The 121,896-nt window shown below is 45.9% G+C and overlaps 13 protein-coding genes and 2 pseudogenes across 28 annotated transcripts; 2 read left to right on the top strand and 13 right to left on the bottom strand.

The window, feature by feature from the left end:
* Positions 1-17,158: 17,158 nt before the first annotated feature.
* On the bottom strand, positions 17,159-18,149 carry LOC112901117. The gene has a single exon (XM_025969960.1). The coding sequence runs from the start codon at positions 18,053-18,055 to the stop codon at positions 17,483-17,485; it is 573 nt and encodes a 190-aa protein (XP_025825745.1). The 5' UTR covers positions 18,056-18,149; the 3' UTR covers positions 17,159-17,482.
* Positions 18,150-21,614: 3,465 nt separating this feature from the next.
* On the top strand, positions 21,615-24,402 carry LOC112892260 (subtilisin-like protease SBT1.4). Its single transcript, XM_025959414.1, has one exon. It carries the CDS (start codon positions 21,657-21,659, stop codon positions 24,000-24,002), a length of 2,346 nt encoding a protein of 781 aa, XP_025815199.1. The 5' UTR covers positions 21,615-21,656; the 3' UTR covers positions 24,003-24,402.
* Positions 24,403-25,137: 735 nt separating this feature from the next.
* On the bottom strand, positions 25,138-28,064 carry LOC112879059 (subtilisin-like protease SBT1.4). 2 transcript variants are annotated; one of them, XR_003225927.1, is made up of 2 exons: positions 25,651-28,064; positions 25,138-25,445 (listed from the first exon to the last, which is right to left on the bottom strand). XR_003225927.1 is itself a non-coding variant. In XM_025943385.1 (1 exon), the coding sequence occupies exon 1, from the start codon at positions 28,062-28,064 to the stop codon at positions 25,731-25,733; it is 2,334 nt and encodes a 777-aa protein (XP_025799170.1). In that variant the 3' UTR covers positions 25,569-25,730. The 2 variants fall into 2 exon arrangements, 1 of the variants encoding a protein (XP_025799170.1); XM_025943385.1 differs by lacking the exon at positions 25,138-25,445 and having other exon boundaries at positions 25,569-28,064.
* A 3,060-nt stretch (positions 28,065-31,124) lies between these two features.
* LOC112899001 lies at positions 31,125-34,790 on the bottom strand (annotated as a pseudogene).
* A 1,435-nt stretch (positions 34,791-36,225) lies between these two features.
* On the bottom strand, positions 36,226-38,610 carry LOC112879060 (annotated as a pseudogene).
* Positions 38,611-39,889: 1,279 nt separating this feature from the next.
* On the bottom strand, positions 39,890-43,229 carry LOC112899726. Its single transcript, XM_025968345.1, has 2 exons — positions 42,815-43,229; positions 39,890-40,754 (listed from the first exon to the last, which is right to left on the bottom strand). The coding sequence occupies exons 1-2, from the start codon at positions 43,081-43,083 to the stop codon at positions 40,271-40,273; spliced, it is 753 nt and encodes a 250-aa protein (XP_025824130.1). The 5' UTR covers positions 43,084-43,229; the 3' UTR covers positions 39,890-40,270.
* Positions 43,230-46,156: 2,927 nt separating this feature from the next.
* Positions 46,157-48,266, bottom strand: LOC112878213 (endoglucanase 8). The gene is made up of 4 exons (XM_025942649.1): positions 48,033-48,266; positions 47,566-47,778; positions 47,242-47,439; positions 46,157-47,145 (listed from the first exon to the last, which is right to left on the bottom strand). The coding sequence occupies exons 1-4, from the start codon at positions 48,264-48,266 to the stop codon at positions 46,300-46,302; spliced, it is 1,491 nt and encodes a 496-aa protein (XP_025798434.1). The 3' UTR covers positions 46,157-46,299.
* A 1,484-nt stretch (positions 48,267-49,750) lies between these two features.
* On the bottom strand, positions 49,751-53,625 carry LOC112877036 (fatty-acid-binding protein 2-like). Of its 2 annotated transcripts, none has more exons than XM_025941237.1 (11): positions 53,264-53,625; positions 51,968-52,545; positions 51,660-51,870; positions 51,422-51,497; positions 51,212-51,314; positions 50,887-50,955; positions 50,736-50,772; positions 50,571-50,645; positions 50,439-50,490; positions 50,309-50,353; positions 49,751-50,216 (listed from the first exon to the last, which is right to left on the bottom strand). In XM_025941237.1, exons 2-11 carry the CDS (start codon positions 52,480-52,482, stop codon positions 50,119-50,121), a joined length of 1,281 nt encoding a protein of 426 aa, XP_025797022.1. In that variant the 5' UTR covers positions 52,483-52,545; positions 53,264-53,625; the 3' UTR covers positions 49,751-50,118. The 2 variants fall into 2 exon arrangements, with proteins under 2 accessions (XP_025797022.1, XP_025797030.1); XM_025941245.1 differs by lacking the exon at positions 53,264-53,625 and adding an exon at positions 52,994-53,247.
* Positions 53,626-55,469: 1,844 nt separating this feature from the next.
* Positions 55,470-59,257, bottom strand: LOC112887825 (UMP-CMP kinase 4). Of its 3 annotated transcripts, XM_025954113.1 has the most exons (10): positions 58,914-59,255; positions 57,954-58,009; positions 57,585-57,636; positions 57,302-57,419; positions 57,003-57,159; positions 56,791-56,871; positions 56,601-56,708; positions 56,268-56,339; positions 55,964-56,015; positions 55,470-55,873 (listed from the first exon to the last, which is right to left on the bottom strand). In XM_025954113.1, exons 2-9 carry the CDS (start codon positions 57,993-57,995, stop codon positions 56,007-56,009), a joined length of 639 nt encoding a protein of 212 aa, XP_025809898.1. In that variant the 5' UTR covers positions 57,996-58,009; positions 58,914-59,255; the 3' UTR covers positions 55,470-55,873; positions 55,964-56,006. The 3 variants fall into 3 exon arrangements, with proteins under 3 accessions (XP_025809898.1, XP_025809882.1, XP_025809890.1); XM_025954097.1 differs by lacking the exons at positions 55,470-55,873; positions 55,964-56,015 and adding an exon at positions 56,124-56,156 and having other exon boundaries at positions 58,914-59,257; XM_025954105.1 differs by lacking the exons at positions 55,470-55,873; positions 55,964-56,015 and having other exon boundaries at positions 56,256-56,339; positions 58,914-59,256.
* Positions 59,258-60,016: 759 nt separating this feature from the next.
* Positions 60,017-65,871, bottom strand: LOC112887807 (protein FIP1-like). 2 transcript variants are annotated; one of them, XM_025954080.1, is made up of 14 exons: positions 65,592-65,871; positions 64,767-64,854; positions 64,438-64,546; positions 64,289-64,338; positions 64,056-64,122; positions 63,682-63,754; positions 62,646-62,701; positions 62,390-62,486; positions 61,899-61,980; positions 61,394-61,456; positions 61,242-61,301; positions 60,810-60,902; positions 60,637-60,699; positions 60,017-60,549 (listed from the first exon to the last, which is right to left on the bottom strand). In XM_025954080.1, exons 1-14 carry the CDS (start codon positions 65,828-65,830, stop codon positions 60,451-60,453), a joined length of 1,239 nt encoding a protein of 412 aa, XP_025809865.1. In that variant the 5' UTR covers positions 65,831-65,871; the 3' UTR covers positions 60,017-60,450. The 2 variants fall into 2 exon arrangements, with proteins under 2 accessions (XP_025809865.1, XP_025809873.1); XM_025954088.1 differs by having other exon boundaries at positions 64,438-64,542; positions 65,592-65,869.
* Positions 65,872-66,162: 291 nt separating this feature from the next.
* Positions 66,163-75,952, bottom strand: LOC112878854 (isoleucine--tRNA ligase, chloroplastic/mitochondrial). Of its 2 annotated transcripts, none has more exons than XM_025943097.1 (22): positions 75,740-75,952; positions 75,479-75,638; positions 74,707-74,879; positions 74,516-74,617; positions 74,363-74,432; positions 74,120-74,232; positions 73,834-73,902; positions 73,424-73,531; positions 72,649-72,793; positions 71,914-72,145; positions 71,528-71,814; positions 71,302-71,438; positions 70,675-70,822; positions 70,134-70,265; positions 69,452-69,580; positions 69,015-69,142; positions 68,785-68,949; positions 68,393-68,518; positions 67,847-67,920; positions 67,472-67,721; positions 66,872-67,051; positions 66,163-66,795 (listed from the first exon to the last, which is right to left on the bottom strand). In XM_025943097.1, exons 1-22 carry the CDS (start codon positions 75,761-75,763, stop codon positions 66,553-66,555), a joined length of 3,195 nt encoding a protein of 1,064 aa, XP_025798882.1. In that variant the 5' UTR covers positions 75,764-75,952; the 3' UTR covers positions 66,163-66,552. The 2 variants fall into 2 exon arrangements, with proteins under 2 accessions (XP_025798882.1, XP_025798889.1); XM_025943104.1 differs by having other exon boundaries at positions 74,707-74,861; positions 75,740-75,951.
* A 7,234-nt stretch (positions 75,953-83,186) lies between these two features.
* LOC112878870 (serine/threonine-protein kinase RIPK-like) lies at positions 83,187-86,074 on the top strand. The gene is made up of 4 exons (XM_025943114.1): positions 83,187-83,879; positions 84,008-84,144; positions 85,031-85,154; positions 85,263-86,074. The coding sequence occupies exons 1-4, from the start codon at positions 83,378-83,380 to the stop codon at positions 85,772-85,774; spliced, it is 1,275 nt and encodes a 424-aa protein (XP_025798899.1). The 5' UTR covers positions 83,187-83,377; the 3' UTR covers positions 85,775-86,074.
* Positions 86,075-86,102: 28 nt separating this feature from the next.
* LOC112878878 (anamorsin homolog) lies at positions 86,103-89,115 on the bottom strand. Of its 9 annotated transcripts, none has more exons than XM_025943134.1 (9): positions 88,649-89,115; positions 88,382-88,530; positions 87,629-87,985; positions 87,354-87,511; positions 87,160-87,270; positions 86,931-87,090; positions 86,701-86,837; positions 86,522-86,604; positions 86,103-86,401 (listed from the first exon to the last, which is right to left on the bottom strand). In XM_025943134.1, the coding sequence occupies exons 3-9, from the start codon at positions 87,678-87,680 to the stop codon at positions 86,335-86,337; spliced, it is 768 nt and encodes a 255-aa protein (XP_025798919.1). In that variant the 5' UTR covers positions 87,681-87,985; positions 88,382-88,530; positions 88,649-89,115; the 3' UTR covers positions 86,103-86,334. The 9 variants fall into 9 exon arrangements, with proteins under 9 accessions (XP_025798919.1, XP_025798928.1, XP_025798943.1 ...); XM_025943143.1 differs by having other exon boundaries at positions 87,629-87,899; XM_025943158.1 differs by having other exon boundaries at positions 87,629-87,834.
* Positions 89,116-89,941: 826 nt separating this feature from the next.
* On the bottom strand, positions 89,942-108,033 carry LOC112878841 (protein OPAQUE1). Of its 2 annotated transcripts, XM_025943083.1 has the most exons (39): positions 107,653-108,033; positions 106,494-106,643; positions 105,650-105,795; positions 105,416-105,572; positions 105,220-105,278; positions 104,912-105,068; positions 103,582-103,731; positions 103,314-103,450; positions 102,663-102,809; positions 101,533-101,634; positions 101,072-101,129; positions 100,885-100,986; positions 99,963-100,000; positions 99,744-99,870; positions 99,499-99,672; positions 99,216-99,347; positions 98,469-98,578; positions 98,032-98,092; positions 97,363-97,540; positions 96,355-96,560; positions 96,140-96,259; positions 95,730-95,828; positions 94,870-95,091; positions 94,264-94,403; positions 94,049-94,160; positions 93,801-93,860; positions 93,620-93,709; positions 93,291-93,461; positions 93,049-93,198; positions 92,136-92,312; positions 91,915-92,052; positions 91,727-91,797; positions 91,166-91,265; positions 90,962-91,018; positions 90,820-90,876; positions 90,646-90,726; positions 90,491-90,573; positions 90,245-90,398; positions 89,942-90,211 (listed from the first exon to the last, which is right to left on the bottom strand). In XM_025943083.1, exons 1-38 carry the CDS (start codon positions 107,770-107,772, stop codon positions 90,260-90,262), a joined length of 4,578 nt encoding a protein of 1,525 aa, XP_025798868.1. In that variant the 5' UTR covers positions 107,773-108,033; the 3' UTR covers positions 89,942-90,211; positions 90,245-90,259. The 2 variants fall into 2 exon arrangements, with proteins under 2 accessions (XP_025798868.1, XP_025798860.1); XM_025943075.1 differs by having other exon boundaries at positions 89,942-90,398.
* A 3,369-nt stretch (positions 108,034-111,402) lies between these two features.
* LOC112899328 (LRR receptor-like serine/threonine-protein kinase ERECTA) lies at positions 111,403-118,708 on the bottom strand. The gene is made up of 27 exons (XM_025967763.1): positions 118,612-118,708; positions 117,854-117,995; positions 117,696-117,767; positions 117,506-117,577; positions 117,229-117,300; positions 117,065-117,136; positions 116,927-116,998; positions 116,615-116,686; positions 116,456-116,527; positions 116,307-116,375; positions 116,147-116,218; positions 115,971-116,042; positions 115,738-115,809; positions 115,579-115,650; positions 115,426-115,497; positions 115,277-115,348; positions 115,062-115,133; positions 114,908-114,979; positions 114,761-114,832; positions 114,598-114,669; positions 114,381-114,449; positions 114,222-114,293; positions 114,054-114,145; positions 113,841-113,969; positions 113,263-113,628; positions 112,583-112,956; positions 111,403-112,058 (listed from the first exon to the last, which is right to left on the bottom strand). The coding sequence occupies exons 1-27, from the start codon at positions 118,676-118,678 to the stop codon at positions 111,690-111,692; spliced, it is 2,973 nt and encodes a 990-aa protein (XP_025823548.1). The 5' UTR covers positions 118,679-118,708; the 3' UTR covers positions 111,403-111,689.
* Between the last annotated feature and the right edge of the window lie 3,188 nt (positions 118,709-121,896).

The raw sequence follows: 121,896 nt of genomic DNA, 5'->3' as shown, positions 1-121,896 counted from the left end.
AATGTTGCTTCTCTTCTCACTCATTTACTTCCTGGTAATCCATACGAAGCAACTCGGTTTGTTTCTGTGCGTGGATCAACAGCCGCCGCCCCACCTCCATTGCCGCCGCCCTCTGCTCCACGTCGAGCTCCCCCTTCCGACCCCTCTCTTCCTGAGTTGAGCCTCGGAATCGGGTCCCCTTCTCACCCTAGAGCTCCTAGACCACACGCCATTCCCATCCCCCATCCGAGCTCGCCGGAATTCGAGCCGCCGCTCGCCGGAGCTACTGCTCCGTGGGCAGCTCGCCACCGGCCATCTCCAACCTCCCCGAGACCCTCTACAGGTAGCCCTTGACTCACTGGTGCTTCCTCTCCCCTTGCCCCTCGCCGCCGACCCCGAGGATCGCCGGATTTTGGCCGGCACAGAGCTCTCCCCGCCGGCCATGGCAGCAGGGACCCGATTGCAAGCAATCTAATTCTGTTAGGGTCCTTTATGCAAAGTTTCAGTCCTTTTCTTTATTTCAAACCAGTGAAGTTCTAAAATGTGTAAGAATTCGTAGAAAAATCAGAAAAATACGAAATTAGTTGGGTTAGAAACCTTATGATAAGCTCTACAACTTTTATGTTATAACCATGCCATGAAAGTGCAAAGTTTGTTTTGTATTTTAAATACTAGTAAAAGGATGTATTAATTAAATCTTGTGATCCATAGCCTTGTTGCTATTAGTTTTTGGAGCATGTGTTATAGGTAATGTAAGTAGTTCTGTATAAATTTTTGAGACCTAGATCAGCTCTCTAAGCTAAAGTAATTGGTTACTTTTGTTATAAGTTAGTAAAAGCTTGACAATTTAATTTCAGAAGTATCTATGCATATTTAGGGATGAAATTTTTACTATAGTTTGGTCTTTATGAGTGTGATATAGCATAAAAATTTTAGAAGCAGAAACCTAATATAACTTAAGTTATAAATTTTAAACTTAGATTGCAAGATAAGTCATAAATAATAATTGGGATGCATGAAAATTTATGGAACTTTTCTAGAATACTAGATTTAAGTAGTTTATGATGTTCTTAAATTGTGAACCCTAATTGTTGTATAAAAACCCTAGTCTTAATATAAAACTCCAATTATATCTAAATATTTCAATGTTAATCTTAATTAGTTTTGTAACTTAGAACCTTTAAAGTAAAATTACCATAAAACCTAACCCTGATAATTTTCATAAATATTAATTATTTATCTTAATTTAAGATTTGGTTAAATAATTCAAGTTAGCCACAATTAAGTAATAACCAAAGGTTAATTACCATGTCTACTAATAAAATAAATAAAAATTGCTAAGTGTGTGTAATGTTGCTTAAGGTAATTAAATACACTACCCAGTAGAGTTAAATTAGATGTTTAAGGTAACCCACCACGGTTGCCTAACGGGACTAGTTAGTTTAATTAGTACTCGATAAATGACTGCCCAGTACGAGGTAGTTAGATTATCGTCGTAATGTAATTTTCTTTAAGTTGGATTGCAACTTTATCGGGAAGTAAAATAAAAGTAAGAGCATTCCATAACTTGTAATTTTGCATCTCATATAGATTCAACTACGCTCGCTGACGGGGATTATCAACTGCTCCCGGAACAAGAAGGAGGATATTCTGAAGACCCCGGAAATATTGTAGCGGATTTCTCTGAAGCCCCGAACCAAAGTTCGGGAGATATTAACTTAACTTACCCCAACTCCACCAACGAAGGCAAGCCCCGGACATAACCCCTACCTTATTACACTGCAACCATATTATCTATGTATATCTTTATGCATTAGGTTCTTAGGAATTGTTTGGAAACTTAGTTGCATTATTCTAGGAACCAATGTATTGAACATTAGAACTGAGTCCGACTAGCTGCTCTGCTATAGGACCGGTAGAAGTCGAGTGATTTCCTGTCACTCGCGCGATATAGGAATTGTAATGTTTACATTCCTGTTATCACTATAAGGATACCGGACGGGAGTTTTATGAGGTATCATGGTCAAGATGATACCCCGTCTGTGTTGTTGAAATTTGATAAGGTCGCAGTGTGTGGTAGCGGTGGCTAAGCGTTTGAAAGTACTAGCCACATGCCGTGAAATATGGTAAGCGGTAAGCCTAGTAACCGATCGGCCCGAGGAGTGGACATACCCCCCACCACATGTATTTGCTTCTTTTGGTTACTTTGTTCGACGTGTAGGCATATGTGTTGCTAAGCAACCAGGAGTACGGGTTTTGTAGTCGCGCTACAGACGTACGTCCTGCACTTTTGTAGTGCATATGACCTACAGTCGCTTGTGGTGGCACTGATCCACGAGTCGGAATGAAAGGCAAACGGTTGCTTCGGAACGACTCTGTGGCGTTCCAAGCGTGTGTGTTAGGTTTACCTTGCAAGGGTTGAATCTCGATTCAGAATCGTCCGCCTCTCACGATGTATGAGACTGCTTATCCCCTTTATCACATAGAGTAACCAGAGCAATTATGTGAATGTCAAAGATGATGCTTGAGTAAATATTCTACCATGATTGAATAGTTATAGGTGCTTACCTAAAATGGTTAAACCACTAGAATCTGAAGGCTAAAACTTGAAAATAAGGATCAACTCTTTGTTGCTTTTCAGCTGAAAACCCTACCCAAAGCTAAAAGCCAGCATGAGTCTAGTTATGGGCTAAGATATACCCAATTCCGGGTAAGTCTTGCTGAGTATTAGTATACTCAGCCTTGCTTTGTTGATTTACTTCAGGTAACCCTTCTGATGAGCCAGCATTCATTACACCGTGGCCCTACCCTTTGCCTGATGGTTGGTCCGTGGAATGGGATCCGTCCCCGGCCAACACAGAATCCGCCGAATGATGTCATACCAGGGCTAGTGTGACATCTGTAATAAAGACGTGTATAATGGTTACGCTTTTCAAACTCCGCTGCTTTGAATTCAAACTTAAACCTGTTTTGTAATAATCTCTCTTTAATGAGAGCTAATGATGCTTTGTAAACTTTTGTAATATATATCTGCCTGTGGTGTAAATTATTTTGGCATTGTATCTCTGGACTCACCTTCGTGTGAGGTACCTTGTTGGATCCTGCGTTCGGTGGTTTATCGGGACGATTACCCGACAGACCAATAGTATTATACCGTTTGAAGTACGAGATAGCCCTCCAGGAAGGACTAGCGTACTTGAGCCGGTATAATTCAGGTTGGTTCTGCCACAGCTGGTATCAGAGCTAACAAGTGTACCCTGGAGATATAATTAGCCTTAAAAAGTAATTTTTAGTATAAAATTTCATTACTCAAGTATTTGCGAACTACGTTAGTTCATTAAGGATTATGTATAGTACGTAAGCCCTAGGGTAATACTATTATGGGAATTAAAGGTGGCTGTGATATATATATATATGACTAACTTCCAGCATTACTTTCTGTTGAAACTTAAATTTATGCACAACCCAACCTTACTTTCTGTAACAACATCTTCGATTGTGAGGTAAGAAGGTAAGGATCCTCAGCCAACTGAGGGAGCTTGGCCTTCCTGTCGGTGATGCGAACCGAACGCTGATTCTCAAGCAGTGGCCTACTTGAGATGCTGCCAATGTACCAACCTTGGTTGACTACATTGGGAGTATATGGTTCGGCGCAGGGTATGGCGATCGCTGTTCATACCCCCGCATTTTTGCGGTACCCCCGTGAATACGTTATCTAATAACGTATGTTAACGTTGTCTGTACGGCGGTAATTGTACAGATACTGTTTCTATAGTGAACAGTAATGAATGGGGACGCTTTCATGACATGCTGGCATGAAAGGTTCATTGGATATATATGCATTGTGGTTTTCTGCAGGTACACTAACCACGATTCCGAAACTAGGACGAATAGGATTTATCGACTAGTTAATAGTGAGAGACGTATCTATATTATGCCACCGTAATTAACCACGTAAGACCAAAATTATTTGGCAGTTAATTTTTGGTTGTGAGATCGCTTAGTACGTGCATGCATACTCCATTAATCAACTAAATTGCATATTTAAATGGATACTTCTTAAAGAATAGATAACATGTTGGTATTTCTTAATTTGGGTAAGTAAGAATCTTTAGTTGGGTATCTTAGGTATCCATCTGATTTCCAGCCCTTGCTGTTATCAGAATCAGCTATCTTAATCCATTTTACCTTGTAAGCTTTTTCAACAGGGTAAAAATATCTTACCATTTGCATTGTTGTCGCAGATGGCTGCTCCTACTAGTACCTTTTGGGATCAGGAGGGGCACTTTCACACCAATGGTTTACATTGGGAAGGGTTTCCTCGTCTTTTGTGGGAATCCTTGAGTATGTTTCATTATACAGAACCTCCTCTGTATGATGGGGTAGAGTATCTTGAAGAAGGAGTTTCCCGCTGCAGGGTTAAGATGATAATTCCTCAACACCCTTTCCGCTCCTTATGGCCTCCCATAGAAGTGGAAGTGGTTGGATATCGTCTAGTGGATACTCTTGAAACTGCTGCTTTAGAAGGAATCAAACTCTTCTGCAATCAACATCCGATTGAAGTTGCTTCATATCCTATTGGGTTATTCCCTACCATAGACCCGAGTAATTCGGACTGGGATTTTCGGACACATCATCTTGGTCATTTGCTAGGAGATATAGCTGAAGAAACCGTCCGTATTGTTACCAGGTTTATGGATGTACAATACCGTTACCAAAAGCTACTGCGTCATGGGGTAAATCAGATAACCGGTGTGGCTCAAGGCCACTATCGGAATGCTGATCACCGAGTGACCCAAATAGAAGAGTTACAAGCTTTGGTAACCCAAAAGGATGAAATCATTGCAGCTAGAGATGAAACAATTCTTCACCGCGAAGATCAAATCATGGAGAGTGATCATCTTATCACCCAACGAGATGCTGTTATAGAATTTCTACAAGAGCATATTCATGATCTGATGCTCGAAGCGGATGATGCCCAGGCTCATATTGAAGAATTGCAGCAGCAACCCATCCTTCCTGCTATACCCCTTGTACCTGAAGAAGAAGAAGAAGATCCAGAGGAAATTGAGGGTATTTCAGAGATTGATTCTGAGCATGGGGACCCCGTTATTAGTCCCCATCACTCTCTTTCCGGCAGTCAATCTTCTGTAGGAAATTTCGACGATTTTTAAATCGTCAACTTTCGAGATGTAATCTAAGGGAATGTAATAGTTTAAGTAGTCAAACTTCACGCCATTTGATGTAATATAGATGGCCTATGTAGTGAACTTTCGATATGCGATGTGAGAACTGTTTGAGTTAGCAATGTAATATAATTTCCGGTTTCATCATCTTGTTCATTGTCTTTAAATTTTGAGATGAGATGATTTGCGGAATATATGCATTGATATTGTCTTCTGAAATTAGGAGTAAGGATATATGGTTAATAATGGACATCTCCTTTATTTCAGATGGTTGGAGCTACAAGAGGAACCCCGGAGGGTTTCAGGGCTGATCAAGCCAGTGGTTCTCAGCAACCACCACCACCTCCTCCCAACCTTGCCGAAGTCATGGCTCGGCAAACGGAATTACTTAATATGTTGGTTCAAGCTCAACTGAATCAGCAGCAACAATTCCGAGGAGGCCGGGATGATCGTAATCCTCCTGTGGCTAGTTACCAGGATTTCCTCAGTACCCAACCGCCTTTCTTCAGTAAGGCAGAGGAACCATTAGATGCTGATGCCTGGCTCCACATCATTGAGTCGAAGTTCGCTCTCCTGACCATACCATGTGCGGATTCTAGCAAGGCCTCCTTTGCTGCTCAACAACTTCGTGGTGCTGCTAGAATCTGGTGGGACAATTTTTATGCCATGCAACCAGCAGAGCATGTCATCACATGGGATGAATTCCGGGTCGCTTTCAGAGCGCATTATATACCCGCAGGATTATTGGAGCGAAAGCTTAACGAGTTCTTGGCTCTTACACAAGGTGCCAACACAGTTTTGCAGTACGCACAAAATTTCAATCATCTGTGCCAGTATGCCGGGTATCACGCAGATAATGATACCAAGAAACAAGACCGCTTCCGTCGGGGCCTGAGTACCAAACTCAAGGAGCGCCTGAACCTTGTAAAGGCCAACACTTTCAGTGAGTTGGTCAACATGGCCTTGACTCAAGAAGACTGCATTGTGGCGCATTCCGCCGAGAAGAAGCGGAAGAACCCTGCTGGACCCTCGAGTGCGCAACCACCGAGGTATTGGGTTGTTCCCAATACGCCGCCCAGAGCACCACAACGTAATGCCCCTACGGGAAGATTGGTTTTTAGGCCGCCGCAGCAACAAGGGAAGTTCAGACCTCCTGTGCCACCACAACAAGCACAACAATCTGGCCAACGGCCAAATATTCCGCAAGTGCCACCGAAGGGCAACAACTATCGTTGCTACAATTGCGGAAGTGCGGATCATCTTATTCGAGATTGCCCGCGGCCTAGGAAATTCAATCAAGGGCAGAGCTCCAACCAGGGAAACCAGAATAAGGGAAAGAAGCCGGTGATGCAAGTCCGTCAAGGGCGGATTAACTTCACCACTTTGGCGGAACTTCCAGATGGAGCTCCTGTCATGTCGGGTACATTTTCTATTTACCATAAACCAGTTGTTACTTTATTCGATTCAGGAGCAACACATAGCTTTATTAGTAACAACTGTGGAACCCGACTAGGACTTGAATCTTGTCCTATCCAGGGGTCATATATGATCACTACCCCTGGAGGAAATACTACTTCCAACCGAATAAGTAGATATGTGCCAATTCAGTTAGGTAGTATAGAAATAAAAACTGATTTGGTGTTATTAAGTTTGGAGGGTATCGATATTATACTTGGGACAGACTGGATGACTAAGCATCAAGTCCAATTAGATATCTGTTCCCGAGTGGTTGAAATCAATTCACCATACTATGGGATTACCATTCTTTATCTGCCTCAGCCAGAATATCTGCACCCCTGCACATATGCTATCACAGATATTAAGGTCAAGGATATTCCGATAGTATGTGAATTTCCCGATGTCTTTCCCGACGATCTGCCTGGAATGCCACCAGATCGAGATATCGAATTCATCATTGAACTTCAACCGGGCACTGCTCCAATTTCAAAAAGACCATATCGTATGCCTCCAAACGAATTGGCAGAATTGAAAATTCAGTTGCAAGATCTTCTTGATAAAGGTTATATCCGCCCCAGTGCTTCACCTTGGGGTTGTTCTGCTCTCTTTGTCAAGAAGAAAGACGATAGTCTGAGGTTATGTGTCGACTACCGTCCACTCAATGCGGTTACCATTAAAAATAAGTATCCCCTTCCCCGCATTGATATCTTGTTTGATCAACTAGCTGGAGCAAAGGTATTTTCCAAGATTGATTTACGCTCTGGTTATCATCAAATTAAGATCAGGCCTTGTGATATTCCAAAGACGGCCTTCTCAACTAGATATGGACTTTATGAATATCTGGTCATGTCTTTTGGACTTACAAATGCACCGGCATATTTCATGTATCTCATGAATTCCGTATTTATGCCGGAGCTTGATAAATTCGTCGTGGTCTTCATCGATGACATTCTGATCTACTCCAGAACCAAAGAAGACCATGCTAACCATTTACGTGTCGTTCTTCAACGATTACGGGATCATCGCCTTTATGCCAAATTTTCAAAATGTGAATTTTGGCTGGATAGTGTGAAATTTTTGGGACATACAATCTCCAGTCAAGGCATATCGGTTGATCCAACCAAAGTTCAAGAAGTTATGGACTGGAATCCTCCCACCTCAGTCCATCAAATACGGAGTTTCCTTGGATTGGCAGGCTATTATCGCCGATTCATTCCAGACTTCTCCAAGATAGCTAAGCCCATGACTGAGCTACTCAAGAAAGAAGTTAAGTTCCATTGGGATGAGAAGTGTGAGGAAGCATTTCACACTTTAAGAAAACTTCTGACGACTGCTCCAGTACTAGCTCAGCCAGATAGTAACCAGCCTTTTGATGTCTACTGCGACGCTTCCGGAATTGGCCTTGGTTGTGTTCTTATGCAAAACAACCGGGTTATTGCTTATGCATCCCGAGCACTCCGGACTCATGAGCAAAATTATCCGACACATGATCTTGAATTGGCAGCAGTCATTCATGCTCTCAAGATCTGGAGACATCATCTTATGGGCGCTAAGTGTAACATTTACACTGACCATAAGAGCCTCAAGTATATTTTCACTCAGGCTGATTTAAATATGAGGCAAAGGCGTTGGTTAGAATTAATCAAAGATTATGACCTTGAAGTGCACTATCATCCGGGCAAAGCTAATGTGGTTGCGGATGCACTTAGCCGCAAAGCACATTGTCATTGCTTAACCATATCTACTTTTAATGACACCCTTTGCCACCAAATGAGGAAACTCAATCTTGAGATTATTCCCCAAGGTAGTTTAAACTTGATCTCCGTTGAGTCTACTTTGCGGGATAAGATCATCATGTCGCAATTACATGATGAGGGTGTCAAAATTATTAAATCCAAGCTATCCCAGGGAGAAGCTAAGTATCGGTGTTTTCACACGGATCGTCAAGGAGTCCTATGGTTCAACGATCGATTTGTTGTACCTAAGGATCATCAACTTCGTAAGCAAATCCTCGACGAAGCACATTTGTCCAAATTCTCTATTCATCCTGGTAGCACCAAGATGTATCACGATCTTCGTCAGCATTTTTGGTGGACCAGAATGAAAAGAGAAATTGCCAAATATGTGTCTGAGTGCGATACATGCCAGAGAGTCAAAGCCAGTCATCTCAAGGCTTCTGGTACACTTCAACCATTACCCATTCCGTCATGGAAATGGGAAGACATCAGTATGGATTTCATTGTCGGTCTTCCCAACACATCTCAGAAGCATGACTCCATATGGGTAATCATCGATAGACTCACAAAAACAGCTCATTTTCTTCCAGTGCATACCACTTACTCTGCTAGGAAGTATGCCGAAGTCTATCTGGAACAAATCGTTCGATTACATGGGATTCCGAAAACTATCATATCTGATCGTGGGCCACAATTTATTGCACGGTTCTGGGAACAGCTACAATCAGCTCTAGGAACCAAATTGATTCGAAGCTCTGCATATCACCCCCAGACTGATGGGCAGACTGAGCGAGTTAACCAAATTCTTGAAGACATGCTCCGAGCTTGTATTATTCATTATGGTACAAGTTGGGACAAGTGTCTTGGTCTAGCTGAATTTGCTTACAACAACAGTTACCAAGCTAGTCTTCAAATGGCTCCTTTTGAAGCGTTATATGGTCGTAGATGCCGAACTCCTTTGAGTTGGTCAGAGACCGGTGAACGCAAAGTCTTCGGACCAGACCTAGTTGTTGAAGCCGAAGACAAGGTTAAGATTATTCAATCTAATCTTAAAACCGCTCAGTCCAGACAAAAGAGTTATGCAGATAAGAGGAGAAAACCTCTGCAATTCCAGGTAGGAGATTTTGTCTATCTCCGAGTATCACCTACCAAAAGCGTCCAACGCTTTGGCATAAAGGGGAAGTTAGCACCTCGGTATGTCGGACCCTTTGAAATTCTTGATCTTTGTGGCCCAGTGGCTTACAAACTTCGTCTTCCATCTCAATGGGCGGCTATTCACGATGTCTTTCACATCTCTCAACTTAAAAAGTGTGTCAAAGTACCCACAGAAATTGTTGAGACAAGTACCCTTGAGATTGAACCTGATTTGTCGTACATCGAACAACCTCTTCGAATTCTGGATACTAAGGAAAGATTCACCAGAAGGAGGGTAGTTAAAATGTACAAGATCTTATGGGATCATCACACCGAAGAAGAAGCGACTTGGGAAACTGAGTCTTATCTTCAACGAAATTTTCCAGACTTCCTTCAAGCCAATCCCCAAGTCTAATTATCCAATTCTATTCAGCTTCGGAATCTCGGGACGAGATTCTTTTTAAGGGGGGAAGGCTGTGATATCCAGGTAGTTTGACAACTAGATACTAAGTTAGGTGTATTATATGTAAGTAGGATAATGTATACAAGTTGTACAAAGCATAAGGGTATATTTGTAAATTATAAGTTTTATAATTTCTCATGAGCAAATGTGTGAAAATGTTCTTAAGAGTCAAAATTCAGATGGCTATAGCTAATAAAGGATCAAAAGTTAAATAAACACTAAGGGAAATTGACTTTATATGAAATTAAGGACCTTTGTGTAATTAATACAAACATATAAGGATTTACATGTGAAATGGCAAAAGATCAAAGTAAAACTTAGTTTTACCAAAGGACTAAAGTGTAAAAAGAACTAGTCATGATTACTGCAGAAAGAATTACAAAAAGGACCCCAAACATTAGGGCATTAACACATAAAGGTTAAAAATTTGAATTAAGTTCCAATTTTCAAAATAAAACCGTACCCTTTAAGATTTCAAACCCAAACCTTAAGGCAATATTGTAGAGCTTGAAAAACCCTACAACTTTCATGTTGAGCACTTTTCTATTTGACCATTGTAGCAGTGAGAAAACTTTAGTTTACAGAAGAGTCCCTGGAAATTTCTAAAATTACGAATCAGTCCTTCTGACTCCTGTCTACCTTCTTCCTCCTCTGGCGCCTCTGTTTCTCCTCTGCTCCGTTCTGCTTCTGCCGCTCACCGCCGGCGCAGCGCCCGAGCTCCACCTCCAGCTGCTACTCGTGCACACGCGTCGCTGGAATGCCCTCTCACCGCCCTAGCCCTTCCCCGTTGTCTCCTCCCTCGCGCGCCACCTCGCCATTCTCCTGCCGCGGGCTGCCAGCACCACTGGCCACGGCGCCATTCTGCTTCTCCACCGCCGGACCTAAGTAGCTACCTCCACCCGCAATGTTGCTTCTCTTCTCACTCATTTACTTCCTGGTAATCCATACGAAGCAACTCGGTTTGTTTCTGTGCGTGGATCAACAGCCGCCGCCCCACCTCCATTGCCGCCGCCCTCTGCTCCACGTCGAGCTCCCCCTTCCGACCCCTCTCTTCCTGAGTTGAGCCTCGGAATCGGGTCCCCTTCTCACCCTAGAGCTCCTAGACCACACGCCATTCCCATCCCCCATCCGAGCTCGCCGGAATTCGAGCCGCCGCTCGCCGGAGCTACTGCTCCCGTGGGCAGCTCGCCACCGGCCATCTCCAACCTCCCCGAGACCCTCTACAGGTAGCCCTTGACTCACTGGTGCTTCCTCTCCCCTTGCCCCTCGCCGCCGACCCCGAGGATCGCCGGATTTTGGCCGGCACAGAGCTCTCCCCGCCGGCCATGGCAGCAGGGACCCGATTGCAAGCAATCTAATTCTGTTAGGGTCCTTTATGCAAAGTTTCAGTCCTTTTCTTTATTTCAAACCAGTGAAGTTCTAAAATGTGTAAGAATTCGTAGAAAAATCAGAAAAATACGAAATTAGTTGGGTTAGAAACCTTATGATAAGCTCTACAACTTTTATGTTATAACCATGCCATGAAAGTGCAAAGTTTGTTTTGTATTTTAAATACTAGTAAAAGGATGTATTAATTAAATCTTGTGATCCATAGCCTTGTTGCTATTAGTTTTTGGAGCATGTGTTATAGGTAATGTAAGTAGTTCTGTATAAATTTTTGAGACCTAGATCAGCTCTCTAAGCTAAAGTAATTGGTTACTTTTGTTATAAGTTAGTAAAAGCTTGACAATTTAATTTCAGAAGTATCTATGCATATTTAGGGATGAAATTTTTACTATAGTTTGGTCTTTATGAGTGTGATATAGCATAAAAATTTTAGAAGCAGAAACCTAATATAACTTAAGTTATAAATTTTAAACTTAGATTGCAAGATAAGTCATAAATAATAATTGGGATGCATGAAAATTTATGGAACTTTTCTAGAATACTAGATTTAAGTAGTTTATGATGTTCTTAAATTGTGAACCCTAATTGTTGTATAAAAACCCTAGTCTTAATATAAAACTCCAATTATATCTAAATATTTCAATGTTAATCTTAATTAGTTTTGTAACTTAGAACCTTTAAAGTAAAATTACCATAAAACCTAACCCTGATAATTTTCATAAATATTAATTATTTATCTTAATTTAAGATTTGGTTAAATAATTCAAGTTAGCCACAATTAAGTAATAACCAAAGGTTAATTACCATGTCTACTAATAAAATAAATAAAAATTGCTAAGTGTGTGTAATGTTGCTTAAGGTAATTAAATACACTACCCAGTAGAGTTAAATTAGATGTTTAAGGTAACCCACCACGGTTGCCTAACGGGACTAGTTAGTTTAATTAGTACTCGATAAATGACTGCCCAGTACGAGGTAGTTAGATTATCGTCGTAATGTAATTTTCTTTAAGTTGGATTGCAACTTTATCGGGAAGTAAAATAAAAGTAAGAGCATTCCATAACTTGTAATTTTGCATCTCATATAGATTCAACTACGCTCGCTGACGGGGATTATCAACTGCTCCCGGAACAAGAAGGAGGATATTCTGAAGACCCCGGAAATATTGTAGCGGATTTCTCTGAAGCCCCGAACCAAAGTTCGGGAGATATTAACTTAACTTACCCCAACTCCACCAACGAAGGCAAGCCCCGGACATAACCCCTACCTTATTACACTGCAACCATATTATCTATGTATATCTTTATGCATTAGGTTCTTAGGAATTGTTTGGAAACTTAGTTGCATTATTCTAGGAACCAATGTATTGAACATTAGAACTGAGTCCGACTAGCTGCTCTGCTATAGGACCGGTAGAAGTCGAGTGATTTCCTGTCACTCGCGCGATATAGGAATTGTAATGTTTACATTCCTGTTATCACTATAAGGATACCGGACGGGAGTTTTATGAGGTATCATGGTCAAGATGATACCCCGTCTGTGTTGTTGAAATTTGATAAGGTCGCAGTGTGTGGTAGCGGTGGCTAAGCGTTTGAAAGTACTAGCCACATGCCGTGAAATATGGTAAGCGGTAAGCCTAGTAACCGATCGGCCCGAGGAGTGGACATACCCCCCACCACATGTATTTGCTTCTTTTGGTTACTTTGTTCGACGTGTAGGCATATGTGTTGCTAAGCAACCAGGAGTACGGGTTTTGTAGTCGCGCTACAGACGTACGTCCTGCACTTTTGTAGTGCATATGACCTACAGTCGCTTGTGGTGGCACTGATCCACGAGTCGGAATGAAAGGCAAACGGTTGCTTCGGAACGACTCTGTGGCGTTCCAAGCGTGTGTGTTAGGTTTACCTTGCAAGGGTTGAATCTCGATTCAGAATCGTCCGCCTCTCACGATGTATGAGACTGCTTATCCCCTTTATCACATAGAGTAACCAGAGCAATTATGTGAATGTCAAAGATGATGCTTGAGTAAATATTCTACCATGATTGAATAGTTATAGGTGCTTACCTAAAATGGTTAAACCACTAGAATCTGAAGGCTAAAACTTGAAAATAAGGATCAACTCTTTGTTGCTTTTCAGCTGAAAACCCTACCCAAAGCTAAAAGCCAGCATGAGTCTAGTTATGGGCTAAGATATACCCAATTCCGGGTAAGTCTTGCTGAGTATTAGTATACTCAGCCTTGCTTTGTTGATTTACTTCAGGTAACCCTTCTGATGAGCCAGCATTCATTACACCGTGGCCCTACCCTTTGCCTGATGGTTGGTCCGTGGAATGGGATCCGTCCCCGGCCAACACAGAATCCGCCGAATGATGTCATACCAGGGCTAGTGTGACATCTGTAATAAAGACGTGTATAATGGTTACGCTTTTCAAACTCCGCTGCTTTGAATTCAAACTTAAACCTGTTTTGTAATAATCTCTCTTTAATGAGAGCTAATGATGCTTTGTAAACTTTTGTAATATATATCTGCCTGTGGTGTAAATTATTTTGGCATTGTATCTCTGGACTCACCTTCGTGTGAGGTACCTTGTTGGATCCTGCGTTCGGTGGTTTATCGGGACGATTACCCGACAGACCAATAGTATTATACCGTTTGAAGTACGAGATAGCCCTCCAGGAAGGACTAGCGTACTTGAGCCGGTATAATTCAGGTTGGTTCTGCCACACCTGCTCCATGGGATTCTTTGGGTGAAAACCCTGTCTGGATCCAGGATGAACGACGGCGGTGCTTTTAGCGTCGTGTCCTACTTGGAGGCGGCGTCTCTAGAGACCCGGCTCGATTTGTGTCATTGCCGGTCCATTGTCCATGGCGGCTTCAGCCGGTGTCAACAATTCCGCCACGTGGCAAGCTGGAAGGGTGTTGCCGAGCCCACGCGGAGGCGATTGCCGTCTTGGTGGCGGGCAGGGGTTGTCACATGGTGAAAGATATCTAGGCCTCTAAGTGGGTTTTGGTGTTTAGATGACAAAACACATATACATTTAGTCTCATTATCTAGCATGTGTGCAGGTGCTAAAGTTGAACAAGCAAAACTTATGATGAAGTACAACCCCTCAAAAGGAAATGAAAAAACGGTGGTTGAAATTTACTCGAAGAGTAGACTTTTATTTTATTTTTTAGTATAGAAATCCTGTACTATCAAGAGGGACTTTGATCTGTAGTTTTTGACTTACAACTGGTGCTCAAGAGAACCCATACAAATACTTGTGAGCCACAAAAACCACTTTAAAATGATATTCTTGAGAGTGTCCCTGGTGAGTCCGGAGACTCCGGGTTTGGAATGTCCGGACACAGAGTCCGGAGTATCTGGACATATACCCGGAGTCTCCGAGTAACTGTTCCCCGACATCAGATTTCTCTAGGTCCGGACACTCCGAACTCCAGTGTTCGGAGAATCAGAACATATGCCTGGAGTTTCCAGGCACCTCTTGATCCAACGGCTAGTTTTTGGAGTGGGGGTATAAATACCCCCCTACCCTCAACAATTAGATAGAGCTTTTGCTCATTTTCAAGCTGCACAGTTTGAAACACCTTGAAAGAGCCATCTCACACCCCTCCTTCCATCTTTGAGTGATTTCCATTAAGGATTCAAGTGTGAGTGTTGCAAGAGGAGAGGTTTGTGCTTAGTGAGCTACCATTCAAATCCCTTGAGCACTAGATTCTTGTCAAGCCGGTGATTGAAATTTGTTACTCTTGGAGCTAAGTGCTCCTAGACGGCTAGGCGTGCTTGTGAGTGCTCACGCGTATTGTGAGCTCCACAAGAAGTTTGTACTCGCCGTCCTCTCGGAGGATTTCATAGTAAGTGATCTTGGACTTGAGCGTCGGTCTCACTCTTGGGGAGGAGCATAAGGGTTCTTGAGCGCCGTCTCTTGAACTCTTCCTCAACGGAGACGTATCTCCTTTGAGAGTGAATTTCGGGAAATAAATCCTGGCCTCTCTGTGTCACCTTACTTTGAACTATTGGCTATTTGCTTGTGAGATTAATATTTTAGTTTTTTGATCGATCTACTATTATACAAGTCTCTAGAGTAAAACAACTCGTGAGAAACACTCCAAAGGTACCATTAGCTCTTCTAAATTTATTTGATCTAAATTACAGCATCAGTATCGCTGTTTTTGTGTAGATCGTTTCATACCCGGACTCTCTGGACAATATCTCCGGAAACTCCGAACACAAAGTCCGAAGTATCCGGATATATATTCAGAGTATTCGAACATCTGTGCTACTGATAGTTTTCAAAGTGTTTTAAATTTCAGAATAGCCTATTCACCCTCCCCCCTCCAGGCATCTCGAGGTCCTTTCACATGGTTGCTGGTTGGCTGCTTGCAGTGGACCGCGGCGGCTGGTGTTGCTTGGCAACGGTCAGTGCGGCGTGGGACTGCGTCGGAGGACGGCGCTTGCGGCAATGGCATCATGGGATGACTAGGCTTGCAGTGGACTACGGCGGGTTGCTCAGCTTGGCTAGGGCCACCCGGTACGGTACAACGTCGGAAGACGACTCAAGCAACTTCCTTGGCTTGCTGCTATGGCGGTGGTGGCTAAGTGTAAGGGTGAAGCAGCAAGGCGAAGTCAACCTGCGGCGACGGCTTGGTTGTTTGGTACAGATCTTACGGAGCGGGGCATCTTTACTCACCACCCTGACGGCGATATAAGAAATGGATCCGGGGCGTGGAGTACTGTGGCGGACGTGGCAAAGCCCCGTGCATGGTGTTTTCTTCGAAGCGACGAGAGTGAGGTGGAGTCCAACGGCGGATGCGGCAAGGCCCCCACGCGTTGTGTTATCGTGGTGGCGACTGCGAGGCTGTCTGCGAGAGGCCCGGTTCCGGTGATTTTCACTCCGTCGGGTGGAGTGTGATGTTACAGCGGCATCGCGGCGAAGGGTCCTGCATGGCTGTAGCCTTATTGGTGTGGTGGTGTCTGCCTCCTTCAATTCTTATTGACGCAGGGTCCCGCCTGAGGTTTCGACGACTACAAGAGTACGTGGACTGTGGGTAGGTGCTGCGGTGGTGCTTCGGCTTCGGCTTTGCTGCCGTCATCGAGTGGAGTGGTGCGGCCGTGTTGATGTCCCAATCCAACCGGTTGTTTTGCTGAGTAGAGTTTGAGTGGAGTTGTATGGCCGTTTTGATATCCCCATCCAACCGGTCAGTATCGTTGTCGTTGTTGTTGTGCCCAGTGTGGATGTTTGTTCCTTCTATTTAGCGAGATGTGAGCCATAAATCTTTGGAAGGAAAGATGCCAACCCATCGAGAAATGTTTATGTTGTCCTTCCTGGATGAGGAAAGACGACTCTGTAACATGTTTAGCTTAGTTAGCTAAAAGTATGGTACATCGTGCAATGTGGCCTATACAAGCACCATGTGCTACTTGGGGAGTAACTCATGTTCATAAGTAAAGAATAAAGTATTTTCTATAAAAAAAACTCTCAAACTAATTTGATTTGTCCGGGAAAGAAGGCTTACCTCCTGTCATGAATTAATCAGTCATGTGCATTGTTGTAGGACAATAAACAAAAGAGGTGTGTATGTATGTGGTGGTGTATGGTGCCCAATGCGTGTGTTTGAAATTTATCATGTAATTATTAATGCACGTATTGATGGACCATAAGAAAAAAGATGGAGTTATCTTAGTACCTACACAGTCCCAAATTCTGAAAGGCTTGCAAATTGAAACCCAAATTCTAAAATCTCTTATTAGTACGCAATAGCATCGATAGACTAACTCTCACACGTAAGGAAACTTTTGCATCATCAAGCAAATCATAAACGAAGTGTTCTGATTCTTTGCTTCTCTATAATCTGATTCTTACAATGAGATCAGGGAAAGTAGCCATATTATAAAGTACAGGTAGACACGAATTGACTTGCTAGATTGCTAGCAAAGAACACAACAGGTCGAGGAGGAAGACGAAGAGAGCAAAAGAAAATGAGAGAGAGAGAGAGAGAGAGAGAGAGAGAGAGAGAGAGAGAGAGAGAGAGAGAGAGAGAGAGAGAGAGAGAGAGAGATTGGAGTAGCGTCTATACAAGCAAAGCCACCACCGTTACAGCAGAACACTTTGCGCTCCGCTTGCATCCGTTGGAAGCTCAGAACCCGACGGTGACCACCGGCGCGAACGCGGTGCCGAAGGAGCAGTCGGCGCCGGCCGGCCCGCGGAGGGAGCTGATGACCGCGGCGCCCTCGAGGAGGTCATTGATCGCCGTGGCGTAGTAGGCCCGCATCCGCCGCAGAGTGCGCCGGTACAGCACCGCCAGCCACCGCATCCGTAGCCGCCGGATAGCGCCGAACAGCCTCCTCTTGCCGCCGAGCCTCGCCACCGCCATCTTCCTCTTCTTTCCCCCCGCCGGCACCGGCGGCGCCGCCCCAGACGCCCTTGCCAGCGGCCTCCGTGGCAACCGGAACAGCATCGCCCGCCGCGGGACGCGGACAACTGCCGCGGGCTGCAGGTCCTCCATCTCTCGCCTCCGGATCTCCTCCTGCTGCTTGCCCTGGCAAGGAGGATAGCTATCAGGCTGATGGCCAAATGGTATGTCTGGCCCCTGATTTGTGTAAGGGTATGAGTAGTTTAGGATACCGTTACATTGTTTATAGCGTGAGAGGTGGACAAGTAGCTCTTGGGAAATGGTGAGGTCAGAGAAGCTGGCGTGAGATGTACACATGTGGCCTGCAAGCTAGTCTGCAAATCCTGCCTGCATGAATGGCTCGTACTGCTGCTATTACCAGTTTAATACGCAAGAAAACTAGGAAAGCATCTTTGCTTAAACTGGCAGGAGCCAGGAGTGGACTACTAATCTAGTTACTACCTACCAGTAGTAACTTGATAGGTAAAGATGTGAATTAACTAGCATCAGGTTGTGGTTTACATGCGCCGAGCTTTCGCCGGTGGTGCTGCGTGTGGGGGAGGGAAGAAGAATTTTGTCCTGTTCAAGTGTACGTTGACAGACAGCGACTGCTTGTGGACTAAAGAAAATTCAAAATTCCATGCACACGATAGTGCACGGATACCTATTAATTTTGGTTCAATCTCAGCCATTCCCAACTGATTGACAGTGACACATCTGACTTGGTGAGCAGTAGAGTGGATGTTCCTTCAGCTAGCCATTGGTTATTCTCGACCGATCGCCACAGACATGCCATCACAAAATATCGCCGTACGTATTCGCAAATGATGCGCAAATCAATGGGAAACAGACAAAAAACATACAAAGAAGTTCAAACCCTTGAAACCCATATCGAGCTTGGTGGAATAAACAAGCTACATGCCGACTGAGGGTGTGTTCGGTAATTCTTAGAGGGGTCTAAAAAATAGCCCCTTGAATTAGAGGTATAAAGATTTTAGATGTATATTAGAGGGGTGTTCGTTTACGGCTCTAAAACGACTCGCGCACGCGGGCGGGAGGAGCACGCGGGCGGGAGCAGTGGCGGCGGCGCGGCTTGCGTGGAGGAGCAGGGGGCGGGCGGCGGCGCGGGGGAGAAGCACGCGGCGGGGGGGAGGAGCTCGCGGCGGGAGGAGCTCGCGGCGGCTTGCGGGGAGGAGCAGGGGCGGGGCGGCGGCGGGGGGGAGGAGCTCGCGGCGGGGGGGGAGGAGCTTGCGGCGGGGGGAGGAGCTCGCGGCGGCAGGGGAGGGGCGGCGGGGGAGGAGCTCGCGGCGGGGGGAGGAGCTCGCGGCGGGAGGGGCTCGCGGCGGGGGGAGGAGCTCGCGGGCGGCGGCGGGGGGGAGGAGCACGCGGGCGGCGGCGGGGGAGGGGCGGCGGGGGAGGCGCCGCGGCGGGAGAGGGGCCGCGGCGGGGGGGAGGAGCTCGCGGCGGGGGGGAGGAGCTCGCGGCGGGGGAGGCGCTGCGGCGGGAGAGGGGCCGCGGCGGGGGGAGGAGCTCGCGGCGGGGGGGAGGAGCTCGCGGCGGGGGAGGCGCCGCGGCGGCTGAGGAGCGGGCGGCGGGGCGCGGGGGGAGGAGCAGGGGCGGGGGGAGGAGCTCGCGGGCGGCGGCGGGGGGAGGAGCTCGCGGGCGGCGGCGGGGGGGAGCACGCGGGCGGGGCGCGGGGGGAGGAGCAGGGGCGGCGGAGGAGCGGGCGGCGGGGAGAGTAGGGGCGGCGGGGCGCGGGGGGAGGAGCACGCGGGCGGGGGCGCATGGGGAGACGAGCCGAGCGGATTAGAGGGCGTTAGAGCCCTCGCGGGCTCTAAAATTTCTGGGGTGTCTAAAAGAGCGCCGTTCGTCTCGGAGCCTCTAAAATTTAGAGATTTGGTGCTATTAGAGGGGTAACCGAACACACCCTGAAATGAGATTCTGCTATCTGTGGACTATTTGTCTTCTTTGTGATGAGTCGTGGCAGCATAACTTGTGGAGTAGGCATGCATCGGGGATGATGGATTAAAGAAATGGGTAGCATGCGTCAGAGCTTACCTCAGTGGCTTAGTCGGTATGGATGGCACACTGTACAATACACACAAACTGGTAGCATGCTGATGCAATCCTACACTATACTATAATACTAGTTGTTTAAATGATATCAACAATCACGCGTCTCTAGATGGTCAAAGCTTCGTGTATACATAATAAACACATGCATGGACAGGACAGCGAGGATATGCTACTAACTCAAATCGCGCAGGATTAGCTGAATTTTTTTTTTGAAATAAGTTGTTTATAAGTAAAGTTTTGAATATTCAAGTGCTGTATGCACGATAGCTTTTTTTTACGTAAGTACGTACGATAGCTCAGGGAGCAAGAAAGCAATCATTCAAATCGTGCAGGATTAGCTGATTTTCACGGGATCCGGTGCCTCGCGAATCCTGGAACCAAATCGCGTGAGGCCTATATGTTTTCCCAGCGAATAAGGGCCCAAAGTTATCGAGCCGAGCCATGACTGCTGAATCCAGAAGCACACGTATTCCTACGGCCCGCGGAGAAGAACAAGAACCGCAGCCCATGGGCCCCCTTCTTGCGGGGAGCCCGACCGGCCGCGCGCGCGACGCGCCGCCGCGTTGTTGGATGATAGGCCTCCTCATCGTTGTCATTCCTTCCCGTCTTTTATTCCCCAACCAATAATTTCTTCCCGTCCCTCAGTGATCCCTGAATCCACTCCACCCACCAACCCGTCCACCTACGTACGCAATAGGGCCTTATTTAGATTGCAAATTTTTTATAACAGTGAAACTGTAGCGCTTTCGTTTGTATTTGACAAATTTTATCTAATCATGGACTAATTAGACTCAAAAGATTCGCCTCGTGATGTACAATTAAACTGTGCAATTAGTTATTTTTTTTATATACATTTACTACTCTATGCATGTGTTCTAAAATTGATGTGATGGAGAGAGTGTAAAAAGTTGGAATTTATGGTGCATCTAAAAGGCACTAGGCCTTCTTTTCGCCGTGATCCCGTCCACATTCGATTCAGAGTGTGCTGTGAGTGCGAACGCTGTTGCGTGCGCGCGTTCTGAGCGCAGCGTATCGCCAATTTCCGGTGCTCTGAAACTTCACGTCCGCCGTTTCTTCGACACAAACACAACACCTGGAGTACGTACGTCTAGAGAAGTCAGATGTCACTGCCATGGTCACAGAACTACAGAAGCACGCCTGACTGACACGTCCTATTCCCAGAAGAAGAAATCACGGTCCCCGTCCCAAAAGCTTAATGCAGAACAGGCGAAGTGTGTAGCAGTAACCTGACACCGTGTATACGTACTTGCTCAAACTGTCTATACATTTTCTGATTTTAAACTCTGGCCGACTGGACAACGACCACAGCAGACACGTGATCGACAGAAGAAGAGAAGACCTGTACCGATTCGACTCCGATCACGAGCCGGACTGGACAACGTCACCACGAACGCCACGACAACCGTGATGTCGTCTGGCTTGCCCCTGCATAGCTTCCTCGACAGCTCTTCCTTTGATCTCTGGTAGGCGACGCCGGCGACGACATCCGCCATGTTCTGGGGCGAGAAGCCCAGCCTGGAGCCCGCGCACGGCGCCCTCGAGCAGCTAGCTCGTGCGTCACGTTGTGGAACGGCCCGTCCGTCCCGACCACCACGACGTCGCCGGCCCTCACCGGGACCGCGGCCTGGCTCGCGTGCACGAAGGCTACCTCACCGTTTCAGGGTTCACCAATAAGGTTGGAGACCCAAGCAGCCAATCCAAACGACGGCGTGGCGAATCCAAGGTCCACACATCTCGCTGGGCCCACCCGTATTATATTATTATCCCCAACCAACCCCCGCAGCACTAAAGCAGCAGCCTTGACCAATCTGCTCCCGACGCCATGGCGAGGATCAGGGCCCCGCGTCTCGCCGTCCTCCTCGCTCTCGCGGCCGTCGCGGCGGCCGCGGCCGCGGCCGGCGAGGCGCGCGCGCAGTCCACGTACATCATCCACCTCGCGCCTGACCACCGGGCGCTGTCCGCGGCGCGCGCCAACGGCGGCGGCGAGGCGGTCCTCGGCCGCCTCCTCCCGCGCCGCCTGCGCGCGCCCCGGCCGCGCGTGCTCTACACCTACGCGCACGCGGCCACGGGCGTCGCGGCGCGCCTCACGCCCGAGCAGGCGGCGCACGCCGCGGCCGGGGAGGGCGTCCTGGCCGTCTACCCGGACCAGGCGCGGCAGCTGCACACCACCCACACCCCGTCGTTCCTCCACCTGACCGAGGCCGCGGGGCTCCTACCGGCCGCCGCGGGGCGCGAGTCCTCGACCGTCGTCGGCGTGCTCGACACCGGGCTCTACCCCATCGGCAGGGGCTCGTTCGCGCCAGCTGCTGGGCTCGTCCCGGCGCCCGCGTCCTTCTCCGGTGGTTGCGTCTCCACGAGATCTTTCAACGCCTCCGCCTACTGCAACAGCAAGCTCATCGGCGCCAAGTTCTTTTACCAGGGGTACGAGGCTGCTCTCGGCCACCCCATCGATGAGACCAAGGAGTCCAAGTCGCCGTTGGACACTGAGGGCCACGGGACGCACACCGCCTCCACGGCGGCGGGGTCGCCGGTGGCAGGCGCGGGATTCTTCGACTATGCCAAAGGACAGGCCGTGGGCATGGACCCCGGCGCGCGCATCGCGGCGTACAAGATCTGCTGGAAGTCCGGGTGCTACGACTCCGACATCCTTGCCGCCATGGACGAGGCCGTCGCCGACGGTGTCAACGTCATCTCCCTTTCTGTCGGCGCCAACGGGTATGCCCCCAGCTTCTCCAGTGATTCCATTGCCATCGGCGCTTTCCACGCAGTGAGCAAAGGCATCGTCGTCTCCTGCTCCGCCGGAAACTCCGGCCCCGGCGAGTACACCGCCGTCAACATTGCGCCGTGGATACTGACCGTCGGCGCATCCACGGTCGACCGCGAGTTTCCCGCCGATGTGGTTCTCGGTGACGGCCGCGTGTTTGGCGGTGTCTCTCTATACGCCGGAGATCCCCTGAACTCCACTCAGCTGCCGCTGGTGTTCGCCGGGGACTGTGGTTCCCGCCTGTGCCTACTGGGCGAGCTCGACCCGAAGAAGGTGTCCGGCAAGATCGTGGTCTGTGAACGCGGCAGCAACGCTCGTGTCGAGAAAGGCGCGGCGGTGAAGCTTGCCGGTGGAGCCGGCATGATCCTAGCCAACACAGAGGAGAGTGGCGAGGAACTCATTGCCGACTCCCACCTCGTGCCGGCGACTATGGTCGGGCAGAAGTTCGGCGACAAGATCAAGCACTACGTCCAGACCGATCCGTCGCCGACAGCGACCATCGTGTTCCGCGGCACGGTCATCGGTAAATCGCCGTCCGCGCCGCGGGTCGCGTCGTTCTCGAGCCGCGGCCCCAACTACCGCGCGCCGGAGATCCTCAAGCCCGACGTCATCGCCCCCGGCGTCAACATACTCGCGGCCTGGACCGGCGCCGCTTCCCCCACCGACCTCGACATCGACTCGAGGCGCGTCGAGTTCAACATCATCTCCGGGACGTCCATGTCATGCCCGCACGTGAGCGGCCTCGCCGCGCTGCTCCGCCAGGCGCACCCGGACTGGAGCCCGGCAGCGATAAAGTCGGCGCTCATGACCACGGCGTACAACTTGGACAACTCCGGTGAAACCATCAAGGACCTCGCCACCGGCGTCGAGTCGACGCCGTTCGTCCGCGGCGCCGGCCACGTCGCCCCCAACAGCGCCCTCGACCCCGGCCTGGTGTACGACGCCGGCACCGACGACTACGTCGCCTTCCTCTGCACACTCGGCTACCCTGCGTCCCTGATCTCCGTCTTCACAAGGGACGCCTCCGTCGCCAACTGCTCGAGGAAATTCGCGCGCTCCGGCGACCTCAACTACCCTGCCTTCGCGGCTGTCTTCTCCTCCTACAAAGATTCAGTCACCTACCACAGGGTGGTGCGCAACGTGGGCAGCAACTCCAGCGCCGTATACGAGCCCAAGATCCTCAGCCCCGCCGGCGTGATTGTCACCGTGAGCCCGAGCAAGCTCGCGTTCGACGACAAGAACAAGAGCCTGGCCTACGAGATCACGATCGCGGCGTCAGGCAACCCGGTGATCGTGGACGCCAAGTACTCGTTCGGGTCCATCACCTGGAGCGACGGCGCGCACAACGTCACGAGCCCCATTGCTGTGACCTGGCCGTCGAGCGGTGGAGCAGCGGCCATGTAGAGTGATGCTATTGTTCTGGGCAGTTTGTACAGGACCATCAAAGCTGAGATCTCCACGGATCCTGCGTTTCATAAGTCCAGCATTCAGCTGCTGCTGGTGGTGGTGGGGTTGTTTATCTGATCAAGGTGAGGATAGGATGACTGATTGTGCGATGCGTCATCCACTCGACTGGACTACGTAATAATTTATCAAGTGCAAGGAGTAGCTAATATATTTTCAATGTTTCAGCTGCCCCTACCATGGGCCATGCTTGCAGTTGCAGCTGCCATTTTCATTTCGTTGGTAGTTGTAGTATCCATGCAACTTGCAAGAAAGCAAGCGCCACCATGGCGGATGGCGAATGGACGTGTATGAACAAGTTTGGAATGCTTGATCCTAGCACTTGCTCTTCTCTCTTTTACACCAGCGCAATCATAAATGACTCTTTCTGTATTTGCATCGCGCGGTACTCCAGAATAGTGTGCAAGTAACTGAAGCTTTTGAGCTCAATTCATATACTGAACCCCCAGCAGTCCAGGACTGGACAGAAGTACAGAACATCACGAATTCGTCTGGACAGTGAACGCGACTAGAATGGTATGTCGTCTGGCTTCCTATTGATTCGACAAGCGACGCCGGCAATTATGTCCGCCTTATTCTTGGGCCGTTGTCCGCCATGTTCTTGGGCCGTTGGCACGTAGCACGACCCCCAGTCAATCATCAGGGCCGACGCCGCGACGTCGCGCTCCGCGGGGCCACGGTCACCACCATCCTCCGTTGCCAGCGGCTGCAACAGGGAGTCAGCAGAGCGCGGTGACATCGTCGTCCTCGCCGGGAGCCGGCGCGGGAGACACTCCCGAGCCCTAATGTGACACGGATGGCGTCAGGGACTAGGTCGTCCGTCGTCGATGCCGGCGAGGGTTTTCTTTTTTTTAAGTAACAGGAGGGTTTTCTGGATCCGCTCTATCTTCTCCATTGCTGTTGTCACCATGGTCGCCTCGATGGTTTGAATCTTTGATCTGTTCCCGGTTTATTAGTTCTTGACAGTCACTTATTTCCGATTTATCAGGGTTATCAGTGATTTGGGGGGCTTTTCCGTGGTTTACTTGTTTTTTCTTTGAGATTATTCCGTGATTTATTTGTTTTTTTAGGGGAATAATCCGTGATTTATTTGTTGACCAGTGTGCTTGGAGAACCAAGAAAGCCCATCTTAGTAAAGCTCAAAACAGAATGGAAGTTCCTTCTTATTCGAATGGACTGTCATGTATCAAATTTCCAACAAGGCCCTAAATAGCTCACCTTACCGGGCTGATCTATATATTCAGGCCCACATGTTATTAGATTAGTGGCAACCGAGATTGAAATGGCTCAGCTCTGACTCAAATATGTAGCGAAGGAGTCATTACCTACTGCAGGTTGAGATCAGTGATGCAGCCCGTCCCAGTCCCAGCTGAAACGTGCAATCTGTCAAAAAATTGTCAGTGGCTGACATCTCAAAGGAGGGAAGTATACTTGGCTACTTGAATTAATGGCTCTGTCAGCTTGAACGTGATGTATGGTGTTTTTCCAGATTATCACCAAGAGCAGTTGAGAAGTGAAACTCCAAATGGTAAGATTAGTTATACAAGTTGTTGGTGGAATGGAGCAGTAATGAAGCTAGGAGACTTACTTTTTTTAAATGCAACTTGCAACCTACAACAAACAACGAACGTAAGAGCACACAAGTTAAAATTTCGTAGAACTGTCGAATCACATCGCCGCCACTTGGCTCGCCCGCCAGGTGATGGCAATGGGGCTCGTCACCTTGTGCTTCCCGTCACTCCACACTATGGACCCGAACGTGTACTTCTCGGTCACGCCTCCCTGCTGCGGCGCGAAGGTGATCGCGTACTCCTGTGCCTGTTGCATCGCGCTGAACTGCAGCGTCGGAGGCTCCACCGCGACGCGCACGCCGGCGGGGCTGGTGACGCTGGCCGTGTACGTGGCCCTGGCGTTGCTCCCGACGTTGCGCACGACGCGGCGCTGCGTAACCTTGTCATCCCCGGAGCTGAACACCACCGAGAACGCCGGGTAGTTGAGGTCGCCCACAGAGCCCGAGCGCGTCGAGCAGTCGGTCACCGAGCCGTCCCTCGTCAGGACGGCGATCTGCTTCGCGGTGTATCCGATCGCGCACAGGAAGGCGATGTAGTCGTCGGTGCCGGCGTCGTAGACCAGGCCCGGGTCCAGGGCGCAGTTGGGGTCCACGTGGCCGGCCCCGCGCACGAACGGCGTGGATGCCTCGCCGGTCGACATGTCCTTGATGATGTCGCCGGCGTTGTCCACGTTGTACGCGGTGGTCATCAGCGCGGACTTGATCGCGGCGGGGCTCCAGTCCGGGTGTGCCTGCCGGAGCAGCGCGGCGATGCCGCTGACGTGCGGGCATGACATGGAGGTCCCGGAGATGATGTTGAACTTCACTCGCCTCGTGTCGCTGTCGAGCTCCGAGGGTGAGTTCTCGCCGGTCCAAGCAGCCAGAATGTCCACTCCAGGGGCGGTGACATCCGGCTTGAAGATCTCCGGCGCGATGAAATTTGGGCCGCGGCTGGAAAAGGAAGCCATTCTTGGGGAAGACAGCGTCCGGCCGATGGCAGTGCCGAGGAACACGACCGTCGCGACGGGGGACGCGTTCGTTCTTATGTACTTCTTGATCTTCTCGGCAGCGGTGAACGTGACGGCCGTCGCCGGAAGGATGTGAGCGGTAGCCAAGGCCTGCTCGCCGAACGCTTTGCTGCCAACTAGGATTGCTCCGGCTCCTCCGGCAAGTTTCACGGCTTCTCCTTTAGCTGCTCGACCGTTCACGCCTGGGTCGCACACCACAATCTTTCCGGCGACCTTGCTGGCGTTCAGCTTGCCAGCTTCACAGACGCTTGAGCCCACGTCGCCTCCATAGACTAACGGTATCTTGCTTGCACCGAGCGGCGTGCCGGCATAGAGGGAGGTGCCGTTGAAGGTCTCGCCGTCGCCGAGGACAACGTTCGCTGGGAACTGGCGGTTGATGGTTGACGCACCGACCGTCAGGATCCACGGCGCGACGTTGACGGCGGTGAACTCGCCGGGGCCGGCATTGCCTGCAGAGGCGGACACGACGATGCCCTTGCGGACGGCGCTGAACGCTCCCACGGCCGTGGTGTCGCTATAAAACTGTGGCGCCCTGCCAACAGCGCCAAGCGAGACGGAGATGACGTTGACCCCATCCTTGATGGCCTCGTCAAATGCCATGAGAATGTCAGAGTACGTGCATCCCATTGTCCAGCACGACTTGTAGGCGGCAATGCGCGCGCCCGGAGCCATGCCGACGGCTTTGCCTTTGGCGTAGTCGAAGAAGGCGGCGTCCGCCACGGCAGAGCCCGCGGCCGTGGACGAGGTGTGCGTACCATGGCCGTTGGTGTCGAGCGGTGACCTGGACTCCGTCTCCTCAATCGCCCCTCCGTGCGAAGCCTGGTACCCCAGGTTGAAGAACTTGGCGCCGACGAGCTTGTTGTTGCAGTACGCGGAGGCGTTGAACGCCGGCGTCGAGACGCAGCGGCCGCGGAACGTGCTGGGCGGCGGCGGCAGCGACGGGTCCCCGGCGAACGACGCGCGGTCCTTCGGGTACACGCCGGTGTCGATGACGCCTATCACGACGTCCCTGGCGCCGCCGGACGCCGCGAGCAGCCCGGACGACTCCGAGAGGCCGAGGAACGACGGCGTCTGCGTGGTGTGCAGCTGGTGGGTAGCGTCGGGCACGACCGCGAGCACGGAGTCCTGGGAGGCGAGGTGCGCGGCCTGGGCCCCCGTCAGCCGCGCCGCGAAGCCCGTGGCGGCGTGCGCGTACGAGTAGAGCACCCTCGGCGCCGGGCGCGCGACGCGCGCGGGGAGGTGGTCGCGCAGGAAGGAGCCGTACGCGCTGGAAAGCGCGCGGGGCCGTGACGACCGTGGCGCGTGCGCCGGCGCCACGTGCACAATGTAGGTGGACACGGCCTCCGCTTCAGGCTCCGGGAGCGCCACCGCCACCGCCGCGGCAACGGCGAGCAGGAGGCACAGCACCCATGCTAGTCTCGCCATCGGGGCTCCCCGAGAGGTGTCTGTGTTGGCGTTGCAGTGGACTCGGGGGACGGAGGCGGGAATAAGTACGCGAGCTGATCAGGTCGCGCATGTGCCAGTTTGGTGGTCAGATCAACACGGCATCGTGGTTGCAGAACACGCGAGAGATAGAATGGAATCTGATGGATCCAAATCAGAAAACAACATTTGCCTGTGGACCTCGTTCTGAATATTGTAAGAGAAGACCCGGCAGCTAGCTATTGGATTGCCGCAAGTGGCCAATAGGCCACGCCCACGCTCCGGTACTGGTTCATCCTCTGCATTGGGCTCTTCGATCGTTGCTTCCAGGGAAGCACGACCTGCCCTGCGATGCCTCTCGTTGTCTGAAGATTCTTAAACATGTCCAGTGATCTTATTTGTATTTCAATCTATTGGATAACACCCAGTTGCTCTGACTTAAAAGGATTCTGACGACTAAAAAATATACAAGTCTTTATAAAAAAAGGAGTTAGACTGCACGATTTGCTTAAACTGATTCTGTGTCAAGAAGCTTGGTTGGTTAGGATGTAAACGGGCTGGTCTAAAACATATTCTGCCCAACCAGTTGGTTTATTTTTTTATTTTTGAAAAAAATCCGATTTACACCTCGAACTATTGCAAAAGTTCGATTTTCAACATTTAACTACAAAACTTGGTAACATAAGCCATCCAACTATTGAAATAGTGCAAATTTAGCCCTTTTAGTGGTTTCAAAGTGGTTTTGTATTTCCTTTAAAAAATAAAAAATTCTAATTAGATCTAAAAAATCAAAACTAATCCATTTTAAATCAGAAAAATATGAAATTAGTATAAATTTTTTCTAAAAATGTAACCTATCTATTATTGCTCTATTTGAAACTTAATAATAGCCATAACTATAAGCAACCAAATACTATGAACATAAAAAAATGGATCCGAATAAATGACAAGTAGAGTGTCAATAGATAGGTTACATTTTTAGAAAAAAATTATACCCATTTCTTAATTTTGATTTAAAATGAATTACTTATAAATTTTTTAGTTTAAAATTATATATTTTAAATTTTATAAAATGAGAACCATCTTTGAAACCACCCAAAAGACCAAATTTGCACGGTTTTGACAGTTGGATGATCTATATTGTCCGGTTTTATAGTTGAAGATTGAAAATCGAACTTTTATGATAATTCGAGGTGTAAACCGGACTTTTTCCTTTTCCCTTTATTTTTTGAACTTATTCAGGGCTAACTCGTTTTGTATACGTCGTTTTGGTAAGTACGTCAGCAACCCAGTGCCCTTGCGCACCGCTAGGGCCCGACCAAACATCTCTACGCCCATTTGTCTTCACTCCTAATTTTCTTCGAAGTCACAACACGCAAGGAACAGGACAGAACCAAGATGTGTATTATAGTGGGCGCTTTAAATCGAAGTGGACTTGGAAGACCAATCGGTAGCGGAGAAGGTAAACTATTAAGGGTGGGCCTGAGATGGACATTCGACCTAATTCAGAATTGAAACTTGCAGGACTCTTCTAATGCGACATTTCACGGTGGTAGCAAGAGAGGGGAGAAATCCCTACGCTAAGGGAAAAAAGAGAAGGAGAAGTTCCTTAAAGAAATCTGTTTGAACCCATTTACAAAATGTGGATCCGATTTATTAGCTACCAAACTATTCAAAAACTAGATCAAATCTTACTCCAATGAAATTTATAGAGGTGAGTGCACGTGCATATATCATTATCTCTATACGTATTTCCTTCTTTTTAAAAAAATTGATTATTTAAAAAGAATCTGTGATGCAAGTAACGCTAACGTGAACATTTCTGGCTGTGGCCCCATCCATCCATCTGTGCCTGCCGATCCATAATCCAAAAAGAATCTGTGATGCAAGTAACGCTAACGTGCACATTTCTATCTGTGAGTGCGGGAATTGGCCTCTTTTTTTTTTCTTTTTTTTTTGAGAGAGAGAGAGGAGCTCAATCATCATCCATCTCTGCCTGGCGACCCGATGGGAAGGCCCATCCCCCACGGCCTGTGACGGCCCAGAGCGTGGAAGGGGCTCGGCCCAAGAAACATGTACAAATCTTACTATTAGTAATTAAGACTTCTTTTAAAGTCTCCGTATAAAGCTACTAGGATCCTAAATGGACACTCTAAAAAAATAGAAAAATTATAAATATTTTTATAAAAATTAAAAATATCCGGCCATCAATTCGATAACTCTAATCATCATAATAGTTATTGGATCTATTGTCTTTCCTAATAAATTACCCACCTTTGCTATTATAAAAATAGACTAAAGTAACCTCTAAACATATATCTAAATTACCCACCTCTGCCATTATAAAAAAAATCTAAAACAATCTCCTAATCTTCGTGTAGATTATCCACCTATGCTATTATAAAAATAATGCAAATAAGCCCCTAAATTTTAAGATAAATTATACAATTATGTCATTATTAAAAGTGAAAGTAACCCCTAGATCTAAATCTAAATTATATAATTATAAAAAATATTAAAATGTATCAATATAAAAATTTTAAATTAATATTTCTATAATTATTAATATATTATTTATGTTATTGTTTATATAAAAATACTACCCACGATATGTGTCACCATGTATTCATGTATGATGTAAGAGATAGAATACCAATTCATAAACAAATGGTTCAATTAAATATATATCAAACACACGTGGAGGTGTGATGCAAAATAAAATCTATTGCAACTAGATAATAATAAATATGTATTTTAGAGTATGTGTTAGAATATTTAATAGATGAAAGAAGGCGTGAAATATATAATTATAATTATTAGTTATAAATCTTATTTTTATATTAATTCTAATTAGTCCGTGCGGGAGCACGAGTTGATAGGCTAGTTGAGTACAAATAATTCATTGAACACGAAACCATAGGCAGACAAGAAAGGGTGGACTTGCTTAAAATGAAATGATCAAGCAAGCAATTTACGTTGCTAAATTACAAAACATGAATGGACAGAAAAAAGGGAAAAATTGCCGGAAAATGATCAAGCAAGACGATACCCAAACCCATTGGAATGACAATGACGAGCAGCAACGAGTTCCAGAACACGATCATGCAATGGAAGAGTGCTGGAATGAGGCAGCTTATTGAAACGGACATGCAACGGCAGGCAACTCGCATCACATCGCCGCCACTTGGGGCGCCGGCCAGGGCCAGGTGATGGCAATGGGGCTCGTCACCCTGTGCTCTCCGTCGCTCCACACGATGGACCCGAACGTGTACTTGTCCGTCAGGTTCCCCGCTCCCTGAGGCGTGAAGAAGGCGATCTCGTAGTCCCGCCTCCGCTGCCTTGCGTCGAACCGCAGCTTCCGCGGCTTCACCGTTACACGCACGCCGGCGGGGCTGGTGATGTTGGCCGTGTACGTGGCCCTGAAGTTGCAGCCGACGTTGCGCATGGTGCGGCGCTGCGTGACATTGTCCATGTTGGGATTGAACACCGCCGAGAAGGCGGGGTAGTTGAGGTCGCCGGCGGAGCCCGTGTGCGTCAAACAGTCAGTTTCCGGATCGTCATCGGTGAATACGGCGATTTGGTCGGCGGTGTAACCGAGGGCGCACAGGAAGGAGACGTAGTCGTCGGCGTCAGCATCGTACACCAGGCCCAGGTCGAGGGGGCGGTTGGGGTCCACATGGCCGGACCCACGGGCGAATGGCGTCGAAGCCTTGCCGGTCGACATGTCCTTGATGACGTTGCCGGCGTTGTCCAAGACGTACGCGGTGGTCATCAGGGCGGACTTGATCGCCGCGGGGCTCCAGTCTGGCCGCGCCTGCCGGAGCAGCGCGGCGACGCCGCTCACGTGCGGGCACGACATGGACGTGCCGGAGATGATGTTGTACTGCACTCGTCTCCTGTCGGTGCCGAGCCCTGTGGGCGAGCTCTCGCCGGTCCTCGCAGCCAGGATGTTGACGCCGGGGGCGATGACGTCCGGTTTGAGGATCTCCGGGGCGCGGCGATTCGAACCACGGCTTGAGAAGGCTGCTATCCGAGGGGAAGTAGGAATCCTACCGTCGACGGTGCCATGGAAGACGACCGTCGTGACAGGGGATGCAGCTGTGCTTAGGTACTTCATGATCTTCTCGGTGGAGGCAAACGTGATCACCGTCGTGGGAAACATGTGAGGATTGGCGTACGCAAACTCTCCGAAGTCCTTTACGCCGGCGAGGATAGCTCCGGCGCCACCAGCAAGTTTGACAGCCTCTCCTTTCGCGACTCCGCCATTAATACCGTAGTCGCACAACACGATCTTCGCGGCGACCATGGTCGAGTTCAGCTTCCCAGCTTCACAGAAACGCGAGCCCACGTTCCCGCCATAGACTAGCGGTATCTCGGTTGCGCTGACCGGCGAGCCGGCATAGAGTGAAGTGCCGGTGAAGGTCTCGCCGTTGCCGAGAACGACGGTATCTGGGAACCGACGGTTGATGGTTGATGCTCCGGTCGTCAAAAGCCATGGAGCGACGTTGGTGACCGTGGACTCGGCAGGTCCGGTGTTCCCTGCGGAGGCAGAGACAACGATGCCCTTGCGAATGACTCTGAGTGCGCCCACGGCCACGCTGTCTTTGTGAAACTTTTGTGGCTTGCGGTTATCACCGACTGAGATGGAAATGACGTCGACCCCGTCGGCAATAGCCTCGTCGAAGGCCGCGAGGACGTCGGAGCTCGCGCATCCTGTTTGCCAGCACGCCTTGTAGGAGGCAATGCGCGCGCCGGGGGCCACGCCGACGGCAGTTCCTTTGCCGTACTTGTAGAAGGCGGCGTCGGTGGCGGCAGATCCGGCGGCGGTGGAGGCCGTGTGCGTCCCGTGGCCTATGTTGTCGAGCGGCGACTTGGACTGTCCCGTCGTCTCACTAGTCACTAATTGACCGTCCAGTTACAGCCTCCTTCCCCTTGTAGAAGAACTTGGCGCCGACGAGCTTGTTGTTGCAGAACACGGAGGCGTTGAACGACGGTGTGGAGACGCAGCTGCCGCGGAAGGTGCTTGGTGGCGGCGGCAGCCGCGGGTCGGCGGCGAAAGACGCTCGGTTTTGTGGATAGATACCGGTGTCGATGACGCCTATCACGACGTCGGTGGCGCCGTCCGCCGGCAATGCTTTTTTGCATGATAATTTTTTTGGTACTTTTTTTTAGGATAGGTTAAATTAAATTGGATTAGAGCGTAAAGCAAGCGCACCTGCTGCAAGGCCTTTTCCATCTTAAGTTAGGGGAATGAGTTTTTCGCCAAAGACAAAAAAGGTCAGGGAATAAGTTAAGCAGGTAACCATCCTAGTCATGTGCGAGAGTGGGAGTTAGATTTTACAAGTTCCCTCGTGACACTCGTTCTGATACTGTATTACAACTTTTCAGGTGCCAACATGTAACGCTCACGTGGCAGTTGGTATGTGTGCTATGCCTTTTATACCTTTTTCAATTTTCATTTTCCTATTTTTTTAAAAAAACAAATGGATATGAGGAGTGGTTGTTCTGTCTGATAGCAACGCTTTTGGAGCTGAAATGTCATAGCCAATGGAGGGCGAAACTTTAAATACATTATGAACACACATGTGTGTAGTGGAGGCCAGGCACCTATATCTTTTTATTTAATAACGACGCTAATATATATATCTGAGAATGCTAAAATCAAGTATTTGTGGATGGAGGGAACTCGCATCACATCACGGCCACCTGGCTCGCCGGCCAGGTGATGGCGATGGGGCTGGTCACCTTGTGCTCGCCGTCGCTCCACGCGATGGACCCGAACGTGTACTTCTCGGCCACGCTCCCCGCACCTCGCGCCATGAAGGTGATCTCGTACTCCTGCGCGTCTTCTGCGTCGCGCGGAAACCAGGGAAACGTACCTTCCGTGGCTTCACCATGACGCGCACGCCTGCCGGTACGCTGACGCTGGGCGTGTACGTCGCCTCCACGTTGCTCCCGACGTTGCGCACGACGCGGCGCTGGGTGACCTCGCCGTCGGTGGAGTTGAATACCGCCGAGAAGGTCGGGTAGTTGTGGTCGCCGGCGGAGGCCGTGCGCGTCGAACAGTCCGCCGCCATGCGCGCACCCGGGGACATGCCAATGACTTTGCCTTTGGCGTAGTCGAAGAAGGAAGCGTCCACCCCGGCGGAGCCGGCAGCGGTGGAGGCGGTGTGAGTGCCGTGGCCGACGGTGTCGAGCGGAGACTTGGACTCCACCGTCTCATTAAGGCGTTCGTGCGCTGCCTCGTACCCCAGGTAGAAGAACCTGGCGCCGACGAGCTTGTTGTTGCAGTAGGCGAAGGCATTGAAACACGGCGTCGAGACGCAAGTGCCCCGGAACTTGCTGGGTGGCGGCGGCAGCGACGCGTCGGCGGCGAAGGACGCGCGGCCCTTGGGGTTGATGCCGCTGTCGATGACGCCGATCACGACGTCCGTGGCGCCGTTGGACCTCGGGAGGAGCCCGGAAGAGGCGGAGAGGCCGAGGAAGGAGGGCGTCAGCGTGGTCTGCAGCTGCTGCGTCGCGTCGGGGACGACGGCGAGGACGGAGCGGCTGGGACGCGAGGTGCGCGGCCTGGCGCTCCGTGAGCCGCGCCGCAAAGCCCGTCGCGGCGTGCGCGTACAAGTAGAGCACCCTCGGCGCCGGGCGCGAGATGCCCGCGGGGAGGCCGTCACGGAGGATGGGGTAGGTTGGTGGGCAGCATCGAGCGCATTGCGGGGTCAGATCAGTCATCAGATCAGCACGGTAGCCATGCCCCGGTGAGGATCATGTGCCCAATCCGGATCTGAAAACAAAGCTTGATCACCGGATGCCTTCTGACATCTGAACACTGAACTCTGCTTATTGGAGACCCTGTCACTACTCACTAACTGTCAGTACATCATTGCAGGTTTCCAATGGATCAGGCTCCCGTGCTTGTTTTGTCCCTGTTTTCTGGCGGGGTCGTTGGCTCCTTGCTCGCAGCCTTGCAGGGAAGCACAAGCACGACCTGCTGAATGCCATTTCTTTCTGAAAAGGCGAACGAATATGTGTCATGTGCATGTGCTTACAGGTACCTCTGGGAGCAGCAGGTACCCGTATGTAGGTTGTTGGGCTGCCAAACGCATTTGCTGGATCAGATTCAGATCAGATCAAGCACGGCAGCCATGGCGCGGCGCGAATCACCTGGGAGATTCAGGGATTGTTCGTTTCCTACCCTCTAAATTTTAGATCCATCACATCAAAAAGAATCTTATCATTTAGAAATATTAAATAAAGTCTAATTACAAAACTTTTTGCACAGATGGGTGCTAATTCGCGAGACAAATTTAATGAGCCTAATTAATCCATAATTTGCCACAGTGATGCTACAGTAATCATCCGCTAATCACGAACTAATATACCTCATTAGATTCGTCTCGCGAATTAGCCCTGGGGTTCTGCAATTAGTTTTGTAATTAGACTTTATTTAATACTTCTAAATGACAAGATTCTCTTTGACGTGACTCCTCTAAACTTTAGGCCCCAGGAAACGAACACACCCTCAGATCTGAAAACAAAAGTATGCTCGTCGGACCTCTGCTCAAGTGCTCATCAACTCGGCTGTAACTGTTACCCTCAAAAAAAACTCGACTGTAACTGTAACTATTATATTAAAAAAATAGGGTTCTAAACTCCAGCTACATGAGATGGTTTAAATCTGCACGCAAGAAGAATTCGAACTATAGTTGCTAGCTCTACCCTACAATTGTAATGAGCTAGCCGACCGGATTAGAGTCCGCTTGGACTGTATGTCTGTATCACAAATTTGTGCTCCGCTTGTTTTGCTTTTGCTGAACCGGACCGCTTCAAATTTTGGCATGCATAACACCGATCTCACGACACCCTTTGTGCGGGGAAATCTATATACCTAGCGCTATATAAGTCCATTTCTGTCGCCTACACCATCTACTTCTCTGACCGACGGTAGGCCCCACGGGTCAGTTCTGTCTTCCTTCTCTACGCTCCTCGTCGTGGACTCGTGGTCACACGCTGGCACGTGAGGTGATACAAACTATTACCTCACCAGCGATCATCTGTAGTCACGTTACATCAAACAGCAAAGATGATCTCAAACCGACTCAAGGATTACAGTGAGGATACGGACCAACCAGTTCTGCAAGTTGATCATCATCGAATGGAAGAGTGCTGAGATGAGATCAGCTTCTTATTCATAAACTGCAACTTACAAAAATAAAAAACTAAGACACATGCATGCATCACATGGCCGCCACCTGGCTTGCAGGCCAGGTGATGGCGATGGGGCTCGTCACCGTGTGCTTGTTGTCCCTCCACACGATCGACCCGAACGTGTACTTCTCGGTCACGTTCGCCCCCCTCAACGGCGTGAAAGTCACCGCGTACTCCTGCGTCCGCCGCAATCGGCTGAACCTCAGGATCCGTGGCTTCACCGTGACACGAACGCCGGCCGGGCTGGTGAGGGTGACCCTGTACCTGGCCCTCACGTTGCTCCCGACGTTGCGCACCGTGCGGCGCTGTGTGACCTCGCTCTTGGTGGAGTTGAGCACCACCGAGAAGGCCGGGTAGTTGAGGTCGCCGGCGGAAGTCGTCCTTCTCGCCGAGCAGTTGACCGGCCGGTCGTCCGTCGTCGTGAACTTGGCGATCTGCTCGGCGGTGTAGCCGAGCGCGCAGAGGAAGGAGAAGTAGTCGTCGGCGCCGGCGTCGTACACGAGGCCAGGGTCGACGGCGCGGTTGGGGTCCACGTGGCCGGCCCCGCGCACGAACGGCGTGGACGCCTGGCCGGTCGACATGTCCCTGATGGTGTCGCCGGCGTTGTCCACGTTGTACGCGGTGGTCATCAGGGCGGACTTGATCGCGGCGGGGCTCCAGTCCGGGTGCGCCTGCCGGAGCAGCGCGGCGATGCCGCTCACGTGCGGGCACGACATGGACGTGCCGGAGATGATGTTGTACTTCACCCGCCTCGTGTCGCTGTCGAGTGTCGCTGTCGAGTGCCGAGGGCGAGCTCTCGCCGGTCCAGGCAGCCAGTATGTCAACGCCGGGGGCGGTGATGTCCGGCTTGAGGATCTCCAGCGCGCGGAGGTTCGGGCCACGGCTGGAGAAGGACGCCATCCTTGGAGAAGAAGGCTTCCTGCCAACGACCGTGCTTTGGAACACGATCGTCGCGACGGGGGACGCGTTCGTTCGTATGTACTGCTTGATCTTCTCGGCGTCGGCAAACTTGACGGCCGTCGCGGCGAGAATGTGAGCATTAGCCATGGCCTGCTCTCCAAATTTTTCGGTGCTCACGAGGATTGCTCCAGCGCCACCGGCGAGTTTGACGGCCTCACCTTTCGCTGTCCGGCCATTGACGCCGGGATCGCACACCACGATCTTCCCGGTCACCAAGCTGGTGTTGAGCTTCCCAGCTTCACAGAAGCCCGAGCCCACGTCCCCGCCATATACTAGCGGTATCTTGGCTTCGCCGAGCGGCCTTCCGGTGTAGAGTGAAGCGCCGGTGAAGGTCTTGCCGTTGCCTAGGACGACGCGCCGACCGTGATGAACCATGGTGCGATGTTTTTGGCGGTATACTCGCCGGGGCCCTCGTTCCCCGCGGAAGCAGAGACGACGATGCCCCTGCGGACGGCGCTGAACGCGCCTATGGCCATCTGATCTTCATAAAAGTTTGGCGCCTCACCCACGGCGCCAAGTGAGAGGGAGATGACGTCGACCCCGTCGTCGATGGCGGCATCAATCGCCTTTAGGATGTCAGAGTCCGCGCATCCGTTTGTCCAGCAGACCTCGTAGGCGGCTATGCGCGCGCCCGGGCCATGCCGACCGCTTTGCCTTTGGCATAGTTGTAGAAGGCGGCGCCCGCCACCTCTGAGCCGGCGGCGGTGGAGGCGGTGTGCGTCCCGTGGCCGTTGCTGTCGAACGGCGACCTGGGATCCTCCGTCTCATCAAGCCGTTTGCCATACGCAGCCTCGTACCCTTCGTGGAAGAACTTGGCGCCGACGAGCTTTCTGTTGCAGTACGCGGAGGCGTTGAACGACGGCGTCGAGACGCAGCTGCCGCGGAAGCTGGTGGGCGGCGGTGGCATCGACGGGTCGTCGGCGAAGGCGGCGCGGTCCATGGGGTAGATGCCGGTGTCGATGACGCCTATCACGACGTTGGTGGCGCCGTTGGACGCCGGGAGCAGCCCCGACGAGGCCGAGAGGCGGAGGAAGGAGGGCGTCAGCGTGGTGTGCAGCTGCCGGATCCCGTCGGCCGCGACGGCGAGCACGGAAGGCTGGGACGCTAGGTGGGCGGCCTGGCGCTCCGTGAGCCGCGCCGCGAAGCCCGTGGCGGCGTGCGCGTACGAGTAGAGCAGCCTCGGCGCCGGGCGCGCGACGCTCGCGGGGAGACTGTCACGCAGGAAGGAGGTGTACGCGCGGGCAAGCAAGCGCGGGTGCGACGGCCGGGGCGCCTGCTCCGAGGCCACGTGCACGATGTAGGAGGACTGCGCCTCCGTCTCGGCGGCCGCCGCAGTGGCGGAGGCGAGCAGGACGCACACCACCCCGACTAGCCTCGCCATCATTGCACGGGGTGTGGGTGTGTGTGACCGTGAGAGATGGATGTGCTGCGATGGAGTGGTGCTAATAAGTAGGCGAGCCCGGTCGCCGCCTCGGCGGTCGGGGCATCGCCGCAGCGCTGGGCTTTGGATCAGAATGGGAGCCAGATCTAAGGCATTAGTTTGCTCGTTGGATTCTTTCTGATTAAATGAGTATTGTACGATCAAACCAGGCTATTATGCAACTATTGGATAATCGCAAGTTGCCAACATGATGCCAGCATTGAAATTTGAAAATGCGACGCCAGGAGCCTACATTTATCGGCAGGTAAAGAGTTTATGGGCTGCTCCCTCCATTTCAAATTATTAGTCTTTTTAACTTTTCTAAATTCATATTCTTTATTATGCACCTATAATATATACGTAGATATATAGCAAAAATTATAAATCTAGAAAATTTAAAAGATAAATAATTTGGGACGGAGGAAGTAGCGCTTTACCGGCCATTTGATTAGCTAGTGTTGGAGCAGCGCTGTGTCTGAACAGATCAAAACTTTGGACTGGCAAACGCATTGCCAATTCGTGTTGAATGAACTCACAAGAGAGGTTCTGCAGCAGCATGGAGGTTGCAGTAGCAGGAGCAGAGAATTGGCACCATAGATTTACAGCATCTTCGTCCGTTCTCGGGAGCCAGATCATGTGTGAGAAACGGGAGCGAGATCCGAATCAACAGATCTGAAAACTCATGGGACTTGTCATTACAGAACCTGCACATGGCGATCGTTCTGATTTGGAAACTTCGCTCACGGCACTGATCCCGGGAGTATTTGTAAGCGGAGACCCCGGCTGCACGTGGCATTGTTTGTCAGCTGCATTATTGAGCTCAAGCTGCCAATACCTTCTGCCGCTCTGGTTTAACCTCTGTTTTTCTTGGCGAGCTGTTTCCAGAAAACCGTGCCGCACGACACGATACCTACAAAAAAGAGCAACGAATCGATGTGCACATGTGCTAGAATGGGCTTAAAGCTTCATTCGCATGTCATTGTCAGCCTCTGATGGACGAGTTCGGAAGGTTTTTGACTTGCAGTGTTCCTTAACCCAATTGATTTGAAATGAATTTATGTGCTTTCGAAGGCCACAGGAAACGTCCATATGTAACTTCATAATAATAGAAACAGTACTAGCAACAGAAAAAAAAAACCCATCAACTCGGAAGTGAGACCGGTTCTTCCCAGTCATGTTGATTCCAGTTACGCATTACACTAGCAGCTACAGAAAATCACCAGTTCAATAGCACATACAGGTATAATTCAGAAGGACGAGCAATGCAAAAGATATAAAAGGATCAGTGTTGGCAACAGGACTGAATTAGTAGACAAAAGCAGATTCCAGAATTTACAAGTCAACCAGTAACCAATGCATACAGCCCACTGCTTAGTCCCATCATAAGTTTGCCAAGTTCACCTGTATGTTTCGCATTACACCAGGTAAAAGGAGAATCCCAACTCTATCAACACGACTACACGAGTCCATTCAATCTCGCATAGCATGGAGAGCCTAGTATGCAGGCATCAGCCACTGGATTCCGCTGTCTAAAATGGACACCAGTGGTCGGCTGATGACAAGGTTCAGGTTTCGCTGAGTCTTCATGTGCTTGTCCCTGGGAGTAACCAAGATTCAGGCTTTCCTAATTCTTCATGCGCTTGTCCCTGGGGGTAACCATGGCGGTTGAGTCTGTCACATCCTGCAGATTAAGCATTGAATGTGATCTCATAGGAGCTGAGAACAGCTGGGGTGGACGAGGTGCAGGTGGAGAAGCAAAGGCATCCATGGCATTGCTGGGCCTTCTGTGCGGGCGACGGGAAGATGGCTTCTGAGAGCGGCAATGTTCATCATCACTGCCACTGTTGCTTCCTGAGCTGCTTGTGGCAGCAGGCGATATTGTCAACCTCCTACAATTCGTGGGGCTATTGACAACATCATCTTCAGGGAACACCTCTTTATTCTGTGGTTTGCCCCACTTGAAACTGAATGGAAGAAGACCTTTGCGCTTCCTAGGGGATGGTGTTTCTGGCTTTGGAAGGTCTTTCTGCGGGGGAGACAGAATTACAGCATCTTGAAGGTTTGCAAAGGATCCAGACTTGCCATTGTAGAACTTGCATACCCCTTTCCTGCCATATGTAAGAAGAACATTACTCAGCAAAATGGAAGTTTGATAGGATGTCGGAAAATAATTTATCACAGCCCATAAAAATGCTAATAAGACATGCAATGACTTAACAGAGGTGAGCAGTCTCCAAGCTGCTCACAGGGAGCAAACAGACAAAATTAAGTTGCCAAATCCAAAACAAAGACAAAAAATACTCAATATTTTAGAGCTGTAGATAACAAATACTATGTAGCTGCTACAAGCTAGCCAACAAATCCATGTGAAAGAAGAACGTGCTGTCTGTTTGATCCTGTACTTGTGTTAATCACATGTTGTCTGCATCGAACAGTGTTGGGAGTCCACATGACCAAATCTCTGCTTCCATCATATGTAAGTAATACACTGTTCCTGCTAACCATGTGTCAGCATCCAACCAGTAGCTTTAAGCTACTAAGGTCTAAGGAGCACTACGATCATTAGTGGTATAATAAATAATTAAACAAGTTCAAAAACATGCTCAAACAGATGATTGCTTTCAGGTGATTCAGCACACAAACCATGAAACAATTCGTGACATAAGACAGTTTAAGAAAACAGCAAGGATTCCTGTCCAAGAGTATATGCATCCACCAATCCAGAGCTATCCCAACACTATGTAACCACCAGTCAGTAAGGCCATGGAAACACAAACAAATAAGTAATATCTGGACTGTCAGTAGCTAGTGATCTGTTTGCCTAGTGCTATGAATAGCCTGCAAAATGGTTGGAGCATTACTTCTGCCGCAGTTGCATTCATTTGTAATGTTAGTATCTGTTGTTTTACTGACTAACTGGAAAAAATGCATCATCAATAGAAGCAAATGTTTGGAAGACAAAAAAGTTTTAGTACTACCACAGGAACACAATCCTGCAATGTAGCATATTATTTGGAGTGAACAACTAGTAGGGCAGATCCAAGTTTTCACATAACAACTAGTAGGAATGAACCCAGCAATGGGCTGGTAGTTAGCCAGCAAAATTTTGTAAAAGTATAACCATAGTATTCATATGCGATAGCAACATAACCATAAAGAACAAGTGTACATATAATCTTTCCCTATAAAATAGAAAGAAACAAAACATTCTGAAGATTAAGCTGATAGCAATTAGGCTCTCATCGTAGAAATACTAGGGTATTTACTGTTGTTCTAACTGAATCCTGTTTAGCTCTTCTTGGAAAGCCTAAGCAAAACATTATTCCAATCCCAATTTATTTTCATGGTGTATCCACATTTATCTTCACAATTCATAAATTACATTCCAAGCGACACGAGAGATTTGCAGACCAAACATTAGCATCAATCAGAACGCTAGATACTTGTTGGAATCAAGCAATTCAGGGACCAAATTTTCTAAGATCAAAGAACCCACATTGTGAGGCGACAATTGCATTAGGAACTCTACTACCAAAGCCTAATCTCTCCAACCAAAGTGAATGCAAGGCACCAGAGAGAATAGCCTAGAACTCTAACTCGCAACAGTTTGGACATCGTATCACTCCAGAAGTACCTGTTCTAGTCAAGCAGTACAGGGACTAAAGTTTTCCAAGATCAAAGAATCCACATTGCGAGGTGATGTTTGCATTAGGGCTCCCATAATACGAAAACCTAGTGACCCCAACCAAAGTGAATACAACACACAGCAGAGAACCGCAGAGAACCCTAAATCGCAACAATTTGGCCACCTGATCACTCCAGACTTGCCAAGAAAGAGAAGAAACCACCCAATTTCCCAACAGAAGAAACAATCAGAGGACCAAGAACCGAACTGGTCCGGTCGAATTACTCCAAGACCTCCCAACATCACCAGAGACCTAAGAATCTGCGTATGTAACGCACATTCCCCAACTAATACTGACTAAGGATCAATCTGTTCAACTGAGCCAACGCAAAGAAATCTCCAAAATTTTCCGGGAGAAACGAGCGCACCGGGATCAAGAACAGCCGCTTGAGGCCACATTGCCCCCGAATCCCCCAAAGAAGCGCGTAAATAAGCCCACGAGACCGATCAAGATCCGTTCCCCGTGGTGAAATGGGCGCTCACCTGAAGGGCAGGGCCTCCTGGAGCGCGTCCATGGTGTCGAAGGGCGAGCCCTTGTACGAGCTCTGCACCTCGCCGTCGCCGCCCTCGACCTCCTCGCCGTCCCACTCCCACTGCGCCGCCGCCGCGGGGCTGTCGCTGTCCCGCCCCACCGAGGACGAGCCGCCGCGCCCCGCCGACGGCGGCGGCGAGGCCGCGTAGCCGCAGCGGGCGACGCGGCCGAACCGGGGGCCGCCGCCCAGCCCGCGCCCGCTCTCCAGCGCGATCGACATGGCCCGCGCTCCCCTCGCGGCCGCGCCTCACATGCAACGGAAGCAGCAGCCGCCGCCTCTTGTTTCTTCCGCTCTCCCGCTCGCCTTCGCACGCGCACGCGCACGCGTACCGAAAGACTAGCGAGTAAAGAGCAGGGCAGGCGAGCGGCTAGCGTGTAGCGTGGCTTGTGTAGGAGTAGTTTTTTAAGGAGGCACGGGCTGGGTTCGCGTGGTATTTATCTAGGAAAAGAGGGCGGCTTTTCATTATCCTTTTTCCTTTTTCACCTTTTTCCTCTTCCTTTTGCATTTTTTCCTTTTCTCCTTGGAATTACCAATGTGTACGGTGGGAAGAACAAGGCAAATGAACGATAGCAACATGTACCACATAAAACGTGATACTAAAAGATATTGTAGTTGCCAAGGTGATCGAGCAATTTTTCCTACCCAGAAAAAATCATAACAGATTTTGGTAGGTAAAGATAGTAGCAATGGTGGAACGACGAGCTCACGAGCAAAAACAGCAGAAGTGCATGCTTTGCTAGGAGACATTTGTGGGTTGACAGATTCGCTATCATGGTAAAAAATTACTGTTGTTATGCTGACCAAGTTACCAAGGATTATGAGAAAAGAAAGTGTTAAGGTCAGGACGACAAGGTAGTGAACATAAACCTGTATCTCCCAATTGTGTCTGTATCTGTCTGTGTTTTTCCTTTTTATTATTAGGCACCAATTATTCAAAAGGGGACAGCACATGCACTACAGTTTTTATACATGTGTTGTACAATAAAATGTACTGCTAACATCCCATTGGCCATAGAGATATAAAAGAAACTCCCATGACGTCCAAGTGTGGGCTATACTATACATGATGACAAAAATCCCATTGACCATAGAGATGTAAAGGAGCTTGCATGATGCCCATGCAAGTGTATCCTATAGATACATCCCTTTTTATTTTAATGAAGGAACAGTCCTCACTCCGGTCTTTTCACTGTTCTATAAAAAGTTTCAGCCATATCTGCCTGTCTCTAATGTGCAGCATGCCCATTTCAGTGCATTTTTCTTCTTTTTTTTGCCAAATTAAACTAAAGTTTTGTCTCAGTGAAAAGCTGTGGCCTGTGAGCTGCTGCTAGGTAGGAGTACAACACACGGGCGAGCATCCGTACGCGTACGCGGCTAATCCCATCCCTGCGGCCGGAAAAGGAGGCCGTGGTCCCGCTGCGCGCACGTCCCCGGACCAACGCACCACACGGCGGCCGGCCGGCCGGCCGGCTCCGGTTGAGGCAGTACGTACGCCAGCCTAACAGCCAACCGAGACCTACCCCAACAAACTCCCGGGAACCTTTGCGCGGGGGGCATTATTGTGTGCGTGCTCGGTGAGTGACCAAATCCAAATCCGCCCCCCAAAAGCGTCACGTGTGCGCGACACGCTGGTGGGAGTCGCTGTCCGGATCGATCCGTGCTCGCCGATGCGATCCTGGCTACCACGTATCCAGTTGCATTGCAGATCGATCGGTCGTTCTTCCCGGCCGGTCGAGGTGGATCCATCCGATCAGGCAGGGGCGGGCGACGCCTGGTGTGCTGCAGCCGCGGCGGACGCTCGCCGGCGACGCCACTCGCGAGCGAGAGAACGACCCGAGACCGAGATACGGATGATGCCTTCCAGTTTCGCATTGCGAATGCGCCGGCGGGCATGGTCTGGACTCTGGAGCCGAGCCAACAACTCGCCTCGCAAGCAGCATGTCGATCGCGCGTCCTCGTCCTCTCGCGCTGCTCCGCGGCAGGAGCTTACGGCTGTGGTTGGAGCTGTACGAGACCGAAGCTGAGGATCTATGGCCTCCCCTCTACTCCACATGTTGTGCCGGGCGCCACCATCTTGATGGATGCGTCGGTGCCTCTGCCATTTTCCCGCCGCCGTTGATGTCGGGAGGATCTGTGGGGGTCAGGATAGCCCCGAGAGGCCGTGAGTGGAGTGGAGACGTGTGCGGAGCCGGAGGATGCTATAGTTCGCGTGAAATTGTCGGAGGCTCGTGCGGGAGGGTATGGCGGCAGAGAAGGCGAGCTCGCCGACGTCCATGGCGTCCCCCCGAAGTTGATCCACAACTTTGCAAAAGATCCCTGGTTCGGATCGCGATTAATAGCGCGATCCGATATTTTATATAAAACACCATATTTTAGATTATAAATTTACATAAATCACCATAACTTTTTATATACCCTCCTGATTTAGATCGCGATCCGATATTTTACGTATAGACCCTGGTTTGGATCGCGAATATTTGAAAAAGAACCCTGGTTTGGTCCGGCGGCTCGTTTCTGTGTGCGTCGGCTCCACCGGCCGCCGCCGTCCTTCCCGCCGTTCGGCCTCGCTGGCTCCCGCAAGCGCCGGTCATCTAGGCAACCTCTTTGCTCCAGCAACAAGGATCGTAAGCGCTCGATTGGCGGTCGCTGCCGCATCCGAGCGGAGTGAGCAGACGCACAGTCGAGGCCGTAACGTCAGCAAATAGCGGTTTGATCCGCAGCTTCATCGCCTTCATGTCCTCCTGAAACAGCGCCGCCCATCCGAAGACTCCCTCCAGGCGTGTGTCCCCTGCTCCGTCGACCCGTGCGCTCCGGAACCCGCCGGACCGGCCGCCGGTGGCGACCACGCTGACGCCCACGCAGCACTATGCGGCGGGGGTGCTGCTGGCGCTCGCGCTCCGCCAAGCGCAGATCCACCGGTCCGTACCCCTCGACGGCGACGCTCCCGACGACGAGGAGCGGGCTAGCAGCGCCAGTGGGAGCTCCTTCGCCTCCTCCACCACAAGAGGGCTCGCGCGCACGACTCCCGCGGCTTCCTCTTCAGATGCTCTGCTCCCCGCTGCTCGGGAACTCGAGATGAGCGTTTCCGCTCTAATTACTCGCTATCGCTGCCTGCTATGCTAGGAACGAAGGTTCAATTGGGGGAAGTGATTTGTGCTTCTAATTGACCGGATCAAATTGTTGAGAAATCCCTGCTGCTCAGATGATCATCTCTCTAAAAAAATTAAAATGCTGTTCAGATTCTAAAAAAGCCATGTAGAGTTTCTGTTCATTTCAGTGATCTTCAGTTCGACACGTACGTACAGGGGAGATGCAGGATGGTATTACAAAGCAACAGCGCGAAACGAAATGGGACCATCGATCGATGAGCAGAGCAGAGCAGTTGGTTGAGCGAGCGCGCCTGAATCTGACTGAACATCTGACGGATGGCGACGGTCAGTGCGTGGCGACGAGCTGCGCGCCGCGGACGGCGAGCGCGGCGAGCGGGCCGATGGCGAGGGAGTTGATGTAGGTGCAGGGCTCGGTGTAGGAGGAGTTGGCGCGCTTGTCCACGAACTTGTCGTCCTTGTCGGGCCCGCCCATGATGGCGCCGGTGAGCTCGTTCGGGTTGGGCCGGTCGGGCGCGAACCACTCCCCGAAGCTCAGCCCGCAGTTGACGTCGTACCCGGGCGGGAGCACGGGGGTGGAGGCCCCCCGGTGGTGCGGCTGGGTCGGCGAGTTGGCGCCGAAGCCCACGACGTAGGAGCTCCCGCGCGGGTTGGCGCCCAGCAGGTAGTCCATCTGCTGCTTGGCGAACTCCCGGAGGCGCTCGGGCCGGATGGGCTGGTTCCCGCACAGCACGGTCTGGCCCGTGCGCAGCAGCAGGTCGCTGTAGACGATGAAGAGGAAGGCCGTGCTGGTCACGTACTGTGTGTTGGCGCCGTCGCGGAGGTGGATCACGCCGCCGGGGGTGATGAACACCTGGTGGAACGCCGTGTCGGGGAGCACGGCGCACACGAAGTTGTCGGCCTGGGTCTTGAAGGTCTGCGCGCCGCCGCCGGAGCTCATGTTGAACTCCGCCAGCAGGACCTGCGCGCCGGGGAACTTGAGGTCCCAGCTGAACTCGGCGACGCTCGACGAGATGGCCTCGTGGGAGATGTAGTCGGCGTACAGCTGCCGCTTCGTCGCGAGGTACAGCCATGTGGCGGCCCACAGCAGCTCGTCGTTGTAGCCGGAGTAGGAGCAGTAGAAGGGGCACTCGCCGTCGTAGCTGCCCTGGTGGCTCTTGGCGAACAGGAACAGCTGGGGTTTGGATTATTTATTGGATCAGAAGAATTAGCAAGTGTTACACAGAATTACTGTTGCGTGCTGTGCTAGCGCAAAATGTTGCGTGCGTACCAGCTTGGCCTTGTTGAGGAGGGCGCGAGAGTACTTCTGGTCGTTGCGGAACACCATGGATGCGGCGGCGAAGGCGGCGGCGGTCTCGGCGGCGATCTCCGTCCCAGGCGTCTTCTCGTCGATCTCGTACAGCGTCCGCGGCGCCTTCATGTTCTCCGGACGCACCCAGCACTGGTGGTCCAGGTTGGGGTCGCCGACCTGCAGATGGATCGATCGACAGACACACACATTGATGATCGAATTCCAGACAGAGATCAAAACCATGTTGAATTATATATATTAACCGCTCGATGATCGATGTGCGGGCGGGCGGGGGCGGCTCACCTGCACCCACAGCTTCTTCTTCCTCGCGGCGCACTTGAGCAAGTAGTCGGTGCCCCACCTGAGGGCCTCGTTCACGTGGTCCATCTCCTTGGCCTTCTCCAGCTCGGGCTTGAATGCCAGCGCCGTCCACGCGAGCGTCGTCACGGTGAAGGCGAGCGGGAGCCCGTACTTGACGTTGTCGCCGGCGTCGTAGTATCCACCGGTGAGATCCACCTGCTCGATCGGCCACACGTACATCAACCTGTCGTCAGTGCTATGGCAGGATATCAATTTGCATCACAAAAATTCTTAGTTTCCTTGCCGTATTACTTTCCTATCCGTTGGGAACTGATCATTTCAATCACATTTTCTCAGTTTCGTATCTGCATTCATGACGGGACCTTGATCTTCCTTGGAGTGCAGTAACGCACACAAACGAAAAGGAGAAAGGAAGGAAGGAGAGAGCAATGGCGCGCGACATGGCGTACGTTGGCGAGCTTGCCGTCTTCGAGGCCGGAGTCGCCGCGCCACTTGACGCGGTTGTTGGGCGGCAGCTTCCCGGAGCGCTGCGCCTCGAGGAATATGATGGTCTTGGTGAGGGCATCGTGGTAGTTGAACCCGCCGGCGGCCAGCGCCGGCTGGAGGGCGTCGCCTGCGAGCACCAGCGCCGCGAGGGCCAGGGCGACGTGGGCGCGCATGGTGCCGTGCTTGAGTGCGCGCATGGCGAACGACGCGAGAGGCCGGGCGCGGCGGGGATATGGGAGCACGAACTGGGAGGCGAGGGAAAAGGAAGGGACGCGCTTGGATTCAGGAGGCAGGGAGGCGCGGTTGCAAAGTGTTCGGCCCAGAATGCTTCGTCTCCAGGTACAGGTAGGTCATCAGCCTGTCATGGGCGTAGTGGGCCTGGCAACTGACCAGGCGTATACTCCTGTCCCGTGGCAGAAAAAAAAAAGAAGCTGCGATGGTTGCGCCTGAATCCTGCTGATGTGGTTCAGGCAAGGCGACCGTTGTTCTTCAATCTTGATGGTTAATGCACGTGTAAAATGCATCGCAGATTTTCGAACTTGGTTCGAGATGTTATCCTAATCCTCAAACTTTTAAAATACATATTCGGATCCTTAAACTTATTAATTATATTACGTGAGGTGAGGTCCAAATCACAGTTGCTTAAACTAAATTAAAAGTTATATAATTTATTAAAATAAAAAATTATATGCGCATAAAAGTAATTTATACCAATTTACTTGTATTTATATTCAAATACAAAAGATCTATATAGAAAAATTGTAAAATAAGAAACTTATATGATCAAATTTGTAAAAGATAGAAAATAAAAAAGGATAAATTTTGAGGAAATATTGGCAAAGAAAATATTTGACATAAAATTTTGAAAATTTTTTTTGATTCTTTTTGAAAATATAAGAATTGAGCAGAAAATTTTAAAAATAAAATTTGAACCCACATGTAAGCTCCATATAAATTGAACACTTTCATTTTATAACTTAAAATTAATGATTTGGATTTCACGTAATACGATTAGCAAGTATAAGAATCTAAATATATATTTTAAAAGTTTAGGGATCAGGATGACATCCCGAACCAAGTTTGAGGGCCGGCGATGCATTTAACGAGTGCATTTTACTCGTTAATGCATTATTAGAACCTCTCTTTGCATGCTATCAAGTTTGCCAAAATGAGATGAACTCCCAATTAATGTAATATAGACGCTAAATCTGCCAGCAGAATCACCTTTTCCTTCCAAATCTCATGTGAAAATGTGATTGAAATGCACCGACGACTGCTACACATGAATGGGCAAACCGAGGCAAAGGACAGGGAAAATAAATTCACTGGAAGTTACGGAATCTCGTGAGCTGCTTCACCATCGATGTTCAATGATTCAATTCAGCACCAGTACCGCATATAACGACGAGCAAAGAGTGGCGTGCCTTGATAGTACTACTCCCCAAGGTTCGATTTGAGTCTCGACAAAGCATACCACGGCTACACTAGTAAAAGAGATTCTCTTGCAGCTAACTAGCTGAAATTCCCTTGCAGCTAGCCTGCTGTTCTTAACTTCCAGTCAGAGCAGACGTGCAGGCACAAGAACCCTATTCACATCTATGAGTATCAACTTACACGAACAAGCCGTGCCGCCGTCTATATCCCAGCTTTGCTAAATACAGATATGCACATCAGTACAAAATAAATAAAATAGAACCATTAATCTAGAGAAACCAAGCTGGGTCCCCTCATTTTTTATGGGGGTTAAAGAAACATTCTCTAGTTGTCCAACTTCTAAGTTCTAGCTGTATCATTGTATTTGAACATGATAGTAGCCAGGAAGTGGCAGTTGCCAAGCCATATGAAAAGCATGGAGGCATTTGCCTAGAAGGATGCTAGGCCTCTGAGTTTGTTGCAAACTTTTGCATGTCTAGTTTACAAGCTGCATGTCTATCAGCTATAAATACAGTCGATCATCTCCTGCCTTCCTTTCTATTTATATCTCCTCTCTCCTTGTGTAGATGAATGAAACAATTCCAAGTTTTTTTTTGATTAAGTTGTCCTGTTCTCCTAGCATCGTCTTATGAGTCCAGCCACATTTTGTGCAATGTCTTGTTTGGTCTCCACCGAAACAGGGGGATCACCGATATACATATCGAAGAAAGCTCCTGTTCATCAGGACATAACTTACGATCAGTAATGATTTGGGAATTCTAAATACAGATGCATAAATGCCCAGTATCTTGACAATGTGACTTACTGCAAAGATCTTTGCTCTGGACAGTGCCAATTTGTTTGCCATCAACTGCACACAGATGTTCTTAGTCAAAACATTGTAGCGGGGGCAAGAAATTATAGCATGCTGAAAGGATAAGCTATATGGTACTAACTTTCAGTTATTAGCTGGCCATCAGATGTTTGCCGGAAGTCGATCTTAGTACCCTGCAGTTATGTTAACTTTTAGCACCTCACGCGCTCAAAGGTACCAGGTTAGGTAGACCAGGAGTAACATAAAGACTTACAGCAGGTATACGAATGTCTTCACTAAAATAAGAACCAAATGTCTTCAAGCAACGGTAATCAGTATTAGGATTCATCTGATCCAAGGAAGTATAAATACAAAAGAGCTCTGTTAAGACTATATGATAAGCAATGGATAAACTGATTGCTAAATAGACAACAAATACCTTTTGCAACCGGAAGCCAAGAGACCTCTGAAATGCACTGGAAAGCACGTTGACAAAAATAATCAACTTCAATCTTGAAAAGATAACATATTTTGAACCAAATATAAAGATAACAATATGCTGATTTCCACATAAAAATAAAAGTGCGTACTCTCGAACTGTGCCAATGCTGAGGCCATTGTAGCTTACTACTAGCCTGACTGTCATATCGATATTTTCCCTGGACAAGATTGAAATTCTAACAGCATTAGAGGCAACAAATGGGATGCAGATGAGGATAAAAAAATTAAGGTCATTGGATCTACAAATCAAATTTCCATTCTTTTCTTTCTAATGATTCCCACATTTCCTGGCAGTTTACTGAAGGAGCGCCTGAGCTTACACAATGTAGAGGGCTAGCCAGCTAGGTAAAAGCAAGAACTTGAAATATCTTTAAGATGGAATTCATTAAGATATATATAAATGTTATTGCACACCTTAGAAGATCTTCATAGAAATCTGGGTGATCCTTGAGCTCAGCATCTGGAATACAAGCATATTTTGGACCCAGCTTCTTGCAAATAGAATCCGGTTGTATGTCTGAAAATATGTCAACAAACTAAGTAACCAAAAGGAACAGCCATTAAGAACAAACTACCTGTCACTAGTATACAAAAACAGCAAACTTGGTAAATTAGTTCACTCACATAATCCAAAGGCATAAAGATTCAGATTTTTGACCCTCATTATTTGCATGCTTCTGAAACCCATCCCAACAAGCACCTGTCAGCTTAACTGTCAGATGCATGTATCAAAAGGTGCGGTACAACCTAGAGAGCACAGCATTATAGATTTCGGGCAGAATAACGTGACATTAATTCATTAATATGGAAATTTGATTGATCCAAGAAACAAAATTCTACAGAAGCGAGTTGGAAGAATGACCTCCGTACTCAGATTGGAATTGTCCTCAAGGAGAGTAGGGAACTTGATCCCGGTTTTTGGTTCCGTTGCATCTTCTGGCAAGATTAATCTTGGCACAGCTACGCAAGCACAACATGAACGGTTTTCCTCTGAATAAGGCTGATCAGCAGGTTCTCGGATATGTCCACCATATTTTCCTAGTGCCATTGACTCAGCAAGCATTTTCGGTGATCTGGTTCAAGGATGAAATAAACGTTAATTAAGCCAAACCAAAAGGTACATAGAAAGGAAACAAATTCTGTCAGTTCAGAAAACTAAAAAAGTCATACATGTTTTCAAATGGTGGTATTACGGTAGCAGCAGCTAGCATGAGAACATTGCAGGCATGGCACTCCTCCACCTCAGTCCACAGGCGCCCAAAAGTTGCACTTGCAAGCCTCGCTAAAAGCACTTGTATAGCGTGCTCTTCTCTTAATTGTGAACCGAATTGCAATCCAGGTAAATGCTGCAAGCAAGAGGTTACTTGCTTGATGTGTGACCGACAAGCTCTTGAACTTGAGCCAGCAGCGGTCGACAGCCTTTGGAACAGCTTAGGGTTTGATGCTCTAGAAAACCAGAAATAGAAAGCTCCAGCAAACTTGTTGAAACAGCTGAATGCCTCCTGAACAGCTCCACTTCCAGTAGCACATATATGCCTCGGATGTTGAAAGGAACACTCGACTAAACTTCCAACTTGTGATATCAATCCTAACCCAATATCATGAGATATTTGAGAGTCTACTGGGAACTTGTGGAGGTAACCTCCGTTATGATCAAGTTTGGAGAAAATTGACCAGTCTTTCATAATGAACCACTTCCTTCCTTAGACGAAGTTGGGGAATTCAATGGGAGGAAAACTTGCCAGAATCTGTCATATGGAGCAACAGAACTAAATCAAGACACAGAGATAGCAATATGTGAATTGCATGTGTGCTTACAGGGAACTATTTTTTGCCTGGACAGGCAGAACTATTTCACAGCAGCATTTGCAAGTGGACCTAAACAGCACTAGTTAATCATCTCAAAAACATTCAGATCAGTAAACATGATACGATACTAAAAACATCACATCAAATGATCAAAATAGCAATTAGAGGATCCCAAACCATTTTTCAACGGTCTCAAACTAGATCCTGAAATACACTTACAAACAATCCTGGGGAAAAAACTCGTGCATCAACAGGAAAAAAAGGAAACCACATGATCCCACGACATCGAAGTTAACAAAGAAAACAGCTATTACCTATATGCTAAGCTATTCTAACTGATCAAAATTTATACAGTGCCTCGGAGAAACAAGCCACCCAAAATCTCACCTGTGTACAGAAATATACACAAACCCTCAACCCAAACATCCCAAATTAACACCAGAAGGACCCGATCCCGCTATTCTCCCAGGATTTCCACAGCACCAACCCGCCACAGGCCGCGAGTCCTAATGCCGCCCAGCCTCACCGCGCAGCACCAGCCAAATCCCAGAACAAACCCCACCTTCCCCCATACACCCGCAACAGATCCCGCATTCGCTTCTTCACCCACGATTCCTCAAACCAGAAAGGCTAGCAACACAGCAGGGGGCTCCGAACCTGGCCTGGCCGTCCCTCGGATCGCGCGGCCGCAGATGGGACCCTCGCGCGTGGTGCGAGGTTGGAGACGAGGCCTAGGGTTCCGTGCCTTCCTTCCCCAGGCGTCGGCGGCGTGGCGTGGCGTAGTGGCAGCTTCCTCGTCGGATTCGGGAGCAAATCCAACTCCGAGGGAATGGGGGGAGAGGTGAAACTAGGCCGGAAGCAAGCGGCTTGGTGGCGGTTTCGTATTAAACTCCGGGCCCTGCTGCTGCCTCCGTCGCCGGTTCGGCTCGGCGCTCTCCGCCCGTGCGAGGCGAGTCCACCAACAACACGTGCGCGCCCCTGCTTTCTGCCCGCTCAGCCTCCGCTCTGATTTGCAGGTTTTAAAGGGAGCGGGACGTAATTAAAAGGCCCTTTTCCATGCCAGTCCTCTTGCAACTTCGCGCGACAAAGGTTAGCCGAAAATGCTTTCTAAACGCATCTATATGGTAATATGGTGAATATTAGGGACCTTGATGCAAATAGTCCAAATTGTCGGGAGACGGGATCGGAGGGAATCATGGGATGTGCCGACGGGCAGCGAGCGCCCAGCCCGTCTGACCTGGAGCGGTTTCTGGCCGTCGATTCCGCGGATTCCGGGAGTCGTCCGGGTGCTTCCCCTCCGCCGTCCACGGAGCGCGACGTTGACGCACGGCCGGCGTCCGGCAGCCAACCAAACTTTTAAGTTTTAACCCTTCTCGCTTAACGATTTCCGGCCAAACCCAACACGGAGACCAAGACTAACCACAGCACACGTCAACTCATGACTCCATGAGGCATGATGCCAGCAGAAAGGTAAAATTTTAGCAGAGCATGGCAAGCGGGCAACCACGTCGGAGGAGATCTCTTTACTAGATCCATGGTGAACCAGAAGCTTGGTGGGCCCACCAGGGCATGACTGATGACTCGGCGACGATCCAGAACAGTCTCCTCCTGTGGCCTAATCATGGACTTTGCCTTTTGTGGGACACCGGCAAAAGTGAACAAACATGGCATGGATTTTAGCCGATCAGGATCAGGTGATCCACCGATGCGGCTGCGAACAGCCGCGCTCGATCCGCAGAAGCAGTTCCTGTGGCCGTAGCGTGTGAACTGCCGCCATTTTCTCGGGCCGGCGGTGGGCGGAGCGCGTGTTCATGCGCCGCGGCTGCGGGACTTGATGGCTTCCACGCCCTCGGCGGCCTGGCCGGCGCCCGCCGGCAGGAGCAGGACCAGCGGCCGGTGCGCTCACTGCTCGCGTGCCGACTAGAAGTAATCGAACCGGCCAGCTGCCACCGATGGACCAGCCCAGCGGCAGAATAGAAGTGGAGATCGTGGTGGGAGAGCGATGTCGTGAGCGTGACGCCTCTCCATTTGCCGGTTCGTGGTTTGCCGCCCACAGCCACATGGAGTGCTTGCTCACCGTCTCGCAGCGCCCCCACATGCCAACCAGCTTAGCAAAAAGGCTACTTCGTGAAGGATACGCATATATGATATGAATGCGATCCCCACTTGGGGCCCAAATAAAAGCTAAGAAAAGATGTAATGGACCAGGACCAGAGTGGTGGGTTGGCCATTTTAGGATTTTTTTTGGGGGGGGGGGGGGATCAGGCGATTCCATTTTTACCGTCACATATTTTTGCTATGGTTTCGGTTTAAACTCCCGAAGCCATCACCTTTTCCTGCAGCAAAGAAAGCTCTCACGAGCATCAGATATTACACACACACACACACGCGTTTGTGTGTGGACCATCAACCATGGCATTCGGCCGTTTACTGGGTCCATTCATTTGACATGCCTGCCCATATTTGGAGGCGCCGTTGCAGAGGGGCCCAAGAGCTTTGTTGCCTTCTCGTTCTCACGAGCAGCAAGGGCGACATTCATTGAACCTGGCCCAAATTCCTCAAAAGCGGGAAGGAGGAATGGGAGCACCCACAGATGGTGCAAAACAATCGGTTTCCTTCAAATACGCTGCTGAGCTTCTCTCTCTTGATCTATGGCGCCCCAGGCTCCAATCTGCTCACAAATGGTCCACAATGTTCTCGCCTCTCGAGGTGACAAAATCGATGCACACTTGCCACTTTGCCAGAAGCCCAGAACAACATATACTGACATCATGAAAAGAACAGCAATAAGCTAGCTAAGCCTATATTTCCCACATGGGATGCAATATATCATTTTGTAAGTTGTATTACTCCCAGGCAAATATGAAGAATCCACATCAGATGCAATGTTACTAGGGCATCATGTTACAAAATGACCAAACAAAAGTTCAGCGAAATGCTGTTAAAGTAATATTTGAAGGGCCACAAGAATAATGGCTTGTAAAAGAATATGACGACAGTTTTACTTTCCATAATGCCCACCAGATAGCTGGTGGGTAGGCAGAAGGTTTTCATCGTCCATGCAGTAAATTACACATTGGTACTGGTACAACATCGAAGGGTACACTGACAACAATAAAAAGTTACTCTAGCAGGACAGCTGGGAATCAGATCTACTTATTGCTGGTAACAAATCGAATTGCCTACTGATATGCTGGTAGCTCATATGAGCCAAAACTTTTCTTCTATATTAAAGGGTTCATAATCACAAATATGTTTGAGCGGTGCCTGCAAAAGGTTATGAAGATCACATGAGTATCACATGACGGCAAGAACCTGATGAAATCATTTAGGTCAGGTGCAGTATAGAGGGTATACCTATGGCACCACGTATCACCTTTATGGTGCCCCCTGTATTGATCTATTCAGCCTGATAGACATGACGACAATATGATGAGTAAGTAGATCCGTAGTATTTTAGTCACATGCAAACATGATTTTTTTTGAACAAACCTTTTAAGGAGAAAATAAATTAATGTTTGTAGATGTACATTCAAATATGGAAAACAACCTATTGAGCACAATGCAAATATAATGTTAAGGCAAACACGAGACCACAAGATTCATCAGAAAATGCTTGTGCAAAAGAACACACAAAGAACAAGTGAGATCAATAATTTACCTTGGGTGCATATGGGGCAAAAATGGTTTTGACATCTTCAAACACTTCAGGAATTGGTTTTGCAGCATCAATCTGTTAAAATGAAAGTTATTATAGGTGCTAAAGTGGATAAATTCCAAAAGGAAGACCATCAATTAATTGAAATGTGAGAATAATGGTCATTAACTCAAAGGAGCACAAGATAGATTTAAAATATCCTCCTCGTAGCCTCACATATTTATACTGACATGCATCTCATTCCTAGCTTTGTTTCTATTGTATAATACAACATCACACTATACATCATCAGAGTGCAATAGGAGAACGCCTGGCAAGGTAAAAGTTCATCAATACCTTTTTAACCTTGTCCTTTGAGTTATAATACTCTATGACAGGCAGACTTGATTCCACAAAAGTTTTGAACCTTTTCTTAATAGTCTCAATGTTATCATCAACTCTCCCCTGAAAGCACAGTATGAAATATTGGAAACAAGAATTTTGTGACTGAAGGAAGGAAACACAATTGATTAATCACGAAGGAAACCTGGTTGCGCCCCAAAAGACGTCTTTCCATCTCTTCCTCGGAACAGTCAAAGAATAGCACAAATGCAGGAGAAATTTTGGTCTGAAACATTTAGAAAGAATTGATGGTCTACAAATGCATTTATAAGTACCTAAAAGAACAGAATTGTAATCTCTAAAACTATCATGAGAACTAAATACAAACAAATTTTGTGTATGAAACAAAGGCCTTACAACATTCTCAAATGCCGCACGATTCTCCTCGTTCCTTGGAAATCCGTCGATCAGAAATTTGTCATTTTCATTTTTTATCATTGCCTCCTGCAACAGCTTTATAGTTACCTCCGATGGAACAATCTTTCCTTCCTTTATCATGTTCTCAATCATGGTTCTGTGAAACATCAAGGAGCACCATAGACAGAGACCACACAAATGTTAAATATGTAAATCAACATGATTAATCCTTTGTTCAGAAGGAAAAAGAAGTAAAATAGTAAGAAAGTTGGCTTTCTTACTGAGGGAAAAGAACATACCCATTCTCGGAGCCAGATTTGATCTCCGCACGCAGAAGATCACCAGCACTAAGATGGGTGAATCCAAAGTGTTCCACAATGTTGGCACACTGTGTGCCTTTTCCACTTCCAGGGCCACCTATGTGTAAATTCTTAGTCAGATGCAAAGCAAATAATCTATTTAAAGTGAACATAGTAATCCCATATTGTGAACTCATTTATAAGTTTAAACTGTTGTAAGCTCGTTCTCTTTTATGAGGAAGGATACAAAATAACCGGACATTACTGAAGATAGAATAGATACCTAGAACGAATACAACTGTAACTTTCTTGCCACCCAAAGTGTTCACTGCGACCTGCAAATTGAGCACATTTCTTAGATGAACCGCAAGTTATGAAAAGCACAGTTTTCATTTCCTTAGGTGAAAACATGACGTCGAGATGGATATAATTTCTTGAAGCATGAACCAGACAGGAAAACAAGGCATAGTATATGCTAACAAAACCAACTGATTCTAAAATTTAGTCATAACAATGCAAGATTCAAGGGCGCCAGTTGTTGATGTAATAAAAATTTAGAAACTCACAAATGCCTGACTCTTAAACTAAAGGGTTGAGCAATTTGAATTATACTTCGATGATGAGCTTCAAGTAAATAAGTAATGCAAAGTACCTCCTCAGCCACAACTGCTGGAGCATCCACAACTGTGCCCATAGCTCAAAGTTACCCTGCATTTCAATTATAATTGGCATTGTAACTTCGTAAATAAAAGTACAAACTTGCATATGCCGAACGCACACAAAAAAGAAGAAGAACTGTAATATCGACTTCTATTCGCTGAGAAAGACAATGTTTTAGTTGGGACATCTAATATCGACTAGGTTGTAAGGACAGTTCAGCTTCTAATGATCATCCCACTGCCTCCTGTTTGCAGCATTAGAAGCCAATCAGCTCAAAGATTGATTCACCACGAGCAATTCAAGCAGAACAAATACATGGCATTCTATTGATGACTTTAGACTCTTAGGACTGCAAACAGTGCTGGTTTTTATGAACTGATAAAAGTTATAGATTTTTTCCTGCTTATTTTGTAGGTACCTCAATGAAGAAGGCGTCCTAGGTGGGATCCAACAATGTTCTACCCATACCAACAGATGCACTGATTCAAGTCGTTGACAATCAGAAGATCACAATTCTAAGTCGTAGCCTGATTCGAACTCCCCTGATCCCGTGGCACCATTTATTTTTCTATTATTTTGACAAACTCCCGCCAACAATTAGGCCCCAGCCTCGCAAGGCGACAAAGATCACAACAGCGAGAGCACCTGACCGACCCTTTCCAGAAGTAGCAAAGTACAGGCCTTGCTATAGTCTCTCATCAGCGAAACCACCCCCTAGATCCGGCTTCAAACGCCCCATCTCAGGATCACTACTGATCAGATTTGCAACCTAATCTGCGAAATTAACTCATTCCAACCGAGATCTCCCTCCCGTCGCTCCCCGAACAACGCAGATCGCACCCCCCACAATACGCCCAATCGCGAAAAGTACAAATCAATCGACCAACGATCCATGGACAGAGAAGGCCGAACACCATAAACATTAGGAGGGATGTTGGAGGAATCCGCGTACCTTGCGGGAGGCGTGCGAGATCTGGGAGCGCGGGCGAGGGGAGAGGGGGGCGTGGAACGAATCTGTGCGTGGGCTTCGGGGCGGGAGAGAGAGAGAGAGAGGTGGCCGTTATTAATACGCGCGCGCGCGGGTTTCCGGGTCCGGGTGGGCTGGCCGCGTGAGGATCCGCGAACGCGGCAACTGGTCGGCGGTGTGGTCGTGGTGGTGACCGGACCGCCTGACCAGACGCCAGAGACGTCGGTGGAGGGTGGAGGGGCAGGGGGAGCTGTGGAGCGGGGAGGCGGCAGCCCGGGAGAGGGGAGCTTCGTCTTCGGGAACGGGAGAGGAAGGTGGGAAAGAAAGGAGACACGTTCCGTAAAACGTACGCTTGGAGATAGGCTCATTTTGAGTAGATTTTTTCCCTATACAAAAACCCAGGCCAGATTTTTCATATAAATTTGATGCCGTTATTTCAGTTTCAAGCCAGAGATACTGAATGTTATTGTGCCAGTATAGCAAGTGCCTATCTATTTTTTGGGGAAAAAAGAACACTGCTTGGTTTACTAAGCATCAACCCAAACAAATTCACGGTCTTCTGCCAAATTTTAGGTACCTGTTGACTTTGTGCCCATTCTTCTTTTAATTCCTTTGAAGCAGCATGGCAATTTGGGGACTTTTTACTCTCAACTTCTCAGGGACAGAGTTGTACCGGAGACTCTACAAACCACTTTCTTCGCATGCACAACAGAAGGCATGTGGTCAGCATCACCTGCCCACAGATGGGACCTAACCAACATTATGTGATGTTTCTACCTCACAAATTGCAAGTCCTTTAACGAAGAAAGGTGGGGGAATTTTAGCTATATTCCCATAGAGATTCGTTACTTCGTTAGTCGCTGTAATGACATACCAGTGTTTGCTTTACGCATCCACCTATGTGGGAAATAACTGAATAAGAGAAAACACTGGCACAGTATCTCTTCTCCTGGCACCAAAACTGTATCCACATGCCCCAAAAGAGTTGAAAGAGGCGACCTCTTCACCCGAAGATTCGTCCGGAATCCAATTCTGCCCGTGGTACCTTGAAATTGTCCGAACACGGTCCACATCATCGCAACACCATGGGCAACCAAAGACAACCACATAACAACTCAGTCAATGCAAGTCCATCGTTGTCATAGGATTCGTTGGGGCAAACACAACCACATAACAAATCCAGCAGTCTCTACTCTCTAACCACAGGAATACCATACTCCACATAATCAAACCTATGAAGACCTTTGCATCAAACTATGCATTCTACAAATCACAAGAGGTCCTTTCACCTTCTCCCTGATGCATATGCATCATCGGACAGTCTTGTGCCCATCTTGTAATCAGTTTCAATTCGAACGAATACAGACAGAGTTGCTCTTCTTCTATCAAAAACTTGTGTTGATTGTCTGGAATTCTCGTATTCCATGAGATGATTAACTTTAGTCAGCTGCCTAGGTAAAATTCTTAATTCTGGAACTAGCTAGAATATACCAAAGATGTACATGCTCCTAGAAAGGGGGAATCAGGCCTCCTGTTCTTTGTACAAATGACCTCTTAACTTTGCAATGTTCTTCCGCATTTCAATGTTTGACGCTCGCTCGGCCTCTAACGCTCGTTCAAGCTGTCACACGCACTCAACAGACATAATAATGAGGAAGAAGGTTATAATTTTATAATACAAACCACAATAGCACTTCATCGAAAGTACCTTTGCTGCTCGAGCACTCCATTCACCAAGAATAGCTCTGAGTCTATCATTTTCTTCGACATACTGCATTTAAAATGTTCATGATAAAGTAAGCAATCCTTTGCAAGCAAATAAGAGAAAACACAAATCTGTCAGCACTCTATGGTAGATCACTTGATTGCTAAACAACATACTTGGTTGTTGCTCACACGAATACGCTGGATCTCTGAGTCCTTTTCATCAATCAAACCACGGGCAAGTTGAAGCTCAGAATGCACTTGATTCATCTGCACATTTAGTCAGTGTGGAATTACTTCTATTAACAATTTCCGATCTTTACATTAAGCATCTACAGTCATCTAAGTCAAGTTCAATTTCAACTTTTCACACTAGAAAGAATTAACAAAAACATGTCAACAGAAGCATCTATTGCATCTGCGAGAAGCAGATCGCTTAGGAGCTAAAACTACTGTGAATAGTTTCCACAATAGATAGTCTAAAGTAGGCAAAGACAGGTAACCTCCCTTACTAATTTACAAAAACCACTAGAAATGCATGGTATCCATGTAATTTAACTTTCTGAGGCATGTATAACATAGTAATAAAACTTCAGTAAACATAGTTACCTCAGCGGTAAGCGCTCGAAGTTCTTGATCACGAGATGCTAAAAGATGGGCAAGATCAACCTGAAGATTAAAAAGGCAATCGATCATTTAACTAACTGCCAGTTGATTAGATGCAGCAAGCAGAACGTTATGCACATGCACAGAGAGAGAACCTGAGGAGTTGTTCCAGCATCAGTTCTCTGGTATTTGCTTAAGCATTCTTGCAAGCGGAGGACCTTACGATTAAGAAACAAATTGTTAATCAATAAAAGGATCCCAAAGCTCATATATTTGCAGTTAACATAAGAAGCTGGGCTTAACCCTTGCTCTAGAAAATTAATATTATGGAAGATGTACTCTTATGTACTACAAAAATGCTTACAAACTAATTTGACCTTAATACTATTATTAGAATATTGACTATCACAGTCTTCATCATGTTCCGCATTTCCATAAAATACTAAGACTACTAATTCTGGTGCTTACCTTGCCTACATAGTTAAATAATATGCATGTCTAAATACTATTTTTGCTATGGGCAACGTAAGCAATAAAATTTAACAATGCATGTATGCAGGTTAACAAGGACTTCTCTGAAATTGGACAGAAATTAAGTATAAGGTGAAAAAGAAATTTGGTGAGCTGATATAAACTATCTTGCATGACACTTCCATGTACCTCCTCACTCAGATAATGAATATTCTCCCTTTGGTACTGAAGTAACGCCATCTGCTGATCAGAAAGACGGGCATCATAATACCTGGAGAGAGAAAAATATCAGCAAGCCAATCTTTATGGAAGTATGTTAAAAGAAGTACTCAAAAGTACATGTTGTGATACTGTTGGAAACACATGTTTGTTTTCCATGCTAGACATGAGTTGAAGATCAATTTTCAAATAATTCTAAAGGACATGGCTATGCGGGTTCAAGACTAGCATTCTAATGGACATGGCAGTACCAGTATGTTAAGAGAACTACTCGAATACATGTTTGTTTTCCCTGCTAGACATTAACCCACTGTTAGAAAATAAACCGCAAACCGCACAAATAAGGCATTCCTTGTCTGTGCAGAGACAAGAGTAAGTTAGGCATTTATCAAATGTTCAAATGTAGAAGCTTGTCAGATCACATGAAAAGGCTAATTATAGTTCCTGTGCTGCAATTGTACCTTTGATCTTCAAAAGTATTAGATGGCTGGAGTGCAGAATACAATGACCGCAAAATATCAGGCTGACCATCCAAAGAGTTGTATCTGTGGATATGCCCTGTAAAAGGAACCAAGCAGACACATGACACAGATCTTACAAAAAATCATGTAGGACTCAAAGCATGCATTTTTAAGGGAAACAAACACATCACATATTTATCAGTAATTACAACTGCAGAGTGGGCGTGTATTTATGAATATAAAGAACTCAACTCACATATGTATAAGCCCATAAAACAGCCAGCACACGTGACTTCAACAACAATGGCAATCCTGCATTATAGCAAAAGAAGGTTTTAAAAATGGAAAATGCAATATTCTAGAAAATACACAGAAATCATGTAATGCGCGCAAGTTAATATAATTATCTAAACATACTATCGTTACAATGTTTTCAGGTTGTTAAGTACTTAAGTTCATGCAACAATCCACCTACTGACTATGTATAGAAAAATGGAAAATGGGAACTATTGGAAACAAGCAAAATGGGAACCCATTATCTGCCTAAAGATGAAGTTCCCAAGCCATAAGAACTTTGCCTCAAGTTGCCTTGTACGGTGGCGTCTATTCAACGCTTTCAGCGATTTGCTCCGCCCCCGGCGCAGTTAATTTCAACCCCGCCTTCCCCTGCCTCCGCCCTCCACCGCTAATCACCTCCCCCAAGCTCCCCCGCCTGGTCCCTAGCCCAACGGTTATCAACCCGCCACCGCCCTGCAACCCGCCGCCACGGCCTGTCTCACCCCCCCCCCCCCTTCCTCCCCCCTCTTCTAAGGCTGCCGGTGACCACCGGTGCCCCTGGCAACCCCCCTCCCCTAACCCGGCGGCCATCACCGCCGCAAACTGGAGGAGGAGGAAGAACAGTCGCGCGGGCCCACCTGCAGCGACTGTTCTCCCATCTGCGATGCATCGGCGCGCGCGATGAATAGACGCCGTGGCCTTGTACTACAAGGTTTAGTGTAGCATATATATCACAGCTCAGAGGTCATGTAATTTTGCATGTGACACATGCATATAATTTTACACTGAACATTATTGAAATCAACTGAAACTTCACAATTCAAACAATAAAAAATAGAGGTACTAAACATTATCTTAAGAAATCAGAAGGCATTCTCTATTTACCTCCCTGGTAACTATGTCCATTTCTTCTACTTTACAGAGCAACAGATAGACAAATCAACAGTTTATTAATGCTAGATGAGATTCCAAAGTGCCGCAGGCCGAGGTTTTTTAGATGAGATTGCAAAGTGCACCTCAGCAGCAGCGAGACTGATAGAATGTGTACAAGAGGTTGCCAGACCATGATTAAGAGCATCAGAGCAGTCCCTGCAAAAATAGAGACCATTACTAGTGATCATTTTAAGACAGGTAACTAGTGTGAAAATCTAAACAGAAATGAATACTAGTTTTTTCTGTTAGTATGAATCTGTTCTCCTAAAAGGTCGAAACACACCATTTATGCATAATCCATATTAAGACCTCAAGCGATAGAACAAAGTGAAAAATGATCACACTAAATGTAGCAGATCATCTTATCAACAAAAGGAAGTGTCAGTTCACAAAGTGACTGAAAATAATGATAAATGTACCACTAGACCATCACAGAGATTTGTCAGGTAATGCTCACCGCTAGCAATGGTAGCAAATGGAAGTCGAGCAATATGCTTCAGTTTCTGGCTGAACTCATAATAGCCCTGGATGTAAAAAGTAGAACACATTAGTTAATTTGCAAAATATATTCTTCACTGAAGTGCATATACTAAGTCTGATAAAATCAATTACTACATGAATGTATCGACTCCATTGCATGAGATACGATGAAACAGAACAAAATAATAGCATCCTTTTGAGTGGTAATACCTGCAATCTCACTTTCCTGACCTGGTGAACCCAGTATTGTTGAAAAATGCCTGCATCAAATTTCATCAAACCATTCTTCACAGCCAGAAACATAATGAAAGACAAATAAATAGTTCATAGAATACCCAAAAAAAACTGTAATAGAGCACCTGTAAGAACTAGAAGGATAACATTGGAGCTGCATAGCAATGGAGAAATCATGTCTGGTGCAAAGAGAAATATCCATGGAGCTGAAATGGCAACAGAAGCAAGACCTACCTATAGAAATATACATAAAATGCAGTTACCATAAAATGGAGAAAGGAGAAAAGCAATGTCTTGTTAACAAATACTAGTCACATGGAACAAACGGAACGTAAAGACTACAGAATGCACAATGTTTTGGTTCTATTGGATAATTCATGAACTGAATCATTTATCTTAGATGATGTTTTCTTACACGCCATATAACATGGGTAATTAAGAAACCTCCACTTACCAACAAGATACAGTACAAGGTGCCACCAACTATGCTTCTAGGTTCACGATGACCAGACAGGGGGGCTTCATGTAGTAAATCAATGAACCTAGATAACAAGAGGATTACAGATATTAAAGAAGTATTGCGATCTCAAAACACAGTATTACCAAAACAGAGTTGTATTAGTATCACAAAAGGATCAACAAAGTGTCACACTGCTTTTAAGGTCAGCTTATTCATGCTTTCAACTCAGATTTAGCTAATAAATGCATTGGTATAGAAAATTTGGTGAACCACAGCTTATGTGAATATCTCTTCTCATGTACCGAATTAAACGAAACGGCTCAAAACCTATAGGATTTTCAAAATGTGAACAAGCTAAAGCCCTGCATAAGCACCAAACAACCACTCAGTAGTAATACCAGCAGCAATTCAGATTTAGAACATTAACCCCGTGCCTTCTTTCACATTATAAAGTTAACCTGACTGAATATCCAAAATACATTAAACACAATCAGGCACAGCTCATCCTAGAAATAACTGCAGATCCCAAGGGCAAGCCGCTTCCGATCCCATGTCATCTCTGCTCTCGGGTTCACTACATTCGTACGGAATTCCGCAACCCATCGCGATTCGCGGGAGCATGCAGCATGAACACGCCAAAGCCCTAGCGAGCCACCAACTTTCGATCCAGCCGGGCGCACAGGGCATAAATCATCACGAAACTGGACCAAAATTGTGCTGCCATTTGCCGCGGGCTTCAGATCAAGCATCACCAAACGCACAACCCAAACGTCCAGCGGCATGCCTACTAATACCTAGGGGTTAGGGAAGCAGACTCACAGCGCGTCCTCCTCGGAGGTTGGTGCCGCCGCAGGGGTGGATGCCGCGCCGCCCCGCTCGTGCGCCATCGCCTCCCCCGCTGCCGGCGACGCAGGGGAGACCTTGCAGGCCTCGCCTCCGCGCTCTCCTCCTCCTCCTCCTCGCCCTCCTCCAACTTTCGGATCCGAAGGGCGGAACGCGTTAAGCTTAGCTCGCAACTCTGGTGAATTGGAATTGACCTGCACGGCCGGTAATTTCATTCGACTTTGCTCTCCGAGGAGGAAGACGACGACGCGGCGCGGTGGGATGTTACGATGAACGACCCCACCTCGAAAGGTTCCATTCCATGTGATTCTGCAGGTGGGTCCCCCTCCCACTTCGTATGTTTGGCATTTCCATCACTATATTAGCAGCGATTAACTGAATGAATGTCATAAGAAAAATTAGCAGGAAATTACGGTGTTCAGTACTGGTTTCCGTTCCAAGAACACAGCAACAGAATTGCTTGGTGATGGTCTTTGGAAAAAAAAAGAGATGGACATAAGGCGCATAATCTAATGATTTGAAAAAAAATGCTTCCAACCCAAAATGGAAAGAGATTATCAGTATGTAGGTTTTTATTCGGACTTACAAAAGTAACATTGTTACTGCACGGTTTTCCAAAATTGATTTACAGTCCAGAGTTTCATGTGCAGAACTGTTTGAAACGAGTCCAAACAACTCTCATCGACTATGCACAATAAATTTGAAAAATCTAAAATTACAAGTACAACCTGTTACAGGCAAAACCCGAGGTCTGAACTAAAGTTCCAGAACAACCCATTCCTCAATGTCTTTCATCTCTTCCAGCAAAAAAAGAAAGAAGTGTACGATGGCGTATACTGTATAAGTTTCCTTCAAGTTCATGAATTCCACCAATAATCTTCAAAACGAAGTCAAAGATGGTTCAATCAGGGTATGCCTAACATGTCTCCCTCAAGGCTCAACTGACAGCAGCGGCAGCAGGTTGTGGCTGCAAATCAATGACACCATAGCACCGTGCGCATAGAGTAGGATGGTCATGGAAAGATCCAACGTCCCGGGTGTAGTTCCAGCACCTTTCACATTTAGCACCATCTGCACGAGTCACGCCAATCCATATGTCTCCAGTGCGTGGGTCACTGAACTTTCCTGTGTAAGATACAGATGATGTAGTTTCTTCATTTAGGGTTGTGAGAACCTCCACCTGCAGAGAGAAGGAAATGTTAAGCATCTTACGTGCAGACAGAGGAAGATGGTTCTTATGAAATGCATGTCTTTACCTGAGATGTGATGAACAGGCGATGCAGAGCATCTGCGTCATTAGAGGCAGAAGATAGCTCCTTTAGCTTTAATGCTGTATCTGAACTTTCAGCATGGATATACACCTTTGCATCTAAGCTAGAACCTATCAACTTTCCAGTGCGAGCATTCTCCAAAATTTTGTTGACCTCTGACCTCAACTGCGTACCAACATAAGTTTAAATAGTAAGAATCAATTCTGAAGATATAAACTCGAGTGCGCCAGTATAATATACTAATAAAAAGAGCAATAATGAAACAAAGAGGGGTTGATGCCACAACGCACCTATATAGAGTATCATCAGCAAATTTAGCAGAAATGCTGGCATTTCATCACATTTATTATGATCCAGTCAATTTTTTTCTTTCTCTAGGTTAAATGTTCAAAGTTGAATGCACATTTCTAACATAACTAGTTTCCCCTTTTAGTTTAACCTCTAGGAAGTACAGATTTCTAATGCTATGGACTATGAAGCCATATAGCATGCACAATTTTTGTGAAAAATGCATATAGCCTCTTCTTTCTTTCCTTTTTTTGATACAAATGAACACATCAAAGCAGTGCAAAAAAAAAATAGTACCTCAAGGATAATGCCCAGGAAATCAATGTCATCCTTGGGGACTGAGAGCCATTCTTCATTCTTTTCTGGCCATTTTAGGTCAAAAACAAACTTTGCAACGGATCCATCCTGCAAGGTGTATTGAAAAGGTAGGTTCTGCCAGACATCCTCAGCTAAGTGAGGCATAATCGGGGCAATGACCCTAACAAGGTAGAGCAGATGTGCTGTGAGGACAGTCTGACAGCTTTTCCTTGTGAAGCTAACCCGGCCTCTGATAAGAAGACAGAAATTACATCATCAAAATTGTGAATCAGTATCATTCAATGATAATGGATAAGTTGTGGTTCTAATAAAATAAAAATCAGATGACTAAAGAATATGGGATAAAAGCCATACCCAACATAAAGCCGATCCTTGGCAACATCCAAATAAAAATTGGACAAACCAACAATAGCAAATCTTTGAAGCATCTGAAATGTGAAGGAAAAGAAGTCAGTAATGTAGAACATAAAACATATGTAAATTACACCAGCTATATTAAGTGGGTGTGTACAAATTCCCATCAAACACACAGCATGGTACAATCATGTCATGTGCTTATGATTCGAGAGTATGCCAAAACGAAGAAAGCTACAGAAAACACAGATTAAAAAGTAAAGGGAGTTATTGAACAACACCTTGTGCTTTCAAGCAAAAACTCTATTCGTCAGCGTTTTGATCATGCAAGCTACAATTAATAAATCATGGTCCGTGTACTTTCTGTTTAACAGAAAGATGGTCCATGTACAATAGACCAAATGAAACTGTGTCCCAAACACAGACTGCACGCACTCGAATGCACATGCACTCGCACACTGTAGGATTCAAATAAAGAAAAGAAAAGGGAGAAGAGAATAAGTCAAAGATGTGAAATTGGCACAGACATGCAAAATGTAGACATACCTGATATACTTTAAAGAATTGATAATTTTCATAACTATCCTTCATAGAAGCCACAACTGTTTCCAGTTGGAAAAGTGCATACTTGTCAATTTTTGGTAGATCACTGTATGGCACCGAATTATCCAGCTATAGCAAGAATCATATAGAAAAGGATTACTAAGATTATATAGGAAAAGAGATGCACATTGTGAAATGAACAAGGTAAAGAAACAAGAGGAAAGGCAAAAGTAACAGTTAAGAAATACTGATCAAAAGGACATCTACTGAAACAATTTCCTGGTCCAAGCAATATATTCCTTAACATAGATCTAGTTCACTCATTCCCTTGATGGTCGCTGGCACATTTGTTATCAGAAAACAAATGAAGACATGTTTTGATCACATGGACGTACTTTCCAATCGTGGAGATTTGACAACAGAAATCGCATCGTGCCTCGTAGTTTTCTATACATGTCAGACATCTGGCGCAAGATTTGTGGACCAATCAACACATCGCCAGTGTAATCAACACTAGAAACCCATAGACGGAGAACATCTGCTCCATAGGCAGGTTCTTCCTGCAAAAGACCAATGAAAATTCATTCTGCGAAACTACAAGGAAATAAGTTCTTTACAAACATACCCTTTGGTTTTTGCCACCATCAATCAATTTCACTGGATCCACCACATTACCAATAGATTTGCTCATTTTGAAACCCTTTTCATCCAGTACAAATCCATGTGTAATAACACTGGAGTATGGAGCCTTCCCTGTTTTCTCATGGAAAATGGAAGAATAATTTATACAATGGTACTATAGATGGAAAAAATAGTTAGAGAAAGATGCCTTTATTTTTTCAGAATACAGATATATCACAAAAAATCAAACAATATGGGTGGTAAGCTTTGCACACTTCTTCATATATTTTTTTATAAAAATAAAATACTAGAACATAAAATTGAATCCGCATGGAAAGTGTTTCTAGGATAAGATACAACCATGGAAGAATCAGAAAACAATCATAAGAAATATAAAACAAAATAACTTTGACAATGCAAAAGGAAGAAGAAGACAAATACCTGTAGTAGCAATGCTAGTCAACAATGAGCTCTGGAACCATCCACGATGTTGATCTGAACCTTCAAGATAAATATCTGCAGGAAACTTAAGACCATCCCTTTTTGCTAAAACAGCTGCCCACGAAGAGCCTGAATCAAGAAAGAAAAGGTAAATATATAAAAATCAATGCCTGATGCGAGAAGGTTGCACAATTCAGAGAAATTGATGCAGTAAAAGGTACAAAAGCAGCATCCGCCATCAGTGCACAAGATGGTAACATGGCTTTGGCACGTCAGCTAAAGTTTCAGCATGCAGTAAAAAGGATAGATACCAAGATCCAAGCTAAAGAACAGGGAAAAAACATCCATTCTTTTGTATTTCATGTTTCAGAATTTTATGCAACCAAGTTTTCCACAATTTTACCAACAATATTCAATATGTTTTTATCGAAATTGGACATATGGAAACCATACTACTAAATGACCACTAAAATACTTCCATAACATTATCATGTCGAGTTACAGAAAAAGTAGAGGTCAAACTCACATCTTGAAGACCATAAAATTTAATAGCATCAGATGGAAAAAAGAAAAGGGACAGCACATGTAAATGCTTCCTGAATGAAATTAATTTTATCCATAGGAAAACATCAATCACTGAGCTATACTTTTCAGTAGAGGAACAATGAAGACACAATGTTACCAGAGTCAAACCAAACATCCATTGTATCAGTTCCCTTGCGATATTCAGATGCTTTGTCCCGATATTTATCTGGAAGAAGTTCCTCAGTTGTCATATACCACCATGCATCGCTACCTTTCTTTGACACGATAGCTGCACAACGCGCAAAATAATTTTATTCACCGGCATATTTATGTGATTCTAAATCCAAGCACAACTAAATAACCCATAACTCTTTCCCCGATAGAACAAGAGTATATCTAGCACTTGAATTATAGTCCTGACAAACGGTATAGAGAACTACACTCACAACCTTCATCCCGTAAACCTGAACTTTCCAAGGATACAGCAAAATGCATAGGAAAATACTGAAAGATAACACAGAATCCAGTTACTATTTTGCTGACTAAAAACTCTTATTATAGGGTAATTGCCTAAAACTTGGAAAACCCCAGGGACACCAGCAGACAAGACATTTAGGTGTGTGACTGCTGGGATGTGATCATGTTTCAACCACAATGGAAACCTAACAAAGAAATGCAAGACATAGACACAGATATACCCTTGATATGTTCAATAGTTTCTTCAGTTATAAGAGGTTCTTGTGAGTCCACATGGTAAAAAACTGGAATAGGAACACCCCAAGTTCTCTGCCGTGAAATACACCAATCCGAACGGCCGGAGGTCATCGCAACAATCCTGTTTTCAGCCTGGGAACGATAAAACAAAGTCATGAAGCACGGCTCCTTATCCAAAAGAAAGAAAAAGAGCAACAACAGATGTAACAAGCAGTAGCATTTCATTATTGCAGATTAGCATAGAACATATAAATCAAGAGGGTTTATAGAGGAAATTTAACTCAAACATATTACATTATTCCAAAAGTTAAATTACTTGATCACAGACTAACAATATATGGGATCAAACAATCACTTGCACTCAGAAGCAATATTCAAGATTAGATTAGTGTAGATTAATTTAATCCTCTTCTACCAGTACAGACAAGAAATATGCACAAAAATGAACATACAAAACACTTTTGACAATTAGTACCCTACCAGGCATTGCTCCTACCAAGCAGCTTATAAGTACAAATTGAGAAGTTAGTGAAATAACAAACCAAGGAAAATAATCACAGGATCTGGATCAAACATAAACTGCCAGATTTTTTTAAAATAAACTTAAATACCTGAGAAGGAACCCAAGCTACTTGTCTGATTGCATCCATTGCAGCATTACGGAAACCATCCACAGATGCAAACCACTGTTCGGTTGCTCGGAATATAGTTGGTTCTTTAGATCTCCAATCATAGGGGTACTTGTGTTCTGACAAACAAGGGAAACAGTACTCAGTTGAGCTTCTATGATAAAAATGGAAAAACAAAGAACATGAATGCATTTATCAAGTTACTAACTGTAAGGCTCTTCTAAAATGAGGGAATATTGTTCGTCCAGATACTTCACAACTGCGGCATTGCCAGCTCCCAGGACAGACAAACCACTAAACTGTCCAGCTTCAGCGGTGAAGTTTCCTTCATCATCCACAGGAGAAATAATAGGAAGCCCATACTTCAGACCTGTTATGTAGTCTTCCTGGCCATGGCCAGGGGCAGTATGAACAAGGCCAGTTCCAGATTCAGTTGTAATGTAATCCCCTCCAAGAACTACAGAACATTCATTGCCATTCACAGGATGGACATACCTGAAGGCACAAAGCATAGCATGAAATAAGCACATATACAGTTCAAACAAAAGCTTTAGCAATCATTATGAAGTGAGAGGTGCAGCACAACAAACAGACCTGCAGTGCTCCAAGGCAGATCCAGGAAATGATTTCTGTACTACAAGCTTCACACCCCACTTGGACTCAAGAGTTGTGACAAGATCAGAAGCCACAATAACAAACAATTTTCCTTTTTCAGAGCTCAACACACTCCCAACCTTTTTTTTTTTACCACCAGATGTTGATTCACTTAAGAGTACAGATTGTACCTCAGCTACAGCGTAAGCAAGCTCAGGGTTCACAGCAACAGCTGGTGAAGGAAGGTAGAGACAATTTTAGACAAGTTGGGAGTCTAACATTTAATCGAAGGAATTTAACAGATGAGAAGTTAGCATAAACAGGCAGAATCAAACTGCAACTTAGAGCAATGAGTATGTTTTTCTTTCAGTAGCAGGATAACCAGATCTATCATATTTGTGAGTTCCCATGCATTTTGCTTTCATCTGATGTATTCATATTTTGTGTGTTTCACTACACAAAATTGTAGATAGGGAAATTCTTAACTAGAACAAAATTCACATTGGGAAAAACTTAGCAAATAAGAGCTATGATGTTTACTCCTTTTATAGTTAAATCTCATTTTTTATCCATGTACAAATATGATTGAAAATTAAAAGGCAATACTCTGTTGTCATACCTACCACCAATTTTAAATTTAGAAATAACTTGGGCTAGCTTTCACGAGGCCTTATTTAAAGGGTGGCTCTTACTAGATGTTTCTCGTACAGTAGAGCAAACAAGGCATCACCTCACCAGCATTAGCCGGGATTGTCCATGGAGTGGTGGTCCATATGACCAAAGATACATTTGGAAGAAATTCATCCAGCATCCCAGATTTAGATGGATTCGTAATCTTGAATGCAGCATATATGCTTCTGGAAACATGATTCTCGGAATACTGAAGACAATAAAGGGGGCATACATGAGGAAGCGAAAACAATGGATAGATTTACCAACAAAGCACATATACATATCTACTCCAAGAATATCAAATATACAACAAGAAAAGAATGTTTAGGTAGGCCGTTTTCATTTTATCCACAACAAAGAGTCGAATGCAGATTTAGGAGTGATTGGGAGGTTGGGTTGTTCTACAAATATTTAGGATTTGGAGACTATGAATCCGAATTCCCCCTATCCCTATAAAAACAAGCCCTAAATATTTTAGATTTCACATTGCTGCTATTAATCCAATGTCTCTTTTCTAAAGAACTGGAACAGAGCTATGCAACAGCTTCAATGCTCTGTTTCCTTGGTTTAAGCAACTGTTACCAGAAATATCCACCCGCAATATGCATACTTATATTGATAAAATCAGAACTATTATGCATTTTCCTACATATTTGACAAATTGTACTGGTGTATTATAATCATACCTTTAGTTTAGCTTTGGTGCATAATGATAGAATCAGAACTATTGAGCATTTCATAATGATAGAATATTGAGCATTTCATAATGATAGAATCAGAACAATTAAGCAATTTTCCTACATATTTGACGAACTATAATTGTGTATATTAAGCATACCTCCAGTTCAGCTTCTGCCAAAGCTGTACGTGATGATGGACTCCAATGGACGGGCTTTCGTCCTCTATAGATATATCCTTTCATAACCATTTGACCAAAAACTTCCAGCTAGCATAAGAAAATGGATGCGAAAAATGTAACTACTTTTGTTAAAGAGGTTCTGATTGGAGTGAAACATGTTCATTATCAGAACACCAAATTTACAGTATGCTACACCATACTGTTGATGAATATTGCTGGCCACGCAGACAAATTGTAAACAAAGAAAATTAAATGCACTGATCTAACGTTATCAAGAAGATAGAGATGCTGACAAGAATACTCAAACGTGGAAAATCTTCAGGTTCTTATTTATATGAAATACACAATATTGCATATTTATTATTGACATATTTAGTAAAAGCAGGTACCTGAGCAGCTTCATATTCTGGTGACAGAGTTAGGTAAGGATTGCTCCAATCAGCCCATACACCATACCGCTGTCCCAAAAAAAAAGATTTATTAGTCAACACAAGACAAAAAGAGGCTAAAAAATTGAAAGGCTTGCACCAATTAACAGGACAAGAGCCACAACGTGAATTTGGCTTCTGTTTGGAAAGCTCAAAACTGCAAACACGCCGAAAAATATCACCAACATGGATAATAGCAAATTCTCACCAGCTGGATCACTTTCCATTAAAAAGGATGAAAGGATACCTTGAAAGATTTCATTTGTGCATCAACTGTTGCTTTAGCAAATTTTGCAGCTTTTTGCCTTAATTTTATGGGTGTAAGAGCACCCAAAGTTTCCTTATCCATTGACTTCAAAACTGCAGAAAATAATTAGCAATCAGCACTTGGTCATTCTCGAGTATGAATACAAATCTAATACATGATCACAACCACATCAAATTAGAGGAACTTGAGCATTTCCATAGATTTTTCTGTAAGTGAACTCACCTTTTAGTTCTATTGGAAGGCCGTGGCAATCCCACCCAGGAACAAAAGACACTTTATGATTCTGAAGCAACTGTGCAAAGAAGAGAGCATTAGCAAAGCTGTGATTCTGAAACATTAACCTACAGCAAGAGTCATATGTACGGCAATTAATACCTTGTAACGATTTATAATATCTTTGAGGATTTTATTGAGCGCATGGCCCATGTGAAGGTCGCCATTAGCATAAGGAGGGCCATCGTGAAGAACAAATGTAGCCTAATCATTCAGCCAAACAGAAGAACCAACTAAATCAGATAAACAGATCCATTTCAATATTTCAGGTATATATGAAGTAATCAACTCACCCCACTGTTCCTTTCAGATACCCTTTTCAGAACCTGATTCTCCTCCCATAATTTTTGGAGCTCTGGTTCCCTTACAACAGAATTCGCTCTCAACCCAAATGTTGTTTTCGGTAGATCTACTGTGTGCTTGTACTTTCCATCCTCTTGCTTTGCACCTAGCACGAGCAAACAATCTGAACTTAATTACCACTTCTTTGTTTCTGACACTGGAAGCAGGACTGATTGCTAAAGTGGAGCTCAAACTGTCAAATATCAGCTGACTGCTTCTTTTTATTCGAAAGAAGTTAGATCAAGCCCATGGGAATAACCAAGCAACAACACACTGAGATACTGTGACCAAGGCCAAGGCAGAGGGAGCTTAAATTAAAAAGTAACAGTAGTCTACTATCAATGACTCATCACGGCCATACTAGCTATGAAGAAACGAGTCAAACATGCATAGTCACTCCACAAAAAACAAAGCCGTGCTAGTTGGAAAAGTTATCACAGTTATAACATGTTTCAATGTACACCAAGCAGATTGAGCTTAAGTTCCAGGCACTCCTCATTTTTGTAATCGCGTATGCATCACAATGTGACCCCCAATCCCAGTTCTCTAGACCAAATCCTACTCTCAAGTCTCCAATCCCTAAGTTCTAATACTCCGACGGCAGAATTCAAGCACCGCGATATCAGACAAACGGGCATAGATTACCCAACCAAAATCCTCACCGAGCAAACCTCCACCTAAACACCAATGGCAAAACAACAACAAGCTAGAGGCGACCCTCACCCTGCTCAGCCTTCTTCGCCGCCATGACGGGGCCCCTGGACCTCCGCTTCGAGATCGACGCGGCGGAGAGGCCGCCGCTCGACTCGGTGCAGAACGGCTGCGACCACGGCGGCGCTGCCAGCCTGCGCAGCGGGAACCGGCACCGCTGCGTGGAGAAAACCTGCGAGAAACGAGGGGGAGAAACTAATGAATACGTGAAGTCAAGCCTCTAGAAGGTTCTAGAATGGAAGTGGTGGGCGCGGCCGTGCGGCGGACGCTTACGCGGCAGCATGAGGCGGCGTCCATTCTGCGCCCGCCGCGAGCGCGAGGGTCCGGAGTGGAGAAGGCGGAGGAGGGGAGGCGGGTCCCGCCCAGTCAGCAGCGGAGGGAGGTGAGCAGGTGGCCACCGGCCAACGGGGGATAAGGGGATTGCCGAGGGAGGGTGTTGGCCGGAGAAGAAGGGAGGGGCGGAGCGCGGAGGCGGAGGCCTGCACGCCGTAACGTTGGCCCACCAGCAGGGAGGCTGCAGAGTGGGGCCCATTGTCATCTCGTCCGCGGGGGCCCGTTGTCCAGTGATGTGGAAACCCTCACGGCTGGCCTGCGAACACTTGTCGAATCCGTGTACCCAGGCTTGCGGCGCACGGGCCTGGCCGGAGAAATTATGTTGTCGCTTATCTCGGTCCAAGATTATTGGGCTGTGGAATTGGATTCCGCTGGCAGCGGGAGAGAGTAAATGGGCTGCGGCGCGGGCGGTGCGAACGCTTATGTTTGGCCCATTTTCTGCAATGGATTACAAACAGGGGTTAGACATTTTTCCTTTTCTTTTTCTTTTTTTTTGAGAAAGGTTCGACATTCCTCACATGGTCGGAACAGAGATTTACATTTTTTTTCCCCGATTCCTTTTTGCGTGTGCAGTATAATTCGAAAGAGATTTCCATGAAATTTCCACTTGCCAAACTAGCCAACAGCGGAGTCTGCAAATTCCGAGCATATGCTCGTATGAGCTAGTGAAGATTCACGATTGGAAATCTGAATGGAGAGGATTCAGAATACGCTCAACGGCTCAAGTCCTGATCGACAAAAAGCCTTCACCATATCGTCGTCGTCAGACCAATCAATCAAAGCCTTCCCCGATCCATCGTACTCTGCATCCGCTTGATCGTACTGAAAGTGTGAAACGACTAACGAGCCGGGGCTAACTGAGCTATACCTCTGGGCGAAATTAAGACTAATAATTATATATAAGACGGCGATCGATCGAAGAAGACATGACCAGCTTCTGCTGACGACTATATGCAATGCATGCATGTATAGTTCGGTTCCTGCAAGGCTGCAACGACGTGTAGTTCGCGTGGATTCAGCGTGGGGCCCGTGGTTTTTTTTCCCACGTGGCTCGCGTTGGTTTTTCCCCGTGCCTGCTGCTTGAATTTCTTTTCTCAGCCGAGTCAGCTCTCATCGTCGTCGCTTTCCTTGTTAATCCGGGCGTGGCGTCAATAATTATCTCCAATACTAATCAGCTAGGCATCATGCTAATAGGTTTAATTTCGTCGTATCATTTGGCCTCTTCCCTCTGATTGCTCGAGATAGATGTGGAACGAACTCGTGGCTCATCGGTTTTTGCCGCGCGCAGCGAGCATGCACGTGGCTCGGCGGCGACAGGCCACCACCTGAGATCAGCGGTCGCGGTTAACCTGGCGATCGGAGGCCGACGGCCGCCTGATCGACCGATTGATCGTGCTGTGCCACCCATATATGATCCCGACCTTTTTAACAAGGACGGCCGGCGACCAGGGGAGCCATGATCTCCCTTGGGCGCGGCTAGCGTTTTGCACATGAGGAAAAGGGGTGCCGTGTTCAGGGCTGGGCCACTGCACCTCGTCGTCGTCGTCCAGGTTTGGCGAACACTACTGAAGCCAGCAGTGTGTACGTGCAGATCGACACGCGTAGGTGAGGGTCAGCTGTTGGCACTTCGCTTTCGCCGCGGCAAGTTGCCGTCTCTTTCTTCTCCCTCCCTCATCGTCTTCCTCCACACGAAGCTTGCTAGACGTGTCCATGCAAGTGCCTGACGACTTCAGGAAGGAAACGCTAGGCAGCGCGTGGCACGTCGCCTGGTCGATGTGGTTCCCGCGCCTTTACACGTACACGGAGATGGTCATCATCAGAAAATGCAGTCACTGTGCTACTTGTCCATGGCTTCTGCATGCGTTGACAAATCAAAGCTGAGACTTGGGGGGTTCTAAATTCCGACACAGTGAGAAGAACCGATCGTCCCTTCTGAGTTGACCAAGGAGCTAGAAGACGTGTGAAAATAACACGGACCACGGCGTACGACTTTACCTGTGCGTGCTGTCGGCTGTGAAAAGGTATTACGAGTGAGAGAGTGTACCGCTGGCACACGTTGTGTGTTCCTTTGCATGCCTGAGAACGGAAGGTTGCTGCAGCTTGGGTAACCCTACCGATCGAAGACCTATCAAGTTTGGGATTTGGGTTGAAGAACTGTACCATCCGGAAAAGGCATGCATATATATCCTCATCATCAGCAAACCTAACATTTGACGCCGAATTTTCGCGGCTGCTAAAACCAGGGCACGTCAGCGCATATACCTTTCAGGATGCATGTAGTAGCTAGGAGCAGAACATGTTCGACAAGAGAAGCGAAAATCGAGATCTTTTGCTTGATCGTCTCACCAAGCTAAGTCCGGCAGATGCAAACGTCGCCGGCTGCCGGCTGGACCTTGAACAAAAGCTGATGAGCATTTTAGTTAATGAATTATTTGCATGGTCGAGAGGGAGCTAGAGATTAAAATGGAAAATCAAACCTGATCCTGAAGAAAAGTCAACACAGCATGGGCGCTAAACTTTTAACTTTGTACGAGACGAGACCGTCGTAGACAGCACAAGGTTTTGACTTTCGATCAAAACAAGGGCAGGAGTGGTTTTGCCTTCATTCTTTCTTAGCTTGGGACTTGCGAGCCGGTCAAAAACGGTCTCGTGGTCGCCCACGGAAACCACAACCCTGATGCAAAACACCCTGTCCGATCCAGAGACGTCGTCATATACGCGTAGCGGCGTAGGAAAACTCTCGTGTCCGTTTCCTGAGACCAAAAAAAAAAGGTCTGATAGACGCGACGTTCGTGTGTCCAGCTGTTTTCGAGGCAGAAGTAGAACTAGCTAGTATAGTACAAAGCTTGTACGTTTTGACGTGTGCACACGGAAACGGCACAGCCAGAGTTGCTACAGTCTCCTATATTGTCGTTCCTCTATCTACCTTTACTTGACCTGAGGCACGTGGATTATGTTTGGTAGCACCTCGACGCCCTAGCCTAGGCGAACTCAGATCGAGATGCATGTACAATAATGTACTCGTAACAACAGCAGCCTCTTGGCCTGCGGGCAGTCGTGTCGAATCAGGCTCGAATCGCGTCCACGATTCTGTGATTCTGAAGCAGCTCAGCGGCACCTCAGCGGTCAAGTTCAGAATTACATGTTGCATTTGTCCATATTCAGCGGCAGCTGGACTTTGCTGGACAGTGGACGCAACCTTCTGGATCGGAGTCTGCCATTTCACAGCCAACTTTCGGTAATACGCTAGGCACTATCCATTACAAAAGCACTATACAAATCATTGTTATCTTGCTGGATAGTGTCTACTGAGACCATTTTGCACTTCGCGTGTGCAGCAACAGTAGTTTTGGCGTGCGTGGCCATTTTCAATTAACCAGCAATAATGTATGAGTTTCCCAAAAGAGAGAGCCAGTGACATAATAACAATGGCAGCTTCATAAACTTTTCATGGATATATATAATCTAATAATGTTGTGTTCGTTCATTGGTCTGCTTGCATACAAATCACCTGCGGTTAGTTTATTTACTTATATGATCGAATTTAAACCACACTAGGCCACATTATACTTGGCTACCAACAGCAGCAGCACGTAGAGCAGCTCCAGTTGCGCTTATTGCCAGATATCTGACATCCTTACCCAACAACTGCAGTACCGTACAGCTCCCGCATGCTGATCTGATCGCAATCCCAAGCCGCTTATAAGAAAGAGACAAGCTGGTACAGTGGCTGCTGATCCATCAGGGGATCCCCTAAAATGGTTAGGCAGGATCACACATACATCTTTTCTAGCAGCTAGTAGCTAGGAACGGTATAGCAGTACAGCCAGCTCGAAATCTCAGAAGCTTCCTGATCTCGTGCCGGGTTGGTTGGCTAACGTGCGCGCATTATTCTTAATCCACAGAGATTATGTAGCCGCTGCTATATATGATTCGCCAGCTTTACGGTCGTCGTCTTGACCCGGTTGGTTTGGTTGCTATGAAATCGGAGACCGATGAGCTCACCAGGGCACACGCCCTAGCGAATCCAAATGAAATGGTTGGACAGAGAACAATAGAGATCAGCGTATGTTGTTGAGCTTTGCTCCTGCGAGTTAGGATAATCATCATGTCTCCCAAATTCTGGTTCCATGGTCTATAGGCTCATATACATGGTGCGCATGGTGCGCTGGAGTACATTTTCTTTTTCACGACATAAATGAACTTCACTACCTATACCTGGTGCGCACATTAGGGCACACTAAATTTTACCTCATGGATTAGTGAAAAATTAGGGTTAATCCCTTTATGAATCCGAAATTGCAGTAGTGCAGCACGGTAGAAGTTAGAACTCACACATGCATGCTGATCCCAACCCGTTTTCAGGAAAGAGACAATCTCTGTAGTTAAGCAGAATCGCTAAACTCTTTGCTATTAGAAACATAGTACAGCCAGCTCGAAATCTCTGATACTCCCCCTCGTGCAGGGTCGGTTGGCGAACGCGCGTCTCTGCTATGATTCGCCAGTTTCAGGGTCGTCTTGACCCGGCGGTTTGGTTCCGAGAAATCAGACACCAGCTTGTTCATCGATCAGGGGCTCAGCAGGGCACACGCCCATTTTATACTAGCAACTGAATCCAAATGAATGGGGTCCGTACGGGGAAGAGCTTATGCTGTTCAGGTTGCTCCTCCTAGTTAGGATACGATGATGGGTTGCAGTCAAGGGTCAAGGCTTGGAATTAAGCCTTGATTCCATATGAATTATTAGCGCAAATGCTATGAGTTAGGACTGGGGACAAGCAGGCGTTGGTGGTATTCGTTCCTTGATCCCCAAAAGAATTGGAAGAACAATGACTGGAAGTAGTAAGCTACTAGTCGTTTTACTCTCGCCCGCCAGTCTTTGCTTGTCCAAGCTAGAGTGAAAGTGAGAGAGATCTTCCCAATCTGCTGGCAGGAAAATGAAAAGGAATTATCTTCCTCCTCCATTCGTATAGGTTTTGTTGCCAGCCCTTAGCTTCACAGCAAGCTCAAACTCTGCTAAGCGCTAGACCACTCCTAATAGAAGCGGAAGCGAGGATTGAATCTACCGAGACGAACTTGCAAGACCACAGACGATACCAGAGACATGATCTTTGTTGACGAGGTTCGGCCGAAGCCTACATCCACGGTGCATGATTATATGCGCTCTTCGCCAATACCGCAACACAAGCCGCTTTAGGGTCCTAGCATCGTGCCGCCTCCCTCCTGCGAGCCTGTCGCTATGTCATCATGGTTACAGCAATAGCCCTCCTCTCATATTTATAAGGAGGTCCGGGTTACACAGTTTAACACAAACTCTACCATATACTGCTAAATACAACTCAAATCTTATCGTAACCGGACTCATACAAATATCGGAGGCATATTCAACATTTAATTTGTGTTTCCAGAAAGACCATTTGGTTGATGATTGGAATAATGCACTACCATGCATTGTTTCATTTTGTTGTTTCATAGATAACGCACGCATGCATGCATACAAAAGGGTAAATGTGATGGAAAGAGAGTAGTGCCAATGTAGTTTCATTTCATCTGGATGAAATCCTTCTTTTTTTTTCTCTCACCATTATTTATGTCGCTACATGAACATTATTCTCTAGTACACACATACTCTAGGACAAACGCTCATCAATCAGAGGCTGCGTCCAATAATCCAAATTCCACGGTTCCACCAACGATTCCAAGATTCCTTGGCACTGCATGTGCGCCTGCTTCGCCGGGAGATCACATCGTACGAGCTCAAGGATTAGTTTAGCTTAGGTGGCGAGGATGCTTCCTGCATTGCAGCTAACTAATCATTCTGCAACGCATGGAAGATGCGCTCGTCGTCTCGTCACCACTCCATCACACCCCCAACAACGCTACGCGACGCCGCGGCAGGTACAGGGTGTTCGCCGCCGCCGCCGCTTCATCTCCAGCTTCCTGGTCGTCTAATCGCGGCTGCTGATTGCTCCAGGTAGGCTGGCGGATCTAATCTAACAATAAAGAGGAAGCGGTCGAGACGGCCTTCGATCGGCCGCATGATGACGGGTTGGTGGAGCACGCGGCCGCGGCTGTGTGTTGCCTGCCGTCCTCTCCTCCGGCCTTCCTGGATTCCTAGCTAGTTGACGACGCGTGCATGGGCGGGCGCATGTGCTCGTGGATCCTGTCGCTGATTGCACAGCGAGCACGAGCTCCTGTAGTTTAGTTTCAGAAATACATCTGCACAGACAAATTACTCCCTGTTTTTCTACAATGTTTATTTCATTTCATTATCAAGAACTATACTCTAGTAATTTTTGCACAAATTTGATATCGGTGTATTCATATTAAATAATGCTTGTTTATAATGACGCTCTTTGTCAATCAAAACATTGTCCTAACGTAACAAAAATGCACCTAATATTAAAAGTAGAGGAGTACTAATTATAAATCATTTTAGGAACATTTGCATTAATCCCTAGATAAGACCTAATTAATAGAAAACAAGACAAACTCTAGAAATTCTCAAAGAAGCAAACCATATGACCCTTACCCCTACCTTTGACAACACCATTTCTAGCAATATCTGCGTGTATACGTTGATCCATCTCTGTCATTATTTTTTTAGAAAAAAAATAGAGTAAAGAACACAAGTGATCATAGTGTTTTCTAAAAATATTAATTGCTAGCCCATGAATACATTTAAACTGAACCTTTTTCAAGGCACGTTCATTCCAGGTCCTTTGTGAAACAAAAGGAAGTAGGAATACATTTTTTTTTTGTCGAAACGGGGGCAAAAAGTTCCTGTGATAGAAGCATATCTTTGGATGATAGGGTTGTGGCGCGGTGTCACATCACATCTTCGCACGGGATGCCGTCATCATCCGATGCAAAACATAAATTAAACTACTAAAGCGCAGCCATCCAGTCCCGTCCTTCCTAACAAGTCCAAAAATAGCACCTTCCCCACAGTGTCTCTCCTCACCTTTTACATGTGTGTACAATCATTCCCTTCTCGAATGGACGCCAAAACTGGATACTTGTGTGCACGTCGTCAATGGCGATTCTCCTATAGCAAAGTCGCATTCACCCTCATCATCCGTAAAGAATACCCAGTCTCCGTTTAACTACTAACGCACACGGACCTCCTCAGGACTCACCGTCGCCGGAGCCCAGTCCTCGCCCTCACACGGAACCACTAGCGCCTCCGTCGATCGCCACCCTCCATCCGCCGGATCCGGTCAAAACGGCCGTTTCAGACTCGCCTCCGCCGGCCCAAGCCCTCAACCAACCAACCTACCCGGCCAACCGAGCCGAGGCCACCCGTCTCCCGCGCGCGCGCCCGTCCCCCACCCACTATATAACCCCGCACCCCCACCCCTCGTGTCAAACCATCCAATCCGGCTGATCGATCGCAGGCGCCAAGAACTCGATTGCACCGAAAGAAGCAGCAGTGGTTAGTTGCACTCGATCGATCGCGTCAAGAACTGCAGCGCCACCGTACCAGTCCACCACCTGCGGCACCTCAGCTAGCCCGGGGAAGAAGAGAAGAAGGCCCGGCCGAGAGAGCGAGCGTAGCTAATTAACTACAGTAGTCACCATGAGGATGCTGTTCCGCTGCTTCGTGGGCTCGGAGCCGGAGGAGGCCGGGAGCGGGAACGACATGCCGGCGGCGAGGAAGAAGACGGTGCGGCGGATGCGGAGCGCGACGGCGCGGTTGCGGTCGCTGTCGCCGGACGACCTGTCGCGGACGCTGGCCTCCTCGGGCCTGCACGCCTTCACCCTGTCGGAGCTCCGGTCCGCGACGCGCAACTTCTCCAGCAGCCACTTCATCGGCGAGGGCGGGTTCGGCCCCGTCTACAAGGGCTTCCTCGACGAGCGGCTCCGCCCCGGGGAGCTCCCGCCGCAGCACGTGGCCGTGAAGTACCTCGACGCCGACGGGCCGCAGGGGCACCGCGAGTGGCTGGCGGAGGTGGTGTACCTGGGGATGCTGAGCCACCCGCATCTGGTGAAGCTCATCGGGTACGGCTGCCAAGACGAGCAGAGGATGCTCGTCTACGAGTACATGGCCAGGGGCAGCCTCGAGCACCACCTCTTCAAGAGTAAGCGACCTACCTACTCCTACTAGCTTGCTGTTGCTGCCACGATCGATCACCAACTACTATTACATGAACCTTGGGAATGGATGGACGGTCACTGATCGACACGAGTGTGTGACTGGATGGTGCAGATCTGCTGTCGAGCCTGCCGTGGTGCACGCGGCTCAAGATCGCGGTGGGCGCGGCCAAGGGGCTGGCGTTCCTGCACGAGGCCGAAACGCCGGTGATCTACCGCGACTTCAAGGCCTCCAACATCCTGCTCGACGCGGTGAGTGCCTGCCTGGTCTGTCTTACTCCTACTAGTCTTAGTAGTCTACTACCAAGTCTCATCTGTCATCTCGACCGATTCATCTCTTCTTCTTCGTTAGCAATAACTACGACCAGTTCACCCGGTTAATTAGCTTTGCTTAATCCCAAGGAATTCCTCTCTCTTTGCATTGCCGACGCTAGAACCAGTACTAGATGCCATGCCACCACGTTTAATTTTCAATCAACCAGTTGGCCAATCTCTGTCGATGTGTCGTACACACCCATAGATACATCTGTCTGAGCGAGAGGGCTTCCATGATAATGCTCTTAATTAGTTGTGGCCGTCAACTTATTTAAAATAAAAACAATCATAAGTAGGTAAAATGCCTGGGAATGAACCCAGCAAATTAGTAGTTGAGAAATATATAGGTGTCCTTTTCTGATTTGTTTACTTCTCCTACCGAATCTGACAACAAAATCATTAATGCTCTTATCATTCTAAGCAGGCAAGAAACCCGTACTTTCTCCGGTTAGTTGGTGCATCCCGGCCGGACGACGTTACAAAATTGGTCGTTGCATCCCTAGCTAGATAGACCTTGGTACAATGGTACTAGCTCTAAACCTGCATAGTACGGCTAGTATTGGCTAACCTAACACTCTTCTCGACTCTTTAACTTGAGAAGAACCACAAAAATGGGCAAGGGAGAGACGATCCATCCGTACTTTACCGAAAATGCGCGCAAGCATCGACTTTTGACACGGAAACAATGTACCAAGCGTACTGCAAGTAGCGAGCACGCGTCGACCTGACACGTACTACAACTCTTCTCTAGGATAACGGTCGAAGCAAAACGATACGCCAGGATGAACCTGAACTGACCCAAGATGATGTCGGTATCTCGCAGGACTACACGGCAAAGCTGTCAGACTTCGGCCTGGCCAAGGAGGGCCCGCAGGGCGACGACACCCACGTCACCACCCGCGTCATGGGGACCCACGGCTACGCCGCCCCGGAGTACATCCTCACCGGTACGTACGTCGTTAATTAATTAGTACTTATTAGTGGGGGTAATTACTAACTGGCCACGTTCAGAACGAAACTGACAGCGTGTGTGTTCTACAACTATATATACGCAGGGCACCTGACGGCGAAGAGCGACGTGTACAGCTTCGGCGTGGTGCTGCTGGAGCTGCTGACGGGGCGGCGCAGCGTGGACAAGCGGCGGCGCGGGCGGGAGCAGAACCTGGTGGACTGGGCGCGCCCGTACCTGCGCCACCCGGAGCGGCTGCACCGGGTGATGGACCCCAGTCTCGATGGCCAGTACTCCGGCAAGGCCGCGCACAAGGCCGCCATGGTCGCCTACCACTGCCTGCACAGCGTGCCCAAGTCGCGCCCCACCATGCGCGACGTCGTGGACGCGCTCGAGCCGCTGCTCGCCATGTGCGCCGACGTGCCCGCGGGGCCCTTCGTCTACACGGTCCCGGAAGACGAGGCGGCGGCCGGCGCCGCGACGGCGGCCAGGAAGAAGTGCCTCGCGTCGGCCGTGCACGCCGAGAGCGAGCTGCCGGCGAGGAACCAACGGTACGCGAACTCGGTGGCCGGGCGCAAGAGCTCCTCGCCGAAGCAGAGCAGGGACCGGGGCGCGTGAGTGCGCGACGGAGCAGGCATCAACTGATCAACGTACGGTGGATGCATGCGTGTTAGGCTGTGCATTTCTTCCTGACCAAATTGTGAAGTGTATATAGGATAGTGCCAGCAAGGTGTAAGCTTAAATTGTTCGTTGATTCATTTTTTTTCTTGGTTATGTCCTGCTCTGGATAACCGAGAACAAATTGTATTCTAGTTATTTTTTTAGGAAGAAAGGATGTCCTTTTTTCCTTTACCTTTTTTGCACGCGCTACCAACTCTTGCTTCCGGAGAATAAAAGGAAGATAAGATTATTGTGCCATCCTACTATGCGTAGTTGAGAACTAAGATCATTACGTGTATGTCATCCCTTCAGGTCAAACAAATTATGTTGCCCGCCTCAGTTATGTACATCATCGGTGATGCGCATTGCTCAATCTGCCACACGCACACATAGGCCAACAGGGCTACTTCGAATTCATTTGTTCGTCCTGTGAGAATCACCACTTAACTACCGACGTGACGTCCAAACAAACGAACAAATTGACAAAGATAATCTCAATCTTCTGCTCTTGCCGACGTTCACTTGTATAGTTGTATCTGATACCCATCATATGTCTGCGGCAAGGAAGTTGCCAGACAAGGAAACCTGCCAATCAGAGAAACATGTAGTGAGCATCTGGCATCACAAATCAGTATCCAGAGTACAACTGACGTCTTTGATCTCCTCGATGAACTAGAATTTAGGGAAGGAAGTATAAACTGATACCTTCTCGCCAGGCTTGAATGGGGGGAGACCTCCGTACGGACAGGTGCCACATCGGAAGGCATCACCCAACCCACATACCCACACTGCAAGAACCATTCAGAGATCACCAGAGGAAATATAACAATGGATCCTCCACAAGAAAGCACTAATGGAACTGTAATTTTAGAAGCAATACCTACACTGCCACAAGCCGACTGAGGATTATTGATCTGCTCGGCAGTGAGCTCTAGCTTCTCTACTTTTGCCTCAGCCTCAGCCCTGCCACAAGTACAGTTCTTGCATGCCTTCCTTGATGCCCCCACTTCACAATCCCCAACTGGTGAAACGCAAGAGGGACTTTTAGGACCTAAACTTAAATTGAATATCTTGACAAATGTCAAAAATAGGTCGAACGGTTTTATGACTGTACCAACTGGAAGTTGTGGTTTCTTCAGGTCCTCCTCAGCCAAGAGGCTGTCTTCATCAATAAGTTCCGAGTCATCATCAATTTGAATCTTAGGAAGGGCCTTTGTTGCTTTCTTAAGGGGGAAAGAAGAACCCATGCTCCAGCTGGCCTTCTTTGCCATAACCTATAAGTGCTTAAAGTTAGCATTTAAATTAAATCCTGCACAGCATCAATAACATGCTGTAATACATACATTTAGACCACTCACGATAATAGATTGCACATTATCCTGTGAGCTTGCAGTGGAAGCTTGCACTTCAACAAATCCACCCATCAGTAGCTTGCGTTCAATATCAGTGTTTGGCTGACAGAGACAAGCATAAAATTAGAAAACTCAATATATAAAGCACAAGAAGGTTGTCAGTAAGATGTATTCAAATAGCTTACCTTCTGACTGGAGGAAGGTGCAGAGCTCGGCACCAGTACTCTTCCGCCAGCTTTCAGAACCTGGCTAATTTCAGCAACCAACTGTTCCCTCAAGCTTTCGTTTTCTACGACAGCAAGAACAGCGCCAACTGAACCATCATCAAAAGGCAACTTCCCACCTGTTCCATGCCAACATAATAGTTAGATAACATACACATGGGACACCGAAGCATAACACAAATTAAAACTGAAAATTAATTAACAATTGAATATCTTCCCAAATTTGAGATACTTGCCTGGCTTGTGCATGCAAAAAGACACCTGCTCAAATTCATAGCCGCGAAGCATCCATGGCTAAAAAATCGATTCCTTTTCACATATTATTGTCCTCGATTTCTTTTCTGGTTGGTCTGTATACATAAACTCTTCTTCATTTTCCCTCCAATGTCTTCCATTGCGTGTGAAGGATCGATAGAAAACGCATGAGCCATCAAGTCAGAAACTACAAAGAAACCTTCAACTCTGAACAAGTTTCCGAGGGATATCCATGGATTCAATTATTGCAACCTTGGGAGCGATGCAGATTCCCAAATTGGATAAAAATGCAATCATCAGAAATAGGGATTCAACTTTTTGTTACATAAAGGTCTCCCCTGTTACGTAAGTGAAAATTTCCCATTCTAAGCAACAGAAAGCAGAGATACCACTGGAATAAACATTACAGACCAAAAAGTTAGGATCAACTAACTTCGCCTCCACATCACTAGTCATTACATATATCCAAAATCAGTGCCTCGTGCCTGCAGTTCCACAATACTCACACAAGTATAGATGATGACCTAATTCCAATTAATGTATGAAATCCTAAGAACTCAACGTGCATTCCGAATTTGATTGGTGAAGCACCCGTTGCAACAAAATCAAACAACAAGGCACGCTATTTCAAACATCCAGGGAGGAGGGGGGATAATCGATCGGTTTCTGAATCCATACAATCCACACACGAACTTCGAGCTTTGTCAACAAAAAGTGGGGGGCGAGATGCTAACCGAGCGAAGCGCACTAGGTGATGACGGCCACCTCCTCGCGCGAGACGTCGGCGGCTGCGGCCAGATCCCCCACCGCCCGGATCGGAACCGTCACCTCGTCCGTCACCGCGAGTGCCGCCGCCCTGGAGTCAGATTAAGGCACCTGCATACTGCAACCGAGAACCCAAAGCGGAGACGATGAACACGAATTCACTCCGACAGACCGATCGAATAACAATACAGTTACACATTTTTGGCTGCCCACGACGCGGATTCAATTCACCATACCTGAGACGCGCGGCGGGCAGGGTGGCACGAGCAGCGTGGGCAGGCGGAGGGCGAAGGCCAGCGGGCCACGCGAAAGGCGAAGGGCGGTGTCGGCGCTGGCCGGAGCTGGTGGACGGCGGTGATATTTTACAAAAGGACCCCAGATCCAAACCAGGGGGTTTTGTGTAACTAATTTATCCGTATTTTTCAACTAAGCCCCTAGTTTGGATCGCGATTATTGATCGCGATCCGATTTAGAGGGCTTTTACGAAAATTACCAATCCCAAAATTTACAAAATGACCCCTGATTCGGATCGCGATTATTGATAGCGATCCGAACCAGGGGGTGTTCTGAAAATATCCCGGGCCGGCGCCGGAGAAGCCGACGAGCCCGCTGCCGCCGGTGAGCTCCGCTCGCACCGCCGCGATGAATACCGCGCAAGTCTCCGGATCCCACACGCCTATCCGCTGCCTCCGGGTCCCTCGCGTTCCGCTCACGGTCCTACCAACCCTCCGCGCGGACACGCGGTTCTTGCGGGAGGAGAGGCCGAGCGCGAGGAGGGAGCGGGAGGCGGAGTGGGGCAGGTGGGCGAATAGGAGGCGGAGCTCGGCGAGGGTCTTCTCCATCTCGTGCACGGTGCGCGTGCAGTAGATGACGCGGAGCGGGCGGGACGGGTTGGCGGCGGAGTAGGAGGTGATGAAGGAGATCAGCGCCGCCGTCTTGCCGGTGCCCGTGGGCAGCGCGTGCCCGCGCGCGTCGAGGGCGCGCTTGAGCTCCCCCATGTACACGTGCTTCTCCGGGTAGATCCGCCGCGTACGGGAAGTGCACCGGCAAGCCATCCGTCCGGCATCCAGTCTTTTTTGTTTTTTGAAAGAAAGTCCGGCATCCAGTCTCAGTGCCGTGGAGAGGAGGGAGGAGCACTACCGTTCTGGCGTGCTTCCCTGCTGAAAAATAACACTATTCCTGTAGCTTCCGTTGGATTGCGTTTGGACGTCGATGCATGCGTGTTTTAGCCTCTTTATTTGTTCCTGACGAAAACTGTGAACTGTGTGAAGCGTATATAGTTACAATGGCAGTATGGTGAAAGGTTTCGTTGATTCATTTTCCTGGTTATCCGGCACTGGATAACCGAGAACAAATTGTATTCTCGCTGTTTTTTAAAATTTTTATGGCATGCACCGGAGAATAAAGGGAAGAGAAGATTATTGTGCCGTCCTACTGTGTAGTTGAGAACTAAGATAACTAGATAAATATCCGTTTCAGGGAGTCAGCACTATACCTTTAGATCAAACAAAGCATGTTGCCCGCGTCAGTGATGTATATCGGTCATGGGCACTGCTCAATTTTCGGGATGTACTCATTTTGGGCCAGTGCCAACAGTTCTTACAACAATCCCTGTACAACGAACTATAGCTAAGAGGAGTGGACGCCCATGCTTTGGCATCTCGCAACAATTGTTGCTTTTAATAACTTTAAAAAAAATCCACTCCCCTTAGCCTGTCTAGGCACCTAAACAACAATACAACATCGCAGATGGATGTAACCCCATAAAAATCTGGGGACCAACAAATCTTCAAGGCAGCCTTTCCATATTCATTCTAAATCTTCAAGGCAGCCTTACCATATTCATTCTATTGGACAGGCTGTGGGTCCTGCTGCCTGAGTAGAAACTGTACTGATGTATAGTGCTGAAGAGATTCCGGAAGATCGACGCCAGCATAATCCATTGCCGGGATAGCCATGGACAGATCCTCGGTGGAGAATGGTATACTGTAGCATGCAAGCATCGGATGTTAGTGCAAAACAGCAAACCACTCTAATATGTTCCACATAGCAAATATCTGGCCTAGCAAAGTATCTACCTTAAGTCATCATCCAACAAAAAAGAATTCGACACAAGATTCTGGGTATCCTTGTTGACCACTTCCCGCATTGCAGCAACCACCTGCCAAATCTTAATCTTTTCAGAAATGCATGAATCCCAGAAAAGTGTAAAGTTCAAGCCGAAAGGGCCTACCTCGTTTGATATGCCTTGGGTATTGTATTTGTCATCCCAGTACATCGAGCATATCCTGTAGATTTGGCGAACACTCAAGGACTACATGAAACACCAGAGAAATTACTAGTTAAAACAATCGTTCACATTACTAGTCTGCCATAGATGAACTGCCATAGATATACATTTTCATACCGGGCAAAGATCTTGCCTGATCTCCTCAAGTGTCTTTTTTCTTTTTTGGTGTATAACCTGCGTTATGTAATTAGTGAGAATAGCCAATGACATAAAACAACCAACAAATAAGAGGGGGTAGACAGCTTGCAGAGTGAATTACCAAAAAACCGACAGCTTGTCTAATATAATTTAGCTCATGCCAAGATGTCCCCGCAAACTGAAATGAATATAAACTTTTGAAGAAAACTGAACGATGCTATCCAATACTCTTAGTAAAGAAGAATCTTAAGTTTGGATACGCCAAGAAAACCAGTTCCAACAGGGCTTAATAACTGAAGGATAAGAATGTAAATATGACACTTACCTCCTCTGTGACATCAGTAATCCATTTCTCCAACAAGGATAGCCCAGCTTTCACGTATTCCCCATTGGAGAATGTACAACATTCACGCCGGAGAAGAAGACTGACAAAAGAAAATCGCTGTCAGTATATTCATGAAATTGAAGTAGTTATTTTCCTTCATATTTTATTCCAACCATATTAGAACAAGCATGTATCAGGCAGTGTCTCCATCCCATCACCCATAACCTTCAACAAGTAGTGCATTACTTCACAAATAAGCAGGCCCTTCTCTTGTATTCAACATTCAATAATTTGCAAATTTTTTCTCCAACACGCAGGAGAACTGTGCATCAATATATTAAGAAGAAAAAGGGGAAAAGATCCCCAGAGTGTTACAGATATGAAGGGTCTGAGATTTCTGGTTGAAAATATATTATTCATTGAAAATTTCTGGTTGTTGTTAAATGATATAGATATTCCCAGTAATCCATTCCTAGACATTCAATGGCTAGCATGGCCACACTGTTTGCACGTTATAATGCATATATACCTATTACCAAGTTTCTGAGATGGGGAAATTACCTGTTAAACAACTGTATATTGATGAAGGAGAATAATTGTGTGATAAGTTTACGAATAAAGAAGGATGGCACCTGCAGCAAACTGATATTAGACTCACTTGGACAAGGCAATAAAGGCTATCAATGCCTCTTTGATGAAGTTTGCAAAAGATGAATCCGTTCTCAAAGCAGGAAGATAATAAGGCTTACATAATTTTCTCGCAATGTATCCATAAGCAAGTCCAGGAAATTGACAATGTTGTCCCAGTTGGAATTTGATGCCGGTTGGGCACCAACCCCAGGTGACTTGGATACTTTTCCGGGTTGCCCACGTGTTGACTTTGGAGCCTGCATGTAATCACGGAGTGTTACCATAAGATCCAGTTGACCAATGCAGTTGTTATTAGTAAATTGAAGAAACAATCATATACCTGGATGCAAACATTAAGAAGAGGTGATATTTCCTTTTTCAGATTATCTCTGAGCTGCCCGAAGATCTTTTCAACACATGCGGTAAGCTGCTGTTTGAATAGTATGGCTGGATACCGCGCATCCACTTGTGGCAGAGAATCACTGCGGCCTACAAGCTTTGAAGGAGACCTCAGCGTCTGAAAGAAAAATAAAATGTTGTTATTCCAGTCAGAAAGCAAAATCGATTCTATTCATACACAATTTCTGTAGAAAATCATCATCAAGCCACTAATATTACCCAGTACTCAAATTAAACTGTATACAACTATGTTTGTGCACCAGTTACAAAATGCTACTGAAGATATATTTCAAGCAAATATAAATGTTACCATTTGTCGTTCTGTTTTTTCAACTAGACTAGAAATTCCCATCAACAATTGGAAGCAAAGCAACTCTCAATCTACATATAGCATGAGCAAGGGTAAGGCTGCATAGAAATTGCCTTCCTCAGACCCCCCAACACCCACCCACCTTCTATGGGAGCTTTAAGCACTGGGTATGCCCCCTTCATACGAACATGTCAGTCAAAAGAGCATTGCAGTATACTCCCTCAGTCATAAAAACAACAAACTAGGTTGTATGCAGTCAAACCATCTTTTTCTGTATGTAGTCAAACTCAAACTATCTAAATGCTAGCCATCAGTGAAATTTTGTATGTGAAAATTGAAAATCTGAAACTGTTTTGAATAGCTTTGTCTAAAAAAATTAGTTTTGTAACATTATAATGTTACTACATTTTATAAATATATTATGATAGATATTTCATGTCTGAGTTGTGTTTTGGGGACTGTCTATGTACAAAACAATACATTCTGCGACCAGGATGGATTCAATATGAATAGAAATGATAACAGTCATGTTCAAATTCCTTACTTGCACTAGCTTCCCGCCTAGCCCTAGAGCTCCAGACCGACGAGATGGTGTAGCAAATAATCCATTTGACCGCAGATTCCTCTGCAGAAGGCATAGCAATGCAGAAGTATTGGACAACCAATAAGGTAATCTCCCATCAGCTTCCTGCCCCTGTATAAAAACCAAAACAGAAATTTCCAAATTGTTACCTTGAGAACCCACCTGATGCAAACAGAAAAATATATGGGTTCAAATTATTTTACCTTTAGGACATCATTTATGGCCTCAATTACATGATCAAAAATAGCAGTCCTCTCTGATTCATAAGCACGCCAGTGTAAAAGGCATTTGTAAATGATACAGGCTGCAACTGGTTTGCCATCTTTAAAACCTAAATTTTCTTTGATGCATCTTAACAAAATTTCATGATTTTCCTGCATGAAACAATAGCAAAATATTGAGATATCTGAAATTCTTTAAATAACACCAATGGTCCCTAATAAAATATTATCAATATCAAATGAGCAGGCATCAACTGAACAAGAATATGAAGGCACATCTATATCTGAAAGTCTACCACAGACAAATTTACCTCATGCCTTTCAACAGGCAACCTCGATCTCCGTGATCCAGTCAAAGTCTGCGGAAGAGGAGCCAGATATTTTGTTGGTGTTGGGCTATCCTAAAATTTTATTACTTTTGTTAGATTAAAGCTTTCAGACAGGAATTTGAATGATTGTGATATCCAAGTTGAAACAAAAGAATAAACTTACAAATGTACTCTTCGACTCACAATTGGGAAGCCCGGTTGATGCAGAAATTTCAGAAAATTTCTGCATTCAGAAATCATATCAGTGAAATAAACAAGATATTGTGGCTAGGTTTGAAATCAAATAGAGGGTTAAAATATCAATAAGAAAAATGAGTAGAGTCGGCACCACATGTCAGCTCTAATTGTATTTCAGGGCAGGGGAGTCAACAACAAAAGCATTGAACTGGGAAAGGGTAACAAAAAAATCACCTCAGATAACGTCTTTGGAGCTACAGCTAGATTGTTCATTGGTGGTGTGTTAAATGCCTTCTGTCTTAGGACATGATTTTCATTTTCCAAATTAGTGAGTTTCTCCTGCAATCTGAATTCACGAAACCATGAGAGGTACACCAAAAACATACACACCACATATTGTTTCCAGTATCCTGCAGTTTTAGATACAGATGAGAACACCAAACACATACTTGTCCAAATTTTGCTGTAGATGGTTGCATTTTCCCTCCACATCCTTCAATTTCTCCATTGTATCATCGCTACTTTTACAAGCCACATTAAGTTCTTTCTCCAGTATTGAGTTTTTCACAGATAATGATTCAACTAAATTCTGTAGAATGTAAAAGAGATGCTTCAGCAGAAGTACAATAAAGGGATATGTCAAAAGGCCCAAAAGGACATAACTTTAAGTCAGGTGACAACAGAGCATGCTGCCTGCTGGAAAAGTGCAGCAGCAAGCATTAGCTTACTTCCTTAGGGACTATGTTATATCATAAAGTTTATCTACTATGTTATATCATAAAGTTTATCTACTCCATCTTAAATGAATAAAAGGATGCCAAAGGGCGCCAATTGAAAACGGAGGCCAACCAAGCATATTCATGATCATGGCAAACTTACTCTACAACATCACAAAGTCTAGCATTTGCTCTAACACACCGTAAATTTTTAGTGTCCTTTAGACAATTGTCAGCTTCACAGCGAGCTGCAGAAAATGCTACAACTATGTAGTGCCCTAGATCGGTGGAACCAATTCTTTTGATGATAGAATATGAAGATGATAGCAATTATAAAACCTTTAGGTTGGAGTTTTCTTTTTCTGCTTCTGCGGTTATAATTCTTTTACTCTGCAACATGGTGATCTCTCTCAAAGACTCGTCCAACTGCCTCTGGAGCAACAAGTTTTTGGCATGTTCAATTTGAGCAGCTGACTTAGCAGCAGCACATTCTGCGCTTAATGATTCAATTATTTTTTCACGCTTCAATATTTCTGATGATTTTGACTCTTCACTGGCAGCCTGCATTTGAAAGTTCAGTCACCAGATGAATATAAAGACAACCATTATGACAAATCAAATCAAGAAAAATTACAGTACTAATTGCTGTAGCAACTCGCGTTTCTACCAGAAAATCAAATCAAATGTAAGAAAAACGTTCCAAAAATTTGCAAACCTAACCAATTTAAAGGCCTGAAACTGGTAATACTTATGCAGATAAACTTGGGCCATCTAGAGATGCATAATTTTAAAATAGAATCCAAGGATTGGTTCCAACCAGGATTCAGATACTGCCTCCAATCTTTTTATTTCACTTTGTATTACAATTTTCCGAATAAAATGACAAAAATGATGTTTCAAAAACCCATTAGAAGCCTTGTACTATTTATTTCTGTCACTATATCAGTTCCCAAGTTTCTTTCCCTCTTTACATACTTCCCAGGTTTTCACAAGGTGAAGTAGAAGCCCTTCCCGTCAGTTCATATTACTAATGTATCTGACAGGATGTAGCAAGCTTCAAATGCTTATAAAAAAATAACTGGCCAAGTATAAGCACAAACAAGAACAACCATATCAAATACCGTGACACAGTAGAAGAATACAACAAGTAATGTTAACATAGAGTACACTAATGCAATAAAGTGGCACATAATACTTACCCGCAGTCTCCTTTCAAGGGTAAGTCTTAAAGCAAGATCGTCCATCTTTTTCTCAAGCTTATTCTTTGCCTCACGCAATGCACCAGCTTCATTTGCAGCCTATCACATAAGAGTATTCCCATTACAGAACAATCACAGGAGAGAAGAGAAGATTCCATCCAGGCTACTAGAGCATACAAGGATAGAAACTTGGAAAATAAATACTATAGGAACATGGAGGAATAAAGAACAGATATACAATAATATCGAAAGAAAATAAGAAAAAGATTGCAAATAATTAATCAGGTTCCCATCATTTATAGAGCTTTGCTGTGCAAAAAGCTTGAAGTTTGGAAAGCGCCAAGCAAATATGGACTAAATTGCTTCACTTAGAATCAGCCTAAGAAGATATAGGATAGAAACCATATTACCATTTTAAGTCTCCGTAGCTCCCTTCTTGCAAGCTTTTGTCTCCAAGCACACTGAATTGCCACAGTGGCTTGCCTGTAATGCTGGAAAAGCATTACAACCTTCCGCCTTCTCCATGTAGACTGCAGTGTGGCAATATGGTAAATAAATCCAACCATGACATCCCATATGTTGAGCGCAATATCATGTCGAGAGAACGGGGAGAGGGGGGGGGCACCTGTATCACTGTAGCAGCCTTATGCTCCCTAATCGCTGAGAAATAGAGGCGAGTGATAAACCCTCGAACATAAGACTGAATAAGCAAAGCTGACAAACATGCTTGCAGGTGAGCTCGGCGTAGCAGCCATCTTCGGACATACTTCTGAACAATTACAGCTGCAGCTGTTTCTCGTCTGATCGCATACATCTTCCTTGACAAACAGCCTAATTAGCAAACAGACTGCATTAGCAATTTAGTATCGGAAAGAGCATCCATTCTTAACAGAGAACTCAAGATGATCAATCCTAAAATGTGAAGGATTGACTCTTCCCCAACAAATAAACTATCAACCTCCAGTTCAATCCATATACTTTTCTGTAGTAAAAACATTTTACTATTAACCCAATAAGCTATACCAGTTGCCAAAGATTGGTAGCTTTTGGGTAGTTATAAAATTCATTGTGATTCATGATGGATGCTTAGAAGAACACAAGAGGGTAAGTTTTGAATTTGCCAGTCATGCAAATTGCACGCGTGAGAGTAACAAAATGAAATGAATTGTCCAGTGAGAGAAAGAAATTCTATCTTGGTAGCAAGGGTTTGGGAATAATTGGCACCCTATGCAACCAAACCTCTCAAGAATTACAACAATCTAACAACCATCAACCGCATTGAACAATAACTACCCCTGGTGGCAAAAGAATGGTTATGTTTGAAGCATGCAGTCAAAATTTCTGATACTTGGCCATTAATATTTCCCTGTTACGTTGAAATGTGAAGACAATGTATCTGGACGACATAGGGATGACTGTATTTGTGTACTGTTGAAGCATGCAGTCTAACTTTTTTATACTTGGCCATTCATTATTTTCCAGTTATATTGGGACATTGAAAATGATGTATTTCATTCCAGTTCATTTGGAGGACAGAGAATAACTCTCTTTAGTCTTCTCTGTCATCATTTGACTGTTGTATGTCACTTTTAGAACAAAACAATAAAGCAATATGATAGGCCCACGTGTTTACCTCTGCAATATGCTTGTACAGAAATTGATGCCTCCCTTGTTCTCACAAATTCTTTGCGTGCGATAAATGTTCTGAAACGGCCCTGAATGTGCCGCGCAGCGTTGTCCAAAACCTCAGCACGACGCATATCTAATATGGCAATTTGACCAGCCCTAAGGAATACCTTTGTTCTACCAAGCTAACATGCAAAACAAAATGTCAACATATGATTTTAATATCTTTCTCAAAGAACTCAAGCTTACTATCAAATCAATTACTTCAGTTTCAAAAAAAAAAATCACAAGCACAGGAGAGCTGAGCATCATTTCATTAAGAAGAACAGAATAAAATTAAATACCAAAACAACACACAAACTACTAGAACGCAGGCAACACTGCAAATAGGAAGACGACCAGCAGAAAGACTAGAACAGAGAGATCCTAGACCGCCTGGCAAACAGGTTCCACATGTCGCCAAATATAATTATAGCATGTTCTGGTTTCTGGATAATTGGATGTTTTATATAATACAGTAGTGGTTTTTTTCCCAAATAAAAGATCTAAACCTTATACAATGGCTTGGGAGATATATACAAGATTCAGTTGTGTAAACAGGTTTGATTCATTTAGATCATCTAATCATCACAAAATTTGTACATTGAAACAATAGAATCTCAGCTGAGCAGATTACTTGAAAATTATCAAGCTTCATCTTTTCGAGAATTCCCTTTGTCAGCGTTATTTCATCATAACTGCAAAAGTAAAACAAAAATGATATCAAGAAAGGTGGTGCAATTAACAAACGACCGTTCTTTTTTTTAATAAACAGACTTGATAAACTCCCAACTTATTATCGTAAATGAAATTAATACGATAGTGCTGCTCAATTAAACATATACAAATCGTCAGATGATGCGCACAGTTCTCCACACTGCACTGCACTGCGCAGTGTAATAAGTTTTGACCAGAAAAGCCTTATTTCAAGCACAAAACTAGTTTGTTGTTACGGATCAAAAAGATCAAGCCATTATGCAAGGTGTTTCCAGCCGCAAAGAAACAGTAACTCCCATAAATTTCCATCACTTTATATAACTACTTAACTAGTTTCATTTGGGATATAAGAGATACCTTCCAATCATCAACTCTGGGATTAGAACAGCAAACCGATCAACAAATTCAGCGTAAGTCCTTCTGGTAGGATAGCCAGCAAGACTAATACGGACAGCCTCTAAGACACCCTGTCATGCCACCAAGTGACAATGTCAATGAAAATGTCAATTAGAAAAACATGAATGTACCAAAATACAGAACCAAAAACAATGAAGCGTCAGTTAAGTACTAATTCTCACCAGCCAAAAATTAAGTATAAACCTAGGAAACTTGATTCTTTTTTACAACAATATTTCTATGAATATCTAAGCATACATTTTATTTTATTTGACAAATCTGAACAGCAGAAACTAGTGGTCAAACTATGTTTGTTAGTTCTGGAGTATATGATGTATAGCTTGAGAATAATTTATAGGTATTAGAGAACATATGGATGAAATATGATAAATGTATCTCAAGCAATCTCATAAATATGGTCTAGTTACTTCCCAAAACTGCCCACCCAACTCAAATGTTGGATGATTTAAGATCAATAGGACAATGAACATAGAACCACAAATCGTTCCACATAATCTTATTGATCTATTGCACGAAAGTACAAGTCGAAGCAAAAAATGAATAAATTTTAATATTCAATGCTTAGTGCAAGCAGCAAACAAGACGATCAGCAACAAACTACTATGTCAGCAGATTTGCTGACTATTAAAACAATGAGAAAAATTATAATATTGCTTGAGTATTCCATGCTTCAGTGAAAGTTCTTACTCCACAACGCAGTTGATGCAAGACGCTTTGATTTTCAAAAAGCTGAGGTCGATTGGCAGAGTTAGGCTTCACACAGCGTACATAGTGAGGTTCCGTTGAGTTTAGGGTTTCCATGAGGGCTGACAGTTGTAGCTTTGAAGAAAGCAATAAAGCGACATATGAATCAGAAGAATTGAGAAAAATGATTAGAACGATCGGTGTCTTAGTTGTATGTACAATCTAAGAATGAAACAGATATAAATATCAAAGCTGTAGAAAAATGGCAAGGGACTTTTATTGATACCTTAAATCTGGAAGCAACTGATGAAAACTTGTAGGAGGATCTTATAGATTCTTCCGGCAACGAAGTGAAAAGTCCAGAAACAAATGGGCACCTTGAAGATGATAGAAGATTGCAGTGCTCTGCGACAATATAATCTCGATTCTTTTCCAGAAAAGAATCCGTTTGATATGTAACCTGCAAATAGCTGGATGCTATTAATATAAATACAGTAATAATTAATGGCATAGCTGGCAATCCTGGCTTACCTTCCCAGCATAGTGTGAGATGGTAAAATCTGTTTCTGAGAATTTTGTCTTCTCAAGCCTAGGATGGGAAGAGAAGTTTCTGAACATCTTTGTTGCGAAGGTCTCATGAGTAGATTTTGGAAACATGCTGTAAATGAGCAAATCTTAGCTGAGGACAGTGGTTCATTCTATATTACTGTATAAATGTTATATTCCAGGAGAAACAAACCAGCAGCTTACCAAGCTTCATCCAGCAGTGCAATAATTCCAATCGGTTTCTGTTTCGAGGACATAAAATACAATTAATACCAGTTTACAAAACATTTTCGACAGCGTCAAGTAACAGACTTGGTAGCTGTGAGCCCGTGCTAAGTACAGCTACTGATATTGCAGATATTAACAGCAAGCTGAAATGAAATTCCTGCTCATATGTCTTCCACCGTAAGAACCTTGCTTTAAAAAAAAAAACGGCAACATGTTGCGCCCACTTACAGAAACCAGAGTACTACCAACCATTGTACAAACAAATAGTTCTAAAGCCTACAGTTTTATAATCTTAAAAGAAAGGTAGACTTTGATCAAACATATTCCTTGAAAGCAAATACATCCTACACAGTTCAAACCTATACCACAAATGACCACAAGAAACAAAAACTATACCAAAAATGGAGACACCACAAGCTAGATGATTATTTCCTAAACTTGCTAGCTATGCAAAAGCCAAAAACTGGTGCACCATCAGTCGGGTTAAACAGAACTCAAAGTGAAGGACACCGCAAATGTCTTATCGGCGCTGGCAATTAATAAGTGTTCCAAACAATCTCAACATGTGGCGATTCCATCATACAAGTAATGCTCAAGGCAGAAGAGTGGCAAACTAGCAACCGATCCCAGCACTGCTTGTCCACGACAAACACCAATACAGGTTCAAAGTTTGAATGAAGAATCAAGAGATTGGACACAGATAATTTAATGCATGTGCAAAGCGCCAAATGCAAGGTGATGGTAATATAAATACTGCAAAATAATCATATATGAAAACATAGTTCATAAAAAGATAAACACAGTTGTTTACCAGTTACCACACTAAAATGAATCAAGGTCACTGAGACAGATCACATATCACTCAGCCTATGTCAATAAGTAAAGTTAAAGAAACAACCTTTTCAATCAAATCCAGCACATCCTGATTGTCAATGAACTCAATGTAGCTCCAATTAATTTCCTCACTTTTGTACTCCTCCTGTTCCATCTTGAATACATGCTGAGGGAAGACATTTGCAGCATCCAGTGTTAAGAGAAGTAAAGAACACATCCTTCTAAATCAAACAAACAAATATAGTACATGCCTCATTAAAGTGTTGCTGAAGTTTTTCATTTGCAAAGTTAATGCAGAACTGCTCAAAGCTGCACAGGTAAATCAAGGAGTGTCGTTAGAAACTAGCTTGAAATGCAAAATCAATATTTCAATGTGATGGCTAGTACTAGCAGCATTCACAAACGTTTCACCAGAATTTTAGTTATAATGTGTCAAATGCATGCCTGCGCACAATGACATCTTTCAAGTAATTCAAGTATATCACCAATAAGCCTACCCCATCTTGCTTGGGAATCAAAGGCTTTTGTTGTGGTGGTGGGGTGGGGTTATATTGCCAATGGAATGCTGTTAGTAAACAGTTAACTAGGCTCTTTACTTGCTAATGGAACACTTCATTTGGAGTTTGGACAAAAGAATTAAAAGGTACACTGCTACGAAACATTAGTGCATTGCTATAAATGAAATGAAATAAATGACAGGCTATCTGTATACCTGTTGTTTTTGAAGCTTTCAAAGCCGTAGATATCCAAGACACCAATTTGTACCTTGGAATCAACATCTTGACCAATTGACTTATTAATATTCTCGACAAGCCTGAAAATAGTTTTAAAACAGGGTTACTTAGATCCATGCCATTACACTTTCTCGTTTTTGAAAAATACCACCACAAAGGTTGAAATCGGGCCAGTGCCGTTACAATTTGCCTCTTGTTTGAAATACGCCACTGATATACGTATTTTACTTGCACTTTGCATGTATTGGACATAAACGCCCTTATATTCAACCTAGTCATCTCTCGCTCACCTCTCAGAACCACGCTCATAGCTGCTACTGCCCACCCAACTGCCGTCATCGCCTCTGCTCCCCTCATGTGCATGCTCTCAACCTGCAGACGTGTATTCCATCCCATCTTCATCCTTGGTCCATTCAAGCATTCCCAACTTGCAGCACCTCAAACAGCACAAGTGAGCCCAGATTCGGTGTCATCATCTCTATTGATGAGGATCCCAAGCTCTGGCTCTTTCTTGTGGACCTCACAAGGAGGCTGAGTCCATAGCGCTCCAGCCAGAGTTGAGCTTTGGCGCATCCATGGTGACGATGAGACAAACCTCAGGGCTCGAACTTGAGCGGCCATGGTGTTGCCGTCACCGCTGTAGATCTAGTTCCTCAAGGCTCATTGGTGGCCATGGGGAAGCTCAGTGGTTCCCAGATCCAGCTACTTCCCATGGGTGTTATGTAACAGGGCCTACCCAGGCATCAGTCACCTGCGCCACAAGTTGAGGGCTCTGACGGGCTGTTGCTGACCTCAAGGCGGTGCAAGTTGTTTGGAGAAGACAGGGTGAGGGGTTGAGCGGATGGGGTTACTGAAGCAAGAGCTCGGCTGGTGCGGCCATGGAGGGGAAGGATTGAGAACATGGGAGTGATGGAGAAAAGTCATGAGCATTCTTTTCCAAATTTTTACATAATGGCATGTTTCAAACAAGAGGCAAATTACAATTGTACTGACCCCATTTAAAACTTTGTACTGATATTTTTAAAAAAAACGAAAAACTACAATGGATCTAATCAACCCTTTCAAATAGGGCATCACATGTGAAATATAATATCGAAGAAGAAAATACCAGTCAAATAATCTGGCATATACAGTCTTCGCTAGAGCATCACGATTAGCTGCGGCAGCAGGACAGTCTAATGCTTTAATAATTATTCCTTCACGAGTATGTATAGACCGACTACATAATGTTGAGACCAATAGATCTGCGTCGCACCTGTTTCAAGAACCAAAAATGAAACTATAAGGAGCAAATTCAATTAAGGTAAGGAACAGTACTATCTGTCACTTTCAATAAATGAAAAAGTCTACTACAAGAAAACAGGAGTCCTAACAACAGTCCATTATACTTTATACATGAAAACATAATTTGGCCTGTAGGTGCACATACACTAATCATTAATGCGCATTTTCAGCATGTGCACCAGATTTAGAGTTCCACCGATCTTCTCTGCCTTAAATAGGCAGCATGAAAAGTGACCATAGAAACCATAGTTTTAATTCTCTACGGTGCAAGTTCAAGGTGAGGTCTGGAAATTAACTATTTTTTGGGTGGATATGGTTATCCTTTGCTCGTCTTCATCTAGAACAAATTAAATACCAATTCATCTAATCAACACAATTGCTGAAACCTAAATTCTGGAGAATGACAATTATGGAGGGGGGAAAGGAATAATTTCCCCTAAAAACGTCATGATGCATGAAGCAAAGAAAAACATACATAAATAAATTAGCTGCCATTTGGAGGTGAAAATTTGAAGTTGAACCCTTAATTTTTGAGGAATCAGAATCTTTTCCTGGAGCAAACTCAATATTGCCAAGATGAAGAATGGCTGCCAATGTCCGAAATATAGCATCCTGAAGAAAATACAAAATGCAGTTTCATTTTCTGAAATACGAAAAAAGAACTACACAAAAGTACAACGCCATGATTCTCAAGGAAGATATTTTCCAAGATACATCTAGGTGTGTTAGAATCCTGTTAGAACCTGATCTTTTCTGCTAATCCCAACGATGTCCATTGCTCTTTTCGTCTTCCAGTACTCATCTACATTGTTTGTCCCTTCCAAATCATAAGTCTTGCTTTGGTTCAAGTAATGAAAACTGCTTGCATGCCCAAGCTTGTACAGCTCTGCATCCTTTAAAGACAAACAATGCGATATCAAAATTAACCTTACCACATCATCATATCATACGTATATTTTATAGCTAAATATTTAGTTGAAAAAGATTAAATTGGAAGATAATAAATCGCAGCACCCCTAATTATCGCACACAAACCCCTGGAATAGTGCATCCTCCAGAATAAGTATAATTTAATATGCAAGGTAAAATAAAGGAAACTTTGACTGGTAGTTTTCAAAAAAAAATAATGGCCATGTAATTATCAGTTCTGTGGCTAGAAAAATTTTCATATTTTTCCATTTTTGCATAGATTTAGGAAAGGCAGGATACAAGTATCCCTATATGCCTATATGCGTCGTAAATGCATCTGAAACATGCCGGGAAAGAATCAGAGTTAAATCTAACAATGGATAAAAAAAATAATGCACCAATACGTCTTGAATGATTCCCAACTAACAAAATAACCCTATTGTAAATTGTTTGATTCTTCATCATGCATGCCTATGTTTGATGTAAGCTTGCCTATGCACTTAATCTCTATTGTAATTACAGTAAATGAAGAAAGAAATAGGTATTAGATGCTTGTTCCTTTCTTCCTTTCATGTCACATTCTACTTCCCTTGAATTGCATGGGTAACAGCGTAATAGAATAAAGTCATTTAACATTTATACTGGATGTGTCAGGCTTGTGGTTTTTATGTTTGTGTGCATCTAAACAAATTAAGCTTCAAAATATGCCACTGAACTTTCAAGGAATAACAATCATATCATGCTATAAATAAGCTCGAGTACTTTTAAGGAATTGATGCCACATTGAGCATTTGAGCAGCATACAACACTACAGTGATTTCCTTTACAAATATAATAATAGATAGAAAGATGTATACACATTTCAGTAACACTAGAACCTCAGGACAAATACCAAAGAAATTGCAAGCCACCAGTATAGTAACAGAAAAGCATTTATAAGTACATACAAGTCAAATTGATAGCTTGCAATTGGGATTTTGTAGAGCTGTAAGTTGCAAAACGAGCATGGCTTACAAATTAAGTTCAAGAATGTCCTCCACAAGTTCATTTGGACAATCAACTTCACATGAAAATGTGAATTATGTCATCTAGTAATCGAACTCATATGGGGTGCACTCGCATGATAAATAATTCAATCGAAGTAGTAATAATTGGTAGATGTACCTTTCCAGAAGCACACAATTGGTAGAAGCAATGAAAATTCCTTTCAGGATCAGTAATTTGCACAACACGGGACCTTTCCAAAAGATAGGTCCTAATAGCTGCTCCAGATATCCTACCACTTGCATCAAACTGTATCTCCACGAATTTTCCAAATCGGCTGCAACCAAGAAAGCATTTAGGGTAATTATGCAAAAAGAAAAGGTGGTAAAAAAGGTTCGCTTTTACAAATTAAAGAATAAATTGTGTATTATCTGGATGAAGACATGCGAAAATAGCACAATATTGATCAACATTGAGTGAAAGTTCACCTTGAGTTGTCATTCCGTACTGTTTTGGCGTTGCCAAATGCCTCCAAAAGAGGGTTGGACTAGTGGAGGGAACAAATTACGAAATATTAAGATAATGCTATCATCAGCAATAGTGAGGCAAAATGCATACTCAGCAAAAGATGGAGAACTCTTAGTTTCCATAAATTGTAGTAGAGAAACAGTGGTAAAAACTTACTTCTAGAACCTGTTGTTCAACTGTTCGATCATCAAGAGCAGCTCTACCACCAACAAATGTGAGATACTGCATAATAAGCTTAGTCGTTTCGGTTTTGCCAGCACCACTTTCACCACTAACCAGGATGGACTGGCTTCGGGATTCATTCACCATAGCCCTAATGAATCAGCCAACGCCAACAAAATAAATAAATTGTATAGAAACAGTGCTTTGCAATTCAATCTATAACCCTACCTGTACGATGCATCAGCTACTGCAAAAACATGTGGACTCAACTCCCCCAATCGGACACCCTTATATTGCTCCATCATGTACTCGTTGTACAGGTGAGGTAGCCTCGTAAAAGGATTAACAGCAATCAAGATGCTTCCGGTGTAAGTCTGTCTCAATAAAGGTGACAGGCATTATAAAACACAGTACAGAACTGAAGTGCCAAGACTAAATTACATGTACCCATTAAGCCATGCCACTCAATGGTGCAATCAGATCATTAATGATTATTAACGAGTTACTAAAACTCTTACAAAAAGAACTCATTCCATACTCGCGTTGACAACACAAATTTTGGAAAGTAATAATATACATGGAAGAAACAAGAATACAAAAAGAACAGTCATGATATTACATATGGCACTGATTATTTCCATATTAAGTATAGATATCAAATTTAAAAAATAGCTACAACTGTTCATCGTTTGGTTCTATAAACTGCAAAAGGATTATTATTATACCATGAATTAACTGAAGCTGAAAACCATTAGATGAGTGCATCATTATTGTGTTCACATCGACAGATGATTTTTGCCTTAATGGATCAGATTTTCAATTGCAGACATTTTTATTCGATTCCAACAGATTCGGCAGAAATTCTACAAGAAATATCATTAAGAAGACATCTTAAAATCAGAATCCAAGAATGTGCTAGGGAAAAGGTGCTCCATAAAATCAGAATCCAAGAATGTTCGGAAATTTGCATTGAGAAAATTAGTTTCTGGGTAAGCAATTCACCGACATTTTCAATTAGGTTCAAATGAAAATTACTATAGTATAAATAAAACAGTGCTGGTAGACCACTTACATATATCTCATTCAATGCATATCTTTTCTTCAGATTGTAAAGAACACCTGGTTCATTCAGATAAGTCAGTTTGGTCATGTCATCAACATGACCCCCACCCAGATCTTCATCTGTATCCCTGGGCAATAATTTCTCTGGCAAAACTGTAATCTGAAATCAACAGAGGAAAGCCTCAGCTAATCAATCAAGTTTCCAATACGACAAATGAAACCTGGTCTTAATAAACCTGTTATAATTGGTTCTGATGGGAAACAAATTAAGCACTCCTGCTACAAAAGAAAACTGCCAAATACAAATGTGCGTCAACATCCTCAGGAGAATGGGTGCCTATCTGGATTGGTTAGGTGGCCTCAGTAGCACTCCTCAGGTCCTGGGTTCGACTCCCGGTGAGAGCGAATTTCATGTTGTGGTTAAAAAAAATCCCCTCACCGGCTTACATAGTAAAGCACATGGAAAAGTGGTCCCAGCCCGCTCTCACACGGGTTACGATAAGGGGAACGGCACCCCTGTGTAAGGGTGGGGCAGGGGTTCGGGGGTTTTCTTGGCCTGCATGAGAGGTCTTCACTTAGTCAATGCCCGGGGGCCGTCATACCCCCGCAGGTTAAGTTTTTTTTTTCAACATCCTCGGCAAATTGGTCTAATATAATATCAACTTCCAAGGATCTCAATGGGTGTAACAAGAAAAAAAAAGGCTGCCAATTTCTATCATGTGCTATTTGTGCTATCCACTCAGAAGTCCGAACACTTTCGAGCAGAGTGTTGCTTGCAACTGAATAACTCAACAAGAATCAAGTTCAAACATAAAAGATCATAACATAAAACAAAACGATTAGATTGCACAAGTAACGTGTACAGTAAGAATCTGAACTAAGGGCACAAGGATTGCTAACTTGACAGAGTGGTCCAGGAAGACAGCTCCTTTTTTTTGAAAGAGACACTAACTAGTGTCAGGAAGACAGCATTAACATGAGTTCTCGGTTTGACCGCTTGTACATTAAATTCCTCAGCAGAGGCAATCCAAGCAACCGCAGAACACATAGACTGAGTTCAAAAGTTATCAAATATAAGAATAAAAAATGTAATCCATCAAAATTCAAAGCTTCGAACCACCGCACGGAATGAGGCGACAGCGACAGGAAGGGAGGATAGAATGCTGAACCTTCTTCCGCTGGCTCGTGAGCACGACGACGGCGCGCTCTTTCGCCTCCGTCACCTCCGCCTCCACCCACCCCTCCCCCTTCTCCTCCACCCACACCTTCGACCCCTTGCGGTAGCTCATCCCGCCGAAACCCTAGGCTCCCGCCGCCTCTCCGAACCCTAGTCCCGCACCGGAAGCTAGTGGCCGCGAGCACGAGGCGAGCGCGGCGGATTCAGGCGCTCAGCGGGGGAAGCGGCGGCGTCTTATCGGAGTTCCGATTAGAGCGGCGCGGCCGCTGCTGCTTCGAGTCGTGGTGGACTCATGGCGAAATTTTTGCTTTGGCTTGGCGCTTCTTCTCCCGTGCGCCTTTCAGTGGCCCGAAAAGCATCCAGTGGGGGGATTCAAAGGGGCAAATCACGAAGTGTGCAGGGTGGTGAGTGCAAAATTTCCGCAGAGGTGGCACCAGAATTTGAACGGCTGAGGGGTGGATGCGTCATTTCAGCCTCCGTGGCGGGCACGGGGCCCGCGAGTATCAAGGCGGTGCGCAGGTGACTGGGCCTGGGGGCAGAGGCGTCTTTCTTGGGGGAGGAATTGTGGTGGGTCCCACCGGGAAGTCTGGTCTATTCAAATCGGACGATCTAACTTACTTTAATCGTTTGAATATGGGGTGCTCTGCTCAGTATGGTCCCTAATGTCATCAGTATTTTCAAAATCCGCCAGTTGGGATAAAGGAATTTGATGGGATTGTCAAGGAACCGTTGGAAATGGCCAATCTGCAAGCCTCTCTTTCAATTCGTTTTTTGAAAAAGACAGTTTTGTCCAAAATGCTCCAACTCTTGTAATGGGTGCATTGTTCTAAAGAGAGTAGTTTTCACAGACAAAGGCAAGAATACGTGGAGTGATTATTTGATGGCGAGCGTGTTTGCATCTATGGTACGCATGTAGCCGAACACGTAAAACGCAGAAATTTGTTTCCATTTAATTATAGCATAAGAAAAACATTTCAATGTCTTGTCATGATGAGTTTGCGTTTGAGGAAACATCGACCAAATGACATCTTAAAAGAAAAAATAATCCCGGTTAAAGAAAAGGAGACACATGCTATCATGGGTTGTAGTTGTAAAATGATATATGGGTTTCGATCAAGCATAATGCCGAGGCAAGGCAAGGCAAGGCAATCCATTTGGTTTTAGCTCCCATTTTGTAGAGATTAGTCGAAGAGGAAAATGTTTTGATCAAAGTCTAAGCCGGGGTAGCTGGGGTGTAAAATTCCACAACCAATTGAAATGAAATAAGTTATGTCATTTATATAGAGAGTTTACTTATTCATTTATCATTTTATGTGTAAATTTCCTGACTAGAATACGAATGAACAGTCAATAGTTCAACATTGTACGTACAAAACAATTATTTCTATCTCAAAACAATTAGAATGGCATTAGTAAACTGTTAGGACATTATATATTGTGAGAACTTGCTCAGAGATAACGGGCATGGTTCCAAGTAGAACTTTAACATCCACTAAGCCACCGATATCTTTTGCTTAACATTTTTTTAAAGAAAATATCTTTTCCTTTAGAAAAACACATCCATAGGCACGGAAAGCATATTTGTTTACGTGGTTCAGGTCACAACCCCTAACAATGGCGAAATAAATATACGAGTGCTCCTCATTCAAATTTCAAACAGGATGTTGTGCTACGTGCCTCAAGAATTCGCCCCGTTTAGTTTTTTCTTTTTCTACGCTGCAAAGCGCACGTGCCTCGCACGGCCTATGGATCCCAACGGATCGACGGCCCAGATGCACCAAAGACAGAGAGGGCGAGTTCAAAACCCGGGCCCATCGAACGCGCCGCGATTCGCTCCAGCAGTCACCGGACCGCGGCTTTTACGAGACCTTCGGAGGCCGGCGCTTATTTTTTTTTATCCTCGCTCCGGCAATTACGGTCTTGCCCTTGAGAGCCATCCCCAAACAAGGCAGCGTCCTCTCACGTGGCGCGACTTTGTCCTGGCCGGCGAGGCGGCGAGCCACGTTGGACGCAAAGGGCTTTGGCCGCGGCTGATTCATGCGACGCGTCGTGTCACTGAGGCCGGGGCCCACAGGCAGATGTCGGCCTCCACGTGGCGTTCCGTGACGGTGTCGTGGCCGATCGGTCCACGGGCTCGCGGGCTTTGCGTGCGGTGGACTCGTTCGCGGTTCGCCTAGCGGGGTGTACGTGCAGGGGAGGGGTATTCGGGGAAGCTGTGCACGCTAAGGAAAGCCTTTTCTTGTTGCTCTCTCTTAGACTGCTACTAGTACTATCTTCTTTTTTTTAGCGTCGCGATTTCTTCGCTTGCTGGTAACCATTTCCTATCGAGTCCTTTTCGCACCGACCATTATGACGTGGACTTCGAAAATAGAGTGGTTCCTAAGAGATAATCACAACCTAATAAAAAGATGGGTAAAAGTCAAGACGATAAGAAACATTTTTTTATATAGATTTTGCCTAGCTGACGTCTGGATTTACACACAAGCTTCAGAAAAAAAAAAGGAGAGAGAAGAGGAGATCCGCTACGTTGTAAGACGGGCCGGGAACTTTAGCCCAAGAAAGAAAACAGCCTGTGCAGCAGCAGTAGTGGGCTCTTGTAGCAGTCCAGTTCAAAATACGGCCAATTCTAAACACGCGGGCCCGTCCATGATTTACCCGTGTGCTTCACTTTGCTATTTAGCCAGCGAATGACATCCCCGATGGGCCGATCCTGCTGACGTCCCAGGAGTCGGTGACTTCCAGCAGCGTGTACATTCTTTTCCATTTTCAGTGCAGCTAAGTGTATCCTAACTCATGCCTAGTCCTTGCTTACCAAGAGCTTAAAGCTTAGCACCGGTTCATCTATCTGTTTAGTCTTTACCAAAACTCCAAAAGAGAGAGCTCGCCGAAGGCGTGCCGGCGGCCAGATGGAACAATGAGAACAGGGCCCTCTTGCCAGTGGCCGGGGGCCTCGGCGCGGCGACGCGACAGTACCGCGGCACGCCATGCCGCGCCGCGCAGGAAGCAAGCAAAAGCCTCTGCACCGTCGGCCACTTGTGCCTGGCGCTCTCTCAAGTCTCACCGGTCACCACTGACCCTGACCACCATCAAAATCACCACGAAAACGCGTGAAAAGCTGCGTGCGCCAGGCCCCTTTCCCTCGACACCACACGGGCGGGAGGCAGCGCTCCCCGCTCGGCGCTCGCCCGCGCTCCCTCCACTCCAGCTCGTATCCACCCCCGCGTCGTGGCGCCCGCGGCGCGGGTCACGAGGAACTCGCTCGCCTCTTGGCTCTTGCCCGTATCAATCAGGCCAGGCGAGGTGGCAGAGGCTTTGGCCCATGCCATCACCGCGATGTTGCGCGGTTGTCCCCCATCAATCATTCGCACGGACACGAGGCGGCCCTACGGAGTAAATTTGCAGTCATCCCTGACACTCCACGAGACAAGGTCCTCCATGCAGGGGCAGGGGCGCAGGGACCGGTCCCCTTGGATTTCCATTCAACAGGTTAAGCCGGGACGCAAGAGAGAAAAATTTACGCAGCGGCAGTTACCGGTAACATAACTAACCATGCAGGTAGTTGCCAATGGTAAGACAAGCAGCACTGCGGTCGCCAGGGAATCACAGTGGCATGGCATGATCCAGGAATAGGAGCCCCAGGATAATATAACAGTAACACTGCCCAGAATGATTCTTCAGCCTTAAAACAGTGCTCTGATTGAGCAGAGCAGAATTGTCCCAGCTGAACAACAGAACAAGTCAGTAAAAGCTACCTGCACCAAACTCCATTTTTCCTTTAGTTGCGCTTCGGTTTTTTTCCCCAACAGAGCACTCTACTTTAGTAAACTTTGCATTGTCCCAAAACACAAGGAAAAAGAAGTGGAAAAAAGGAGAAAAAATAGCCAGATAAGTCCCAAGAAAGAGGAGATTGCGACATATTTACACTCCTAGGGCGCCAGATATCTCTTGTAGACTCCCAGGCGCCAGACACCTCTTGCACACTGCAGGCTGAACTCTTGACTCTTGAGACCTGACAGACAGACGATCGATCTATTCTGTGTTCCGCGATATCGCCTCACCAAACTTCATGAAGAGCTCGGCATCCGACGCACTAGATGAATTCGCGCAGGAGAGCGCGCTGCCGCCTCGTAGGCTGACATACTCACTCACGTAGCTCGGAGCTGCGGCTGACTGCCCCGATCCCTGTGGCTGTGCCTGCTTCGGGGACAGGTCCGGGCAGACTAGGCTGTCCAGGACGCGCACGACCTCATGCATCGTTGGTCGATCCGACGGTTGCCTCTTGCTGCAAAGGAGTGCCAACTGGAACACCTTCTTGACCTCGCCGAGATCTTTGCACGTGTCTGTGATGTCTGGGTCAACCATCTCCATGACCGTGTTGTCTGCGGTTTTGGATAGGATCTGCAGGTAGCAGATAGCCAATGAGGGCAGCTATGATTAAAATCAGCAAGTTACGGATACAAGCATTCACTGTACAGCAATGCCACTGCACATGGACATCCAAGAACAGCAGTTTTAATTCAACTTTGGGATTCTATATCCAAAAAAATAAATGATGGAACAAATAACCAATCTATCAATGATCTGTTGAAAAGTAAAAATCAGCTAGCAGTTTTTATAATAGTATGCAGCAAGTAAAAAATTTCAGACACATGATTGAAGGTAGGGGACAAATATGGCAGGCTTTATAGGGCACTGGCAAGTTATAATTGAACTTTCACCAGCCATACAATGAATGGCACCACCATACTGAGCACAGATCTATCACATGATGGGTTTCATGTTGCTGGTCCCCTCAAAGGAACACAGATCTAGTGCACATGATTGAGTGCATATTAAGCCATAAAATCTAAAGATGTAGGTGAAGGGAAATAGGAAAAAATCAAGTAATTATGCAAACAAGTAAAAAAAGGTTAAATAGTTACCAAGTGATGAAGATTGCACTCATCGTCAACAGGCTTTTTGCCAGTAAGCAACTCCAGCAAGACGATGCCGTAGCTGTATACATCTGATTTCTCATTGAGCCGGGATGTGCGTGCATACTCTGGGTCAATGTAACCAATTGTACCCATTACGTAAGTTGATGTGTGTGTCTTCGACACACACAAGCTCTTGGCGATACCAAAGTCAGCAAGATGAGCTTCATAGTCTCTGTCTAGAAGGATATTCTTTGACTTTACATCCCTGTGAATTATTCGCGGACTGCACTCGTGGTGAAGATAAGCCAGGCCTTGAGCAGCACCAAGAGCGATCTTGAGGCGAGCTTCCCAATCAAGTTTTTTCTTCTTGGATGACGATACTAAAATCAACAAAGACATACAAATTACAAAGGGTTGCAGAATGTTCGCAATTTTCTTGTCAATCTATGGGAAATTGGAAATACCCTAACCAAAATAACAGTGAAATCATGCAGACATCTTTATAGGAAAGGTACCAGTAGGTGCTTGCTGACAGATGAATAGGTGAATGCTAACACAAGTGAAAGCAAGTAGTCGTTCTAAATACTATGCACTTTGCATAAAAAAAGTACCACTATATGCTAAACTGTTTGTAGCACTACTCCCAAATGCATTCTGTGTAAAAGGTTTTAGTAATCTGCACTCACCATGCAAAACGTCCCAGAGGCTGCCATTTTCCATGTAATCATAGAAGAGAAGATTCCCAGCAGGTGACAGGGAGTAACCCTGAAGGCTGACAAGATTTCGATGTTTGATGCTCCCAACAGTCTCAAGTTCGGTCTCAAATTCCTTCAAGCTCTGTGGGTAGTGAGCATACAGTTTTTTTATCGCAACTGACTTGCAGTTCTTCAGATCACATCTATAGACAGTACTTGATGCTCCATAACCAATAATGTATTTTTCACTCAAATTTTCAGTCATCCTCATTATATCATCATATACATAGAGCGCCATGTTCATGTGGAGGATCACAAGCTTGGGAGGAACATTGCTTGACGCTGCACCAAGGTTGTCTGTCACGATAAATAAGTAATATTATTTAATTTACAGCTATACAAGTTACATAAACAGCCAACAAATTTGAATTATGAACTGGGGAGACAAGAAGAAAATCTATTTGAGACATAATTACAGATTTCAAACTAGCAGTATCACAAGACAACAGTTACAAAATAGCTATCTATATGTTAAAAGCAACAAAGAGGAAACCTAATAGATGTATCACCTGGTTTGCTTACAGAGATATCTTTGAGAACCAGTGAGCTGTGCGGCCAGCAAGCAGCTACTAGGATAACGAACAGGATAACAAGCCCACCAACACCAATACCAAGAAATGCAGCCTTTGAGACAGAGGCTGCAAACAAATAAGAAAGGGTAGGGTTGATCAGTGATAAATTTATGCTCCAGAGCAACTTAATGAAGGTAACATTGTGCATACATCTCTTTTTATGTTCAAGACTGGATGATAAAGGAGAGCACGAAGTACGAGAACCAGGCCAATAGCCACAAAGTCCAGGGTTACCCAAGAAGCTGGAAAGATAAGATATGAATAAGGATTGGTAAAAATATCATTCTGAATGGACCATCTAATACCAGAGAGTACCACCTATCAGGTGAAAATCGGGTGAAGTTGTTGTCTGTAGGTACAAAACCAGCAAAGTTGTTGTATGATAAATTTCTGCAAAAGCAATCAAGAATAAAGACGATATAAGTGAAAGCCAGACACAAACAGTTTAAAAAATAGCTTTTCTGGCTGTTAACTTACAAGATATTAAGACTGAAGCAGTTAGTAAGTGGGAAGATATCTCCGGTGATACTATTATTTTCTAATTTTCTGAAAGGACAAAAAATACAGATCATCCTGGAGTAATTGGGTGCAGAATACAGAATTCATATGCAGTCCATTGGCCAAAGCCTTTTTTACCTGTACCTCAATAATTTATCAGTTTTGAAAGGATATAAGAGGAAACATGTATACTTACAACAGTATAAGATTTTGTAGCATCCCAACCTCTTGTGGGATCAGGCCGCGAAGGTGGTTATTGGACAAATCGCTGAAATAAAATGGAATGTGTTAACATTACTTGCGTAAGAAGAGATCAGCATAGTAGAAATTTGAGCAATGTTAGGTCATAAGGTGCTTACATCTCCATTATGCTCCTCAAGTTCCCAAACTCAGCAGGAAAGTGTCCAACAAGACCATTTTTGCTTAGGTTGCTACAGGAATAAGGTAATATCATATCATGACATCGTACAAACATTTATCTTAATATGATAGGTTGTAAGACTTACAGCCTCAGAAGATGCTCTAGTCTTCCAATAGCTGAGGGAATTGAACCAGTGATCATGTTACAGGATAAGTCCCTACATATATCTTAGTTTAACATATTGTAGCATACAAACAAAACTACTTGAAAACAATTACAGATGAGCTGCTCGAACTTACAGCGTGTCTAAATTTCTCATTCTTGCTACCTCAATTGGAAGTGCTCCACCGAGATGATTTGATGACAGATTCCTAAAAGGTATGAATAAATACAAATTATTAGGTAATATGATCAGATGTGTACTGTTATTATCATAGCAGCCTGGCTGAAGAATCAGCTTACCAAAAATACAATCTAAACGATAAAAAAAAGTAGGAATCAGCAAACCCCTTACAGATAAGTCAGACTCTCGAGCTTGTGAAATGAACTTGGAATGGTTCCATTCAACTTATTGCCATAAGCATTCCTGTTACAAGAGCCAGAAGGTTAAGTATCCGACCACCAGAGATGCCTTAAAACTTCAGGAGAACAGATGGAACTTACAAACTAATGAGATTTATGCATGAACTTATATTCTCAGGGATAGGTCCTCCTAGGTTGTTGTTTGCAAGGTTCCTGCAAGCGACATGGATCACCATCTCGATTAGCGTTCCAGTAAGCATCATACGTAACAAATGATGGGGCAGAATTACTTACAAGTCAAACAATTCTGTGAGCTTTCCAAGATCAGGAGGAATGAACCCAGTCAATAGATTGTCATTCAGTTCCCTGAAAACAGATGATGTGTAAAAATTGGGAAGAACGCTAATTAATAAACGACCAAGAAGCAAAGTAACATACAAAATACACCCTTACAGGTAATGCAGTGTCGACATATTACCAAGCTCTGGCGGTATCGATCCAGTTAGCCTATTGCCTTGCAGGTATCTACCGGCAAAAAATACTGTGAGTCATCCTTACTTATGATTAGAAAAAGTTCAATGAAAGCTCGAGTTTTCTGTCAGTACAACTTTCCAGGTAAAAGCATCACTTATCAATCAACTATGAAATAAATGTGCAAAAATGTGAGAAAAAAACAGAGAGCTTACAATTTCTCAGTGTATGTCAAGTTGCCCAGTATAGATGGTATGGGTCCAGATAGCTCGTTGAAACTCAGATCCCTGAATAATTACATGGTAAAAAGAAGTACATTTCAACTATCTTTTTCTTTACATTTAAGTGTCAATGCCTCTTTTCAAAATTCAAGAATTCTTAGATAACTTACAGCACTGCAAGCGCCTGCATAAGGCCAATCACCGAAGGTATGGGGCCAAAGAACTTGTTCCCTTGCAAAGACCTGGTACATAGTTTACATGTTTCAAGTCATTGCTTGAATAATTAAACCAAAAGTATTTCTTCTGATCTAAAGAATTAGTATCACATACAACGTAGCCACTTGCAGGAAACCAATGTTGAATGGGATTTCTCCGGTAAGCTGATTGTTTGACAAATCCCTAAAAACCAAAAGTTCAGTGATATTGTACGATTGAAATTTTGATAAGTGTATTCAAAAGAATAGAATATATATACATACAAGACCTGAAAGCTTGTACAGTTCCCTATGGTTTCTGGTATCGTACCCACCAAGCTATTGTTCTTCACATCACTGAGATAAACAAAAGTAACTATGTGAATATCGTAAAGAGCATAACTTACAGCACTAAAGATAAACGAAGGGTAACAATGCACTCACAAGTACCACAGGCCAGTCAATTGGCACATATCGGGAGAGAGGCTTCCTTCTAAATTATTGCTTCGCAATCCCCTGATGCGCATGCGAAATTTAATTTAGATGCGAACGAGTGAGCTTGACAAACCAAAAGATGGCCTACTCACCCTATACATTATGTGCATATAAGGTGTAAATGTCATATCATGAATACATAACTAGTTCATGCTCTTATTGTACAAGTTTATTTTGCAATAAGTTACTAGGCTCATAAACTAGGCAGCCAAGGTACTACACCAAAACAAATTTTGTCTTTCAAAGGAACAAAGTACTTACAAGTACTGAAGAACCTCATTCCAATATATTAGGTTTGGAATTTCACCACTTAGCTTGTTCTGAGCCAAGTCCCTATGGTGCATATTGCATTAGATTAAAATCCAGTTAAAACAGCAGAAAACTTTATTTGTAACTTACAATATCTTCACATTCGGAAGTTGAGAGAGTGTAGATGGTATCACCCCAACCAGCTGGTTGTTCTTCAAGATCCTATAAATACAGGAAACAGCAGCACACGTGATGCAACAAGCACCATGGATCACTTTTTTTGACCTAGATCTGGCGCAAAGAATACAACTTACAAGTTCTCAAGGTGCTTCAGCTTAGATATGGAGAATGGTATGTCTCCTTCTAGATGGTTAGAGGACAAGTCCCTGGATCAAAAGAGGGGTGCTGTTAGAAATCATAAACAGAAACAGGGGTGATAATCAAGGGCACAAAAAATGCGAATTTAACAAGTAAAAACATGTAAAAAAAGCAGGTGCTAGGAGGTGAAAAATCCACTATTAATGGGAAAATTTAAACTAAACCATTTTTTTAAAAAAGAAAATGGCATGTCCAAAACTGGAACCCACTTACAGTGTTTCAAGCAACGAACAATCGCCAATCTCATCAGGGATCTGCCCGGAAAGTCCATTAGACTTCAAATCTCTAAACATAACCCAACATTCAGGGGGGAAATATCAATCACAGTTCAGCATCTGAAAGTTCATAGCAGGATACAATGCACCATCACACATTCTCGAAAAGAAACAATGCCCTATCATACATTGAGACAACACGTTTCAGGCTCCCAATGGCTGGTGAGATTTCACCCTCGAGATTGAGCCCCGAGAGGTTGCTGCATGGCATACAAGAACGGCGTCAGCAACCGCACATCGGCACCAGCAATAGAGGATTGTAGTTTTGCTACAGGAATCTTCTTACAGCGCCCGAACAGCGAAGGTGACGTTGTCGCATAGCACGCCGCGCCAAGAGCAGTAGCCCAGCGACGCGCCTTCGCCGGACCAATCGTGCAGCGCGTTGCCTCCGTTGCGGAAGGACTTCTTGATCTCCAGCAGTGTTGCCCCTGGATTAGTAAAAGCAGCAGAAGAAGAATCAACACAAGGAAGTTAAGGAAAAAACCGGAATCAGTTATGCAAGACCAACGAATAACAATCGAATGAAACAAATCAACGCCGAAAGAAAATGCTAACACCAGGCCTTACAGAAAGATGTAAAGGCCACAACAGGAAGAAAGGAATCTCCAACTACAGAAATGGCAGTAAGAACGCATTTTTACACACGGGAAATCAGACCGAGACCAAACAAAAAACGGAATCACAATAGGCCGCATTCTAGGATAGGGGTGGTGTGCTTGTTAGTTCGCGTTGGCGCACCACTGCGCTGCAGCAACTGATCCCCAAGGACAGCAGAGAACAGAAGATGCTACTACTAACAGGGAGCCAGGATTAGATTAATCAAGTACTTTACCAATAGGAAAAGGAACCAGCTATAAACAAAGACCCACGCCCCCCCAATGCTAAAAGCCGCCGCGTCCTAGCATCAGCGCTAATAAAATAGCAACGCAGCACGAGCAAGCAGCGGCAGCCCCCCAGAATCTCTCCGCTCTCGAGCAGCGCTAAACCCTCCGCCGGTAAAACCTCTGCGCAAAATGGAGCACAGGAGCCAGGCAGGGCACCAACCGTCGTCGGCGACGGCGACGGCCGCGAGGAGGAGGAGGGCAGCGAGGGCCCGGAGGCGGCGCGTCATGGCCGGTGGTGCTGAGCCGCGGAGCCGCGTTGGGGCAGCAGCAGTGGCATTCGCGAGGAGGCGTGGTTTAATGGGCTCGGGGTTTTGGTTGGTTTCTCGGGCTCTGCTACGCCTCGCTCGCTCCTCGAGGGAAGCGCCGGGATGGCGACAGGGGAGGGGAGGGGACTTTCGTGTGAAGACGGGGGGAGCCGGGGCCGGGGGCCACGTCCATGTGGTTCACTGCCGCATTGGTCGTCCCCCCCCCCCCCCCTCTCTCTCTCTCTCTCTCTCTCTCTCTCTCTCTCTCTCTCTCTCTCTCTCTTCCGAATTTACCTCGCAGCCTCGCTGGATGCTCAGGGTTACCTGGATGGCCTCCGCTAGATACTACGATCAGTTTCCGGTGCAAAAATAATATTCGTTTAGCCTTTAAATTTTACCTTATAAAATATATTCTTTTAGATTGTAATAAAATTCATCTAATTAAATCAATATCAAATACCAAAAAATAATAGTATATAAAAGGGTATGAAGCCAATCAATTTTTCAGGTTTCATACATCTGTATTTATTGAGATCTTGGAAATCAAATAAATAGTACGGTCTTCAATCAAAACCGCTATAGTTAATTAGAGATAATATAGTCATTTTCCACTCCTAATAATATGACTGAAAGTTTCTAAACCAACATATTTGTGGGATGGAGGAGGTATCTTGTATGCCAGTAGGTATAATTTAGCTTGGGCATAAAACCCGAGCCCAAAACCCGAAACCCAAAAAACCCGAGCCCGAACCCATTTAGCCCGAAGCCCGATACCCAATGGGCTCCCGCGAGTATTGAATCGTGAAACCCGAATTAATTTCGGGCTTATTCGGGTAGTAGGCCGCGGTACCCGAATTACCTGAATAGCACGAAATATTTCAGAAGCAGGAATACAGCGAGCCCACTTTTGACCTCACCCCACTAGCCCATCTAAGTTGCAAGACTAATCCAGCGAACCAGCCAGAGCCCGTTCCCGTCCTCTCGCGGTCTCGCCTCTCGCCCGTTCCCGTCACCCTAAACGCCTAACCCTAGCCGCCGCCGTGCGCACCGGCGGCGCGGGATCCTCCGGCGTCCGGCTCCTTGGGCGGCACGGGTCCGACGGCGGCGCGGGTCCGGAAGCGGTGGCGCGGCGTCCGGTAGCGGCGGCGCGGGTTCCTCCGGCGTCCCCTGCGCACTCATTCGTCCGGTGGCGGCGCGGCTTCCTTGGGCGGCGTCCGGCTCCTCCTCCGGTCCTCCCCCAGTCCCCCGGCGTCCAACTCCCTTCGGTCCGGTTGCGGCGCGGCTCCTCCTCCGTCCGGCTCCGTCGTACGGCGCTTCCTCCTGCCGTCCGGCTCTGCTCCCTCCGGTCCGGCTCCAACTCTGAAGGTTCGACCCTCCTGCAGTCCTGCTCGTGTGAAGTAGTGTGAAGTAGTTACATACTTACATGTAGTGTGAAGTAGTTATAACTAGATAACGCTAGTTCGTGTGATTCATTCTAATGTAGATGCCAGAAACTGAGGTTAGCACAGATATGGATGTTGAATCAGTAGCGGTTGGTGATACATCACAGTCACATAATCAGATTGTAGTTGCATCACCATCAACAACACAGTCACAAGAGGTACCTGATCCTAGTAAAGAAGGGGGTAGGAAGGAAATGGCAGAGAGGTCAGATGTATGGCAACATTTTATCAAGGTCAAAGATGATAAAGATATTGTTAGACATGCTAAGTGTAAATACTGCCATCGAAACATGAAGGCAGAGGCTGGCCGTCATGGCACATCTTCATTGAAGAGACATCTTGTTGCTTGTAAATGTAATCCAAGTAAATTTAACAAAGATGCAACACAAGGTTTTTTACAAGCAACTCAAAATGAAGGTATTAGCACGTGGAGGTTTGATCAAGACGCACTAAGAGATGCTTTTGCTGAGATGATAATAGAAGATGAGTTGCCATTTTGCTTTGGTGAGAAACCTGGATTTAGAAAGTTTATGTCGAAAGCATGCCTCGTTTTCAAGTGCCATCTAGAAGAACATGTACTAGAGATGTAGTTTGTTGTTTCTTCCAAGAGAAAGCTAAGCTAAAGAAATTCTTCAAAGACTCCTGTCAACGGATTTGCTTGACAACAGATGGTTGGACTTTTAAGCAACTAGATAGCTACATGACAGTTACTGCTAGCTTTATTGATGAGAATTGGAAGTTGCATAAGAAAGTTATTGGTTTCTTCTTGGTCAAGGGGCACAAAGGTGAAGATATTGGAAAAAATGTGTTGAGATGCATGACTGAATGGGGTTTGGACAGCGTGATGACAATAGCAGTTGATAATGCAAGTGCCAATGATGCTGGTATTAGTTATTTGAGGAGACATCTTAGTAAAACCAATCTAGCTAGTGGCAAGTACTTGCATATGAGGTGTGCAGCTCACATTGTTAATCTTATTGTGCATGATGGCTTAAAAGAAGTGGATTTGTCAGTGAAGCTTGTTAGGGCAGCTGTTAAGCATATTCGAAATGGTGGTTCAAAAATGGTGAAATTTAAGGAAATTGCGGAGGAAGAGAAGATGACCAAGAATCCATATCTTACGTCCGATGTCCCAACTAGATGGAACTCTACATACCTTATGCTTAAATATGCAATTGTGTATGAAAAAGTGTTCACAAGGCTAGCAGATGAAGATATGACTTATGTTATGGACCTAGCCGAAGGAAAAGGTGGTTGTGGTCATCCAGACGAGATAGATTGGCAAAATACAAGGAAGATGGCAGAATTTTTAGAGCACTTTTGCGACCTTACTTGTCGTGTCTCTTCTACTCTTCATGCCACTGCACATACATTTTTTCATGAGATTGGAGAAGTGCAGGTGTTGATTCAATCATGGATGGACAGTGAAGATGATTTGCAATCAGCAATGGGGAAGAGAATGAAAGAAAAGTTTGACAAATATTGGGGACTTTGGCACACTAGCAATGACCATGACAAGGATGATGGGAAGGGCAGGGGAAGGGCAAAGGAGAAGGAGAACATGAATTTACTGATTTTTATTGCTGGCTGTCTTGATCCAAGATACAAGCTATCGATGTACACAAAGATAACCATTGAAGAGATTTTTGGTGGGGAAAGGGGACAGCTAGTTTGGGAAGCTATTAACACTTGCATTCATGAGTTGGTGAGGATACAACCGATGTTAGTGACTCAATAGCATCAAAGGAAGGTAGAGGC

Source organism: Panicum hallii, chromosome 1 (genome assembly GCF_002211085.1).
Source record: "Panicum hallii strain FIL2 chromosome 1, PHallii_v3.1, whole genome shotgun sequence".
Classification (NCBI taxonomy): domain Eukaryota; kingdom Viridiplantae; phylum Streptophyta; class Magnoliopsida; order Poales; family Poaceae; genus Panicum; species Panicum hallii.
Note: the sequence above shows the minus strand (reverse complement) of the source record. Positions and strands in the feature narration are given on the sequence as shown.

What these genes read in the sequence shown, in the direction of transcription:
- LOC112899328 (XM_025967763.1), bottom strand. Translation starts at nt 118,678, where the DNA reads ATGACGCGCCGCCTCCGGGCCCTCGCTGCCCTCCTCCTCCTCGCGGCC. An exon ending in CGTCGCCGTCGCCGACGACG is followed by an intron (nt 117,996 to 118,611) that starts GTTGGTGCCCTG and finishes TTACTAATCCAG; the next exon opens with GGGCAACACTGCTGGAGATC. An exon ending in CTCGAGAGTCTGACTTATCT is followed by an intron (nt 115,134 to 115,276) that starts GTAAGGGGTTTG and finishes CATACCTTTTAG; the next exon opens with GAATCTGTCATCAAATCATC.
- LOC112877036 (XM_025941237.1), bottom strand. Translation starts at nt 52,482, where the DNA reads ATGAAAGACTGGTCAATTTTCTCCAAACTTGATCATAACGGAGGTTAC. An exon ending in AGCATTGGCACAGTTCGAGA is followed by an intron (nt 50,773 to 50,886) that starts GTACGCACTTTT and finishes CGTGCTTTCCAG; the next exon opens with TGCATTTCAGAGGTCTCTTG. An exon ending in TTGGCTTCCGGTTGCAAAAG is followed by an intron (nt 50,646 to 50,735) that starts GTATTTGTTGTC and finishes TCCTTGGATCAG; the next exon opens with ATGAATCCTAATACTGATTA.
- LOC112878841 (XM_025943075.1), bottom strand. Translation starts at nt 107,772, where the DNA reads ATGAGCTACCGCAAGGGGTCGAAGGTGTGGGTGGAGGAGAAGGGGGAG. An exon ending in ATGCATTGAATGAGATATAT is followed by an intron (nt 105,796 to 106,493) that starts GTAAGTGGTCTA and finishes TTATTGAGACAG; the next exon opens with ACTTACACCGGAAGCATCTT. An exon ending in CTCCAAAGACGTTATCTGAG is followed by an intron (nt 93,861 to 94,048) that starts GTGATTTTTTTG and finishes TTCTGAATGCAG; the next exon opens with AAATTTTCTGAAATTTCTGC.
- LOC112892260 (XM_025959414.1), top strand. Translation starts at nt 21,657, where the DNA reads ATGGCGAGGATCAGGGCCCCGCGTCTCGCCGTCCTCCTCGCTCTCGCG.
- LOC112887825 (XM_025954097.1), bottom strand. Translation starts at nt 57,995, where the DNA reads ATGGGCACAGTTGTGGATGCTCCAGCAGTTGTGGCTGAGGAG. An exon ending in CAGCAGTTGTGGCTGAGGAG is followed by an intron (nt 57,637 to 57,953) that starts GTACTTTGCATT and finishes CTCAATTTGCAG; the next exon opens with GTCGCAGTGAACACTTTGGG. An exon ending in GTCTTTTGGGGCGCAACCAG is followed by an intron (nt 56,709 to 56,790) that starts GTTTCCTTCGTG and finishes CTGTGCTTTCAG; the next exon opens with GGGAGAGTTGATGATAACAT.
- LOC112899726 (XM_025968345.1), bottom strand. Translation starts at nt 43,083, where the DNA reads ATGTCGATCGCGCTGGAGAGCGGGCGCGGGCTGGGCGGCGGCCCCCGG. An exon ending in CAGGAGGCCCTGCCCTTCAG is followed by an intron (nt 40,755 to 42,814) that starts GTGAGCGCCCAT and finishes TACATATGGCAG; the next exon opens with GAAAGGGGTATGCAAGTTCT.
- LOC112878213 (XM_025942649.1), bottom strand. Translation starts at nt 48,266, where the DNA reads ATGCGCGCACTCAAGCACGGCACCATGCGCGCCCACGTCGCCCTGGCC. An exon ending in AAGACGGCAAGCTCGCCAAC is followed by an intron (nt 47,779 to 48,032) that starts GTACGCCATGTC and finishes CCGATCGAGCAG; the next exon opens with GTGGATCTCACCGGTGGATA. An exon ending in TCCTCAACAAGGCCAAGCTG is followed by an intron (nt 47,146 to 47,241) that starts GTACGCACGCAA and finishes TCCAAACCCCAG; the next exon opens with CTGTTCCTGTTCGCCAAGAG.
- LOC112879059 (XM_025943385.1), bottom strand. Translation starts at nt 28,064, where the DNA reads ATGGCGAGACTAGCATGGGTGCTGTGCCTCCTGCTCGCCGTTGCCGCG.
- LOC112887807 (XM_025954080.1), bottom strand. Translation starts at nt 65,830, where the DNA reads ATGAAATTACCGGCCGTGCAGGTCAATTCCAATTCACCAGAGTTGCGA. An exon ending in ACCTCCGAGGAGGACGCGCT is followed by an intron (nt 64,855 to 65,591) that starts GTGAGTCTGCTT and finishes CTTGTTATCTAG; the next exon opens with GTTCATTGATTTACTACATG. An exon ending in TCAGGAAAGTGAGATTGCAG is followed by an intron (nt 64,123 to 64,288) that starts GTATTACCACTC and finishes TTTTACATCCAG; the next exon opens with GGCTATTATGAGTTCAGCCA.
- LOC112878870 (XM_025943114.1), top strand. Translation starts at nt 83,378, where the DNA reads ATGAGGATGCTGTTCCGCTGCTTCGTGGGCTCGGAGCCGGAGGAGGCC. An exon ending in CCAACATCCTGCTCGACGCG is followed by an intron (nt 84,145 to 85,030) that starts GTGAGTGCCTGC and finishes GGTATCTCGCAG; the next exon opens with GACTACACGGCAAAGCTGTC. An exon ending in CCCGGAGTACATCCTCACCG is followed by an intron (nt 85,155 to 85,262) that starts GTACGTACGTCG and finishes ATATATACGCAG; the next exon opens with GGCACCTGACGGCGAAGAGC.
- LOC112901117 (XM_025969960.1), bottom strand. Translation starts at nt 18,055, where the DNA reads ATGTGTACATCTCACGCCAGCTTCTCTGACCTCACCATTTCCCAAGAG.
- LOC112878878 (XM_025943127.1), bottom strand. Translation starts at nt 87,680, where the DNA reads ATGCTTCGCGGCTATGAATTTGAGCAGGTGTCTTTTTGCATGCACAAG. An exon ending in TTTTTGCATGCACAAGCCAG is followed by an intron (nt 87,512 to 87,628) that starts GCAAGTATCTCA and finishes GGCATGGAACAG; the next exon opens with GTGGGAAGTTGCCTTTTGAT. An exon ending in GAAACCACAACTTCCAGTTG is followed by an intron (nt 86,838 to 86,930) that starts GTACAGTCATAA and finishes GCGTTTCACCAG; the next exon opens with TTGGGGATTGTGAAGTGGGG.
- LOC112878854 (XM_025943097.1), bottom strand. Translation starts at nt 75,763, where the DNA reads ATGGACGCCGCCTCATGCTGCCGC. An exon ending in TGGCAGAAGCTGAACTGGAG is followed by an intron (nt 72,794 to 73,423) that starts GTATGCTTAATA and finishes TATTGTCTTCAG; the next exon opens with TATTCCGAGAATCATGTTTC. An exon ending in GACTAGCATTGCTACTACAG is followed by an intron (nt 69,143 to 69,451) that starts GTATTTGTCTTC and finishes ATGAGAAAACAG; the next exon opens with GGAAGGCTCCATACTCCAGT.